The sequence below is a fragment of the Ixodes scapularis genome, unplaced genomic scaffold (assembly GCF_016920785.2).
Source record: "Ixodes scapularis isolate PalLabHiFi unplaced genomic scaffold, ASM1692078v2 PGA_scaffold12__126_contigs__length_90152505, whole genome shotgun sequence".
Lineage (NCBI taxonomy): Eukaryota > Metazoa > Arthropoda > Arachnida > Ixodida > Ixodidae > Ixodes > Ixodes scapularis.
In genome coordinates, this window is record NW_024609838.1 from 1665624 (window position 1) to 1809802 (window position 144179).

General features: G+C 46.1%; 2 protein-coding genes across 5 annotated transcripts; both read left to right on the plus strand.

Annotated features, from left to right (window-relative positions):
* The first annotated feature begins 3517 nt into the window (after nucleotides 1-3517).
* LOC8035216 (DNA-binding protein RFX2) lies at nucleotides 3518-46781 on the plus strand. 4 transcript variants are annotated; one of them, XM_029975054.4, is made up of 17 exons: nucleotides 3523-3602; nucleotides 7748-7906; nucleotides 10112-10235; nucleotides 11628-11757; nucleotides 13054-13159; nucleotides 15078-15119; nucleotides 21211-21399; nucleotides 22385-22566; nucleotides 23509-23628; nucleotides 27303-27600; nucleotides 29379-29467; nucleotides 31502-31647; nucleotides 31826-31923; nucleotides 38703-38852; nucleotides 39132-39340; nucleotides 40873-41026; nucleotides 42296-46781. In XM_029975054.4, exons 2-17 carry the CDS (start codon nucleotides 7766-7768, stop codon nucleotides 42515-42517), a joined length of 2400 nt encoding a protein of 799 aa, XP_029830914.2. In that variant the 5' UTR covers nucleotides 3523-3602; nucleotides 7748-7765; the 3' UTR covers nucleotides 42518-46781. The 4 variants fall into 4 exon arrangements, with proteins under 4 accessions (XP_029830916.2, XP_029830914.2, XP_042145300.1 ...); XM_042289366.1 differs by lacking the exon at nucleotides 21211-21399 and having other exon boundaries at nucleotides 3525-3602; XM_029975055.4 differs by lacking the exon at nucleotides 15078-15119 and having other exon boundaries at nucleotides 3525-3602.
* Nucleotides 46782-66471: 19690 nt separating this feature from the next.
* LOC8035214 (pancreatic triacylglycerol lipase) lies at nucleotides 66472-116386 on the plus strand. Its single transcript, XM_029975053.4, has 10 exons — nucleotides 66472-66652; nucleotides 87686-87969; nucleotides 91756-91902; nucleotides 94078-94186; nucleotides 96786-96905; nucleotides 107014-107127; nucleotides 110464-110724; nucleotides 110958-111090; nucleotides 113751-113987; nucleotides 116150-116386. The coding sequence occupies exons 1-10, from the start codon at nucleotides 66544-66546 to the stop codon at nucleotides 116244-116246; spliced, it is 1611 nt and encodes a 536-aa protein (XP_029830913.2). The 5' UTR covers nucleotides 66472-66543; the 3' UTR covers nucleotides 116247-116386.
* The last annotated feature ends 27793 nt before the right edge of the window (nucleotides 116387-144179 follow it).

The window sequence follows — 144179 nt, forward strand, 5'->3', positions numbered from 1 at the left end:
AAGGAGGAGGGGAAGGCACGGAGAGGAGGCTATGCCCCTCCTCCTCATCCGTACCTTCCCCTCCTCCTCCCATTTAGCGGGAAATTTTCGCTAAATTTACCGCTAAATTCCGCGAAAAAAATTCCCCGCTAGATTTAGCGGGACTGTTTCCCGCTAAATTTAGCTTGACATTTTTTTCCGCTAAATTTAACGGGGAAAAATTTCCACTAAATTTGTGGGGAATTTTTTCCGCTAAATTTAGCGAGAAATTTTTTTCCCCTAAATTTATCGGGGAATTTTTCCCGCTAAATGTTGTGTGGTGTGGAGGTCACAGACGTCCACACCAATTCAGCTTCCCCTGTGAATTTAGCGGGGAGGTTGAATCGGTGTCTAAGTTTGTGACGTCCCATAATGCAACGCGCGCGGTGTTGCATTATGGGCGTCTTTAAAGGGACAATGACAGGGAATTTAAGATGGCCAAGTTTTTTAACTGTACACGACGTATGAGAGCCCAACTACCCAGAACAAAATTCACGGCGCGAAATTCGGTTTCTTTCCGCCCGAAAACCGCCGATCGAGAACTGGCCGGTTTGAGTCGCGCTCACTCTCTTCTTTGTGGTCACGTGCCGATTTCTATGGTTTAGATTTAGACACAACCACCAAAGATACTCGAAGTCGTGGGTCATCGAAAGCACACATTCAATACTAGAAATAGACAAAAAAATATTATACCCATTTCTTTGTAGCTTCTAAAAAACAGCAAACACGTTGATTGAAAAATAAAAATGAAAGCCGTTTACAATTCCCTGTAACGCCGGTTAGAGCGCAGCTCTTGAGGAGGAAGATTGAAGCGTACTGAGGGATAGGTGACTCCTTGAGGTCACGTGACCTGGGTGGGTCACGTGACCTCGGGGGGGTCACGTGACCTCGCGGGTACGCTGACGGCGACGCCGCTCAAGCTGGAAACGGGCCCCTAAGAGCTGCGCTCTAAAAAAAAGTTGCGCAGTCACGTGACTTTTGCTAGCTTTCTCAGGGGTATCGGTGGCCGAGTGGTCTAGCGCACACCAGCTCGGAGCACGTGGAGCGAAAGCGCGCGCTGCAGAACCCAGGGATCCTGGGCTCCATCCCCACTCCTGCCCGTTTCGATAAGCATCGTACCGGCGTGCGGCCGTGTATCACTACTGCGTCGTACTGCAGCGGGAAACAATGTGGCCATGTTCTGGCAGACTAACCTCCTGCTGTATAAACAACTAACAACTAGATAACAGAAAGTATAAAACAGAGACAGGACGAAACACAGACGAGTACATTGAAAAAACGTACTCGTCTGTGTTTTATATATATATATAAGTTTTTTTTGTGTTAGTGTTACTTTAAGCGTGAGCTAAACCCGGTTAAACCAATCATGCTGTTTTCACGCGCACTAAATGCACCGTATAACGGCGCCCCCCCCCCCCCCCCCCTTTTTTTTTTTTTTTTGGAAAGAGATTGGTTTAGTTTTGGTGATAGCGACCGGTACACAAACACGACGAGCGCCGCGACGATGGACTTTCGGCACTGTTCTCTGTGGCAAACTACGGGCGTTCGTTGCAAGACCGAATTTCGCGTGCGTATTTTACGCGTACTCATCGGTGAAAGATGCACGCACAATTTATTCATAAAGGTGCCTTGAACACGTATACGAAGCATTTAAAATGCTTTCGCTTTCAGGGCATCCTTTTGAACTGTATCGACCGGTTAGAAACTTAAATTAAATAAACGAAAAAGAAAACAAGGAAAAAAAAAACAGCAAAAAACGAGGACAACAAAAAAGTTAGGAAGGAGGAGCGAAAAATAAAAAAAAAAGTACCGTTTAGGGTCTCTTCCTCCAGCTTGCAGAATGCCTCCTCCAGAGCAAGGTAGCGTTCGTGCGGTGAGGATGGCAAAATAAAATCCACTTTCCTGTAATAAATAAATAAATAAATAAATAAATAAATAAAAGAAAAAAAATAAAGAGGAATTTGTAACGAAACCAATGAGATGCCTCGTTATTTTTGGTTTGTTTTGTTTGTAATAAACGAGATACATATTACATGCCTTGGTGAGATCTTGGACGGCGTTGGCAAATCCTCTGGACGACTTAGCTCTTCTAGGATCCTGGGGACACATTCTGCAGCCGCCTTCAGAGCTTCGTTGTCTGGCGGAACTAGTTTAACAAGAAAAAGAAATGAGATAGAGAAAAAAAGAAAAAGAAATCAATCGGAAAGAGCGCGGTGATAATATAGATTTATATATGACATTGAGAACGAACAAGAAACAACACAGGTGAGGATGTGTTGTCATTCCCTTGTTTATTCTTTCCGGGAATCGTACACGCTCTAAATAAATATTTAAAAAAATTTGTTTCGCATGTTCTCATACTGTACTGCCATTTGCTCTGTGAAAATGTCAAGGAGAGCAATATTTTCATTGTGGACCAACAAACTAAAGGGGAAAAATATAAGAAAAAAGGAAGAACATTCTTGTGAGCTATGAAACGTTCTACATAAGAACAAAAACAAATTCTTTTTTTATTTGTCTTTTTTTAAGGGGGGGGGGGGGGTGAAGGGGGGATCGTGAAATGTTTAATTACTTGCAAGAACGCTTGTTCATTTTTCCTTCAAAAAGGCTTAAAGCTGTAGTTGAAAAGGTTCGTTTTTATTTGTAACTTTTGATCGAGGTGAGTGTTTACTTGAATATTCTCACGAATGTCTGACTTACAGAGAAAAATGGGACCGTCCGTTGGTAATAAATCGGGCTCTGCCGGCACAATCGTCAAAGGACTTCCCGCATAGTTCACGAGGTACGCCGAACGCACGTCGTTCAGGCGTTTGTCCGAAGCCTGGAATCAAAGGAGACGAATTTTGGGAGAACACAGTCACGTGAAAACTGGATAAACGGTATCGTTCGACTTTCTTTGGGCCTAAATATTTACCTCGCGCAAGAAATCAACGCCGTGAAACTTGAAAACGCCTCCATATCCTGGCATCATCTGCAACCGGCCGGGCGTGACCGCAATGTCGTCTGCTTCATATGCTTTCGGTGGCGTCGTAGCAACGATAGCAACGAAACAAATAAAAAAAGCGAAAAAGAGAAAGAATTGGTTTTAGACGCAAGAATAGTGTTCTATTTTATCAGTAATTTACTGGTTAGCGTCGTGTAGTGATTATCCCGAGGTATTAGAGCAGCATTCCAAACCTTTTTATCTCTGATCGCCAGACGCGTAGCAACGGTTCAGATTTCTTTGCCTAGCAACATGGCGTCCAAAGCGTCCTTAGCTTCCCCGTCTCCAACGTGGACCGGTTTACAACCAAATCTTGCTGCGTGATCTCAAAGAGAGCAGTGTACACGCGCTTTAAAAACATACTAAGGAAAGCTACAACGAGATTTTTTTATGCTATAGTAACTAAATTTGTTAACATAAAGCGCGTAAATTTAATACATTTAAAAATAAACGCACTCTGACGAAGGTTCTCCGTTACTATGCAACCACCGCGCAGCGATACATCATCGATGTTGTGTTGCGGCAGTTGGCAACTGTTGCCCTTGGAGTCAACGCCATAACTACGGAAGCTGCAACGGCTTGGTAACCTGTCAACAAAAAGGTGAATTTGCTTGGGAGTGCCGTATTCCGCGGCGCCTTGCTGTCACAACTCAAAGTTTTGCTTCCATCCCGATCGGAGGTTCGCTGGTCGGTCCCGAACTCCTCGTCCTCCCTCGGGGACCACTGAAAATGGCGATATTTCGAGAGGCGTGCTCAAGCTGCGCGACCGTTCCTCTCAATACGCCGTTACTTCGAAACGCGGTGACACGCGGCCTGCGATACGTTTTGCTTACTGCTCGCCGGCTGCCCGATCCGTTTCCGAAGATCTCTCGCCACACGAGCGTCGTCCAGCGAGGCCGCGATCTGCGTTTAATTGGCCGTCGAATATGTTACGACACTGATATGACTGCCCGGCTCTCCTACGTGAAAATTAGTGTTTACGCCGAACATTATTTTTCTTGTTGACCGCGCTGACATGGCTATACGCTGCCACCGGTTGCCTGCAGGGCGATGCATATTTTAAATGAAACCCGTAAATTGTTTATTTTTTATTAATTTTATCAAAGGCTTAGTCATCAGTGAGCTAGTTAAGGAAAGGGGGGGAAGGAGGGGAGGAGGAGGGAGGGAGGTTTTGGGCCTGGTCTGGTTTTGGCAGATTCACACAGTTCAGAGTCCGTTCATGGAGTGCCGTGTGCACTAAAAGATCACTGTAACTTCAGTTCTGTGTGAATCGCCGGGGCCTTCTGTTCAATGACTCGTCATTTAGATAATTGGAGCAAGTGGACATACTGCCACCTGAAATGAGACCATAAACAAGCTAATTAAATAAAACAAGGTCGTTGTTCGGTTTTGGGGAGGGTGGAGGGGAGGCGAGAGGGTAGGGGGGGCGGATTCATATTGATTTTACTTGTCGTAAACTTTAAAATGCTTTTGTAACAGATGCTGCCGAGTTTGATGTGAGTTATTATAATATTTCTTAGATGCACTGACACCCTTTTTGTGTTTACCATCTCACCGTGGTCCGTATTGTTGACTGCATTACTGACTCGTGATCGAACAACTGCATGTAATATTCGGCAGTCATGTTCTATTTAATGGCCACTCATTTATACCACGACAGGGACGGAGAATATGGTTTGCATTTACTGATTTCAGTTTTTTTAGTTTGATCGCTTGCCATACAGATAAGGCCTTTTCGGCTCTGAAGGCTCCTTTAAAACTCAGTACTGTAGTTTCGATTCTGTCACCTCCGGAGGTTTGCACGAAGTGCACAAATGTATCATATTTTACGATGGTTTTATAAAAATAACTTGAAACTCCAGGTGCACTAGACCCTGCAGTTATATTTGGCATGCCTGCACGACCCCATTAAAATCTTTCACAGATATGAGGATGTCACCATGTGACACGCAACATGATAACCTACTTTTCTGAGCGACGAAGCATTAAATCGGTACCTCTAATAGAACAGAGGCCTATTGCATAGAAGGCACCATGTAACCCAGATTCATTTTGCACTTTTAGTTCTTTCATGTGACATGGCAGATGTCCGTAATGTATTTGGCACATTAGCCTCCAGACTTTATTTTTCAGTGTGTTCCATTAAACTTCTTTTACTCGTTCTATGGAATGGTTTTGTTTGTTTGTTTATTGGTGTTGCTTAACTTTTAGCTCCTAACGACATTGTTGGGGAGGAGTAAGCTATAAGCAAAAGTTGCAGTTTTGCCGGAAGCTTTGTTGACATCTAAAGCAAATAAAAAAAAGATACTTTTTATGCTTACATTAGGAATGCTTCTCAAATGGTGCAAATGTCTCCTCTAGGCCTGCTTGAAACGGGACAACTTTCCCCGTAATTTCAGTGTTGCTGGCAAGTTGTTCCCCAGCTTTCCCTAGATTCTGGCGCTGCGACACAAATCGCTCGGATCATGTCTGGCTCGAAACGAGGGGAGGAAGTGGCCGAGTGGGCTAACGCGTCTCAGCTCGGAGCGTGTAGCGAAAGCTTGCTCTGGGAACCTCCTGAATTCGATCCCCGCCGCCCCCGCCCGTTTCGATCTGGATGAGTTTCGTACCGGCACGCGTTCGTGTGATGACTACTGCGTGATGCACGTTAAAAACCCCAGGTTAGCGGTTGTACTGCACTGGCTAAATTTCTCATCTACAGCTAAGAGACCGATTACCCGTTGAGGCGCATCTCCATCAAGGCTGTATAAACATAAAGGGCAAACCAATTTTTTTTTACTCGAAACGGCCGAGTAACTTTGACAACTTGGACACGTTTGAAGCGGCAGCAGCTAATCAGGGACGCAATATTTTTATGTGACACCCCTGTGGCGCTGATGATGACAGTTAAAGCCTTGATTCTGGTTGGTTCTGATTTGAAATGGGTCATGTTTGGGAATAAAGCATTTCAGAAAGATTAGTTTGTATTCTCAATGCCATTTAAAGATATAAAAACATGTTTTTAAGTGTGTGTCTAAATAGTGCAAAAAATTAAAATTCATTGATGATGATGGAAGAGTGTAGCAATTTGGTGGCTGCGTGGGAACGCGGGCAGCCCATGTTGCTGGTGTCACGACGTCGAGTTTCTGGGAGAAATTACTTCGTCTGTAGCGGGCTTTACAGTGGCCATAATATATGCTATGTTAAAAGAAAAGAAAAACATCAATCAAGGAGGTGCAGTCAAATAGACCTCTGGTCTCTATCATCGCACTGAAGTGCACTTTTCTGCAAACCAGAAAACTTTAAAAGAAAAGGGAAGCTAATCAGACCACTCTTTTTGTGGTTTAATCTGAGGAGAGTTGAGGGCATACATACTGGGTAAAGTTGAGGGGGGGAGAGGGGGGTTTCACTTGTCAACAAAGCAAACTCGTCGGAGGTCATCAAATGCTCTGTCGGACTCAACTGGAGACGCCGGTTGGTTAACCTCGAAAGGATGATTGCCGCGAGCAACACAACAAAATAAACTTTGACGCAGATTTTTCACTTTTCCCTCCCCGTTAAAAGCGGAAGAAACATGCGGTCGCCAAGCACGATTGTCAATGCGGCAGTGCGTCTGTCCTGTCTTTGGCAAAAAAAGAAGAGTTTTAATTGATGGACAAAGAGTGTGTTGGTGTGGTTCAACATTGAAGAAAGAACAAACGTCTAGGACAAAAACAACACAAGATGTGCTTGTGTTGTCTTTGTCCTACATGTTTATTCTTCCTTCAATTTAGAGTTAGGCTTTCCAGAACGAAATTCGAGGCCCGCCGTTTCTCCCTTTAAAGGGATGGTGAACCGAAATTGGGATTTAAAAAAAAACAATGCTGGAGATGTAGGCGGGACGCTACAATCCCTACAACACTACTAGTAAGGCGATATCTGAAATGGGCGGCCGTATTTTTGGAAAAAGAAGTCGAGATTGAACCAGTCCGACGAGGCACGTGACGTCAATATACCTAGTTTCCTCCTCTCTTCGCTTCGCTCCCTCAAGGCCGCAAGGTGGAGAAGACGCGAGGCTGTTCCCTCTCTTTCTTAAAGAAACGGGACGTCAACATTCCTGTCAAATGCGCCTCTTTTTTTTTTAAAATACGGTCATCCGTTCGAGATATCACTGTATGAGAGATGTTTTGGTGTTTGTAGCATCCTGTTGCACGCTTTTGCCACGTGTTTTGGGGAATCCAGATTTTGGTTCAGCATCCCTTTAACAAGGGTGCGGATGCCACATTTAACTTCAACGAGCTTGTTTCTGGTGCGGGGCCTGGAGAGCGTCTCCGACTGGTGTCTTTGGTGCCCCGTTCCGCCCACGCTTCGAAAGCAGTCCCGAAGTGGCCACAGATGGCGTTGCAAAAGCCGGAGTGTCGTGCTATCAGATGTCGCATAGGTTGGGCACAGAGGTTCCAGAAAGAAGCACGAAAGAATGCAAACATCGTCGCGGCGTCCCAACTCCTGGCCGCCAAAGCTTCTGTGGTCTGTCAAGTGGGAGAGAAACCTGCAGCAGAACAGGCGTCTGCCACATCCAGCATCGTTGCCACGACACTGCTGGGATCTCGGCTGGCTGCATCGCGACACTTTCACGACGTCGTTGGGCGGAAGTTGAACGTCGTTGGGCGGAAGTTGAGGCACTTCTTTTTTGGACGCAGTAAACACGCCAGTTGGGGACTTGTTCCAGATGCCGTAGTTTTGTGGTGCCAACCTCCGACCCTCTCGGTGTCTCTGGTGTCCTTGCAGGGACTGGGCGTTGGTTCGATGGAAGCGCAGGGCTTCATGCCTGACATGCAGCCACTGAACCCCGGACGTGTCCAGCAGAACTCTCCCGTCCACCAGGCATCCCAGCAGCAGGCCATGCAGTCCCCCGTCTCCCAGTCCTCCCAGGTCACCCAGGCACAGGTACGCCTCATTAAGCCACTGGCGTCTCGTGCTGCGGACCACCTCTGGCATTTTAAGAAGCGTCTGATGCCCCGATGCATCGGGAGGACGGTTCCACGGGCAGAGGATTCTTTAGAGGGCAACTCTGGTCGGAGACGAAACCAAAATAAATGGCTGGTATTGCTTTTGTGGCACGTAATATGATCACTGCCGAAATATTACGTCAAAGTGAAGCCGCATACTCCACTAAAACCGATTTTAAAGATGCAACCAGCTGTTTTTTAGCGGGCGGCAAGCGAATAACCTTTTAGTTGAGGAAGGCTGGCACAGCACCCTTGTGACGTCACATCGCAGTAGAGCTGCGTTTAATTAGTTGTACCGCGTACCGCAGCACCACGGTGACGTTACGTCGCAGTGTTGCAATCCATCCAACAGATAGCTTTGGTTTTGCCGTAGATGCCCGAAACAAAAATTTGAGTCGTGATATTTAGAAAACTGCGCACAGTGAAAAAAAGATTATACCTTGTAATTCGGGGACACTGCCTGAGCTGAAAACTGTCGTAATCTCAAATTAAAAAATATTGACTAGAGTTGCGTTTTAAGAAACGAGACAATTTCAATCTGCTAAAGTATGGTGTTAAGACTCCACCCAATTATTGTCGCGCTTTAGACTCGCACATTTGTCTAGAAGGGCAAAGATAAGGTCGAACTGATACTGGACGTAACGTTGGGGGCTCAGAAAGCCACTTGCGTTGTTTCCGCTCCCTCTAACTATGCGTTCAAAAAAATTTTATTTTAGTTCACTGAATTCTTGATGTCTCTGTGTTTAAAAATCGTGCCTACACAATACCTTGTCGTCGTCGCACGTGGCCGAGGAAAACAAAAAGTGGGGAAAATCCCGAACAGCTTATTCTCGACCGAAGTTTTTGTTGAGGAAGGAAGCTCCTATCCTGAGTCGGAAATATTGTTCCTTGAATGTTGGGCCCGAATAGGTCGTGTTCATGTAAAAATCTTGAGCTATTCCTTGCACTTTCCAAATTGTCTGTTCCGACATTTCGAGTGTCAGTTGGCCTTACACAAACTTGAGAATACATTCTTTCTCGCAAGTCACTATCCGAATATAGCCACGTGTAGATTTGATAAAAAAAAAGAAGAATGTTGTTATCTTTACGCACTTGCTTGTACTTTGTGACTGAACACTTGCATCTTAGTATATTGAAGCACTATCTCTGTTGCGGTTTTTCTTTTTTCTGTGCACGCTTTTTAATCGGGTGAATCAACCATGAAACAACAATACACGCGGAGGGAACTTCGTATGTTTCGTATTTTGATTAGCGCCACTAATCTGCACTGCACATGTTTCGTATTTTGACTTGCGCCACTACTCCGGCGTCGTTTCAACGGTGGAGGCAAAATTTACTGCTGTTTGCGCAGGGCTTGTTTCTGGTTTGCCGGGTACGAACTGAAATATATCGAAGGAGTCCGTAAACCCAGCGCAGCCGTCAACGAGCCAGCAATGTGCTAGTGGTACCAAGGATAGGGATGTTAATGAGAACAAAGAACTAGCATGGCCGGCGTACAGAAAGTATTTTCCTGGGGTGAAGGTGGTTGCTAACTATTTGACCGCACTATGCAAACTTTGCAACAAGGAGTACTCCGACAACAAGTCTTCGTGTTCAAATCTGAGAAAATACATCCAGTTGAATTTTGGTTTTTATTCTTTTCATAATATTGACTAATTTTCCAGCTAAATTATTAAGTTTGAATTAACCGCTATGGTGAAAGTCCAACTGATTCGTGTCTATATTTTTTCCTTCAAACGCTAGTTTTTCCTTAATTTTTGTGTTATAGAAAAGTAACTGAAAAGTAACGTCGTTACTTTTTGAAAGTAACTGTAATGAGTTACTTTTTTGTTGCGGTAACTGTAACGGTAACTTCGCTACTTTTTTCTGAAAGTAACTGTAACAACTGTAACTGTAACTCGCCATTTTATTATTAATATATTGTTATTATTAGTATTATTATTATTATGATTGATGGTTTTCTCCTCTCCACTCACCTCCTTCCTTCAGCATTCGCTCTGCTAGAGAGGAAAGGGTGGAGGGCTTTGATTGGGAGGGTCTTGTCCCGCTTTCAGTTTCTTAATTAATCTACGACAGATTGTTAGCGAATTGAAGGTACGGTCATTCCTCCCTGACCGACGCCGGCCACTTTCCCTCTCGACAGGTGGTTGTGGCAGCCGCCAACCAGCAGGTGGTGCCTTCCTCGTCGCCCGCCGAAACGAGTCCCCAGACGACCGTGGTGCAGGTGTCGTCGTCGAACGGGGCGCCCCAGTTTATCGCCGTCGCTGGTGAGGAACCACCTTTTTTTTTTTTCTCCAGCTTTCCGACGGATTTAGGCCCTTTTGGGGGCCGACGCCTTAACCTATAGTATGCTAACTCTTTTTTAATGTGTTTGAATTAGTGCTCTGGAACGTGCACTGACCTTGGACTGGTTTGGAGCGCACACATTCAAAGTGTGCAACGTCGCCACGGGTTGGTCACACCTCTAGCAACTGAAGATCGCCAGCGACGTATCCCCTTCGTCGATTTCGGAGCCGCTCAGAGGGGGAACAGCGGGTCTGGGGCGCATGTGGAAATGGACATTCAAAACAAACTACCAAATAACTGGAAGGGGACAGAGCATTAGTGATAGCACTGCTATTTGCTGGAAAGCACACAAAACAAGCTCTGAAACCCAAACACGAGTCACACTTGTGATTAGTAGCCAAGATGTTAATTGGCAAGTGCCACAGCTTGTTCCGTAAACGTTTGGTGGGATAGATGCTGCATTCGTATGGCCGAAACAACCCTCCATCACTTTGGAAAATTTTCTTCGATTGTTTTAGGGGCAGGGAATCAACTGTTTTTGTGCATTAAAGTAGTGAAATTTAAATCTGGAAATCATTTCAATCTCTTCTTGAAGTGTGTATCACCTCCCAGATTCAGTTACATCTTTGCTACGCAAAGTTACCAACATGCGCCGCCATAGAATGCACATACCTATTTTTTTTGGATTTTGGGTCATATCAAAAACACTATTGTGGGGCACATTGCTTTTTCTTCAATGGAGGTATGAAAATTTGTGAAGTCTTGTTTTCTAACAAGTACAAATATTTGGCCCAGGAAAGAAAAAGCGGCAGGCCAAAAATCATTTGCTCGTTTTTAATGTTAATCCAAAAATTGTTTTTCTCGACAGAAGGGACTATTTGTTACGTTTCCTGTTCCAGTGAAACAAAGTCTGATAGAATTGTTTGCTTCGTGTCGGTTACCAGCATTCGCAAGAACGGGCGCAACCATTATAGTTTCACTCTGCACTAAAACTGACTTCAGCGATCGCAAGGGCCACATTGATTTCGAGTGCATCTTTGTTTCGTCAACCGGTTTCACTCTTTCTCTCGCGTAACTTACTCTCAACAAACAGTGCCACGTAACACGGTCTCGTCTTACCAGGAACCCATGTACAAATTGTACCCCGTCAGCCCACCCCGAAACGAAGCCTTTCCTCCCGTAACTTCGTATTCTCACAGTGGTTCGTTGCAGTCTGGCTCGCAATTCGTCGTTCCAGATGTGCGAAACCCGCAGTTTCGAGTCGTCCTATCGTACCTAGCCCACGACCCCGCAGCCGTCCGGGCAGCCTCGTCCACTTTGGGCAGTGCCGTTCCGTACCGCTTCTAACGCCTTCGGTCGGGACTTTGTTGCAGTTGCGGACCCGGACAGTCAGACGGGGGGCACCGTCACCTTGCAGCCGACGCCCACGGTGCACCCGACGTACGTCCAGTACGTCGACGGCACGGGCGACCCCAACCTCTACACCACGACGAATGGACAGATGTGAGTAGGACACCACAGAGTGCTCGCCGAATATGAAACAAAACAGTTGCAGTTGTAGTTATACTAAGGTGCCTGCGTGCGTCTTCGACTGAAGCGTTTACCGTTCCCTAAAAATTGGTTCCTCAATTCCCGCCCGATGACGTGGTAAAAGTGTCGAACCACCTCTTACCTAGGAAAAAAAAACCAGATGTAGAATAAAACCCAGTAAGAAATCTGGGCACATTTATTTTCTTTGCGCAGCTTTGCACTTGCACATAATGAGACACGCACACGAGCGCCACTTAGGTTCTTCAGAACCTTCGTTTGACGATGAGTGCTTGTTGCTGTCCGCATCCCATGACGTGTCGAGATGCTGCGCCTGCGAAACCGCTTGCGTGCTGCTTTGCCCGGGAGCGATTTTCGCGCCGACGACACCCAAGCTCATGCAATCGGAAGTAGCAGTCGTCACAAGCGACCGGCAGGTGTCGGATTACCGTGCGTTTCTGCATCTGCGTCAGCTTTTCACTTGGAATGTATGTTAGACTGGTGTCTACTTCCACTCATTCTCGCTTGGGGAGCGGCAACAACGACCGCGACACAAGGAACGGAAGTCGCGTGAGAAAAATGAAAACAGCGGCGTCAAGCAGCCATAGTTGCCAGGTTTTTTTGTTTTTTTTCCGCCAGTGGCTGGTATATAAGACAGGGGTCAACTACTTCTAGTGCATTTCCGAAAACAAATTTGACCTATATTCCGGTTTGTACGGTATCTGTTGCCACTTCGGGACCACTTTTGACGTAAGGGCGGAATTGGGCGCTAAGTACACCAATCGAAGACGCGCTGCAGGCACCATTGTTATACCCTTGGTCGGCAAATAGTTGACAAGATCTAGACTCGATTTCAGCAAAATTCGGCAAAGAGCAGGCGCCAAGGTCCCCTTGAGTTGATCAGGGCAACAAAGCAAAGCATGTGACGGCTGTCTACAAGAGGAGTGCACTCGGATGGTACATTGCCCCATGCCTTGCTCCTGCGCTCTGATTGGCTCGCTGAGGCCGTTGTGTCTTTCGTCGTTTGCCAGGTCGTGGCGGAACAGAGTGCCGTAATATCTCGAGATTGCGGCACAAACAGAGGACAAGCGCAAGGCAAACATTCTTCTGTTGTGTGCACGTACCTTGCTGCCTGGAACGTGCTGTGCAAGTTGCATTCTTCTCGGGGCTCGGGCGTATTTGTAGGTTATTGAAGGACTTGCGGGGGACATTTGTTGTTGCTGGTTTGCTTTTGCAACTCGCCGACCTGGACGTGTCTGTGTCTTTGTTCAGGGCTGGGTACCCAGTCTACAGTGTGACGGACGGGGGCACCATGTACACACCGGGCAACGGCGCCTACTACAGCACCGCCAGCGGTACTGCGGTCACTTACTCTCAGGTATGGTCCTTTGCTCTTTCGTTACCTCACTTTGATTGCATCCGAGGCATGTGTGATTTCTACTATTCTGTTAGTGATGCAAAATCATTGGATGTAGAAAGGCTTTGAAAAAAGGCATTGAAGAAAAGAGCCAAAACATAGAGGCGTGGGTTACTCTAAAACCTTTTATATCCCAATCTTATGCCTATCTTTCAATCCTGTTGAATTAATTTAAGGTAGTGTTTGGTAAACCCTTAGCTACATAAAATTCTGGGAATGTGTTGGTTTGAGTCTCAAGTGCTCTGAGAAGGGCTAGCTATTGCACTTCCTGCCACCGGTCTCTGCACCCTACAAGTACTGAAGTCGGATGTCTTTTGGTGACTTGTTGCTTTGAAGCTTCTCCTTGTTTGTGCAGCTTTAGCGAATCAATGCATTTGCTAATTTTGTGCTGTGTCGCTCATTTGTTTTAGGTTGGTTTGCAAGTCGAGAGCTGTAGTTATGTCAGACATTTAATCTTGCGCCGTGCACGTGAATTGGATTTGAACGATATTACGAGGGCCGCAGTTTTGTAGCTCACAAATATGCGACTGTGCCTTAACGGCGTAAGTGAGTGCATGTGATGTTTTTTTAATGAAACTTTCCCTTTTTGTTTACTTCTCGAAGTGATGTATGCTAGCAACTGGTAAATGAAACTTTGTTTCGTGATTGCCTTGGAATTTCTTTTGCATCTGTTTTATTGTGTTTTTAGGTTATGAAGTTCTGTGTGTTTTTGCACTGCTGAACAAATGTCTGTTTCTTTGTAATACTTTATCTCTGCTTTTGTTAGTTTTGTTAGATGCCATGGCATTTGACTTTGCGTAGGCCTTCGAATTGTTGGTCGTTTGGAATTTCACACTTATTTGCTTTTGAGGTGTTGCTTTGTTGGTTTCTGTGCGAAGCTAATGCGTAAATGCTCTACAGTGCCACTGTAAATTTGTTTTTTGTGACATGCATTCAGATGTCTATATTTTTATGGACTATTTCTTGAGTATTGTCACCACTGGTAGTTCAAACCTCATACTAACCTTCCTTGCAGTCTGTGTCCATTTGAGGTTGGCTACAAAGTGTTTGAAACATTTCTTGAGCAATATATTAGATAACAAAATGCTAGATAATTGACTGCTTCACTTGAACAGTGTAATGCCTTACTTGCTCAGTGTCCTTCACTATAAAATACCGGGGAAGTGCCCACCCCACTTTCGCTGAAAACTAGATTAATCTAGTTAGGGTGCTTGTCCAGTCAAATCTGGCACTTGACAGGTAATTTGCAGAATTCCCATGTTTGGAAAATGTCAGTGGTGGGCGCTTGAACGCGGAGGGCGCTTTTGTGGTATTTTACGATATGTATATAGTGACGTCAGTGTTGTCTCTGCCATGTGAGACACTCTTAGCCTGAATCTTCGATCGACAGTTCCTCGCATTTCTCTGCGCTCAAAATATCTCCAAGTTGAACGACCAAAAATATGAATAGTATCAAGTGCATGCCCATCAGCAAAAGCTCGTGCAATATTACATTGTCTGTCCCGAGAAGAATTTGCTATACTACTTTAATGCATGCTTTTTTGCACTTTATCAGTCAGTAATTACGTAAATGGCAATGAAAACCATGAAATATTAATGTTTTGTCTGCAGTGGCCATTGTCATTGTAGCACGGCAGTCGGGCAGTTGGAAAGCGAGAGTAGCGTAGGCAATATTTGTATTTTCGACAGCTCCACCTTTCGGTTGCTCAAACTTTGGTGGCAAACTTTGACGTTGCCCACCGTCTTCTCCGAACGCATTGCGAGCGAGCGCCGATCCCACGCTCGGCTAATTGTGTCGCGAGTGTATGTTGTTGTGTGACCCTGTTGCGTGTTTGTTTTTACTTACCCCGTTTCTCTTCTCTCAAACTCACACCTGTAGACTCTGGAAGTGGCGGAGGTTTCCTTTCTAAGCTCGAAAACAGTAAGCCTTTTACTAACCTTGGTGGTTGTCTGCTGCACCTCTGCATGCCTTGTAGCCTCACCCGCCCCGGCTTTGCCTTGGATTGTGTTGGCTTGCTCTGGCTTTGTGTTTGCACGGCCTGGGTTCTCTTTTACGCCATTTTACAGTGTGTCTCGGGAGTAGGCGCACCATAAGATAAATGTCAGTGGTCGAACGAGGGGCTCCCGGTTTATGCCTTTGCACAGAACTGCCAATGATTTATTTCACGCATGCCTCGTTCCTGAACAGACGCAGTAAATATGGCGGGCCCTGGCTGGACCACTTGTGCTCGGCTTGTCTCGGCTTGCCATGTTTTGTCTCGGCAAGCCAGGCCTCTCGTTGTGATCTGTACTCGCTAGATGTGGCTCGTCTGGACTCTCTGTGTAAGGTGGAAAGGGGAGTTGAGGGCACTGCCTTATGTGGTGCTATAATGCTTGAAGTTATTCAATGTGCCAAGAGGAGGCACCCCAAACTTGCACCGTTCAGAGCTCTTTATACTGGGAGAGTGTGGTACTTTTTTGAAGGTGCCGGCAGTCCAGCAACCACAGCTGGAATTCGGGCAACCAGGAGGCGGCACCTTGCCTCTGCCATTTTGTGTTATCAAGTTTCGAACTCGCTCTGGATTAGGCGCGCCAAGTTTGCGGCAACCCGCCATTGTTATAAAAGTGTCTCGTGTTAATGTAAGTGTTTTTGGCTCTGCGCACATAATCAGCAACTCCCTATCTGCTGCACTCTCTTAAAATTCCATGAGCTTAAACTTATTCCGCCTTTGTGAAAAGTGTATTTTGGATACTTTGAATATTAGGTCTCAAAAATGACCACCGTTAAATTCCATTGCTCGATGGGTGCCATCTAGGAGAGGCGCTATGAATCCGTTCAGTCAATTGCCAGATTATTTCTTTTAATAAGAAAGCATACTGTTTTGTTTTAAAACCAAAATAAATAACGCTGATTTGTAAGTTCTGTTTTTGGAGATCAATAAAAGATGGTCATTGCTTGAATATAGTGACCGATTGCTGGCATGGCAAAGTGTCAGAGTACAAGAAATTGTGTTTATAAAACAGCTACAAACCGCGCATATGGACTGGTGTAGTGGACCGAGTAGAGGAGTGAAAAGGTGCAGTAGACCGAGTAGAGGAGCGAAAAGCAAAATCCTCCATTTTGTGTTAACGTAAAGTCCGCTTGTTTTAGTGGGTGACAGGCTCTGCTGATTAGCCAAACTCTCCCAGTATACAGGGGTCTGGTGCACTGGAACCACCGGTCACTGGTGAACTGTAAATTCCATATTGCCTTGCCCGCAGTTGCCCGCCCCCCCTGCGTGGTTGACTCGGGTTAAATTATGTTTTTAAGCCTTTCAAAAATCATAACTAGCTCATTATCTTATTACTTGGGTCAATATACCTCCATCTTCTTCAAGCACCTTTCTGCCTACATACAGAGATTGCAGATCTTGTCCCTCCAAATTGATAGGAAAGCCATGCGATTGAAACTTGTCTTCCATAAGGGATGATATTTACTCAACCATGTTTCGCCAAAGCATATCGGGACATTGCAACACAAATAAGTAGGAAACTCCTCATGCTTTCGTTAAGACAGTCCAAAGCTTTCGTCATTGTAGGATGTAAAAGTCATAGCATTTTTTGCTTGCTTCATGCTACACGGCAACATTTTTAGTGGCCCATACAAAGGGCACGAAAATAAATGGGCAGGACAGCCTTGAAATTGGATTCTATTAAGCTGCCTAGTATGTACACCAAGTTTTGCCATCGTGAGAGCTCTAGTATATTGCAGTAACCAATTTGCCCACCTTGATAATGTTTATCTGGCGACCAGGCAACACTGTCCATGTTAGTCACATCATGGGGCCCTTAAACCAGACAGTTGATTGCCCTCTCATTCTAGGCACCCCATGCTCGCCCAAGCTCGCCCGCCACAGTATGATTGCAGCGTCTTGCAGTATAAACGCTATTCTCACTCCCGTTCCCTTGCCCTTTGACCTTCCACCCAGCACGTACATGCGAGATCGTTGCAGACGACGGCGAGTTCATCCGTGACGATCTCGTCGTCGTTGCTGGAGCTGGTTGCCAGTGGGTTGAAGTCAAATTGGCCAGCTTCCAACACCTCTTGATAACAATCACTCCCATCGTTGCTGTGATCAGCGTCGAAGACTCGGGACGATGCGAGCAATGCCGTAGACGTCACCGTCTCGAACCTTGTGCTCAAAACGCGGAAGGTATTTGAGGAAGCTGAAGCGCGAGATGCGAAGCGAGCCAAGCCTGCAAGTGTGTGCGACGGGACGCCGCGCGCTGGGCGAGGTATGTCGCCGAACCCCCAAGCATGGCGACCTTCCCGAATAGGGTGGATCCGAGGGTCTCGCACATAAATTGATCTGTCCACGAAACAATTGCACCATTTACAAAACAAATTTAGTAAAAATATAGGAACTTACGTTGGGTCCTCGCAGTGTAGTCGTCTCAGACTTTATTTTTGGATCGTCCTTACCCCTTTAAGGTGCTAAACTTGCTTAGAACTAGACACGAGTAATGCATTTTTTTTTTCTGCCCTCCATACCTTTCAAAGAAACTGCCTGTTGGGGTGGTGGACAACATGTGAGGGAGCGGGCATAAAGTGCAAGATAGTATCGTAACAGTGAAAGTGTGAGAAGAAATTTAATGATATTTTGTGGTTGGCGCCACAAACTAATGAAGGGCATGTGGTGTGCCCCAGCGAAGGACTGAAAGTTAACGTATACCACCTGGGCCTGTTTTCTTGAGTTATACTAACTGCCGGCAGAAATTAGACGTGATCTTTAAGTGAAAAAACTTTGATCCATCTGACCAATAGAAGGGACGTTGGAAAAAGGGTATTCGTTATAAACAATAGCTTGTGAAATGCACATACACTTGTTTGCAATGTCTATTAATGTTTTTCTTACGTCAAGGAAAGCAACAACTCGGGGAAACTGATTCAGGTTGATGGGCCACCACCAGAATCAATGCTTAGGTCGGTGACCTTGCTGTGACTGACGCACTTGGTACTTTCTAACCGTTAGTGCAGGGATAGAGACATACTGTACAACCTTCATCTCGCTTTAATGAACTGCAATGAGGTTAAAATGCTTCCCAGATTTCAGAAGTCCAGGACGCATTTAAATTAATATTGAGGGTCGCCGAACCTTCCCCACTCTTTCTGCTTTCACGAAGTGGGGATTGCTCTAAGCCTGGTTTGCCAAGCTGAAAACGTTACTGCAGTTCATTCTCGTCTAACTCATCCACATTCTCGTCTAACTCATCCACAGTGTTAACGCAGTTGCTGAACATTGCTGAACATGAGCTGTCACCCCATCGTCGCAGTCGCAATCAGTGGTCACGTCGTCTCGTTAGTATCGGCGTATCATTGTGCTGCCTGTCTATGCAAAGTTGCCCGTAATTCAATTGTCAGCTAGCTGGTTAGTTGACTTACAAGCTGGTAATATTAGTTGGGGAAATGGACAATTGATATCGGCCGATTGGATCAATAGGAAAACAAGCAGTTCATATCGGCTGATTGCGGAGAGAAAATTTCACAAAATGCTGCAAATGCTGCAAACAGCGACAAAACGACATGGAACAGTGTTGCCAGATATCAGAGAGGCACATCAGCATTTTTGGCCTAATAAACTATTTTAGTACGTTCGTTGAAATCTTCAGTGTTAAAATAGCTTCTTTGTACCTTTTTACCCCTTTCCAAAAACAGTAATCAGATTTATGAACTCTGAACTAAGTTTTCATGGAGCACTGTAATAAAATACTTGTTTAATTTTACTGAATACAATATTTCTACACCAAGGGTTATTGCTCTCTCTGCCAAGTTGACAAAGCTACCGCCCGGTAATAAAGCATGGGTCAGCTGCACCCCTGGTAGTTTGTTAGAGTTTGCCAAGTACTTTTAGCTACTAGGGACTGCAGAAGCGCAGGTAAAGACTATCGCACTTCAATAAACGAGCCATGGGGATCTTTCGGGCGCAACCAAAATCTCGGTTGCGCGGCACGTTCTCTGTGAGAGGCCTCTGTCATATTGTGGTCCTCTTGGCTAGGGTTTGAAATTAATAACTAAGGGCCCATATGCTGGCACTTAGCATCAGTGCTGCTGTGAGGGCCCAAAAACTGAAAACATAAAAGAAAAACAAAGATGTTGTAGAGATTATTTTTGTGCTGGTCGGTTCTGCATGTACCTGGTAGCTATCGCACTAAGTGCTTCTCCTCTGCCAAGCCTCCAAGGCTGGGTGCATTTGCCATCGTAACTTGCAGCTTTGTGGACGCAGCTTATAAGTTCGTGCCCGTCGACGGCAGTTGTATGGGGGGATGTAATCTGAACATGCCTGCCTAAATGCATTCACTTTTTTTTTTTTTTTGTGTGTTGGGTGATATTTTTAGCGTTGCTTTCCTCGAACGTGTGTTGCACAGCTACATCAGATGTCTGCATATTACATCACCCAGTGTGTTTGTTGCATGTTTGTGAAGTGTCAAAAGTGTTGTCTTTTTTTTCCCCCCTTAAATCTACACTTCCTTGCTCTCACAGGCTGTGTGTGCTTTACATCATGCATGCTTTTTTTTTCTGTTATCATTGTGGGATAGAAAACTTGCCACATCTTTGCACATTTATTTCTCGAGCTGCGGAGATCTCCATGTCCTTTATTCATTGTCAGTGTTTAGTGTTCACCATCCTTTCAGATGCTTTTGTAGGTCCTTTGTTGCATCAGGAAACCATGGGAGCCAGTAGAACACAGTTTGTCAATGAGGCTGTAAGATAATTGATCTTGGACGATAAATCTTGCTTTGCAGGGACTACACTGTAATCAATGTCAGAAACTTGGGTTAAAATCAAATGCTCTAGTTCTCGAAGTCTGAAGAATGCCCTTTTTGGCAGCTCTAATGATATCTGTTGAGGAAGATGGCAAGGAAGGCCCTATACCCCGTTTCACATTAAGAAACCCATCAAGCAGCGCCAAAAGTGCACCGTCACGGCGCCCGTCGTCTTTGTGCATCTGCTATCGCCCGTTTGACCAATGAAGCGCAGGATCACCCCGCGTTCACCCTGCGTGAATAATTCAGCTGGTGGTAGCAACCGCACAAAGACAACGTGCGCCACGACGACGCACCTTTGGCTCTACCTGATTGACCTCATCGGATCATAATGTTGGCTGCAGTGGGAGTCAACGTGAAACGGAGTACAGAGCTTGATAAGTATCATCCTGTAAACCAGTGCTAGGTTGTACCGCAGAGAGCGAAGTCCCTCTCCATGCTGCCAAAAGACTCGTGAGACGTGTCGGAGTCTTTCAATATGCTTACAAAGTAGGATTTTTTTACGTTGTCTTTAAATAAAATGATGGTTTTGCAAAAGAAAAAGAGGTAGGCCATGGAGCGTACGGGTTCACAGTGCCTCTACATGATGGTGCCGCTCACGGCGCTGAACGTTGAGTATGATGGGGTATTGTGAAGGTCATTTTGAGAAAAGAAAAAGGAATGAAACTAGTAAAATTTTGGAGATTGTCGTAGATACGGAAGTTTGAGCAGTCGATTGAGAGTGCAAAGCCGAAAACACTTACATTAACGGCGCGTCACAGCGTCCCATGGGTGACTCGTTCGAAGGCAATTCGAAATTTCAACAAATTTCTGGTTGCCAGACTACCAGCAGCACCGGCTAGATGGGCGGTTCTTGATTGTCGACGCCAGTGCCGCGTATGGTCGAGTACCCAGCCCTCCCGTAGCATTATGGAGTTGTTTTGTGACCAGTGGCGTATTGAAGGACTCTGGACACGTCTTGCTACTCTTCGTGGCAGCCTCCATAATGTCGGCAACTACATCCTGAAGAACAATCTATTAGACGGAAGCAGTTACTCCCACACAATTACGTCCCCCCTCTCATCCCTGTGAGGCTGAGCAGAACTTCCGTCTGGTAGAAGGACGCTTGTAGCTTGAACAGAGGCCCGCCGCTCCGTGGAAAGCGACGTGGAGAGGCGCTCCGGTCACGCAGACACGTGCACACACATGTGCAGAGGCATGTGCGGACATGTGCGCCCCTTCCGCCGCAGGACGATCAGCGCAAAGTGGCGGACCTCATGTCCGCGTACCCGGGAGACCAGTGCGTGGTTCAGACTCTCCACGAGACGTCTCCACTGCCGACGACGCCCGTCACCACCTCGGCGGCGTCCAGCACAGCGCAGGGATCACCCTCGTCAGGAAGTCAGCATCAGAACATTAGGGACATGGACATTATCCATGTACGTCTTGGCTTGGCTTGCTGGAAGGCTTCCTACTTCGTCCCGTTTGAATTGACGAGATTGAGTTGATTTAGTTTCGATTGTGCTTTTGGTTTGTTTTGGGGAGGACAAATTGGGGGGGGGGGGGGGGGGGGGGGGTTCGCGACGTATGAAGATTTTTCCACTAGTGGGTGCTTTGATGAAAAGGGGGGAGTGTCTGTTGTTTAGCAAAAAGCTCTTCCATTACCTACTCTTCGTTGAAGCCGGTTGAAGAGTGAACCCATCTTGTTTGTGTTTCTAGCAGATCTTTTTTATTTATCCTGCCCATGGATGAGTAGAGAAATCAAAATGGTGCAGCTAAATTTAATACCAAGTTTAATGTTTGTGAATCATAAAAAATGACTGACAGCACAGACTAGAGGGGTGCCTTTGCTTTTGAGACAGCTTGTCTTGCCATGCAAGTTATGCATTGTTTTTTCTTGTTTTTACAAACATTGGAATTGTTTTTAGTGCTGTTTCAAAGTTGGACCACCAGGTTTCACTCTCGACTTTCCCCTTTCTTTGTGTCAGCGGACAAGTAGACCGAATCCGAGGGCTCTTTGTTTAGGTTCCGGCGAACATTGCTTTCGAGCCGCTGTCATCGGCCACCTTTTTCCCTGAAGTTCACCCTTATCTCCTACTCCCCAGGAAACGCTTTCCCTCTTCCCTAATGGGGATGGGGAGAATCTCTCTATCCTCTCAGACACAGAGAGAATCTTTCCCCATCTTCCCACGAGATACGGAGAAACATTCCCTATCTCTCCCCTACTGTTGGGGTCGCGCAGAAATGGAATAGGGAGAGACTTTCCGTATCTCTACACTTCTCCTGGGGACACGCACAAACGCCAATGGAGAGAGACGTTTGACCCAGACGTAGAACATTCTGCTGTTAAAATTAAGTAAAGCGGGATTCCAGATTGCCATTGAGGCCCCCTCGCCGCCTGTGACGTCGTCGCCCTCCTTACAGGTGCAGTGGCTGATTGACAACTACGAGACGGCCGAGGGGGTGTCCCTGCCCAGGAGCACTCTGTACAACCACTACCTGCGGCACTGCGGGGAACACAAGCTGGAACCCGTCAATGCCGCTTCGTTCGGGAAGCTCATACGCTCCGTCTTTCTCGGGCTGAGGACACGCCGTCTAGGCACCAGGTGCGATCGCCTGTCCTTTATCTCTCGAAGAAACGGGTTCTCGCTTGGCTAGGATCCTGTCGGAGCAGACGGAATCAGCATGCTATAGTCGGTTGCAACTCAAGAAGGTAGGGCAAGGGAAAGGAAAGGAAGGCCAGGGAGGAGGAAGCAGACGGAATGCTGGAGAGGGGAGGAGGCTTCCCCCTCTTCTTTCTAACATTCCGTCTCCCTCCTCCTTGGGCTCCCTTGCCCTCGCCCCACCTTCTTGAGTTGCAACTGACTATAGAGATCCACATTATCAGAGAATCAGCTGTTTTTGCTTGACGCACGAGCACCTGCTTTGTTGCGAGGGTGTGACAGTGTGGTACCGTTGAGGGAAACCGTCGAGAGCATTATGTGTTTTATGGCACCGTGAGCCTCGTCATCTACTACAACCCGATTGCGCTTCCTTCCATTTCACACCATGTTTTTTCTTGACGATGAACCTCTAGTACTGCTCGGCTGTGTTTTCAGTTTTCTTTACAAAGCTTGGCTATTTGTGGCATCTATAACATTTTAGTCTTCTATTGAATATATTTTAGTATGCTGTCCATGTATTTAGCCTGGTGTGTTGTAGTCTTCATTGCTGTTGCACCACTTAAACCCTAGTCGTCGTTGTGTTAGTGACCTCATCGCATCTCAGTTGACGGATGCATTTTTCACACTGTTTTAATATTCATATGTTTAACTTTTCTGGCTTTTTCACCAGCTGGTGACATAATTGTTATTATGTATCTTGGGTCAGTGCAATCTAGTGTGATTATTTTTGTTAAGTTGTGAATTATGTTGTTGCAAAAGTGTTAAAAGGAAGGAAGTTCCCCAGCCATTCTTCGAAGTGGTGGAAATGGGTGGTGCGCCAGGCAAAAACGTCGGGGAGCTCCCGCTGTGGAGCTCTTTCATGAATTGTCTTTTTGTGGCTTGTAGAGGCAATTCCAAGTACCACTACTACGGTATCCGAGTGAAGCCCAACTCCCCACTCAACCAGATCTCGGAGGAAGTAACGACCACCGCCCTGCGACAGCAGTCGGCCACCCAAGCCAAGAGGTGAGCCATCGAGAGCCGACCCTAGCCGAGCCAGGTCAGGCGGTGCCGAGCGGAGGCCCTCCGCTGTCTGCCCTAGAGTCACTGAATGTTCCCAGAGTACCGAAACTCCCAAGCTTCGCTTCAAAACCTAGTCGCGGCGCAGCAGTCGCGATCCCCAACAAGGCACAGCCCTGTGCAGTCGAACAAAACACGTACAGTGTAGCATTCTTTCTCGAGCGAACCCTTCAATCCACGTTCCCAGCCTGTGGCAACACTGGTTTGTCTTGAACGAAGTTCTTTCCTTCGTTCCGAGCGGTGCGGGACTTGCTGCTCGCTGTTTCGTCTATTTCTCTCTTTCTCTCGCATCGAGACACATCGAAGTCGAGTGTTAGGCTTAGCACCCGAGGCGTGGAGTTTGAAGCGCAGCACCAGCACAACCGAAGAGAGCAAACTAGCCAGCGATCTTCTTTGGCAAGCCAGATGAGCGGCTTCTTGATATAAAAGAATCTAGAGAAGATCACCGCCCCTTCTGATCGGTGCCGACTATTTGATGGCCAGTGCACCCGCCCGTGCGTACCCGCCGTAGCTGTGGTAACGCGGAAACATTTTATATACATTTTTTGTTGTTTTGGGCCAATCCACACAATGGCTGACTGATAACTTCCACCACGGACTAAACCACCCAATCAGAACTGGGTTTTTTGGGATTGACTCCCGGTAAGTGGACAATGGAATTAGGTACTCTGGGAACACTCAGTGACTCTGTAGTCCGCCCAAGTCACAAGGGGGGGGTGTCGCGGCGGGCCACCGCCCCGAGTGCCGCTGGCCCTGGTGATGCCACTGTGCCCAAGTGGCCAAATGCAACTTGGACAGGATTGGTTGAGCCAAAGGCTTTTTCCATCTGTTCCTGCTGAACAACCGTCTTTCAAGGGGATTTCAAAATAGTTAATTTTGATGCTGAGTAATTGTAACCGCAGAAGGGGTATCACAGTTGTTGCTTTGCACATTCTAACTGACGCAAATATTTCGATTGAACGAGTTACAAAGTATTCATACTGGTAGCTTTGCAAATACATGATGTTTTTTTTTTAAGCTTTTACAGATTTGTTTAAAAAAACAACCTTGAAAGCTACTTCGATGCAATCTACGCAGGTGAGTTATACAACCAGGGGGACAAACATAGGGTCATGATTGTCATGATAAGTCGGTAAATAAACTCGAGTTTGTTTATTAAATTTTTAATTATTAAATATAAAAATATGGTTCCGATCAAGAACTTATTGAGCATCATCGGAAACCACTAAAGTAAATTTGAGAAATAGTTGGTGGCATGTGGGTAGTGCGGTGGTGCGCCAAAGTTACTGCTCATACAACAGGCCCAAGGCTAGCAGCACGAAAACGCGCCCGCATGGTTTTTCTGGCTTTTATAATCCATGTTTTCCCACCGCCAGCATTGCGCCCGTTGAACGAAAGCTTACTTCAACACACCATCGTGCTTCGCATGCCGCAAATTTTTCTGAAATTTACTCATTTGGTGGTTTTCGATGACTCTGCAAGTTTCTGCTTGGAATCATATTGTTATCTTCAATGATTAAAATGTCGCTAAACCAATTTGATTTAATTTACCGACTTGTCACAACGATTATCCTTCTACATATATCCCCCTGGTCGTACAACTCGCCTGCGCAGACTGCATTCGTGTAGCTTTCACGGCATTTTGTAAAACAAATCTGCAAAGCCTCAAAGGACACATGCTAAGGAAAAAACCTTTTTTTTTAAACAGCCTGGATGGGAAAAGGAAGTCATAATACATTTTACAACGAACAAAAAAAATATTAAGGGGGGACATGGCCTGGGAGAGTCAACTTGTGAACCAATGTCTCAAATTGATTCAAACTTTCAGGGTGAATTGAACCCCATTAGGATTGATGACAGCTAAAGTTTCAGTCTTATCGGCCAACTCTACAACATATTATGCTTAACAAGCTCCAGCAAAAAGTTACTTTATTAGGAAATGTATTTAAGAAAAATGATAATTGCAATCCACAAAATGTTTGGTTTAATGTGAAGTAGAATACCCATAGTGCAAGTTAAGGTAAAAATTAACTGTAGAAAATGTGATTCTAGAGAAAAACAATAACACCCAAAAAGAGTGAACGATTTTAACAAATTTGTGAGTTTTAAAATATTCAGTTTTTGTCATGAAGAATTTAGCTTTTTGAGATTATGAGTACCTTAACTTGTTCCTCAGGAAATTTCAGTCCAGGACACCACTGAATGAAATCTTTACACTTTCAAAATGTCCAATGATACATTTCCTCATACCACATTTCCTGCCAAAAAGTGAAACTGAGAAAAATGCAGTTGAAGTTTCAACTTTAGGTTTCTTTCTTTTCTAGGAGTCCCAGGTAGGCCAAATTCACCTGGCGCATTCTTAGAACCTTCCTCTTTGAGACTTCCCTGTTCTCCTGGCAATAGCTACCAGTTTGTGTTGTTTGTAGGCATGCTAACTTTTGTAGCAGGCATTCCCTGACATATAAGCTGGCAGGAACTAAGAGCCAAATCACACTGAGAAAGAGCAGCAAAGCAGGAATAGGATCTGAAGTGGAAGATACTGTAAAGGGGCGTTAATGAAGACGACAAAATATCACGTCACCGGGAGGGTCCAATCGTAAACCCTGTTTCAGGTGTCAATCAATAAAATTGCTCATACCAAATTTTCAGAATGTTTTTCTTTTTGGATGTATTGGGTCCTCCTGGCCATTGATACTTGTAAACTTCGAGAGCTTCTACGGGCTAAATCTAGAGTAAATGGCACTTCCAATGAGGTTGAGATGTTCTGGCTAGGTTAAACAACTATGAAGCAGTGCTAAATAAAAAACACAAAAAACTTGCTTCCTGCTGACTTGGAGGGCTGCCGACATGTCGAAAATAATTTATTCTGAGATAAATCCTGCATGTTTATAAATGAAAGTTTCTGAAACCATTCTTTGGAAGTTAATAAGCATAAACATATTATTTTTGAAAAAAACTTTTTTTCTGAAAATTTTGAATTCCGAGGCCATGTCCCCCCTTAAGAGCTATATTTTCGGCACAAAACGAATTTGTCGTTGGTGCCCGCGGGTGCCGCAAAAAAGTGGCCGCTATTTATCACGTGGTGCTTGCGCTCTTTCACAAGCTTCCTATGGTCTCTAAAAGTTACTTACTCATCTTCACTTGGAGTGTAGCAAAAAATTAAGATTAATAAGTAACTTTTAGAGCCCAAAGGAAGCTCCTGAAAGAGCCGAAGCACCACGTGATGGACCTCTGCGCCAGTCAGAAATTGTCAGTTGCGGCACACCGGAGTGTTTCCTTTCGGTGGTGGTGGCGTGGAGAAACATGTTCAATCGTTAGTGCACCACGCTCAGCTTGCGGCGGCAGCGTGACTTTGCGGCGACGGCAGCACAGCATGGTGGTGCATAGGTCTACCACGTGACCAGCAGCGGCTCCCGCGGGCACCAACTACCAATTTGTTTCACGCCGTAAATATAGCTTTAAAAAATGTTTTCCTTCATTATAAATTTGTTTTATGACATTCTTTTTCCGTCTAGGCTGTCTAAAAATATGTTTTTTTTCTTTGCACGTGTCCTTTAAAAACAACGGCCTGTATAATCCCTTTTTTAGACTTATCGCCGGCCGTGTTCTCTTGTCACCAGGTTCCGGCTGGGCGGCAAGACGACAGAGAACCACGACTCCGGCACTGCCACGCCGGGAAGTGCGCAAACGCCCGATTCGTCGAGTGGCGGAGGGGCGGCAGCCACGGTTGCCGTGGCAACGCCGGTGGCAGCCACGCAACCGTCTGCGGCCGCGCAGCAGCACCACCAGTACCTCGGTGACGCGTCGTCTGCTATTCCGCCGCTCGGCGAAGTCGAATTTGGAAGCAGCCCCCTGCCGGATGGGATTGGCATGAAGGACGTGGACAACTTCAAGCGGATCTACCGAGACCACTGCGAGGTCGAGACCTTTTGTTCGGCGCTTGCGGCTTTGGAGCGTCGGATTTATTGGTTGCTTGTACCGAGCAGAGAGCCATGTTTTTCGGCCCACGTAAATGAGCTATGCTTTGCATGAGAGTGTGAATCTCCGTGAGAATGTGAAACTCAATGAGAATCTGAAACGCCGCGGAATGTGAAAAAGAGAGAAAGACGAAATTCTTCTACGAGCTGATGACCAACTAAGCCTAGTAGCGTCAAAACAAGAAATGACACTGTGGGTGCCTCTATCATCTATTTGAGTGAAAAAAAGCCTGTCAGCAAGAAAAAGAACAATATTTTCTGTCTTGCTGACACATGTATTTTCCTGATAACACCGCACACATCCACAATCTTGGTTCTTTTTTTGACGATATTAGGCTTAGGTGGGCGTCAGCTTGTAAATAAATTTTCTCCTTCTCGGTTATCTTTGAAACCAGGTAATGTTGTTCTCTCAATCTCGTGCATTCTATCGCACATCAAAGGTTAGCCCACTTCTTATTTTCACCTGATTTGCTTTCAATTTTAGGTGGTTTATTTCTTGGGATACAGTAGAACCTCCTTACATTCGGATCTCATGGGACCGGCAAAAATGTCCGAATTATCCGAAAGTCGAAATATCGAGAGGACAAAGGAAACTGCGCGAAAACGTTTCCCTCTGACATAACTTTAGTTTGAGAAGAAATCTGTTATTACTGGCTGCTTTCCGGACGATACTTGGGCGGAGACGGCAACTTTCCTTAGCGCAGTCGAGTGCTCCACCGCACTCGCACTGTCGGAGCTACGCATCCCGTGCGCGGACAATATAGCACAGCAAGGCCTCTTCTAGTTTCGGGGTCACCACCTTCCAAGGCCGCTTTCTTTTCGTGTTGAACTTCTGGCTCTCGATATCGGCCTCAATTTTCACGTACGTGGCCAAACTGCTTCTCTTGATGTCGTAACTTTCTGTCACTTGTCGAGAGACGCCGTCCTTCAAGGCCCTCAGGGTTTCCACTTTCGTCGCTAAATTCTTAGTCTAGTACAGCTGCAACGGAAAACGAGTAGCGCAACTGACCAATAATCGGAGCGGCGAAATCACGACATCCGGCCCTATTTTTCCCCAGCGCGCCGATAGCGAGAGTGCCAGTCACGTTGCATTTTTCAACGCGGGGGTGGCCGGCGAAAAATTGAGGAATAAGATAGCTGTTAAAATGGCGGGCTTTAGGATCCCCGCGTTCAGGCATGGAACGTGACTGTCACTCTCGCTATCGGCACGCTCGGGAACAATAGCCCCGCGTGTCGCGATTTCGCCATTCCGGTCGTCGGTCACTTGTGCTACCTTTTTTCCGTTGCAGCTATGCTTCTGCTGCTTCAATGCCAGGAGAGTAACGCGCTGAAGCACGGCAATCCAGAGCAAAACTGGTGCGAAACATGGAGAATCGGAAGAGCGAAGAGCAATGGAAAACAGGAAAAACCACATGTGCACCTCGGATGGATGGCGGTCATACCCTTTGGAATGGGCGGTAGCTAGCGCCACCTGCCGAATTTTTCCGAATTAACCATTGCACGACGCATTCTCTCAGAATTAATGAGCGTTTGCTGCCGTTGACTAATACATACGTTTGACGGGACCGGATCGGCAGTTCAAATTATCCGAATTAGCGGGGGTTGAATTAACGAGGTTTTACTGTATTACAGCACCCTCCCGTCATTTGCAGAAATTGACTGACACCGGTCGACGCAAAAAGACAGCTGAAGTTGTTTCGTGTTTTTATTCTGTCGCAGTCATTCCTGGATGCCGTGATGAACCTGCACTTCTCGGCCATCGAGTCCCTCTGGCAATCCCTGTGGCGGGTGCAGGGGGCTGAGTGCGGGTCAGTTCAAGCTTGTCTCGCCACGCTTGCTTGAATGTCGAAAGAACTTGTCTTTCGGACCTTTGTTCCAAAAAACTTGCACAAAAGAGGATGTACCATAGTTGTGCATGGCAAATGTGCTAGGGCACTGAGCGAGGTCCCAGAGTTTCGTCAATGAAGGGATGAGCCAAGTTTCGAAACTTGTACTTTGCTCTTTGGAGGTCGGAATGACGCCTTAGCACAGCGTAGAAGATTGCAATGTGGTGTAGGTTAGGTGAAAAAGCATAAAGGTGAGCTTTTTCTCCTTTATGTACGGTGGACTTCCATTAAACGAAAGTCGGCTAAACGAGAATTGCGGATAAATGGATTTGTGGTGGCTACTTTGGTTGGCTTTCTCTTTAAAGCTAAAAAATTTTAAATAATCGGGACTTGGTTTTTCACTTACTTCGATTAAGGGGCAACACTACTTCTAGAGCTTTTTTTTATATAACTTGTGGTTGAATTCAGATGGAATTTACATGGCTTATTTTCCATTACAATCTGACAGCAAATATGTACTTGCTTTTCATGGAACCTACTTAGTTTTGTTAATATTGAAAATTTAATTTGCAAAGATTATGGGAAGGATTAAAACAAACTGAAATACTAAAATAAGAAAATAAACATATATAAGTGAACTTGGAGGTATGTGGAATCCAATAAGGTATAAACAAAAGCTCTAGGGTGATTTATAAACTTCTTAGGACACTTTTGAACTTTCCAGTTTCAAAATCATTTTTTGCTGGATGCTTAAAAGGCACCTACAAAAACCCTGATAGCCTATTTAATATATTTGTACACCTTATTGCATATGTCACGCATACAGCTAGCAGAGAAAGAAAAAATATGAAGATTAGATATGTGCAAGTGGAGATATTTCCTCCATAAAATAGTAAAGGGTGTAAATAGTTCACTCAGAAATAATAATTTTAAAAAATCCGCAGACCCATTTTACTTTGATTACAAGACAATACCTAAAGATAAGAGAGACTTATCTAACGAAAATCCTTCAGGACAAGATGATAAGTGCTTGCCAATCTTCAAAAAACGTGATTTCAAAAATGTGTTTTCTTAGTATATTTCTGCCTCAAAGAGCAGTGTCTGCCCTTGAACGGAACTTAAACAGAAATTACCCTGCAGATATCCGAAACGGCCTCAGCAGTCTCACAACCATGAGTAAATTCAATTGCCACGAAGCTGTGGTGCCAGAAATCGCGTTGTGGCTGCCAGTTTCTGCTTACCAGCTTCTGTGTGGACATGGAACGAGTGAACAAAACAACCACAATAGGCACTTTCGCTTGCAACAAAAGTGAAGATAATCGAGGAGCTGGATCGCGGCGATCTCTCGAAGACTGAAATCGCCAGAAAGTTCAACCAGTTTGGCATCCCAAAGTCCGTGCTCTCAAAGATATCGAAGGCAAAAAAAAAAAGATTCAAGGTGCTGTCAAGGTGGGAATCTTTGCCATAGACCGAAAGTAGATGCGGAAGACACTGTTGGACGACATAGAGAATGCTCTTTTTCTGTGGTTGAAGCATGCGCGCAGTGCGAATTTGCCGATCAGCTGGCCCACTTTAGAAGAAAAGGTAAAAAATGTGACGGTTGTGCGGACTTTCTGCCCAGCCTCCGAGGCATGCACACCTACTTTGTAAAAAAGCAGTTGCAAAATGCTAAACAAACCAACATTAACACTTTTTTTCTAGTTGGCCATAGTAGCTGCATTCATGTTGTTGCAATAAAGTTATATATTTCACCAATTTTATGTACTTTGCCTAAATGAAACTTCGGATAAATAGAACAAAATCTCTTGTCGCTTCGAATTCCGTTTAAAAGTCCACTGCATTTTGGCACGTATGCGCCAATTTCAATGAGAAAGTCAAAGTGGCTCGCATGTATATCTATCTGAAGTGACATCTGGAATTCCAAGATTATTAAGTAAGATTAATCTACAGCAAGGACCTTCGCAATCTCGGCAAGTATGCCAAGTCTTGTCTCTTCATTGTCCGATGTTTCTGCAGGGACCAAGAAAAGTTGCTGAGCAAGTCGAGCCTGTTTGTGTTGTGCAAGTGCGAGCCGATCCAGAAATTTGTGCAGCGAGCAGACTACCAGTTCTACCAGAACTTGGTGGATGTGCTCATACCAGACGTCCTACGACCCATCCCCAGTGAGTTTCGTCGCTCTCTTTGAAGCGTCGTGAAACCTCGGGTTTGAGAACGATTTGCGACATTCCTATCAACCACTTCGTGCCCGAACGGATTGGATTTATTTGGTTTGCATTTGGCACGTGACTGGATTGGCTTGACACGATGCACCAAATTAATTTGGCTCGTGTTATTGCGCAGGTTCCCTTACCCAGGCCATCAGAAACTTTGCAAAGAGCCTGGAAGGTTGGCTTACGTCGGCGATGCAGGGTGTACCTGAGGACATGGTGAAGGTGAAGGTGAGGAAACGTGTCTTGCTCGCCGCAATCCGAGAAGGGTCGCCAGTCAAGTTTCCTTCTGTCACAGATCAAAGTTTTTTGGAACTGTCAACGAGAGCGAGAGGTTTTTGTATCCGCTACTTTTGGAAGAACTAGCGCCCCCTGACGGAGACTCAGTTCGAGGGTTTCTCTTCGGGGAACTTGATAAAACGGAGGGCACTATTGGGAAGGGCTGGAAAGAAGTTTCTTTGTACGAACCCTGAGGCAAAAGATGAGCCAGAAGAAGCACAAAAGCAATCTTTCGGGAGCTGGATCTAGGTCACTGTGGCTGAACAGTTGCGCTCGCTCATGCCATGCCCAGGCAACTAAACACCGAAAGGCTCTCTTACTGTGAATCTGAAAAATGGCAGATTACTTTATGGAAGCCAGATTTTTATTTGCAGCTGCTCACTTGCAAACCATAAAAATACACTGCAATAAAACGAAACAAAATTTTTTAATTAAAGAGCATAGATTGGACACATATTTCTTTTGTAAATTTTTCACGAAAAGAAAAACATTTTGTGCAATATTTACGTCGCTAGACACAATTTAGGTGGAGGTCGCGGCCCGCTGTAAACCCCGCCATTAGTTGCCCCGCCCATTACTACTGGATTGACTTGGCTGTTCGGCCGGACGTGCTAAGTAGCCTAGTGTCTCCCTTTCCCGACATTCGATGTGTCTAGTCTGACGTCTGTCAATGCCTGCTCGTTGTGCGAGCAGATGCGTGGCAGCCTCCGGTATCGTCTGCTATATATCACCACCGTATATCGTTGTCTGCAATGCCCTTAGGACATGGACATGAACGCTGCACGTCAGCGTTTGTCTTTGCCTTTACCCATCTGCTATTCCGCTCCCTTCTAGAAATTTTTACAACGCTCGCAAGACTCAACCATGAAAGCGGCATTCTACCGTAAAATACCTGGCAAGCGCCCACTCAAACTTTGGAGATAATCGCAAAAAAATGGGGGATGGGCACTTGTCCGGTCATCAATTTTACATATAGATGTACTGTGCATATTTTCTCAGATCTTACCAATTTGGTAATGGGCACTTAATGTGGAATGGGCGGATGCGCGGGATTCTATGGTAGTGTTCTATCATGGGCGAGTAACGGTTCAATACAAACGTCTGTCAGCGTCTCTCAAAGTGCAGTAAAAGAGGGACCGAAAGGACTAAATGAGCGACAAAACAAAAAAAAAAAATGATTGCATCTCCACGTGGTGAACGATGTTGATTGGGGCAAAGCGCTGAGCCGAAGCATGCCGAGCCTTTCCTTCGTTTTCATCCATGTCAGAAAGAGAATGTGTGGTATGGAACGTGGTTATATACGCATTTGAGCATTTGACCGCAGCGCCCTCTCGTCTATAAACGTTGAGCCAATGCATGCAAAGTTTAACGCGATTCTATACGCATTTGACTGCAGCGCCCTCTCCTGTATAGACGTTGAGCAGCTGCATGCAATGTTTCATCCATGACATCCCCAGCTCTTGAGTTACTACCACATCTCGGAGCCGCCTACTCGTCCCACAGTCGCGGCCGAGTGATTAAAGCGATGGACCAGAAATCCATTGGGGTTCGAATCCTGTTGACTGCGCAAACTTTTTTTTTTTTTATCATTTTTTTTTTTGCTCTAAACGAGCACGTGAGCTCACGAGCACGATCACCAGCAAGAATGATGTGAGCACGGACGCCGGACGGACAAGGCTAGACCTTAAGGAGCTTCACCCTTAATATGCAATTATTTTAGCTCTTATGTCATTGATGTTATTTTTTTCGCATGACATCAGCGGGCAACGTTAGTGAGTGTCATGATGCACAATTAAAACGCGACCTAGAAATATTCGCTTTGATAGGCCATGTGCACTGCGAGACTTAAGAGCTACTTGCCTTTCGAAGCGAAATGACGGGAGCACACCTGGACTAACTCGATGCGAAGGAAACACCCCATTGCCGCCTGCCAAAATGGCTCGGAAGTTCTTACCTGTGTGGTATCTTCTCAGTGTTGCAACCATGGTTGCAATTGCAACGTGTGGGAACCATTGGGTTCCCTCTATCCCTATCCAGGCCTAGCTTCAAGCAGGCCGTGGGAGTCGTCGTCACCAATGGCGTCGGCCTCCCGGATACAAGGAACCACGAGGCCGAATTCCCCGAAGGGGCCGGCTCTCCCTTGCCCATTTGGGTGAACGCGCCTTCGGCACACCCTTGAGAGCTATGATGGACGCGACTGCTAGTGGCCTCCCCGGGCGCGTCCATTCTCCGAGGCTACATAAGCTGGCCCCGAAGGTGGGCCAGGGGCTCTCGTCGGCGGAGGCCCTGGCTCTACGGAGCTCGGTTTTTCTTTGTGGGCCTCCGACTTCCCGTGAATCTGTCTAATGCGGCAGCGCGGGAAACCGACCGGGTGATACTGGCAATTGAGCCAGCGCCCAGACTTTTCATTGTCTAAGAGCGAAGCGTGCTGACATTGCAGTCAATAAACACGTCTTTATCCGGACCCAAAGAACCTTTCTGTGTTTCTAAGTGGTACCCCTCCAAGAGGAAATTCCCACATCTGGCGCCCCAACGTGCGGCTTTCCGTGGACTGCAAAGGCAGCAGCATCCATCTCCTTTCGCTAAGATAGCGAACCAGGTCAATTTCCGGCCAAGGATCAAACAGGTGGACAAAGGGAGAGGCGAACGCCGGACACCCAACGCCACTCAACGGCTTAGTGGCCACGTCAGCCACGCACGGACACAATGCAGTGTCTTTTCAGCCGAGCTCGCTTCCAAACGGAGGTGACTAAACGCCCGGAATACGTCCGAGGCATTCCCTTTCGGGACGACGCCAGCCTACTTCGCTGGGGAGGCGCATCTGCGCTTTTTGAGGTCAAGCCCGTTCTCGAACAAAGCACGGTGACGCAACACGAAGCAAGTGCAGCTTTTTGCCTTCGAGACGGCTCGCGGGGCCCACCCAGAGTGGACACCCCGTCAGCGCACGAACTAAAAGCGTATCTCGAAGCGAGAAAACGCGCTGTGCCTGCAACACCGGTCCCAGTCTAGCGAGGTTGCGGAGACCGCCGATTGGTGCCCTTCGTCGCCGCGTCGACGGACCAGTAGCCATCAGGTTGACCAAGCGACCCCCGGAACAAAGGCCCCCCGGGAAAACTGAGTGAGTCAGAATGATTTCCTTTTTACTCCGTCTTTCCTTCCCGCTATCAAGGGACAGAGGACTGGCGTGAGCATGGTTTTCGGCTACTAGAATTTAGTATGTTCCGTTTACCCGCGATCGACTCCGGCCAAAAGTCAGTGAGCGTCGCACGCAACAATAACGTTAGGAACCTTTCAGGGTCACCTATCGAGTTGCGACCCCGTATAAGCGACGTGAAACGTGAAAACGCCGCGGGGTCCGGGGGCAGTTCAATCGTGCTACCGGGCAGTGCAACAGGTTGAACTGCGTCCCGAGAGGATTGCGTGTCCGATTAAGGTGACCGCCATGCGGTCACTGGACGAGATCGTGAGCCGCGGAACTCGAAGTGTTCGTTGGGAATCGACTGTAGCACCGATGAGTTTTTGATGCCCAGCAGAACGATCCGGGGTGTAAATATGTGAATAGTTGTAAATACTTTCGCGGACTCTGCGGAGTCGGGCGGTGCGTCCGCCGGGCGGTACGCTCGCCACTAACGTCGCTAAGCAACTCGTATTGTTGCAGACGGGCTTTGGCAGCCGGGCAGCGTACTCGCCGGGTCGAGCAACTCGTGTTGTTGCCGATCGGTGCCGTAAATAGTCTGGTATTGCTATTGGCACGGGGTTTCTTTTTTTGATTTGGGATCGGTTTCTGTTCTTGCTGATGCGGATAAACTCGTGCTACGTCGCTTGGCCTCTACGAACATTGCAGTTTAAGGTGGCTGTCCTGCGCGGCTGGGAGGTGCATTCGGTGCTCTCCTTTGTTCGCGTTGGCCAGGGCAGCACGCGGCTCCAAGACTTTTCGAAGTTAGGTCGCTGTGCTATACCTGGCCACAGGCATTTGTGTTTTAGTCTCAGGTAAAAGCTAACATGTTTGAAAAATGACAATGTTGGCGAGCCTGCCCGATTGCAGCCCTGCATCGTTTCAATATCACAAGAAAGGACAGGGTGGTGCATTTGACATTTCATTGTGCCCGCAAATCGAAGCGATTAGGCATCGTTAGCAAAAGCAGCTACAAAGAACTTTGCCTCTTCGAATTGTCACCAACAAATTCATTGTCCGGGGTGACGCGAGTCAGCTTGGTATGTGGACATCCGTGTTCACATTAAGCGGAGTCGTGGAACTATTTTCACAATAACTTCGCGAGCCGAGCCAGTGCGATGCACGTGACTCACGGCAAAAAAGACACCTTTGTCTCTGCCTCTTTTTTTATCTCTGGGGCCTTGTGCACCCAGAGATTGGTCGAGTGTCCTCAGTTGGACGGCTCCACCTTGCTCGGAATTTCCGAAGCTTCCTTCTTGGGGAAAGAAACGGGAGAGGGCGGCAGAAGGCAGGCCGCATTCCAGTGGCCGGCGTTTCCTGACTCATGGGGCCACATCGAGGTGGCATCGACGCCAGGGAGCGTCATCGTCGCCGCAGCGTCGCCGGCCTGCGTGTCCAGATCCGGCTCGTCGGCTGCTGGCCAAGATGGCGGCAGCCATCCTCCCGCTGCCTGGACTCGTCCTCAGCCCAGCAACACGTGGCATCCAGTCGCGGACCCAGGCTGTGGACCCGTGCCGACAGCAAGCAGCTCGCATCCCGTCACGCACCCAGTGACAGTGCCCGTGCCACTTAGTGCGTCCCCCAGGAGAGACGCCCAGCCGCCGTACTTTCTGTGATTCTTCGAACATTTCGTCATGGAGTGTCCGGGCCGCCCTTCCTGCACAAGCCAGGCCACTACACGGACATTGCAACGCTACTCCCGGTAAGCCTGCCAAGAAGCGTGGGCTGCAGAGTTCGGCTGCACCCGGGGTCCACTGTCAAGCAGCGAGCTAGAGTTTTCAGCATGTACCGCGCTGATCGTTTTTTTATTTTGTTTTTCTTCGCGGCATGCTCTTTCGCTCTAGCGTTTCGTTTTTTTATTTTGTTTTTGAGAGCCGGTAGGCCATTTTATTTTTAGGCCTACCTTAGCCTTGAGAAGGGGGGAGTGTGGGAACCATTGGGTTCCCTCTATCCCTATCCAGGCCTAGCTTCAAGCAGGCCGTGGGAGTCGTCGTCACCAATGGCGTCGGCCTCCCGGATACAAGGAACCACGAGGCCGAATTCCCCGAAGGGGCCGGCTCTCCCTTGCCCATTTGGGTGAACGCGCCTTCGGCACACCCTTGAGAGCTATGATGGACGCGACTGCTAGTGGCCTCCCCGGGCGCGTCCATTCTCCGAGGCTACATAAGCTGGCCCCGAAGGTGGGCCAGGGGCTCTCGTCGGCGGAGGCCCTGGCTCTACGGAGCTCGGTTTTTCTTTGTGGGCCTCCGACTTCCCGTGAATCTGTCTAATGCGGCAGCGCGGGAAACCGACCGGGTGATACTGGCAATTGAGCCAGCGCCCAGACTTTTCATTGTCTAAGAGCGAAGCGTGCTGACATTGCAGTCAATAAACACGTCTTTATCCGGACCCAAAGAACCTTTCTGTGTTTCTAAGTGGTACCCCTCCAAGAGGAAATTCCCACAAACGGTTGCACAATTCACAGAGCAGTGGTGCCGCTTTTACGGGAACCAATATATTTACTCAGCATCAACACGTCCAAAGAAACAAATCAAGCCAGATCAACCAATATAGCGTATCTGGCTTGACCTAGGCTTCACACTAGGCTTATGGCAGTCTCGCTACGAAAACAGGCATCCACACTGCGCTTCCGAAGGCGCTTACTTGCGACAGTTGTTGCTACAAACTGGGTCGGTTGAGGAGATCTTCTTCTAAACGCATCGGTGAACTCAAAACGACTCGCACTCATAAAAATAAGCGAGCCCAACAAACTATTCTCATTGAGCACACCGTGAACACCGACAGCCATTTTTGTTATCGTTTGAAACCGAAGCAGAAGGGCAATCTCAGGATGTTTTTGACAACAGTAATGACTCTTATCTAGATTATTTGCTTCTCAAACATAAATAATAGTCCATTAAAATACTATTACAGCGCAGGGGGACAAATTTACAACCAACCTTTCACACGTCAATCATCTCTCCAGCCAATGAGAGATCTAAGCACGTTGTAAGTGCGGGGTGGGGCTTAGTGGGCTGCAACTTTCGCCTTCTGCACCCAGATTGCGTCTAGTGGTGTAAACATTGGTCAGGAAAACTTTATTTTTGGTGATAAAATATGTTTCTTAATATATGTGTCCCTTTAGAAAAAAAGATATTTTTGCATCGCAGTGTCCCTTTAAGGCTTGGTTCGCAGACTAGCGTTTGCTTATGACTGAGTTCTTGCGATCCTTACGACGAGAGAACACTCTGGTATGCTGGTGCCACCTATGAGGTGGTCCTGGAACTGGATTTCATTAGAGCGAAGGTTTTGCAGCATTTGCGACATCAAATATACATGCTACCTGGGAGAAATGGTCGTTTATAACATTGTCACAAGTGTTCAAGCCAAAAAAAGAAAAACTGATGCACGAAAAAAAAAAGAGGAAACCCACGAATGTTTTGTGGCTGCCCGACAGACGGTGATGGTGTGCTCTCCCGTTGTAAGATATTTGAAGAGGTTTAAAGGCAGGCGGTAGTAAGCAGTCGCAGGTGTTTGAACCAGCCTCAATCTTTATGTCTGTTGCTGTCCGTTTCAGATAGGAGCAGTGAGTGCCTTTGCCCAAACACTGAGGAGGTACACGTCGCTGAACCACCTGGCCCAGGCAGCGCGCGCCGTCCTCCAGAACTCCTCCCAGATCAACCAGATGCTGGCTGACCTGAACCGGGTGGACTTCCACAACGTCCAGGCAAGAGACTCTGCTCAGCGTTGCCGGATCGGAACATGGTGGCAGCGTACCAGATTCCCACCGAAATTTCACCAGACGCTTAAATTAACGTGAAAAATGCCTACACTCCGTTTCTCACCATGTTTGAGCGCAGCCGACACTGCGATCCGACCGAGCAGCAAAAGTGCATTGTTGTGGCACTCGTGAGACGGTGCTAATCGCTGCGAGCCGCCCGTTTTTTTATCCGAGTTGCCGCAAGAATCCGATCCAATCCACGTGCTTGTGTTTCCGCGTGTTCAGGAACAGGCATCGTGGGTGTGCCAGTGTGAGGATGGACTAGTCCAGCGCTTGGAACAAGACTTCAAGGACACGCTCCAGCAGCAGACCTCCTTGGAGCAGTGGGCTGCCTGGCTGGACGGCGTGGTCTCCCTGGTTCTGGAGCCTTTCCAAGGGAAGGCGGACTTCCCCAAGGCTGCGCGCCAGTTTCTCCTCAAGTGGTCCTTCTACAGGTGAGGCCACAACTCGGAAGATGCCGGTGACGTGCTGTCTAACCCAGGGAGGTTAGTGTGAACTAGAGCGCGGAAAATTGTAAGCGCTGAAGTCACCTTTCTCAAGAGAAAGAGCGATGAAGAAGAGAATGAAAGCAGTCTGTTGCCACATAAGAAATGCAGGACATTATCGTTCAACAAAGACCTTCACCCTTTCCTCTTTAGAAGAGTGAATGATGGAGAGGAGGTGAGTGCAGATGAGGAAATCACCTATGAGGGTGAGCAGATAGCTTTGTGGCAGGGACTTTTTCCTGCTATTCTAAGCCCACAACATACTGTAGGGGAGTGAAGACAGGAACGAAGCGCAACAAATCGTTAGCACTGACATCGGTGATCCCGAAAAAAAAAAAGAACAAGAAAACGATCAACGGAACAGTGGGGAAAGGAAGCAGTTCATATTGTTGGGCGTGTTGGTTCTGCCGCGTCGTGCTGAAGTTGTACAGTTGCCACGTCAACTTCAGTTTTCGTTTTATACAGTGCCCTGACAACCATGTGTTCTCAAACATAAAATAAAATAAAGCAATACCAGTACTGGTTTTCACCGTCGCCGACCGATCTTTTGGACACCCATGATTCGGACTTGTTCAAAATTTCGAACTAAAAGGAAGAATTGTGATCTACCTGATAGAAATAGCGCATTTTCACGACCAATGTTTCGGACAGCTTGAGGTTTGGAAGTCCGATTTTTCTGACGAAATCGTTGCGGGTGATCAGCAGGAAACACCACCGAGAAGCCGCCATTTTAGATTCTAATCGGCTGCACATGGATTGGCTTGGTTTGGAGGCACCACTTGAGAACTGCTAGGTCCTACCGCTAGCTGACGCTATGCTACTGTTTCTTTTTTTTCTCCAGCTGCGCGTCATTGTCGTCATCATTGTTACAATATTGCTTTGTTCATTCGTCATTTTGCAGTCATGGACTTGCACCTCTGATCTCATCTCAGTAAATTGTGTTTTCGGACTACGCTGGCTTGGACGTCATGGTCCCACCTGTTCTTCCGACGCCGCAAAGTGTCGCTAAGAAGTGCAAAAAGTACCTACTTGACCATAACGCTAGAAGAGAAGCCAGCGATTCTCAACCTAACTGAAAGTGGCCGAACGCAAGCCGGGGTGTAACCTGAAACAAGGCTTTATTGAGGGCTTTTTTAAGCCCGCTTAGACGTACTAAAGACAAGTTTTTTCATCTTCTGATTTGTCGGACTGCTCTGTTTATCCAACGTTTTTTCAGGTCCCTGCGAAGTCTGAAAAATCGGTCGGCGACTGTATTTACAATTTCCGCGAAAATTGACTGAGCTGCCGACACATAAATCACCGACATATTTCTGCTCGCAGCAGCCCGAGCTGCACCACCGTAACTCTTGTCGTTTGGGTCATCAATACCTGACAGACTTAGTCGGGAAACTTTGCTAAAACAGTCGAGACAACGGCACAGAATCCGAAGCGAATTAGGAGTTGCAGCGTGTTGCCGAACATGCCGACGTCTACTCCTCCAGCTCGATGGTGATCCGAGACCTGACGTTACGGAGTGCAGCCAGCTTTGGGTCGTTCCACCTGATCCGTCTGCTGTACGACGAGTACATGTTCTACCTCATTGAGCACAAGGTGTCCAAGGCCACTGGGAAGACCCCCATCGCAGTCATGGGAGAGGTGAGCCGGTTTTCTTCCAGGCCTCGGCACATGAGGTGACCCTTTCCAATACATTGTCGTCGCTTCAGTTTTGGTCTTTCAACTGCGGAGGCCTATATAGTCTGTTGCAGGCTAAGAAAAGCGGGGCGAGCTCTTTGCACTTTAACACAGTGAATGCTGCAGAGAAAAAAACTGTCAGTCAAGGGCGAGCAGAGAGCTTTTTGGGAGAGGCTTTTCTTAACCTGCGACAAACTATAGTCTGTCTTGTCTGGCAGCAGTATTAGACACTTTTTCTGGTAACAATCGTTTTCTATTTGTCAGTCAGGTTTTCAAGAACAATGAGGGTCGCTTTACTTTACTTTGTAAGTGACTTTGAGAACTATGGGAATGCAAGGTCATAAGCTTCCTACACCTTTTTCTTACGTTGAAGACGTATTAGAGACAAAACATTGTCTGCTTTGGAGTTTCCCACAGCAGCATTTCCCAAAGAACCTGTCAAAGCAAGGTTTGCGTCCCGGCATGCTTGAATCAGTTGCTTTAGTGTAGCAGAAAGCAAAAGTGCTCCCGCCGCACAAACAAGCTGCAGATCTTTTTTCAGATCTAGTACCAGCTTGCACTCAAAGTATTGCTAACAGCTTAGAGCAGAATTCAAGGAGACTACATTGTATTTCAGAAACCACTTCCCTCGCGCTTAATTTAAGACAATTGACTCGAAATGTAGGAACCAAGCTCTTTTAATTCCTGCATTTGAACTTGTTCAATATTTCGAACCAAAAGGAAGAATTGTGACCTACCCGATAGAAATAGTGCATTTTCACGACCAATGTTTCGGACAGCTTGAAGTTCAGGAGTTCGATTTTTCTGACTGCTCTGTCCGAGCTACAAAGACAGTTGTCCCCACCGCAATAAAGAGTTTTAGTGGATAATTCAATATACCTCCAATAACGATACAGAATAATAATACGATGCATGCACGAAGGCGTTGGCAGGGTATGCGGAGCACAACTTCGTTTGTTTCTTTTGCGGGGGTTGCGGTGACGTCAGAACGCCGAGCCCTGATTGGCTCTTATTAAAGAATAGTGGGCGGACCTCAGAGCAAGCTGCCTTGAGGTCTACCCACCATCCTCCAATCAGGGCTCGGCGTTCTGACGTCACCGCAACCCCCCGCAACAAAAACAAACGAAGTTGCGCTCCGCATTGGGTATCGTAATCGGAGATGTCGGAACGGCCTACTAAAACTCTGTAATAACGCTAACCCTTGCTTTTGCCCCTGTCTGTGCTTTGCCGCAGTTTCTCGGACTGGGCGCCAAGACACCCACATGCGATGGCACCAGCCCGAACTCTTCCCTCCTGGAGAACGGCTCGTCTAGCGACAGCAGCTGTGCCTCGAGAACAGCCGCGGGCTACGGCATGGTCCTCTCCAACGGATGGCCCGCCGGGCTCGTCGGCCAACCGCAGATGTCCGACGCGGAGCCGACGGCGTCACCTCCCAAGAAGCTAAAGGCAGTCTAAGGCCGCAGCACTTTCGCAACGAAGCTCCAGTGTAGCAGCAAGCGTTGCGCCAAGTGCCACCGCCAGTTCGCCTCGTCATCGCGGGAAGGGAGGCGTTGCTGCGGCCATCGTACTCTCAACGACACCGCAACAAACGATTCTTTTTTGAGAACGTTTTGGTGGGCACTTTGCGGACGTCGCACCAGAGGGGGACATGGCTGCCGCACTCACGTTGAACTACATCTCGCGTTTACGGCAACGCCTCATTTGGCGTCGAAGCCAGCGTTGCACAACGATGCAACCTGGAACGCTGTCCACGTTGAGGGAACTGTGCCTCCGGCGTTGCACGTCGTCGGGGTGTCGAGGCTAGTCTTGTCCGTCGGCGAACGACGGTCGCCACTTCGTCTCGTTTGCGGTCGGCGCTTTGCGGCAGAGGGGAGGAACGTCGCACAGTCTGCCTTATATGTATTAACAAGCTTTGCAGCGGGTTCCGAGGAAGCGAAGCCTTGGAGGGCCACGACGTCACCCATCTTCGCTTCGGAGAGCTTAGTTCGCCCGGAATGTGCAACTAGAGTTGAAGGGAATGAGAACGGTGCCTCTTTTAAATCGAAAGATGCCCCAGTTTCTGGCTTCTAAGGTGAATTTGTCACTTGCGAGCGTGGGTTCTTGCCTTTCCTGTGTCCGTCGAAGCTTTTGGGGACAGTATTAGAGGTAACGACGTCCCGTGTCGGGGGGTGCCATTTTGCGATGCCGCTTGCTCGTTTGTTCATATGTACACAAGCTTTCCGCCGTTTGTGAATAGGCCGCACACTTCACGGTGGGAATCGGCGTTTCGGTGCGGTCGCGACTTATTACGGGAAAAGTGCCATCAAGAGTTCCGTCGAGTTTTTGTTTGTTCTTTTTATTGTTTTATGGTGCAAAACGTTGGGGAACGTTTTTTCCGAGTGCATGGTGATCTGTTTCTCTTGACGTGCAGATTCTAATTTATGCCGTGGCGTCGGCGCGCCTTGCTGCACATAGTGTGTCAAGAACTGCCAACTTTCTGTTTTTTTTTGTTTTTTTTTAAGTTTAATAATTGTGGGTTGTAACATTTGAATGTGATTAATGCTTGTCAAAATTAGTTACTTTTTCTTGCTTTTTTTTTTTTTTTCAGGCAATTATTTTATTGTTGAGCCATACTGTCTGACATTTGAGGCTCTGACTTTAGATGCAGCTTGGTGTAATTGGGAAGACAGAAACGTTCTGTGGCCGACCTGAGGCTTGCTTGCTTTGAAGCATTGTTCGTTGCGTGGTGTGATTAATTTCGATGCGGCCATTCAACATATCATCACCAGTATCGTCTGTGCACATAGCTCACAGTCACCGCCATCTTGTTCGCTGCATACAGTCACCACTATCACACCATCACAAGTGCACCATGGTCGTGTATTTCCCCAGAAAGCAAAAGTGATTAAGCTATGATTCGAGGTTGCTGTACCGTGCGTTGCCTGTGAACTGAACTTTGTAAGTGGTTGCTCCTAGTTCTTACTTTTTTTTCTACCCCCAATGCGTTTCTAAGTTCCTTAAGGTTTCAATCTCTTTGTTTGTTTCAGCCAATTCACTTCCCTCTACGTTGATGGTGCAGTCGATGGTACAAACTATCTAGTGATAAATTACTAGGCACCTTATAACTTTTGGCATCTGCCTACTTACCTGAAACAATTAGAACGGGAGGTGAACGAACATGTAATTTTTGATCAATGCCGCTTCACGAGTACTTGTGTAAGGCCAAAATCAACCTTGATTGTAAAGATACGTTTGGGTTTGTAGCTCATGTTGAGGTGCCATTAAGTTACAGGGCCTGTAGCGTTAATAGCCGATCGCATGGATGACATTTTCGCCTAATAGGCAGCCTATACTTAACGGGACCAAAAGTTTGAAACTTTAGCTGTAGCACGACCTTAAAACTAATGGTATTTTGAGAGACGCAAAATGTGTAAGATAGAACCTTTTGTTTTAATGCATTGTATAGTGTACTCTTTTCTTCTAGTTCTATCACTTGGCTCCAAGTCATCTATCAACTTACAACTGCTGATTGGCATTAACCATCAGTTGTTTGCAGATGCTGCAAAGTACACATATGTCTACTAAAAAAGATGAATACTTACGGATGAAGTGTTGCGATTGTATGTTGAGTTGGTTATTTGCCAAGTATGTCAGCATCATTGGGTTTGTCATGTGTCTTCTCTAAGACAAGCCCAACAGGTTTTGCAAGGTTTTTCCTTTGATTATAGAACCAGTATGGGCTAGTTTGATTTCAACCAAACGTCACAGAATCAGTCATTCGTTCGCAAAGTCAATCTCTAAATATTCTAAGCCTATGGTGCTTTATGTTATTCTACTCAATTGTCAATGAGCTATTGCTGAACATCAAAATGTGTTTTCAAAACAATTTTGAAGCTAAATGTTCCTTTTACCTATGCTCTATTTTTTTTTTTCGGTCACTACTGTGCTGTCATTTGAATGTGAGTGGCACCACAAACCAGAACAGACGACCATTACATGAATACGGAAGTGACACTAAGCATTGGTGTCGGGAAATTCTATATGCCATCCTAATTCGTTTTTAGCACAGCTCCATTCTTGCGGAAACATGTCTCGCTACGCATCAAAAATCAAAATGCCATCCAAGATTTTTAATGAATTCATCCATTTTCGCATGTGCATAGATATGAAACATTGTACATTATGTATGTTTGTTTGTTTTCGTTTCAACTGTTCTGATTTCTTCATTTGTTGAAGGATGCTAGTCATTGCACATGTCTGTGTCGGCAAAGAGTCAAGCCTCGTTATACAATGCAGGGTGCAAGGAGAGTATGACCACTACTACATTTTTTTTTTTTTAACTCTACAGGGTGAATATTTTGTTAATGTTGCGCCAGCCTATTGGCCTCATGAACATAACTTTCTTCACTTGTGTGCGTCGTCGGCTTTCGCAAAGATGGCATCCAGTGGCGGACAACTGCCTTATTTTCTAAATATTGAGATGTTGACTTGACAGTAGAAATATTTTATTGGACACTTGTCAGAATGGTCGAAATCAAGAAAGTAAATAAATGGCACTTGGTGCAGCTAGGGCCATTTATTTCTGACAAATTAATTGCATTGGAGGACAATTTCTCTATGTCATGATTGTCTCAAAATGGAAGCTCAGCTGCTGAAGCATGCTTCAGTTATACTGACTTGGAGGGTACCCAGCCCACTGGAAAATATCATTCCCTCTTTTTCTTCAAATTCATGACAGACACGACCGCCGAAACTTTAAGAACATTGTTTGCCATCCAACTAGTCTTTGGGAAAATGACAACGGACATCCTCAAAAATCTTAATTTTAACCGACGGCGCACTTCAATTAATCTACCTTGTTCGTTGGAAGCGACAGTTTCATTTACGGCATTAATTGTATTCAACATTTTGTCTTTTTCGTCTCTGATGCGACTTTTTTTTTTTATGATCTGGTTGTTCCTGCCTCTCCGGTGTGGCTACATTTATTCACTTGTTTGTGTGCCGAGTGAGATGCAGTCGGGAGGGCCACCGACATTCTGAATGTCTTTCCGACGTCCCTCTAACGTCCCTAGAACATCCAACATCCCTGGAACGTCCCGAGTGTTTCTGCGACGTCGGTGGTTATTTTCCATTATCTCCAGTTGCAAGTATTTCATTAAAACCGGCCATAAGTAGAAATCTTTTTTTGCCTGAAAGCAGCGCATAACGTTGTACGCTTATCTCCCTCCCCCTCTGAAATATTTGTCACCCACTTTCGCACCACTGATACACCGCTCGGTGCACTGCGCCTGGGCGCAGCGTTTGCAGGAAACTTGCAAAGAAAAAAGAAAAGTTATTTTTGACACTGTCTGTATAAAAAGAAGACGGTCATATTTGATGATGATGATGACTGCGGTCTGTCTCCTTAGCTCTGCCCCCCCCCCCCCCCCCCCCCCCCCCCCCCCCCCCCCCCCCCCCCCCCCCCCCCTTCTCTGAAGAAAACCCCAATAGGTCCGTTGACAGCCGCTGCCGAGAAATGTAACGCACAGTGCTTTTGAAATGGCGAGATTTTAACTTGATATTTTCTAATATATGAATGTTTATCTTTTTTCTGTGAAATAAAACAGAAGTAAAGAAATCATTTGTTTCCTGGGATATTTCTTGAAACGGCCGGGGCTTCCTCATTACTTTAGCCTTGCACCCAGCCACGTTGTCCCCCTATCCGGTATGCGTTCCGAACAAAAAACGAGATTACAACCCCGAACAAGTAAAAAAGTATAGAAGGATCATAACAACGACTGACGGTTGCAATTAAAATGTTAACACGTTCTACTGTCGAGGCGAAAAGAAAGCAACGTTTTCACACATACCGGAAGTTCCAGAATTGAAGATGGCGGCGCCCACGAAGAAAAGGTGTATACGTGGCTTGCACATGACGTCATTTCCGATGCCCTCCAGAGAAGAGGGGAAGAAGGAGCTCCCCTCTTATCAGTAACCTCCCGGATTTGCACCGGCGTCGCTATTCTCCTCCCAGAAGATTATAGAAAATTAACCTTTCACTCCAAACACTTACAAAAGACAGTTTCCCTCTCCTCTTTTTATATGGTGTTCAAAAGTATGCGATGTGACGTCAGTGCAAGGAGCTTATAAAAGCCTGTGTCGGGCTTTCATAAGCCCGACACGGGTGGGGGGTCAGCACTGATCTCAATGACAATTGCTGGATCGCGCTTGCTGCTCCCGCAAAAAGCCACCGGACGCAACCCCGCTGGGATACTATTTCCCGTTTTGCTAGCCTTTTGCTGCGGTTTTCCAGCGTGCTGTAGACACGTTTTCTACTCGTTCGTCGTCATTCGCCGAAGAAGTTTTTTAAAGACTCTGTGTATTGTTGCGACTTGCTGTTGTGAACACGTGGAAAATTTTACGAAAGTGCAGTGTCGCAGGAAAAAGGCACAACGCGTCGAAAGGAAGGGCTGGCGGCGTGTTCAAAGCTTCCTTGGCACGCCGAAGTGCCGTGTCTCTGTGTCTTCGCGCGCTTGGATACCGACCAAGAACCGACGCCGTGTGAATGTGTTTAGCGAGTGCAATGTGCGTGAAGCCGTATCAAAAGGTACAACTCGTCGAAAACGTGTCGCCGGTGTCGCGGCGTGATCAAAGCTTCCTTGGCACGCCGAGTGATGCATCTTTGTGCCTTCGCACGCTTGGATACCGGTCAAGACTTGACGCCGCGCCAAAGTTCTGAACGTGTGTCGCGCGTAGATGCCTTTAGATCATTTATATATATCGGCCACGGAGTTCTGGATCGTCCAGCTGTTCCGGTGAGTTGCTATCAATAATAGGGGGAGATCTGTACGTGTTCTTATGTACTATATTAACCATGACTATGTCCCAAATCTACTCTAATAGATTCCGTGGGAGCACGAATAGGGCAACGTTGTGGAGCCAGGGGGTTTTCGAAAGCAAAAGTACAAGACGGCGAGAATGAAAATCTTTGAAGCGCGGCCGATATGGTCGTGTGCAATCTGTTGACCAATTACAATTAGGCGAGCCGCGCTCAAACGTCAAGTGCAATTAAGTAGGTTGCAATAAGCCAGCACTGATCAGTGATGAGGAGCTGTTGTGCACGGTATTGTGTAAATCGTCTAAGGACGAAAAAAAGACGTACCTTCCCCCCATCTTCCGTCGCTAGTGGACGCTGGATTAAGCTCGTTCCTAAACCGCGAGGGGAAAAGACGCTGATCCAGAGGCACGAACAGCTTCACGCACATTGCACTCGCTAAACACATACACACGGCGTCGGTTCTTGGTCGGTATCGAAGCGTGCGAAGGCATAGAGACACGGCACTTCGGCGTGCCAAGGAAGCTTTGAACACGCCGCCAGCCCTTCCTTTCGACGCGTTGTGCCTTTTTCCTGCGACACTGCACTTTCGTAAAATTTTCCACGTGTTCACAACGGCAAGTCTCAACAATACACAGAGTCTTTAAAAAACTTCTTCGGCGAATGACGACGAACGAGTAGAAAACGTGTCTACAGCACGCTGGAAAACCGCAGCAAAGGCTAGCAAAGACGGCAAATTGTATCCCAAGCGAGTGAAGTCCGGTGGCTTCACTTGCGCTGCAGCGAACAAGCGGGGAAGCGCGATCCAGCAATTGTCATAGAGATCAGTGGGGGCACTGATCTCTATGACAATTGCTGGATCGCGCTTCCCCGCTTGTTCGCTGCAGCGCAAGTGAAGCCACCGGGCTTCACTCGCTTGGGATACGATTTGCCGTTTTTGCTAGCCTTTGCTGCGGTTTTCCAGCGTGCTGACGACACGTTTTCTACTCGTTCGTCGTCATTCGCCGAAGAAGTTTTTTGAAGACTCTGTGTATTGTTGAGACTTTCCGTTGTGAACACGTGGAAAATTTTACGAAAGTGCAGTGTCGCAGGAAAAAGGCACAACGCGTCGAAAGGAAGGGCTGGCGGCGTGTTCAAAGCATCCTTGGCACGCCGAAGTGCCGTGTCTCTGTGCCTTCGCACGCTTGGATACCGACCAAGAACCGACGCCGTGTGTATGTGTTCAGCGAGTGCAATGTGCGTGAAGCTGTTCGTGCCTCTGGATCAGCGTCTTTTCCCCTCGCGGTTTAGGAACGAGCTTAATCCAGCGTCCACTAGCGACGGAAGATGGGGAGAAGGTACGTCTTTTTTTCGTCCTTAGACGATTTACACAATACCGTGCACAACAGCTCCTCATCACTGATCAGTGCTGGCTTATTATCAATTCCTACGCGACGCGCCTAATTGTAATTGGTCAACAGATTGCACACGACCATATCGGCCGCGCTTCAAAGATTTTTATTCTCGCCGTCTTGTACTTTTGCTTTCGAAAACCCCCCTGGCTCCACGTACAACGTTGCCCTATTCGTGCTCCCACGGAATCTATTAGAGTAGATTTGGGACATAGCCATGGTTAATATAGTACATAAGAACAGGTACAGATCTCCCCCTTTTATTGATAGCAACTCACCGGAACAGCTGGACGATCCAGAACTCCGTGGCCGATATATATAAATGATCTAAAGGCATCTACGCGCGACACACGTTCAGAACTTTGGCGCGGCGTCAATTCTTGACCGGTATCCAAGCGTGCGAAGGCACAAAGATGCATCACTCGGCGTGCCAAGGAAGCTTTGATCACGCCGCGACACCGGCGACACGTTTTCGACGAGTTGTACCTTTTGATACGGCTTCACACACATTGCACTCGCTAAACACATTCACACGGCGTCGGTTCTTGGTCGGTATCCAAGCGTGCGAAGGCACAGAGACACGGCACTTCGGCGTGCCAAGGATGCTTTGAACACGCCGCCAGCCCTTCCTTTCGACGCGTTGTGCCTTTTTCCTGCGACACTGCACTTTCGCAAAATTTTCCACGTGTTCACAACGGAAAGTTTCAACAATACACAGAGTCTTCAAAAAACTTCTTCGGCGAATGACGACGAACGAGTAGAAAACGTGTCGTCAGCACGCTGGAAAACCGCAGCAAAGGCTAGCAAAAACGGCAAATCGTATCCCAAGCGAGTGACGCCCGGTGGCTTCACTTGCGGGAGCGGCAAGCGCGATCCAGCAATTGTCATTGAGATCAGTGAGTGGGGGTCAGCCAGTGGGGTCAGCGATACAATGTTAGCGGGAAGCAATAGACCCTTTTCAAAACTCCATCAAGCAACATTGGCGGTCACCATTTTTGAGAGTCTGGCTCAATGAAGAAAGGAAATATTTAGAGGAACATAAAGACAATATATCTAGAAAAGGGTAAAGAAATTAATCTATTATGAAGCTCAAGACACTATGGAACTATAATAGATATGAAGTGGTCAGAGGTATATGGAAAGGAGTGATGGTACCAGGACTGTCCTTTGCCATGAAATTGTAGGTTCAGACGGGATTAGAAATTAAACTAAGAAGCGTAGGCAGATTGGCACTGGGAGCACATGGAAAGACACCAAATGAGGGTGTACAGGGGGACATGGGCTGGTCGTCTTTTGCGAGCAGAGAGGCAATTAGTAAGTTGAAATTTGAACAAAGGTTGACAGAAATGGATTCTACACGGTGGGCACGGAAGGTATTTAAGTATTTATACATGAAAAGTTTATGCACAAAATGGACAAACCGAACCCGAAAGCTTACATTTAAATTCCTGCACAGTAGTGATAATAATAATAATTTTTATTTGCACGAGAAAGTTTGCCCACTCAGCGACGTGCAAGGCTAGACAGAAAGGTTAGTACCCTTACGCATGTGCGCCTGCTAGCCCGCCGCTGAGTAGGTGTAAACATAAACAAACAATATTCGGCTGTTTGTTGAGAGGCTGAGCAGACGAGTTCAGTAGAAAAGGAAGTGAAAAAGGCTAAATTGCAGGAACCGGACGCATTATGGGCTGCCTGCCATAATGAGAGTGAGACCAAATACGATATAGCTTCGCCAATACTGGAAACTCCTCCGAAAACACATAGGAGCGGCGGCGAACGTGACAGTGGCGCCTCTAGCGGACTCGGAGTCTACGGAAGCAGTCGACGCAATGGAAAAGTATAGGCTCCGCGACGTCCTCGCGCTTTAAGAGCCCCGTTTCGTCACCCTAACAGCAGAAACAATTTATTACGGTCAATCCGCTTGCAAAGCGGAATCCACTGATCGCAACTGCAACGACAATCGAATAACAACGCGCGCATAAACAAAGATAGAGCAGTTTATTTAGCGGTCTCAAACGCCTCTCAGGGGATCACAGGCGTTTGAAACGCGTCTGGGAAGCGGAAAAAAAGCGTTTAGGTACTCGAACTACGTCGTAATCATTAAAACATGCAAAAACGACATGTTAATATTACCAGAGCAAGCGCACGAGCTGCTGGAGCATAAAAACAAAACAAAAAGTAAGGATAAAAATGACCGTGCAAACACTTACCGAACTTTGCAGAAAAAATAGTGTCGCCATTCCCGATGAAAATAAAAAGAAACGGGAACGAGAAGCGAACAACGGCGAATAAAGCAAAGAAGCTAGCAAAAAAACTATTTCAAACGATCGTTGCGGCGCTTATAGAAAAAAAGAAAAAAAAAAATGGAAAGCAGCAAATGAATAGCTAGTGGTCGCCACCGGTGTTGAGTTCACGACAAACAAAGCGGAATCAACAGACGAAACTAATGAAAAAAGAAGAAAGCGTCCCTTTTTTTTTCAGCTGCTCGTTGTACATTTTTTTATTTGCTTTCGCGGCGTAGGCACGAACTGAAAACAAAACAGGGGAAATAAATAACGCAGTGCAGCTGACACTGCCTGGTAAAAAAGAGTCGCAGAAATGTTTTGGTCGCAGGCAGCACTATATGTGCTAGCAGTGAGTAACCTTTTTTTGCTTTCGAATTTCTTTTTCCAGTGACTTTGGCGGGTTCGTTCGTTCGCTTGACGAAGCAGTTTAAAAGTGCATTCAAGTACTTGTTGACGTAGGTGTCCGTAGGTTGACGTAGGAAGCAGAAGAAAGATTTTCCACCACATCGCACAAACGTGTTCCTGCAATGGTAGGCAGCACATAGCATGCCTGCCACCTCTAAGTATGCTCTGGTGAATGCTCGAATGCGGCCGGTTGATCAACAAACGATGACCCGTAGCAGACGTGCCGGCCGGAGTATACAAATAAAATTCTAACAAAAATGGATAACTAGCGTACACTTCTTAATATATTTAATAAATATCAAAAAGCACGTTTGACGATTTTGGATTGGAAACTCAATCGAAGGCGAAAATAGGAGGTTATCGCAGACGACAGTGGAAGAAAACAACAACAACAACAGCAAAGTTGCAGACGGCCCTCAAAATGCCCGGGCCTAGCGCAGACGAACCGGGGGCAGTAAGCGCCGAAGCGAAGGAAAGTGAGTAAAAACTAAGCCAAACAAAGCAAGGATACGCGATGGTTTACGCGTCGGGCAAAATAAAAGAAAGCAAAAAGAAAAAAAAAATACACAGCAACATATAAGCAGGAGGAAGAAATAACGCGGCAGAGTGGCGTCGCCTCAAAAATATAAAAGAAAGAAGACTCAAATATGGAAAGAGTGGAGACGGTTCAACGGGTGTCGGCCTTTATCGTAGAAGTAATGAAGCAGCGAAGCAGATGTTGGTCGTCCCCGCGCTAACAATCCGAATTTGTGCACTGTAAATAACGTGACTGAAATCACCTTTTTTCACCGGGGCTACGACGCTCTCCCCTTCTTTCTTTGCAAGCGCGAGAAGTCTGCTTTTTTTCGTAACTCCGCTTTTGTTAATCTATAATCGCGTCGGATTTGCATATGCACAACGACTTCTTTCGGAGCATACTGACATCGGCGTAGCGTACGTGGTTCGAAATTGACTTCTGCTCTTTTCATCCGGAGACGATCTTAACGGGATTAGCCAGCTCGCCTGTTCGACAAAACGGTTATAAGCAAGACATTCATGAGAAATGGGAATTGCAACAACAAAACGAATTGACTGATAAGAACAATAAAGTTGAAACGAAGCTATGTTCTGAAATGTTTGTACATTTCCCTTTTTCACGAAACAGCGCGAAGGCATACATTCGTGTTTTGCTTGGCTTACGCAAGTTGTGACAGAATGTTTTCTTCGGGAGAACTCCGAAATTGCGCCGAGAAAGCTGTAACATCTTTCCCACCCGAAGAGAATGTCCTTCACTCATGAGCTGGCACCCATTTTTTAACTTTCAACGCAGCGAATGTCCGTGACAATTTTTTTTCGTTGGTCACCTCGCACGCAGATAGGCAAAACCAATGCATTTTGGAGATTTTGTCTGCCAGCGGAGACTCCGAGCTCGCCAGGGGCGCTGCTATCACTTTTCGCCCGTTTTCCGCGGGAGTTGCCAGTATTGGCTTCCACGGTATTTGGTGAGACACTAGAGCGCTTGGTTTTGAAGTGCACGGGGCTTCGTCCCTCCCAGAAGGGCAGATTTAGCCGGGGCCCTAGGTTTTGCTGGCGACGATGGAAGGACGGAAGAGAAAGGGATTACAGCCACAAAGAGGCGATTGGAAGGTTGGCGGAAATTATCTAGGGCCAATTTAATGATCCACAACTAACTAGCACAGCTGGGAACAGCGCAGAAGGAGGAAAATTGGGATTCTCTCCCGCGATGCTCCGGCCCAAAATATCCCCCAGTCGAAAATCTTCATTAGATTCCAATTGGAATTTTTCATTTGGTACCAGTTAGGTTTTCGGACAACCAATTGGTCACTTTTATGGGAACCAACGGGAACCATTTGAAACCCATTAATTAACTGGAAAATTTCTTCCAACTAGTGAGACCCATTGGCCAGTGTGCTTCCAATTGGAACCCATTAAAACCGATTGGTTCCTATTAAAACCAGTTATAATTCCAATTGGATTTAATGATAATTTTTAGCTGGGCCACCATGTCCCCCCAGTGGGTCCGGTGCTAGGGTAACGCCGACAAGATTTGACCAGAGCCAGAGGAAAATTGGCGACTCCCTTGCCGGAAGAAAAAGCATATCCGGGGAAAGACGGCACCTCTGAGGCGATAAAATGAACCTCAGTGCAGAAAAGGCTCGCTTACCTTGGTCGCAGGCACTCCTAAAGCTACTTGCGCCAATGCGCAGAGTTGTGGATGGCGCTCCCGTCTCTCCTGCCAAAACTGCAGCACGTTAGCGTTCCTTGAAAGCCGCGGCTCCTTCTCTAGCACTTCCAGGAGGCATGCTATGTAAAGTGGGCTACTATTACCTCAAACATGCACGGCAGCCTCAACCCCTTTTTTCTTGGAAAGCGCTTCCAGGGCGTATTCCGGATCTTCTGGAGCCGCCACAGTTTCGATCAGAAGACAAGGTAGAATCTTGCTCGCATTGCAGAGCTGTGATCTACCACCAAGTCTTTGTCAAATGCAACGTGGCCCGGTACTTTTGTTCAGGGGTGAGACGAAGGCGGTAGCGGGGATCCATGTATAAACTGCTTCACAGAAGTCATCCGTGTCGAGTAGTTGTCGCTCCCTCTTCTTCATTGACTGGACCAAAGCCTTTGCTAAAGGCGACGATATCTTAGAAGTGTCCATGTAATATTTCAGTCATGCGCCGTAGAAATTTCCTAACGTGAGCTGTTCCTTATGCAATGGCTTCGTCGCCACTTCTGCCAAGCCAAGCGATACTACAAAGCTTCCTGATCAGGGACATGACATTTTGGACACGTAGTTTCTTAACAAGCGCACGGCTCTCTCCAATTTGCTCAAAAATAAGTTATTTTTTTTTTTACATTTTTGGTTTATTTTTTAGGTTACCGTGTTTTTCGCCACACACTACTTGACTTCGCATTTGAACCGAAAACCGCATGGAAAACATATCGATTCCGCTCCGGAGCGAAAACAAATTATTTCGTCCCGGTTCAACTCCGGTTCGAGCGAAAATAACGTTTTTTTCCGGTTTTCAGTTCACGGTTCGGGTTCGGTTCAATACCCTGGTATATTGCGATAAATCCAGCCATCAGGCTCAAAATACAAACGTGCGATTGTCATTTACGGATATTGTGGATTATATTCAGCCTATTTCTGAACACGACAGGTATATTTCAAATTTCGTTGAAGTATCCCTTTAATCGCGCGTTCCGCGTCGACGGTATCACTCGAGCGCGCGCTTAAAAGCATGCTTCGAAGGCTCCGGTAGTGCGATACGCAGAACACGGTAACGGTTTCTGCTCTGGCGTGTAAAGCCTGGTTCAGACAGTTGCGTTTGACTGCGTTTGACTGCGTTGCGGCAGCGAGAAACCAGGACATCCCTGCTGCATATGTCGCGTGCCAAGAGGATTCCTTGAATTGGATCCCATGCTTCATATGAAGCACAGTTGTGTCGGTGACTCGCTTTCGGTTCTCGACGCAACGCAGTCAAACGCACTCAAACGCAAGTGTCTGAACCGGCCTTAAGATAGCTTTGTTGAGTGCGCTTCTCAGCGCACTCTTTTGTAATGCAGGGAAGCGACAACCGCGAAGTAAGCATCGTAATTTCACTTATCTTGCTTGACCGATTTAATATAGTGTCAGAAGACTGACCAATTAATATTTTGCTACAGAGTCACGTGTGTTTTTATTACCCCCCCCCCCCCCCAAAAAAAAAAAAAAAAAAAAAAGGGGCAATTGCTTGAAGCCGAAACTTGCGCACGGAGAGAGTGACGGAAGTCACGTAGCTACACCCGACCGTGGCCTTTTTTTTCCTCCTCCGTTTTTTTTTTTTTATTTTAATTTTTTTGGTAGCCCGCAGCAGACGACATGCGTGGCGGGAACTGTTTGCCATGCGATTGCTTTTCAGTTATGTTTGTTCCGCTCGCTCTCCTGCACTTCAAGATCAGTTGTTTTGTACATTGAGTAGTTGGAAATGAGTAGTGAGTGCCCGTGGTGGGAATTTCCGTGACCGGCTCCGAAAAGAATGCTCCCAAGATGTTTCGTGGAGTGCTGCCTCACATGTTCTGCATCTGACAGTGGAGTTGTGCGGCAGAGTCTGCACAAGCAATGTCTGGTTATAATTTCTGCAGAACAGTAACGAGCGCCTCGGAAAGCGGACGCTACCCGATTTATGCGGAGGGCAAGTTCGTCTGCTTCTTTCGCAGGGGGTAACGGTGACATCAGAACGCCGAGCCCTGATTGGCTGATCGCGACCCTCTATCTGAGCGTCGTCTGCTCCTTTGCAACGTCGTCTGCTCGCAACGTCGTCTGCGTCTGTCTTACCTTTCCTGCGACTTTCGGAAGTGCAGAGGCCAGATTCACGAAACGATCTTACGCCAAAAATGTGCGTAAGACAAAACTTAAGAACAAATTCGTAATCACGAAACGAAACTTTCGTAAGTTTCACGCAGGTTACGACGAAATCCTACGACAGCTCCGAAGCTGTCTTACGCACTCCTTACGATCAAATCAGCATGGCCGACAGCGTCGCGGTCGCGACGACCCACGGACGTTTATTTTTCTACGTGCGCTTCTAACGCGTCCCGACTTCACGCAGCAAGAAAACGTAAAAAGTACTTGAAACAGACCACAACGAACAAGAACGCTGGATCCACAAACACCCGCAAAAAGCTCCAACGGCCACGATACCACCGTAACCGACGAAGCGAGCTCAGCAGTTAGGCCTAGCAGGCACTCCGCGACTCGGCGACCGCCTGCCCACGACCGGCTGGCGTGCTGAATGGAATATGCCCGCGCGACTCTTGTGAACCCTTCCCGTATTATATTTAGGGTTGTTCGTTTTCGGGTAAAACCCGATTTTACCCGATTTTTACACCCCGAGCATGTTTCAGGAGAATCGGGTTAAACCCGATTTCTTCCCGAATCCCAAAACCAGATAACCAACCTATTTATTTTTACGCCACACGGAGTTTGCGGTGCACACACGCTACCTACCCTACATCAAGACAACAGTGACCTATAGTTCATATCGCAAGCTGCGTGCAGCACTGTGGACGCTACACGACTCTCAACCAACCACCCAACGGGCGCGCCTAACTCACTGTGGCATTCTACGAAGGCCGGCTGAGGAAAAGCGACAAGAGGCGTTGGGGCCTCGGAGGGACATTTCCGTCCCCCCGCTGTGCAGGTGGAACCACCTCGGCACGCCACGTTGCTTCGGCCCTGCTGCACGCAGCTTCGGAAATGCACTATCAATCCCCCTTCGACCGCTGAAGTGTCGACACCCAGCAGGGTCTCTCGGGTAGCATGGGCATCTCGCTGGCGTCCAACCATTCTTACGAACAACATCCGAGCCAGTCAGTCGCGTAAACAGATCGGGACAACAGGTTTAGTCTATAGCGAAATATCTGATCGCAGACGACTGTCCATCGAACGGTCGGGGTTTTTGTTGACACCTGAGAGAGAGGAGGATTCCGCGGGTGGTGCTTCCTTTGAAGCGACCGACGGCAATCGGAGCTGGTGTCCCCCCGATTACCAGCGTGAAACATACCCCTAATTTTAACGCCTTACCGTTAAGAAGCTCGTTATACGCTCCGACAAGCAAAAAACGAATGTATTATTGAGTACATTTGCAAGTTTAACCCGAAGAAACCCGAATTTCGGAATCTGTCCACAAAAAACCCGATTTCTCCCCGATTATCAGCTTGAAAAATAGCACTCGATTTTTACCCCCCGAATACAAAAAAATATAAAACCCGAAAACTAACAACCCTAATCATATTTTGATCGCTGGACCTCGATTTTAGATTAAGAGGTCAATTCCTTCCTCTTGTTATCTCCTTGCTTTCCGAGGCAACGGTGACTCTCGCCGGTGAAAAGCGGTGAATCTCCGACAGACGCAGGAAAGTTAAAGCAGCCATCGCTTTGACCAGCGGACGTAAAGCAGACGACGTTAACTGCGCCAACCTGCCGACGCCGTTAAAGAGTGAGGGGTCTCGCCGCACATGAATAGAGGGAAAAAGTATTTGGGAGGGAACTTGCGGGCACTAACACGCTCACTCTCGGTTCTTAGCAAACAAACCTCGGCGCTTCGGGACACCTCGCCGGTGAGTCCTTTGACTTCCCTCCTTGATGCGCGTCTTCTAGTTGTTAGACAAAACAACGCACCGCATAGTTATTACGTCTGCCGTCTCTGATAGGCGAAGTCGAGCTCGCTCGTAAAGACCTTTCGAAAGTCGCAGGAAAGGTAAGACAGATGCAGACGACGTTGCGAGCAGACGACGTTGCAAAGGAGCAGACGACACTGAGATAGGGGGTCGCGATCAGCCAATCAGGACTCGGCGTTCTGATGTCACCGCTACTTTCTTTCTCATGCGCAGAAGACGAAAATGAGCCTACTTACGAGGCGTATATGCTCCTTGCATTTTGTGGAAATTGACTACATTGAGTTCGCAGGTGTCAAAAGGGAGTCCCATACCATTCAGTTGAGCGACGTTTCGTCCACAACATTCGGATTTTTTTTCCAGTAATTATTCTAAAAAGTAAAAAAAGAAAAGTGCAAATATTTTATATTGATTAACAAAAAAAAAAACAAAAAAAAACATAAAACATTAAAAAAAAAAGAGTGCGCCCATACTGTGGATGGAACCTGGGTCCTCTGCGTGTGAAGCAGAGATTGCACCCTACAGCATAGGTCGGCATTTTAGACACCCTTCATTCACCATCACATCACGAACAAAATCACGTCTCCAAATTCATTCGCATTCACGTCACAAGGTACTCCAACCTCCCAAAGTCACGGCCCTTCACATCCCGGCGTTCAACCACGCCAAAACTTCATCTCCTTCACATCACGGCTTTCAAACTCCGCCCAGAATTCATCCCCTTCACATCACGGCGTTCAACCGCGCCAAACATTCATCCCCATCACATCACCGCCGCGTCCGAATTCACGGAGTCATTCACCATCACATCACCAATTCCCGAAGTCATTCACCATCACCACAAATTCATCGGAATTCAGCATCGTGAATTCATCGGAATTCACCATCACATCATGAATTCATCCGAATTCACCATCACTTCATGAATTCATCTGAATTCACCATCACTTCACGAAGTCATCCGAATTCACCATCACATCATGAATTCATCCGAATTCACCATCACATCATGAATTCATCCGAATTCACCATCACTTCACGAAGTTATTCACCATCACGGTCAACACGAATTCACCAGAATTCACCATTACATCATGAATTCCGCATAATTCACGAAGTCATTCAGGTTCATTCTGACTAAATTCGGCTTCACGGCTGGTAGCCCTTTACGAGTTTGCAGTTCTTGTGGAATGGGATTGTGGCGCCTTTTTGTGTCAGCCACTTGAAACCAGGACCTGACTCCGTCGGGGAAGTGAGGTATTTCGAGTGCGCGAAACACAACCCACATTGATAGAGCGCCAGCCCAGCCAATGCTGCGCAGCGATCGTGTCACATGAATGTGCTCCGTGCGCCGCCGCGCGGAACCGGGAGGTCACATGATATGGTCTCGGCGCCGAATTAGGTGCGCCTGCTCGTGACGTCGGCCTCGGCTTCATATCTTTTGAAACGGCGCTTGCTGCTATTAGTTCCCGCTGACAGCGCGGCTGCGCCACGCACGACTCACGAGCGAAACGGCACGGCGAGAGCCTTCAGAGATTCCGGACCATATGCCCCGAGACACAGAAGGACAAGGTCGGCATGGGAGCTCCATTGATTCACGAGGAACCGCTCAGAACAACGGCAAAATTAAGTGTCCAGTGCCAAAAAAAAAAAAAAAAGACTAGCCTGCCTCCCCCCCCCCCCCCCCTCCCCTTCATTGCCACTGCCACCGCACTTCCTTCATAAACAGCTGTTACTACGAAATTGCTCGACAAAGGGCCACCGTGCTGAGGCACGCACGGCTACGCAGCGAGACTGAAGCCCAAACCGCTAAAGTCAAATATGTTCCTGTGGTTTGCGGTGAAGGATGAAAACGACCAGTAAGCAAGAAGCACCTGCGTAACATGTTTTCCGCCTATTCTGAATGCATAACCGCATTCACTATCACGTCGAGAATTAAGTTCACGGTATTACTTCCCATCACAAACTTACCAAGTTCACGAGCCACGCACATCGCAAATTCATCGTGTTCACGAGCCATTCTCCATCACGTCACGAATCCGTTCACTTCACAAAGTCCTTCACAATTACAACAGATTATGAGTTCATTCAAATTCACGAAGTCATTCACCATCACATCACGAATTCATTCAAATTCACAAAGTCATTCACCATCACATCATGATTTTTTTCGAATTCAAGAATTCATTCAGAGCCATTCAGATTCACGCCGTGAATTTGAATGAAGGTGAATGAGCGAGTTCATGAATGAATTTGCCGAGGTATGCCCTACAGGTGAACTCTTTCGTTCGTAGTAACGCAGCCGGTCGACTCTAGGTCGGAAAGTTGGCTGCCGATTTCTCTCCAACAAAGGCATTTCCTTGGCTCGAAGTCGGGCAGCACCACGTATTGGCCACATTCGCACCTAGTAAAAAAATCGTACGCGTGCACATTCAAATTCATGTACGCACTTCGTGCTTGACGTTTGCGCGAGCGATGTCTTCAGCCACGACAAGGGGGCGACGGCTCGGCGACGTCTTCGGGAAAATCGGCTTGCTGCTCGGGCACGTCGTACGGGATGAATACCAATTCTTTTGATCGGTCCAAAAGTTCTCTTGCGAAGGAAGACAGAATTGTCCGTACCGCGAACGACAGTTCTGAAGTAGAGGGCCCCATGCCCGTCGCCCACCCGCCGTCCAGCCTTCGAGTCCCACGATACGCGGAACGACGCCATAGTGAGAATTCACGGTGTACGCACAGAATACTTCCGGTTCTCTGTGCAACTTTTTTTTTTTTTTTGATCAACCTATTTGCAGTTTTTCAGAAGCCACAACAAATGAGTTTCATATTTCTTTTTCTATTTTTAATATTGAATGTGTGAATTCAATGACCTACGACTTTGATTAAATTTGGTGGTCGTGTATAAACCTTAGAAAACGGTCCGTGACCACGGAGAAGAGAGTGAGCGCGACTCAAACCGGCCAGTTCTCGATCCGCGGTTTTCGGGCGGAAAGAAACCGAATTTCGAGTCCCAAATTATGCTCTGAGTAGTTGGGCTCTCGTATATCACGTACAACTAAAAACCTCGGCGAGCATAAATACCCCAGTTCACTCAGGAATTATTAAAACTGAAATTGTTCCGAACGAAGTTTTTTTTCATGCGACAGTTATTGTTTTTTTTTGTTTTTTTTTAACGATTTGTTATACTTTATATATACATCATAAAATACTCGAAATTTTATGATGAGATTTTTTGAAGGCGAGAATTTCTAGCTCATATAGCTTTACCTTCAGCAGTCGCTCCTGCTGAGCAAGAGTTCATGCAGCTAAGGCAAAAAAAGCTGACGCAAAAAAAAAAAAAAAAAAAAAAAAGTGAATTTGCTATAAGAGCAAAGCTACGCGTCGAGCATAAATGAATCGGTTACATAGTATTATTATGGCGCATGCCATTTCTAGCGCTCGAGACTTGAGATCAAACGCTCGCAGCCGGTTACTTGCGGGCCGCGTCCCAGCGAGTAGCGGGACGCGTGTTTGATATGCTGCAAAAAAGGAGGTGCTGGTGGCCGAGTGGGCTAACGTCGTCTCAAGCTCGGAGCGTGGTGCGAAAGCTTGCGCTGCAAAACCTCCTGGGTTCGATCCCCGCTCGTTTCGATCTGGATGAGTTTTGTACCGGCACGCGTTCGTGTAATCACTACCGCGTGGTGCACGTTCAAAACCCCTGCAGGATATCGGTCGTACTGCACTGGCTACATATCTCATCTACAATTAGAATGCAATTAAATGCAAAGGTGCAAGCGAGCTGGACAAGAATGATGAAAATAATCCCTGGAGAGGGGGAACAAGAGGGACAAAGGACAAACACAAATCTCCAAACACAGCTAGGTGACTGGTGCGCGACCGAAAAAATCCGCCTGGTCCGGGTATCGAACCCGGGACCTCTCCATTACAGGTGGAGCGCTCCACCAATTGAGCTAACCAGGGGTTAGACATCAGTAGAGCAAACGGGTTTTATCAGCTGCCACCAGTCTAACACCAACAAGGGTGAAGCTTGCAATTTAAGGTTATAATTAGAATGCAATTAAATGCAAAGGTGCAAGCGAGCTGGACAAGAATGATGAAAATAATCCCTGGAGAGGGGGAACAAGAGGGACAAAGGACAAACACAAATCTCCAAACACAGCTAGGTGACTGGTGCGCGACCGAAAAAATCCGCCTGGTCCGGGTATCGAACCCGGGACCTCTCCATTACAGGTGGAGCGCTCCACCAATTGAGCTAACCAGGGGTTAGACATCAGTAGAGCAAACGGGTTTTATCAGCTGCCACTAGTCTAACACCAACAAGGGTGAAGCTTGCAATTTAAGGTTATAATTAGAATGCAATTAAATGCAAAGGTGCAAGCGAGCTGGACAAGAATGATGAAAATAATCCCTGGAGAGGGGGAACAAGAGGGACAAAGGACAAACACAAATCTCCAAACACAGCTAGGTGACTGGTGCGCGACCGAAAAAATCCGCCTGGTCCGGGTATCGAACCCGGGACCTCTCCATTACAGGTGGAGCGCTCCACCAATTGAGCTAACCAGGGGTTAGACATCAGTAGAGCAAACGGGTTTTATCAGCTGCCACTAGTCTAACACCAACAAGGGTGAAGCTTGCAATTTAAGGTTATAATTAGAATGCAATTAAATGCAAAGGTGCAAGCGAGCTGGACAAGAATGATGAAAATAATCCCTGGAGAGGGGGAACAAGAGGGACAAAGGACAAACACAAATCTCCAAACACAGCTAGGTGACTGGTGCGCGACCGAAAAAATCCGCCTGGTCCGGGTATCGAACCCGGGACCTCTCCATTACAGGTGGAGAGGTCCCGGGTGTTTGTCCTTTGTCCCTCTTGTTCCCCCTCTCCAGGGATTATTTTCATCACTCATCTACAGCTGAGATACAGGTTGAGGCGTACCAACTTGGAGGCTGTCTAAACATACAAGTAACATTATTTAGCTGCCGTTGTCTCGACTGCACTCGGCGAAAACGTTCGAATACGAAAGCCAGACGCCGGCGTTCCGCGTTTGAACGCGCTCTGAGCATGCGCGGAATACCAGACGCCTGTGCTTGCGTCCATGTAGACATGTTTTCGCCTGGATGACGAGCGCTGAAAAGGCCACGTTTTAATCCCCTCTCGCTTCTCGCCCTTGTTTACGGTGTCCCTGGTGCGCCTCCTTAAACGATATCCCATATGATTCGTTCGCCAGGACGCCTTTGCAGAAAACACCGTCACGTGCAGCAGACCGTTAAAGTAGCGTCCCGTCAAGCGTGCCGCCGACAACACCGCGAGATAACGGAGCCCCGTACCTCGTCTTTATTAACGGAACAAACTAACCGCCGGCCTGGCGAAAGCGCCACGCAGCAGTCGACGCCTCCAAAACACTGCCAAATAGCCGGGAGTAAAAAGGCAAGGAAAAAAAAAAACAAAACGAAAAAAAAAAAAAAAAAACGCGCAGAATCTTATGCGAGCGCTTGCAATGAAGACGGGGATTATATTTGTAGGGTGCCCAGATTTCAGAGTGTTTCCAACTGCTCTGTCAGGGTCACGTGGTTTTATTAGGCGTGTAGCTTTTTGGCAGCACCCCTGGCGAGACAAATCTAATACTTTTCGGTCGCGTTTTGGTTGTGCGTCATTGCGCGTTCTCACGTTGCTGAAGCTAAACTGGAAGACACATACTGACAGATGATTGTAGACGACCGTGGCTGGTGAATTATTAAACGCTGAAGTTCTGCTGTGTGCTGGATGTGAGCATCACATAATCGCGTCTTACGGGCGCACTCTCTCTTTTTTTTTTTCGTGGGGTATATCATACATTTTTATTGCTTCTTAGAATACAGTTCAAATATAAATCCTACTTACGCCAATACTGTCCTGTGCTTGGGACGCGACAGATTCCTCTGCATTTTTTATTAGAGAATTACGAAACCTGCACTAGAATCAGTTTATTTCGTCTATATGTACAGACGACAGGGGCATGGGCAAAAAGCCAACACATGTTGGCTTGACTGGGCCCCACCCCCGTTTTCTTGGCAGAGGCGGATAAGCAAATTGTAGGAAAATGAAAACAAAATCGTTAATTATATAGCAGGAAGACGAGTAAAAAAAAAACATAACAAAAAAACGTGTAGACACTTGTAACTGGGAAGTAGAACACTGATATCATGAGGCACAATACAAAAATAAGTGAGCTACAGAAACATATTTTTGATGGCACGAGGTGTTAGTGTTTCTATGGTGAAGTTGTTGCTCCTTAGATTGTTCAATAATGATGGGAGGTGGTGTCTCAACATCTGCGTTCCATAGTTTGTTCTGCTGTATGGTACCTTCCGGACATCCTCACTACGAGTAGAATAAAAATTTATACTTCGTGCTAGACCAGCGATCTCTTGAAATAAAGGATCGTTCAGTTTAATGCCCGCTGTGTATCTTAAAATTATTGTGTAGTCATACAGGTTGGTAACTGGAATGATATGCAGAGTCTTAAAAAGGGGTTGTGTATGAGAATCATATGGGGCATTGACGATACTCCGTATGGCCTTTTTCTGAGAGACATGAAGATTATTTATATTGGTTAATGTTGTGGTTCCCCAAACCAGATGACAATAATTTAGATGTGAAGAAAATAGAGAGTTGTATAAAAGGAGTTTAATTTTTACTGGGAGTTCGAAGCGAAACCTGTTAAAAATGCCAACGGCTTTTGAAAGCTTGCGAATGAGACCTTCAATGTGAATATCCCATGACAGATTTTCCTGAAAAATTACGCCTAGGGTTTTAGTACTAGGTACTAGTTCAATGATGGAGGGCCCCAGAACAAGGTTGTAGTCGAAAACCACAGACAGAGCGCGCCATCGCAAAATGAACGGAGTCTCTAGCTCCAGAAAAATAGACTTACAGTCTGTTCCTCTAACTCCAGTAATGTATAACTCATGTTGGATTTCGGCACTGCTTAAGTCACATATTACGTCGGTAACTACAATTCGACTTACCGAAGCAAACACATTTTCTATCGGTGCTTTTTTTTACTCTGTTCATATACCAACGTTTTTGAGAGCATTTTTTTTTATTTATTACGGGGGATTTCATCTCGAGTAACTCTTTTGATAATCCATTAACGAATTTTGGGCACATAATAATTTTTTTGCGGCCTCTCCATATTTGGTATATACGAATGGTTCAATAAATTTTGAGCTGCGACGACGAGGCTAAAGCTCTGATCGTCCGCAAGCGTCTTCGCTTCCCCCCCTCGCCGCGAGACGACGCAACGCACTCAGGGAAGCCATGTGCCCAGGAGGAGTCCGCCATTGCACATCGAACGGCCTTCGTGGTTTGAGTTGCCTCCTCTCTCAAATCTAGGCTCTCAGATTATTTGAACAGCAAGAGCCGTCATCTGGCGTCACGCGCCGGCGTTTCTCAGAACGTCCTCGCTTTTCGCCGCAGAAATGGCCGCGAGAGCTCTCCGCGAGGAGAGGGAAACTGGTGAGGTAATTACTCGCCGTTGCTGTGCCGTTTCCCCCGCTGAAAAATAAATAAATGAAGTAAAGAAGAAAGTGTCCTTAAGTGTTGCTTGTTGTTATAGTTGTTTGATCGGGGGAAATAAAAAAAAAAAAAAGAAAGAAAGACAAAGGCCACCGTGTGACCTTATTTGATGGCTATCTCTCCTCAGATTGGTTGGTTAGATGCTTTGCGATCGTCGGGTGAGTCTCCGAATCGTGTGCTTGGTTTCGTACGGAGATGAAAACGAAAGGAAGGGGGGAAAGAAGGTAGAGAGGGAAGCCAAGTGTTGCAAGGTTCGCAATTAGAATTTACAAGTAGCGGGAAGGCCGGAGAACCTGAGAGGAGCAGACGAACAGCGCGAGCGAGCGCGTCTCATTTTGGGCTGTGGCCGCATCGGCAGGAAATCGGAAAACCGTGAGTCACGGTTCGTTACCGTCATGGGTACCCGCGGAGGAGATCCTTCCCTCTGAGTCGGCGAGGGGGACGGCCAAGAAACAATAACAAGAACGATACCAGGAGAGCGAGAGTGGGAGAAAAAAAAGGAGAAAGCGGTGCCGGTCACGCTGACCAGTTTCGTTTCTCGGCTAGCAGACGATACGGGACGCTGTGTGCGGTTGCCCGTGCTCTTCCGGAAGGCGGCAAAGGAGGGACTCTGGTGGTGTTCCGGTAGGTGCTGAAGAGAGCTGAAGGAGGCACGCGCTGAACAGCTGGCAACCTGCTGAGCGTGAGCTACGTTCTTGCTTGTGAAAGTTGCTGAGTCCGGGACAGAGAAAGAGAGAGAAAGGGAGGTGACGCTGATGTTGGGAAGTCAGCTGATGAAGACCAGGCGGCGTCGCTGAAGTTGCTGAGTTCCGCGTGCTTGGGATTCTCAAAACTTGTGGAGTGTCATTTGCACTTTTTTCTTTCTTTTTGCGGATAGTTGTGGCTGTTTCGTGAACCATGGCCGGATTTAAGACTGGTGTTTGTGCGCTACTGCTGGCAACGTCGGTGTCGGTGGTTCGGGCTCAGGGGACGAGGGAGTTCGAGAAGCAGGTGGATTCTACGGAAAGTGAGTTTTTCTTGCACTATCTGTTTTTTTTTTTTTTTTTCGCTTGGGTGGCAGCGCTCAGCTATTGAAGGTGTGCTGACACGAAACCCCGAGCGTGGATTACCAGCACTTTTCTTTTTGAATTTTCACTCATTATTTTATTCCATTTCGATATCTCTAATTTTTTTTTGTCCAGAATGCAAATTCTTAGCAGAAGCGTTGATAATTTAACCACTTACGTAAGGGCATCCACATATTCTAAACATCAGGCGGACGTTTTGCCTAGATACAAACGAATAAGTTGAATTAAAATCCATTAGCTTCTCTCGAGGTTTAAATCAATCAATCGGTGAACAAGCTTTGTGATCTGCGTATGAACATTATCCGACATTTGACACGTAACGTTTATCACACGAATTTATTGCTGTGCTTATGGGCATATTTTTTATTTATTTAGTGCCGCATTTTGTAAAAGGTAAAATACAGTATAAAATCAGAACCAACAGCTACATACACTTGTTACCAAAGCAAGTCAATGTTTTTACTTCGCTGGTAAAACAACATCGGTATTTTTGAGAGCTGCATGACCGCATAATATTGTCAAAAGAAAAACAAAATAAAGATAGGCTAAGTGTATAGACGAACTGAACATTTCGAACATCACCTCACCATATCGGAACTTGCACGAAGGTGCAACGAAGCTATCATGTGCTACTTTCAACTTAATGCTGCATTGTTTGTAACAACAAGAACATCGTGTGGACAACAAACCTTTGACGGCATCATCTGTATCATGAACGGATTAGACAATGTCGTTCCATATCTCTTTCGTTTATTTATTTATTTTTTTTTCATCGTAACGGCGATTGTACGGTATTCCCACACAAAACGCCAGTGTTTCGAGGTGAAGCGAGTCACTCTAGGAAACATTGGCTCTCGAATAAAGCAGGAAGGAAGAACCGCATGGCAGTTCCGCGTGTTCCCGTTCGGGGCGCCCGCGCGTGGCACGGTATACGAAATCTGACCCAAAAGATTCCATCATTTTCCCTCTTGTCTCGCTATTTTTGCGTGCTTAAAGTCAATTTGTTAGTGTGGTACGACTCGTGTAACCCTCCTTGTGGTCGCTCATGAAAGCCTTTCGTAAAGGAAGGTGCCACGGCATCTACTCTGCCTAAAGCCCGGGTCGCACTGCCCACACATCATACGAATTACAGTGTGCAAACAGGAGTTACCGCAACACCCGTGCTTCGAGCGCCGCGTGTCCAAGTTATTTCCTTGCACTCATTTCCATGCGACATCCGAAGCACGAATCTCGCAATTACTTGCGTTCGAATCGGCTTGCAGACTGTCTTGCAGGCACGTAGCCAGGAGTTTGTTTCCGGGGGGGGGGGGGGGGGGGGGGGGGGAGATTTCGGTGAAATCCCGGGTCCCTAGCACCCCCCCCCCTCCCCCCCCCCCCCCCCCCCCCCCCCACCCACCCATAGCTACGTGCCTGCTGTCTTGTGTACGATGTATAAGCAGAGTGACAACGGCCATAGCCTCCTTTATGCTGACAAAACCCGGCAGATCGCCACGAGAAGCGGCCGCGCCGAAATTGAAAAGGTAGAGCGGCAGACAACGGATGAGAGGAGAGCCAGGTGACGGGCGCCCCGCTGCGGCGAGACGCCGAAACAGACTTCTCCCGAGTGATGGGATGTCCGCTCGTGCCGTTCCTCGCGCTGCCGCTTTTTTTTTCTCGTCGGGTTTGAAAACCGTGTTTCGGGTCCTCGCCGCTGCAAAAGCTGTGCGCTGACGTCCAGGTTTCCCGAGAAATGCTCTGTGCTACCAGATCCTCGCGTTCCAAATCTGCTCCTGGGCACCCTATGGCTCTGTGGTCGAACTGCCAGGCTTTGTAAGTATAAAGGAGGCGGACACACAGCTCTTACATCATACAGAGAACAGTCAGCAGGCTCTATTTTAGTCGTGTTCCTTCTCCGTATGACGTTACTAACTTTACTGAACTGTCCGCGAGGGTTATTTTATCTTCTGCGGAACCGTGCATCTTATCCTGTGACATTTTGCTCTTGGTGCGGGGACGTTTCTTTCACTGTGTTCGGGTCACATCGTATGTTTCTCATGAGGTTGGAGAATTTCACGTCCGGGTGTCCTATTTTCTTCAACATAAGCTTGCTTGAAGTCTGCTTTAACGACCGACACGAAACATCAATTCCGAAAAACACCGAATTCGTAGGAAAAAAAAAAAACTTAAAAAAAGGAAAATAAATTTTGAAAGCGCTGTGGCGTCGTCCGCTTCGCGCCAATGTTTCAATGTTTTGCTTATTTACTCACACGCTTACCAACAGCTCGGAAACGTTTAAAAAAATAATAATACACCACTAAAAAAAAACCAGTTGCAAAAATACACACGGTGAAATTTATACACCTACCAAAATTCTTATACATACCTAAATTCATACTCATACTTAAATTTACATACATACTTAAACTGCGTTTTTTTTTGTTTTTTTTAAACGGAAGTTTTGTGCAAAAAAGATTAAAACAAATTTCTGAACTCTGTGTTTCAAACATGCTCTACCCGCGAAATTGGTGAAAGGTTATGTTAAATGTCTAAATTAAAAAAGAAAGAAAGAAAGAAAGAAAATGTGCGCAAGGATATAATAATTTCTTCCGGAAGAACAACTGTTCGCCTGTTCATTTCGCTTTTAATACCGATACGATTTAGAAGTATTCGAGTCCCGCGAATCTTCCCAGGAGAAAGGGGAATTCTACATCTCTGCCTTGATTTCTTTCGTACAAACACCACAAAATCCGGTTTTTTTTTTTCTTTCTTTTTTTTGCTACACTAAAATTTGTAGCCGATCAACACCGTATATGTAGAAGCAAAATAAGCCCCGTAAAAATACCCTTGAATTCGAAGAAAAATAAACCCCGTAAACACGGAACCTTACTTATGACGAGACCAAGTAGCTGCGTTTGGTTATTAGAGCGCAAATTAAACCTTCGAACTAACCCAGGCGTTCAATTTATCTTACCTTAAGATCCCTTCCTGGAAAACAGCATTCCGGAAAGTATTTTATTTTATTTATTTATTAATTCTGCCAGCCCGTTTAAGGCCATAGCAGGAGGGAAGGATTGAAGTACAATTAGCATATTTTTTAAAGAAAGAGTGCAATAATGTTTGTGTACGCGTCCTCCTTTTGTAGACGCTTTGTAGCAGCTGTGCGTGGACGCTGCCGTAACCGACCTTCCGTTTTCGTTCACTCTTATTTCGGTCACTTCGCTGCATCATTACTGCAGCAGCACATGTTATTATAGTTTTAGATTCGGCTGTGTGCTTCTCAGCAGCATTGGGCCTTGTGGAGGCTCGTCAAAGTCCGCTTCATGCAGTGGCTTGGTATCTCGGTAAGATAAGAGAAGATCAGCCAAGGCGGCTGCAATCTGGTGCGTGTGCAAATCGTCTATACAGTACATTCAGCCTCACACCGTGATAAGTTTCTTTTGGTCAAGACTTGATCGATAAAGTACGGTTGATTTATAAAATTATTACGCACATTTTATAGATTGATACCTAAACAATGCACTATGCAGCAGGACGACTGTGCTACGTTAAAGACAACTCAGCACTAAAACAAATTATGTAGGGAATTCGCGATGGCAGAAATTCAGCCGATGGCAACGTCGTCATTGGGAAGCTGGTTTCGTAGATCTATGGCAGTGGTTCTCCACCATCGATGTTTTGCGGACTTTTTTGTGGATAGGCAAAGATGACGGAGGACCCCGTTCGCGGTGAGGGAAAGGGAAAGGTATAAATTAAGTATGATCATGACTTAATAAATGAATATAACTAAGGGCTAGTGTGTAGTAGACTTCTCTCGTTGACACACACACACACACAAACACGAGAAAACTCACCCGAAAATTGAAACGTTTCTTTTCAATCTGAAAAAAAAAAGAAGATAACTTTTATTGCCGAGCTTGACTGATGAGGCAGGGCTTCTCGGAATCCAAGAATGGCTTCATGGACCCTCATGTGAGAACCACTGATCTATGGTATGCGCAGAAAATGATCGTTTAAATATGTTTATTCGATCAGTAACCTGATTCACCCTTTTTGAACGATACAAGCGTTGAAAGCGGAAGGATTCTGGTTTTAGATATTCACACCTGTAAAGTTGTAGGAATTTATTATAAACAATCCCATGCGTTCAATTTAATAACAAAATAATAATAATATTAATAAACACCACCATCATCATCATGATCTTTATTTGAAGTGCCCAAAAACAACCACAGTGGTATTTTGCTCATTGGTGCACCTCCACAAGAACGCTGTAAGTAAGAAACCAACATGTGCATTACCACACTCAAAACACTAATACAAAAACAATACAGAACACGAAGGGGAAACTTAGTAAAATGCGAATTACTCACCAGGCGGCGGAACGCAGAGGCCGATACACAGATGTCGAGATCCGGAGTGGCAACACTGTTGAAAACAACCTCCCATCTATTGGACAAGAGTGAAAGAGATTATTTTTCTAGCGGATATTCATAAAATGTTTGTTTTGAGCTAGTCGGTTATTTGACATCGTGAGGTGCACTGTTCAAAAGGTCAAGCACAAGAAGAGAGCGGGCTCAGCGTTGAGTCCCATCCGTTTCTTGTTCTTCGTCCTTTTGCCCAGTTTGCGCTGTTTTCACCTCACTATACTAATAACTACTCACACATACTTCTAAATACTTGTCATAAATTTGGCATATTTCTTCCCCGAAAAAAACCACAACAGCAACAACAAACAAAACAAGTACTGAATTCCGAAAGGACACGCGTCACTTTCTCGATCCTGTTAAAGCTCAAGGCCAGCGCGAGAGACACCGTTTCTTTTTGGGGCGCCACCCGATCTTTGAGAAAGATAAATATATGCGCCGTTCATTCTCCAGAAACCTGCTCCTTATAACTCACGCAAAGATAAAAAAAAAGAAAAAAAAGAAAAAGAAACGAAAGCGAAATCCACGAGCGTTTGACCAATATCAATTCTAGAAGACAAGGCCGGGGCATCGCGCAGTATGACGTCACACAAGTGGATCTACGCATTGCCGCCTATATCTCGCGTCAGTATCGTTGACAGCGAGTCTTGCAGTGTCTCACAAGTGAGAGCGACGCTAGCAGGCGCCACTTGGGGGCGTGTCGGGAATCCACAAACGATGACGTCACGCGCAGGACTTCTCTTGCAGGTGGTACTGGTTCGACATCGCTGGAATTAATCTCAGTCTTCTGTCTACCCACCTCTTTGGGTCACGGTTAACTGTTATTGCCGCCTGATGGAAGTTGCCCCGGCGGAACTTTTATTGTATCAGGGGGCCGCGGGGCGGGGATCGCCTGAGGTTAACGAGTCTTTTTTTTAGGGCGTCGAAGCGAGGACGGGTGTGACTGGCCTCACTCAAACGCTACGTCTGGATTAAACGACTCTTTATTCGAAACTTGTAGCGACAGTAGGTACAATCTCTAACAATAAAAAAGGCCCGTTCGATGGGGTAGTTTCTGGCCGCTGCGCTGAATTCGAATCGTTGAGCCCCAGATTGCTCCTGGTGAATGAATAACTAAACCTTCGAATTCCACATTCTTCTCTAAATTAATGGGACCTCTAGTCAACGTGCGCTTTGCAGCGTCGCATAAACTGCCTCGGCGAATGGGTCTTTCTTATTGATGGACACTGCACATCGGTGTGTGAACGCGTATGGCTGATAGGAAACATACGCGCTCGCAAATATGGCATCTGGGCGACGCCATATTGCCACAGGTGTGGGTAGATCGTCTGGAGATCGAATGGAGCCAATCGGTCCAGCGCCAAAACAGACGAGTCTGACGCTTTGCGGCGTCTCTCTGTGAGCTTCAGCCGTTTGCCGCTTGGGGCGGGTCGGACATCTACCAGCGTCCGACCAGCGTTTAAGACTGTAGAGATTACCAAGCAAAGATTAAGTGAATGGTGGCAGAAATCGAGAGAAAACTAGGTATTTTCTTATCCACTGATGGCAAGGGGGTTTCATAGCCTCACTTTCTTTGCACTGCGGAGTGAATATAGATTTCACATTTAAATATTCTAAGCTTAAATGGTAAAACAAAATGGCTAGGTGGCGTAAGCTACCGCCCGATCCAAAGGGCTCAGCCGTATTCATCCATCCATCCATCCATCCAGCGATAACGTCATGCGCAGTCCTCACGTTCTCGGTGGCATTGCCCGAGCTCTTCTACGCCGTATCTGAAACTCAGAAAGTCGAATTTCAAGATGGTATCTAGCGCCGATAACGCACGATTTGGAACTCCCATAAAACCCCGTAAGAACGCCCACCCAAAATGAAGAGATAAATGGTGAAAAACATGGGATGGGATATCTTTAGGGATGCCATGGCAAAACTTTATAAAACTTATTAACGATAAACACTAGGACACCCGCTACAAACCAGCTGACTCGGGAACGGATATATCGCACATCGCGGTTACAGCAGATTCAAGTATCATGGCGCAATAAACACGCGGGAACCCGCTAGAAACTCGCCTGTCACGAGAATCGTCATCGCGAGCGCAGATATTGCGGACAAAAACGCGTTAATCCGCTGCAAACTTGCATGTCGCGTAAATGAATACCGCAGATCGCGGATGCAGCTGATTTCAACATACATACGGGAACAACTCGCGTGTTACGGGTAGCCGAGAAAAACGCGAAAACCCGATATGGAACTCACTTGTCAGACTTACCGGTACGGCAGATCGCGCAGTCGACGCAATATCCCGTCGGACATCGCGTGACGTCCGATGGGAATCGGGGGGTGGGCGATAATTCGGAATCTTTGTGTTAAAGACATTTAACCAGAAAATCGGGATGGGCGATCTCTCGGGGGAGAGCTTCGTTACAGAATTTAACGGAAGGCAACAAACTGGCGGCTGCCCCAACGCAGTCGAGGAAAGAGGTGTCGGTATTCTAAATATATATGGCTCTATATAGTCTGTTCCAGGTTAAAAAGCCAGGACAACCTTTTGCCTCAAAGCTGTTCACTCTTTCCACCTTAGCAGGGCGAATGCTGAAGAGGAGGCATGGAGCTGGACTCCCCTCTGCTCAATAAAACAAAAAATAACCGTCGATGGCAGCGTCGAGAAAAGTTCCACTCTAAACGCTGATAACGGGTCAGTTTAAAATGAGGAAAAAAAAAGGAATTTTTTTTTGATCACAATAACTTTTAGAACGGGGCGTCATTTAAAAATTTTAATCCGATCAATCGGCACCCTTTCATCGAATAATTAATCGGTCAATCGGTTTCGTTCACTCCCACGCATAATTGTTCAAAAAGTTCAAATTGCACGTTTGGCCTTTGCCGAATATATGTGATACGTGAGTGGCGCGACGTACAATTTCGAATTCTAAGTCAACCTTGAAGTGCATTTAATAACAGTAAAAATACACCCACTCTCCCAAAATATTACTCCAGCCGCAGAAGCAAATAGTTTCGTTAATACTCCCCGGAAATATTTATTGTTCACAACAGTCTCTCTTGACAAATCTCGCCTCTACAGTTTACTTTAGGTGGAGATATCACCTAAAGTTTGCCTTTATACAGGTGTACTCCTCCACGCCTGCCTACTGAAAGCGTTGAAATTTTTTTTTTTGTATGTCAAGATTTAATTGGTTAAAAAGTGAATCGCAATTAAGGCATTATTCGATTAATCGGTAGGTTAATCGATAAAGTGTCCAGCACTAATAATTTTGCGCATTGGCAGTGTTCAATACGTATATCGTTAGTGCGTTCTAAGTATCGAATAAATGTTACGCTTGACAATAATGTAACTAGGCGCGGTCTGAGAAGCACCCAGCCACTTTTCAATTGAGATTACGATGTTATTTTTTTATTTAAAGACAATATTAATTTTAGTTAAATAGAAAACAAAACGTTAGCACGACGCGAACCCTTTCATATAAGCGCATAGATCAGTGTTCGGCGGATGGGCGCGCTGGCGGTTCTTACCTCTATCCATCTTTTCACCTGAAAAAAAAAAAAAAGTTTAGTGCATTGTTCATACCCTGCGCGAAATATAGTTCTTACAACCTTTGGTTGTCGGAGGAAAAAGCGTTGCTCTCGGCATTTGAAACGTGTTCGTCTTGATAAGATAACGTAATGCCTAATCTAATCTACATATATCTCATTTCTCTACATATCGGGAGAAATTAGTAACGCTCCGCCAAAAGCCGAACTTATTATTTTTTTTTCTTGCTGCGGTTTTTAAGGTGAAAACTAGTATATTTAGTTGTTATCGCGATGATATTTAAGTGCTACCGCCGGCTTTGAACGTCACGTTGAGACGTGCCGATGCTTCCTTCCGTTGTACCTCAGCGTCGCTGGCTCATAATGTCGGAAGCTGTTGGAGTCCCTGGTTGTCAGACTCCTTCGCTGCATCCTTCAATGCCCATAGTCACCAGCTCTGAAATTTCTTTCGCTGATCTCCTGCTGATCGCCTGCTGATTGGGCGATGCCGCCTTGGCTCGCCCAGCGTATCGCCTTTGCTCCAATTGCAGCCAAATCATACTCTCATTCGTAATTTCACTACTTATATTTTATTTTTCCAGTTCTTTTTAAAAGGTGACATTGAAACCTGGCCGCGTTTTGTGCAGCTGATCGCGCGGTCGCTTGGAAGAAATATGGCGGTCGGATTACGCGATCGGCCAATCGCGACTGCCCATTGAATAAAGATGGCGGCCGGGTCATGCGTCCAACCACTGTTCACCACTGAATAAAGATTGCAACAAATCACGGCTCGTCATAAAAAAAGAAAAGACAAAAAGATGTCAACTTTGTTTGTTTTCTTTATTGCCGTGCTCTCGGCTCGAGCGGTCCCTCTAGGCTTTCGACGTCTTCAAAAGGCTGCCTTCCTTGTGAGAATGACTTTGACGCAGAAGGATTGAGAGCACCCTTCCATCAGCACAATAGCGTTTTGATTGATTCCGGGGTCCCGCACGCGCAGACGCTTACGTGCGCGCGCGCACGCACGGTAACGACAAGCAAATTACAGGTTGTCCATTCTCTGGCTCGCAGCATATTACTGACTCGCGCCAATCGAGTAATCTCTGAAGCGAAGACCAATTTCTATCGAAGACATATTTTACAGCGGTCAATCAGGCATACTGTATTTAAAGAGATAGGCTGCGACGGTACACTCCAATATTATACTAGAGCTATCCTTCGTTGTCGTTTCGTTTGTCATTAAAAAAAAAAAATTGTGGCGACACCCTTTTTATGACAGAAAGGCTGTCGGCTTATTTTTCTATTATTTTTGGTGCTCTGGTGAAATGGTGCTGAGGGATTTCTGAGGGTGATAATGGTGTGTGCCGCTTTCGAGGTGCGATTTCTAGCTAAGCAGTATAAGAGTCCGTAATAATAATCAAACCACCCACATTGTGCGTGCCGCACGCATCGTTGATCCTGCAGCGGTGCTGCTGCCTTGACCAGCGCATGGACAGGCGCGAACTTAGGTTTCTTGTAATTACCTGCGGGCTATGCTGCTTTCCAATGGCGATTTGTCGTTGGGCGTCGGTAAAACGTGGCGCTTTCGACGGAAAAGCAGTTTGCTCCGTTACCTTGAGTGCGTTTAGGCGATCCGCAGCGCAACAGACACGCTTTGAGAATACGAAGCGAATCGTTTGACGATGCCAGAACAGGCAGAAACGTAAACTCCGGTGTCGAGGTTCTAATGAACAAACGAGTAATCGACGCACACACACACTATCCCTTATTTTATGTACACGGAGAAACACAAGCACTAATTCGATGTCCACAAACCCGCACTTTATAGCCGTTTAGACTGTTGAAAATAACATACGATAGGTTACTATATCCGCGGCATGTGCTGATGAAGACGTTGATGCCATCTTGTTCACTTACTCCCGCAGACAGCATTCTTTCTGACGCCGTTCGCTGAATTGAATATGTCAAAATACGAAAATACGTCCAACACAATTAATGGTGGAATGACCTCGCATGACTACAGCGCGTATAATTGACGGTGGGGTTAACCATAGTCATTCACGCGTGACCCCTAACTTTGATGACGGTAGGAACAGAATCTGCAGGAAGCTCGCTATCCGCGCGCCGGCTCAACACAAAACCGTAGAACCGTACAACCAATAGTCACAAGTCGAAAATCAGAACCAGTCGTCCCGCTGCAAACCTTGAAGCGCGCATTATACCCGCCGTTCCCGACATCAGAGTTCCACGAGGCCTCATGCCGTTTACGCAAGACACCGACGTAGTGTTCACCATTTCCTTTCGCTACGTTTTTACTGTCTATTTCTTCGGTGATCTGTTATTAACTTATGGTTCTGTGATCGTCAACGGGCCTTGCTGTAGATTTCTTTTGGCTTTTCCTGCTTGGACCATTCCTTGGTCCGCAGTATGTGATAAATAAACTTCAGGTCGAGTCGTCGCCGCCCCTTGATAGCACCGACCAAGGATGCCGTATGACTGGAATCAACCGACCTTAGTTGGTGGCCACACGCTTACCGATCATTAGCTAATCCTGAGGATTTAATGGAAACAAAATTACGGAAAAGGCGGTTTTCGAGCCACTCCTTGCCAGAGTCGTTAATTAGCGAGGCTATTTTGGCCACGATCGAGCGTGTTGCAACACTGCTCGCGAAGGTCACACGATGGCCTTAGCTCGTGCCCGAACTCGTAATGCGTCGCGCGTATTCTTGTTCAAGTTTCGACGTCGCTTACGCGCGGTGTGGCCACTTGAGGTGATTTTCGGCTAGGTTTAGCGGTTCACCGATTTGTCAAGCGGGAGGAACTGCCGTTCAGAGGAAGGGCTGGGTTTTTAGTTGTCTACGAGCCAATTTATCGTTTATTTTTTTGTTTCTGTTTTTTCTGGCGGTTTAGAAAGGTTTTGAGTTTACATTTATAAATCCCAATACTTTATTTTTATGCTAAGTTAGAGTTATGCGGTCGTCACCTCTGCTTACTTTTAGAGGAATTGTAATCAGTGAAAGTGAAGCCTGGTCCATGTAGTTGTATTTGACTCCGTTGCGGAGGTTTGCGTCGAGGCACGACCGCGAGTTACCGACACAGGCGTGCGCAGTGGGGGAGGGGGGGCATCGTTTATTTGGCCATACAGCCGTGCACGCCTGTGGCCACCGAGATATTTGTATTTCGAATGAAGCGAAGCGAGGCAACATACTGAAGAAGTAGCTTGCGACTCGGCCTACGAAGCACGGATTTCGCGGGAAAAAAAATTGGGTTGTGTGTGTGTTTATACAGCCTAGAACTTGGTCTGCCTCACAGGGGCGACGAGTCTCCCAGCTGTAGATGAGCAATTTAGCCAGTGCGGCACAACCGCTAGCCTGGGGTCTTTAACGGGCATCACGCAGTAGTGATACACGACCGCACGCCGGTACGATGCTCATCCAGATCAAAACGGGCAGGGGTGGGGCTCGAACCCAGGATCCCTGGGTTCTGCAGCGCGAGCTTTCGCTCCACGTGCTCCGAGCTGGTGTGCGCTAGACCACTCGGCCACCGATCCCCCGGATTTCGCGGAAACTCAGCAGAGCAATGCAGTCAAACGCACGTGTCTGAACCCGCCTTCACGCTTGCGACACCATTGAGACAGTGGCGAACCTGGAAACATGCTTTTAACAAATTTGTGCGTTAATGTATGAATTCAGTTTACAAGTATGGTAGATAAAAAAAAAACAAAAAAAAAACACAATAGGCTCTTCACACGCACAGACAAAAAAGAAGAACATGAGGACATTCCAAACTTCGACGTTACTGGAAGTTCCAAGGTACGTTAGATGAATCAGATACCTGTACTGGAAAATATAAATGTTTGCAAAACGTGTGAATTTGGTCACGGAAGCTTTGCACTTCCACCAAATATTCCACTAAATATCGGAAGAATGGAGGGGTACGGCGACATATATGGTGAGACAACACACCTGATAACGCCTGGCAACGGTCAGATCACCCTGTGGTCCACGTTCTGCGCAAGGAAGTGATCCGAGTCAACAGCACAGCTTTCATGTAATGGTACTTTTCTTTATTAAATTGTTTCGTACGTAGGCTGATTTCAGCAATAGATAGCGTGTAAAAAAGTCACTCTTGCCCTGTGCCTGAAATGTAGCTGTTCTTCTGAATTCTTGCTGTGGTGTTAGAAATCCCCGATTACATCGCACTGCATCTTGATCTCATCTCCAGCGCACGCGAACTCCGTGCCGAGGAACAGAGAGAGGGGAGGAGACTAGAATGGGCGGGGACGTCAGAACGCTGAGCTCTGATTGGAAGGATTAGGGGGTAGACCTAAAGCTATGCTGAGCGCAAGTTCGTCTGCTTCTTGCACGGGGGTTGCGATGATACCAAAAAAAAACAACCAAGCTCTTATTGGCTGATTAAAAAAAACAAAAACATAGTTAGTAGACCGCAAGTTATCTAGTATTGAGCTCTACCCACTATTCTTCTAATTGAAGCCAATCAGAACTCGGAGTCGTTCTGACGTCATCGCTACCCCTGCGCAAAGAGCAGACGATTTGCTCTCCGTCTAGCCAAAAGCCGGACGCTGGCGTTCCGCGTTCTAAAGCGTTTGACGAGTGCAGGGGTGACAAAGGGAACTGATCATACGGTGAACCAGATATTCGCAGTTCTATATTAAAATGACTTCTTGCCATGATTGCATGTAAAGTCAAGCAACGTACAGCCCGCCCCCCCCCCCGCGCAAGCAACACAAACACACACACACACGCTCTCGCTCTGCTAAAGTGTAGAACGTTGTGGGGGGTTTTATGGGAAAGGCTACTCCTCCTCTTTTTATTTTTAACTCGCAAGATACTTTGTTTTACATCAAGTCCGACCTCAATCAGCGCTACGATTTGATGATGCCACCGCTCAAACTGCACCTAAAGTGCACCTTGGCGAAGTTCGTCCTCTTTGTGCGTTTTTCCATCACCGGCGAAATCAATCACGCAGAGTGTGATTGCAATCGGACTTCAGAGATAGAGAAAAAAAAAAATGTTTTTGAGCGAGGGACAGTGTATACAGAATTGCTCCATCATTTTCAAATTAAATTCATACCGATTCCGGAGCCAGTGAAATAACCCGCGAACGGGCGCATTGCGCAAAGGGCCTTTGTAACGGTTGCGCGTTCCAATCGCGAACGTGAAAGAGGGGCGCGAGGTGGGCACGGCCATCGAAGCGCGCATCGCCGCTCATTACTTCCGACGACGACTACCCATTAGCCCGGCCCGTTTACGCGCCGCCCCGCAGTGGCCCCCATAACACTCGCAAGCGATCGCGGACCTCCGGTAGACTTCGAAAAGCGCGTGTGCCGGTTGAAGAAAGAAAACATATTTATTTTTTTTATTTATTTTTACGTAACACACAGTCGAGACAGCGCCCCCCGCAAGACTCACGCCGGAGTTATCGAGCCTCTTTCGAGACACGCGCGTAATCCACGATCGCGTTGCCGCGTTTGTGACTTACCTATCGAGTTTGAAGGCTGTGTCTTCGAGCGTGCGCTTGTTTGTGTTTTTTGTTGTTGTTGTTGTGTTTACTACCATGTCTGAAAACTAGTTTCTCTCTGTGTCTCTTTCTCTCTCTCTCTCTTACGCCTGCTTGCCCTAGATTTTTGTTTTTCAAACTCAATCAATTGAGCGTTCGACCGTGCTCGCATCACTCAGGAGATCTCATTGCCTGCGTGCCTTTTATCTCCGGGGGTCGTGCCTTCTCAGAAGCCGGCGTCGTGTTTTCGTTTTGACTTCTACATTTTCGTTTCCACTTTTGTTTTTCTTTTAACTACTCGAGATAAGAAAACGCTACTGTAGCGTTTGTATTAAACGACGTGAGTCACGCGACCCATTTATGAGTGCTTCACTTTCGTTTTCTTCTTAACTAGTGAAAAGACTGGTTGTAATAAACGACATGACCCATTTATAAGTACACGATCCTACCTATCAAACTCCAATACGATTTTATTGTGAGCGGCAACAAAAACGCTTCGTGCCGTAACGGCCGTAAAGTACCACTCTCCTCGGGCCCTTTTTAATAATGGTCCAGCATTTCAATGTGGTTTCCGTGATGCTCCTATTGTTTGTTGTTTTCTTTAATTTATCGAAACCAGCGCACGAAGAGGGATTACTCCGCCGCGCCTTCTTCCCCGAATACATACAATGTTTCGTTAAGTTTGTTTGCTCACTAGTTTTTGTTAAGATGGAGGAGTGTATCGTCCATCATTCAGTCGCACAATAGTCCCTGACGGGTTGGGAGCGTCAGGGTGTGGATCTCGGATGGCCCTTCCTGTGCGCGCGCGGGTGCTCTGCCCTCGATAGTGCTTCCGCTACGCTTGCTTGCGTCGACATTTCCCTGCCTTTCCGAATCGGGTCAATTCAACTTTTATTTTGTTGGCGTCGTCGTTAGAAACCGGAAGGAAAATGCCTGCTTCATGGCAGCAGCTCGGACGCTGCTGCCATGGGCAGTGAAACGATGCCAGTGGAATTGGCAGCTCTCCTTTATCCCAGATGGTCTGGAAGTTACAAACCGACAAAAGCATCAAATGCATATAAAAAAATCAATGTGAAAATAGCAATCAATACTGTTCCCGGCAAATGTCCGTGACATCCCAAGTTTTTAAATCTGAGCTAGTTGGTACTGGTTTATTATTAAAAAAATTGCACACAAAAAACAGCAGCGGAATAAAGGGAGATTTGTACATAGAGGACTTAGCATAGTTTTGACAGCGAGACCTTTTATACACCTGCTATATAACATGGGCTGAAAAGATGTTTCAAAACAGCAAAAACAAGTGAAGAATCAGACACGTACAGTATGTATCACGTTACTAGTACTTCTACATATCTTTTTCGGTAAGGAGAAATATTTAGTTACTTTCTTTAGAAAAGAAACGAGTAACGTACTTAGTAACTCTTAAAGGGATACTGATTCGACACTTAAAATATACAGGAAACACCCAGAGATAACCATTTCGTCGTTTACCCTGAGACTGGTTTTTTTTTTTTTGAAGAGCAGAAGTAACAGAAGAAACAGACAGTAACAGGAAAAACAGACAGTAACAGGAAAAACAGACCTGTCTGTTTTTTCTGTTACTTCTGCTCTTCAAAAAAAAGAAAAAAACCCAGTCTCAGGGTAAACGACGAAAAGGTTGACTTCCACCAGCTAGCCTATACTTTGTCTCTTTACTCAGAGATAAGCCTCAATGGAATCAGATAAGCCTGTAATTGATAATCGCATAGTCATATTGCAAGTGGATGGCTGTATTTTTCGTTCTAAATGCCTGGATTTCGGCGAGCGCTTCAAAATCAGCCGTCGAAGAACGCGATGCATCTCGGGAGATCCGGCGCGGTCTTGACGTCATCATGCCTCGGAGGGCCAAGCGTACCGTAGTTATGAGTCTTGACACTTGGTGGCGTCAGCGTGTTACAATCTCGCATAGTCGAAGTACCCGAGGGCTGTAGGATATTGCGGAGCCGGCGGAGCGACTTCGAATGAATGGTCGCCGACCAGCGAGACGAGAGCGGTGGGTAGATGACATTAATAAGGACGAAGATGCCGCCACGTCGCTACATCACCAGGCCATGATGGCCGAGAAGGGATTCTGCCTAAAGTAGTATTTGTACGACCCGTCTGTCTTGTCTTCGTCGTCCGCAACAGCTAACAGAGCTTATTCACAAAACGATCTTATAGCAAAACCTAAAAAAAGTTACGTATTCACGAAGCGAAATTATCGCAAGTTTTTCGCACGCTACGATGAGATCCTACGACCACGCTTACGACAGCTACAAAGCTTTACGCACTTTTTATGATCAAATTTACGTCGCCGGCTACATCGCTGGCTTACGTCGTCCCGTCGACCAACGTGCATTTCTATGTGCTCTCTGTGCGCGTCCCAACGAGAGAAAAGAAGAAAAAAAGTGATTGAAACTGAACGCTGCGGCGGAGACAAACGCTGGAACCAACGCTAGCAACGATGGTGGTTATGTTGACTTCTTAGCGATCGAGTTCGTTATCAGTTGCGGTCGACGAAGGCAGCTATCTCGTGATCAGGAAAGGTGGGCATGCGGGCCCGTTTGAACAGACATTTCGTAGCGTGACTTCTACATCGCACGTACACAATCTCCAAACCACCCCAAAAGAGCGTTGCCGGAAAGACCACCCTATACTAAAACGAACGGTGGCCAACTCTGCTGTTGTTTTCTTCACCAAAGCGCCTCGGTACTACGTTGAGGCCTAAGTAATGCCTATGAGTGACCGTACTTCTCGTTGTGGCGCTGCTCTTACTGGCATGTTGTCGTCACAACATTCTATCGAAGCTTCACAGACATCCACGACGTGGTTTTTGGTTATCGTTTTATTCACTTTAAAATTCGTTTTCTCGCGTTATCCTATGGAATATTGGTATTGGTGAAGTCCTATTTTAACCCTCTTTATGTTCAAGCAGAAAGATGGGCTCTAGAATTTGGTTTCCGTACCCCTTTAAGGCTAAGTAACGAGTAACGGTATTTCGTTACTTTTGAGGAGAAACGCGTACAATAACGTTTAAGCAGCCTCGTTTTAATCCGAACCTGAGTGTGCGTCTATTGCGAGAAAGGCAGATGGGCAACCCGAAAAACAACTGAACAGTATGAAAAGTGTATCAACGTTCGCCATTGAATGCGCCAGTCGAACTCTGCAGCTGGGAATATCCTTCACCCAGAGAACACGATAAGGTTCGCGGGTTAAACCTAGAATCGTGTACCGGCCGATTGTAGACCCGGAAATTGCCAACGCGGGAATGCACATAACCGATTGTCAACTTACAAGAAGCAGGGAGAACAAAAGAGAGAGGGAATCCCATATTCAACAGCGTTTTCTGAAGCACAACACTGCCGTTCCTTCGAGCGCGTCGGTAGAACGACTCTTCAGCGTCGCCGGAGATGTTTTCAAGGAAGCGGGGCAACATAACCGATAAAAGCTTCGAGAGGCAGCTACTGCTTCAGTGCAACGACTGCTAAAAAGAAACCATGAAACAAATGCAGTTGCGTACTTCGTTGTCAAAGTATCGAGAAAAGTAACTCGCTACTTTTGAGGTAAAGTAACTTGTTGCTTTTGAGAACCAGTAACGAGTAGCGCATTTAGTTACTGTTTGAGTGAGTGACGGTATCTAGTTACATTTCTTGGGTAACGTGTACATGTCTGTGATGCAGTGCTGGGTAAAGTACATCTAAAAAGCACTTCCAGTAAAGTACAAAGTAAATGAGATGTGATGTACTTCAAGTAAAGTAGTAAGTACACTGTGCGCAATGTACTTGAAGTGAAGTACAGTAAATACGATGCACTTTCAAAGTGAAGTACAAGCATTTTAACACAATCTTTCATGATGCTCATTCATTCCCCTTTAAAGTGATTTTTTTAATCGTATGCATTCCCAGAGGTAATCAGGGGTGCATTACCTATTTTCAAAAACAACGGCGAATATTCGATAAAGTCAAGTGACCACAGAATAGTTATTTTCAGGAATGTAACTAAATTCAGAAGTCCCTCTTCTGAACTTAGCGCGCTTGCACTGGGTTGTTGCACCCAAAGGGGTTAAATTGACTAGCAGAGAGCATAACGTAAGTCCCGTAGCTTCCGCAAACAATTTTCTTATAAAAAAGGCTCCTCTCCTCAATAAAACAAACAATAAACGGTGAGTGTGCAAGCGAGCTGGTGATAATTAATCATAATGTGACACCTGACATTGGAGTGCGAAAACATTAAAAAGAAAAAACTTTTAAGTCGAAGGAAAAGACAAAAGAGAATGTCTCAAAACATTTTGATATATGTTCCCCTCTGCTGTCTTTTTCTGCGACTTAAAAGTTTAATTTTTCCACACCACAGTCTCAGGTTCTACATTATGATTAATATTACTTTTCTAATATTTTAAACCTCCTTGCTAGCACTGACCAACCAAAAAGTAGTGCAAAAAGCAGTCGAAAAGGTTGCGTAGTGTGGCGAACGTTTCTCCGAGAAGGAGGGTATATAAAGCACTGGGTGAGTCTATCTTACGTTATGGAATCTCGTTATACGGAATGTGCTCCAACTATAAAAAATCAAAAATTAATAATATCTTCTATAAAATTGCTTGTAATATCACATATGGGACAATGTACGAAGAATTCGAGAAAGGTAAGAAAATGAATGCCGCGGGAGTCTTAACTACTGAGAGGTTGCACTGTTATGTAATTTTGGTAAAACATTACTTCAATAGTGATTTTAAAATTTCGTTAACAAAAGAACCAAATTTGAGGCGAACAGAAAAGTTCATTCTTCCTAGGAGTTCTTCTAGATATGGAAAAAATGCAAGGTCATACTATGTTCCTTTTTATTTTAATAAGTTGCCAGAAGAGCTTCATAACCTGGATTGCCTAAAAAGACTAAAACAAGACCTGAGAGAATGGTGCTGCCAGACGATAGGTGACTGAAATGGACCACGTTTTTTCGCTTGTTCTATTGTCGGGTATAATTCTCTTTGTTTGGTTTTGTCTAGTTGCATGTTAAGAATGCATGCCTTGTTATAACTATGCAAGCAACCTGTTGGACGCCAGGTCCCGCAGACAAGCATACCCATGCTTTTGCGGGCCGGTCTATGTACTGTGTTAAAAACGAGACAATAAAATATTTATTTATTTATTTAGCGAGAGTTCAAAAAGCTACGGGAAAGCCGCCTCTAGAACAAACGGAGCGATGCTTCGTCTGCTCACGTTTCTGGATAGAGATAGAATATCCCTCCCAGTATTTGTTCGGAGTTGACAAAGCATCATTTCACGATAAAAATTTAACAGCACCAAATTTGGGGAATGCACTTTGAAGTCGATAGCTGTACCTTCCTCGGAAAGTACCAGAAGAAATACTTTAAGTAAAGTACAAGTACATACTCGGAGATTGTACTTAAAATAAAGTACAAGTTTCCTAAATTTACTTGAAGTAGTACTTTAAATACAATGTACTTAAAGTACTTCTCAACACTGCTGTGATGAACTTTATTATACAGGACTATATATTGGAGGATCGCTTCTTTTTCTAGCAATGAAGCGAAAGGTACTTGAATATATCATATGGTATACGGTATGTGATTTGTTGTATAGTGTTTACTATAATATGATAATATTATAGTAAACACTATACCACCTTGCAAAATATGGCTGTTCACAAACTAAGAAGGCGTGCACCCTGCCCAATTCTGAGCACCTTTACGTGTTTTGTTGTCTTACATATGGCTACAGTCAATAGGCGAGGCGTGTGCATCATATAAAGTCGTTTAAAGATCATGAGGTCTTAGTACTGGATGTACAAAAATCAAGACCTCGCGTCATTTTTCTCGAGTCCATCGTCATGTGTACCGCGCTCGCGTTCGGGGAACATTGAGTGCTACTCATTGCGTGAATTGTATTAACAATCTTTCGTCGGTTGGATGAATGGATGCGTAGGGCTGAACCCTTGTACTTGGGCGGCCGCTTGCGCCACCTATCCAGTATGTTTTGTAATCATCAATAAATAGATAATACACCAACCAAATCCTCGTTTAAAGGCGGAACCATACGTTCCGAGACTTTTAAACGAGGATTTGCTTGGAGTATATTTTATTTATTATTATTTTTGCTCCCCCACCAGAGAGGCATCTCTCGAATGTTCACTGTCAAGTCTTTTTTGTAGTTGCAAGAGCCCATGTAGAGGCTCCGCCTCGAACGCGAGCTTTCCTCCTTGGATAGCACTTTGTAGCACGCGCAGTCAAAACCAAGCGGAAGGCAACGAGCGCATGCTGGAGGCGACGATTGTACTCAATTCTTAACCTGTCGCCGACTATATTTAGGAGTCCGTGTTTCCGGAGCTTATTTTTCGCTAAAACTGAACATTTTTGGAAAAAGAAAAAAAAAATACTTTTTTTTGTAGGCTTGATTTTCAGATTTGGAAGATTAAATTTACTGTGCTTCCAATTTTTTTGTTTAATAAAGAAACAGATATCCGGACACAAACGTACCCTTAATTCATAAGAACTCACCCGTATCGAGTGATATGGTTGCAGCTGCATTTTGAATTGGCGACCTTATCATTGGCAATACTAAAACTCTACCACGGCTAATCTTGCAAAGAAGTGTTGCTTAAATTAACGTCGATACTTCGAAATAACCAAACACCTGAACGTAGAGTTGGTGGGAAGCATGAAAGCTCCAGCTGCCCTGCCCTCCTTCTATGAGATAAACAGGATCTTAGATTTCACTGTTATATATAAACCCAGCCCCTCGTCCCCTCTAAAGCTGGGGTCACACTGCTCGGACATCATGCAAAAGACAGTCTGCAAGCACGAGACACTGCGATATTCGGAGTTCGAATGCCGCGTGATAGGTATCCTCCTTGAACTCACTGCCGTGCGGCATTCGAAGCACGGATCTCGCGGTTACTCTTCTTCGAATCTCTATGCAGACTGTCTTTAGTATGATGTATAAGCAGTGTGACCCCGGCGTAAGAAGCACAGATAGTATGCTCCGAACTTGAAACCGGAAGAGCGACCTTTGTCGTGACCCGGAAGTACAATCCCTTACAAAAATTATGAATGAGTTTCAATTGTGTGTCTAATATATTCTTATAGAATACATTAGAAACTCAATTGAAACACATTGATAATTGTTTTAATGGATGACCGGTTGTTCTCACGAACTTTGACGAGATAACTGATAAGCACCCTTTTGCCCATAGTTCGAGATTTCAAAAGAAACTGAAGTGGATTTTGCCTATAATTACCGACATTGCCCTCACGAAATTTATTCGTAAAATACCGTTTTCCTTTGCTTTTTATTTTGCCATCGTGACCTCGAAAATCGGAATTTTTTTTTCGTATAAATCTGAATTGAAGAAAATAACAATATACGAACATGTGTTTTTCGGAGTTTTCTTTTTCCGGGTTTATCTAAAAACACGGAACCTTAACCTTAACATACATGACATCTAGGCTCTCCTCTACAAAGTAACTAACACAGCTGTCTCCGCATGCAGCGCCACCGAGCGGCACCAGCCTAACGAGATGCTACGGCAAGTACGGCTGCTTCTCGGTGGGCGAGCCCTTCCTGTCGATCCACCGTCCCCTGAACCTGTACCCACTTCCGCCGGAAGCGCTCGGAGTCCAGTTCCTGCTGCGGACCCGGAGGAACAACGAGTTCTACCAGAGGCTCAAGTCCGGCGACGCCGACAGCTTCGCCGACTCCAAGTTCGACAGCACCAGGCCCACCATGTTCATCATCCACGGCTACCTGGAGCACGGCTACCAGAAGTGGATACCGGTAAGCCGCGGGGCGCGCCACCAAAATGGACACCATAGAAATGTCAGTCTGCAGACGCCAACGTTACTAGAACCATCAGTTGGGAAACTTCCACAGAGCCTGCATTAAAAAAGTGGCTCCGATCCATACACGAGAACCGAGCTAATGGCGATCGCAACGCCGCCATTTCTCCCGCAGCGTCCACTCCGGGAACTGCACGGGTGCACGTCGAGTCGGGCAAGGGCCTGTGGCGCCATCTCGCAGGGCCATTCCGGAGTAGCTATGTAAAGCAACTTTCATGTTTCAACTCATCGCTAAAGGGTGGCGCTGTTATCGTATTTAGCTCGGTCTTGGTGGACGCCAGCAGCCCAGGTTTCAAGGGTGAGTTTCGCAACTGAGGGTTTTAGTAACGTTATCGGACGCTGTCTGAGGCATGCTTCTTTCTTATATGACGGTCACATTTGTCATAAAAGACGGCCTGCTGACATGTAGAAAGCGAATATATGTGTGAAGCAGACATGCTTTGAATTTAATTGCTGCGTGTCCACAGACAACTCTGCCATGTCGTCTGCAGAGAACTCCGTGGATGGATGGATAGATGGAAGCTAACGGCTGTACCCTTTATATCGGGCGGTAACTTGCGCCACCTAGCCTTGAAGTTAAGAACTGAAATATGATTTCTTTCCTTCGTCAATTTGCTTGCACTTTGCAATTTCGTAACTATCACCAGGCGGCGTGGGATATCACCAGGGTGACACCCCTGTCATTTTGTATGATGCATGATCGATGCGACTGCTGCTTTAAGCGAACCCTAAACGTCACTGGTCTTTTCCCAGATATTCGTCAAATTTAAGCGGGACAACACTGTTTCGCTTAAAGTTACGGTAGGCTTTCGCCGCTCTCGGCACACGCGCAGTTTTCTGAAAGCATAACCACTCTTGACGAATCGGTGGGTAAAATAAAGGGGCACGAAGAATGCAATGTGAAGGGCCCTTCGCGATGCTTGTCGTAATTTTCTTCGTCGTGTCTTTGCATCAACTACAGAGTTGATGCAAATCTAGACCCCGTATGTGATAAAATTTAAAAAAGCGAGCGAGCGAATATTACTGGCTTGACAATAGCTTAGCGCGCCGCTATCTGCTTAAACTCTTTAGCAAATGGGCCACAGATCACGACTAGAACCAGGTGGAATATTTGTACCTCGGTATTTTGTATGGAAGCGCTACGAGGTTGATTTGAATCTGGACAACGGGGGGGGGGGGGGGGGGGGGGGGGGGGAGAGAGACATTTGAAAATGTAATGCGGACAACATCAGCTTTGACATGCGTCGCAATTTCAATTATTCAGCAGATGGGGTGCAACAGACTTGTACGGTATACTCGTTATGAGTAATCAAATTACTTGTCATAGATTACTTTTTTTTTAAATTTCGTAATAGTTTCATTTCACTTACGAGGGAGTCATCACAAGAGTAATTCGATTAATTTTAGGAGAACTAAAATGACTTGTAGGTGTTACTATTTTTTCCGCCCCCTTTCTAATGTCACCTTTGGTTTGTGCAAGTTTCCTACAAAGAAATCCTCAAACTAAGTCTCTGACAGGAGGGCGTTTTACCGAAATGGGATTAAAAAGATAAGTAGTTTATATTTTGGGGGTTAAAATCCAATAATGGACAGTACGAAAATCCCACCGTTTTCAAACCGGGAGAAACATCTGTCGTTCTTAAAGGATAATCTGTCGTTCTGAAAAGATAAAGAAATCAGAAAGGTAACGGTTACATTTTTTTTAGTCATGGCCATTTACTTTTCTTTTCATGTAATCAAGTAATTGAGTACATTTTAAGCAAAAGTAATTTTAAATGTGATCGATTACTTTTTTTCTAGTAAAGTGTACAAGACTAGTTGCAGATCACGGTAAAAGCCAGACTGAACCTTCGAGGCTTGTAGTTACTGCAAGGGTGACTGGAACCCCTATCGAGCTCGTTCACTTTATCCGGCTACGTGCACAGTAGGAAGGCCCTTTAATCCGCCCCACCGCTACGTGTTGATTCTTTTGGCCGGAACCCCATTGTCATCGAACCTGATGGTTTTAAGGCACTGCAGGGCTGACTGTTCACATTATCCGGAAATGTGCACAATACATTACATCAACACGTTCACCTGTAATGTGAGCTTTTAGAACTCACCGCACCGCTATACATGTGTCTGGCTGACAACGACTGTCATGGAATGAAGGAAGTCAGAGCTATGTTAGCCTGGGTAGACCTGAAGGCTTGTAGTCCCTGCAGGACTGATTGTCTACTCTATCCGGCAATATACACGGTACGCAGGGACGTTACATCAATATGTTCGCTTATAATGTGCGTTTTAGAACCCGCCCCATCACTATACCTCTGATTCCTCCAGCCGATGTCCGTTGCCAAAGAAAAACCCGGTGGCTTGTAGGCACTACAAGACTCGACTGTTCATATTATCCGGCAGTGCGCACAGTACGAAGGAGCAGCAGTTGACTGTTAGAATGTAGCATGTGTTAATTTTGTGTCCATTTGTTTTGCGGATAACATCCGCGTAGGAGGGGGGGGGGGGGGGGAGGGAGGGGAGGGGAGGGGGAGAGCCTGTGCCCCTCCCCCTCCCCTCCCCTCCCCTCCCCCCCCCCTCCCAACCGGTCCCCTACAGTTCAGCAGTACAAACAAGGAAGAATAAAGTACATCATGCGCGAAAGATGAAACGAAACAAGGCATATCAATATAAAGCATCGATTACTTTAATACAATGAGGCGTTTCCCATGAAACAAGTAAAGAGAAAACAGATACAATCTACTTCAAACATCAAAACGTTTCTTACGTCTCCAATGTATGGTGTAACGGAGATTGCTTCATTATCATTTTGACACGGAGCGTGCCATCCATACGGCGAGCAAGTGTTCCAAAATACGTCCTTGGCGCATCGGAATGCAAGGAGAGGCACGCCAATCAAAGGGCAACAGAAAGAAGTCGTAAGGAACGCATTATGAGTTATGACGAGGCAGCCAATCTTAGGCTGTCATTAATTGATGTCGTGGTGTGCAAGGAGCAGAAGAACTTGCACGCCGTATTACATTTCAGGAAAAAAAAAAAGAAAAAGAAGATCGGGCTAAATGTTTAGAAAAAAACAGGTAACCACATAAGTACTACGTTTGGACACAATACCGACTATATAGGACGACTACAGAAAAGAAACTTCCATTATACAAAAGAAAATGGAGCATCACATGTCACCAGCATCTTTCTGCAATGATTTTTGAAGCTATACAACGACTGATCAAAGTTTATGTTTATATCTGTTTTGTTTAGAATTTCTTTTTTTTTTTTTGGGGGGGGGGGGGAAGTGTTTAGAATTTGTCGACCATAATTTTTTCGCTTTGGATTTTGAGACGTGTACGTAATCAGTCTGTATATTGGTGTGGAGTGAAGTCTGTTTTTATGTACCCATTGCAGGGGTTAGAAATAATAAATAGGATCCGCTTTCAGCGTATTGTATTTGTTTATCAAGTTGCTGTGTTCTTAGATTCCTTCCGTCCCCTTTATAAATGTATACTATATACGTAGGGTTCTTTTCTTTTTTTTTTTGCAAGAGAATTAGTTTATTGTAGCTTGTAGCTCTTGTTGTTCCCCAAATCATGATGCCGTAGCTGATTTTGAAGTAAAATAGTGATGTAGTATGATGTCCGTTTAAGCCAGGTAGTAGACATTCAAGACAAATCGTCATCGGCGCTTTTGAACCGGCCCCGCGTCAATTGGTTGATTGCTCCGGTTGCCATCATCTCAGGAGTTGTCCACGGAACTGCTGACAAAGGACAACTACAACGTCATCGTGGTGGATTGGGGCCAAGGCGCCATGCCTCCGTACACGCAGGCAGTGGCCAACGCCAGGATGGTCGGAGCACTCGTTGCGGACATGATTATGCACATCCAGGTAAGAGACTGTCTGTCTGTTCCTCTGGGAGCCATGGCCGACCGTTCGTGACCGTGGCACGTTGGTCGCCCAAGAAGCGGGACTTCGCGTGCCGACGTCCACGGGGCCGGAGTGGGGGACATTTTTCTGTCGTTGCGTGTCTCCAGTTTGTCGTTTGGGTTTTCGCTTTCTCGCATTTCCTTTTTTGTCTTGCTTTTTACGTAAGTTGGACATAATTTTTTTTTTTTCATTCTGAGACCACGGAGGTTTACGTAAGCGTGACCAGTTGGGATGAATCTTGGAAATTCCCTCGACCACTTCGGGGGAACATTAGTAATGTAAAAAAAAAACGCCCGGAGGCAACACTCGTTGGCGGCCCAGGGCACACCATGTCACCGCATACGGGATAAGTTATTCTTATTGTTTTTAATGCTTCATGTGAATCAGATAATCAGTGCTCTGGATCGTGAACGCCGCTTAGGAAATAACTCGGTGACAGGTGTTTTTACAGATGAAACCAATAGAACATTCACGCTATGCTGTTCTTCGAAGCAGGGTACGTGACTAAGCGCCTCACGTCTCCCAACAGGCGGGACCCTATTTTAGACGCTTTGCAGCGTTAGATTACATCCTCGATCGCTGACCTTCTCTTGCCTTGCCAAGATGTCGAGCCAGTGAAGCGTTCGTTGACGAGCTTCCAGAAAGGCCAACGCTGGGGACGAGGACACGGTCGAATCAAAAATGGCAATAACCTGCCCTGCTGTGGTCACGATGAAACGAAGTACACGTAATAAAAGGAAAAAAATATCGAAGGTCGGTTATGGTTGCGTCGCCCACGCACAGCTTCTGCAAGGCGTCCATTGTCGATCTTGAATCGATCATTCGTTTCAGCGTAAATTGGAGCACGCTCGAGAGCTATAGGAGAAATGCAAACACAGCAAACCCACGGACAAATTACAGATGAAGACGCAACGTCACGGCGAGTTCAATTCACGCCACCCAGAAGACAATCCGTGCGTGTGACGTCATCGTCGGTGGGATCCCCCGACCCCATCCCAAGCGGCGAACACGCCGAAATGTGACGAGAGTCTCCGCAAGGCGGTAGACAATTCCGTCTTGGCGTCGCACTCGGTGTAGCGGGCGCAAACCAGGGCCCAATCGGGCAACACCCAAAGTGCTGCGTCACGGTATAGTTCGGCGTCGTTCGGAGCGCGGTATCCCCGAGCAAACCGGTTGGCCACGAGTGGGGTCAATCGACGACTGTATTTGGCTGTATCCAGATTACGTTTCACACCGTGATCATCCGATTACGACTGGTTAGGCCGTCAAGATCAGATTGAATCCAATCCAATCCGCGCACCGGGACACCAGTGACTTGTGAGCGTTTGTGTGTCCTCCAGCTGGTGACTTCGAATCTTACCTATAAGCCGCGCGGCCAGGCTGCTAATACATTATACTTAATATAGCCTGCAGACATTGTCTACAGGCCATGCTTATATGGCGGTCCTGTCACAGTGGTCATACGAAGAACTGCCTGCAGACAGTTTGGAAGCAGGTATGAACCGCGGAACACCGTGTCCTTTGCATGATGTATGCGCTGTGGGACTGGGAATTTACGCTGAGGTAAAGTGTGTTGTTTATGCGCATTATACAGACAAGCCTCAGTTGCGATAAAGTCTATAACTTCCGCGAAACGCCCCTAAACGCACATGAAGGCTCCCTACCCTAAACATAATACAAGAATAAATATGGCTTCCGGTTTAGTCGAAACCAAGTAAGTCTATCCGAGTCACTTTCTCTCGCATATTCATGGTTTCGTTTTCCTGTCCAATTTTAGAATCACTCGCAGTACGTGTCTTCGGTGTTGTGGTGCTTGCTCGTACTTGGAAAGGGCATGACGCACAAAAGAAAAATGGCGATGTTTGCCGCTATTTTAAAATTCAAGGTCGGTTTCTTAATTTCATACACACGTACGCGTCTTCCAGGAATAATGAGAAGCGTGTTGACTTGCAGACGACTAAGTGGCCAAGCCAAGTGTTGCCAGTGTGCGTTTAGTATAACTCCGTTGTCGACTCGAGGTTTTTACGATTGCACCACCGCGTGTTATTGATTGGGCGCTGTCTTCGTCACACCCTGTTGCAGACTTGGGGGGCACTCGAGCGTAATTTATTGACTCGAGCCGTTGGCACGTTCCAGGATCGCTACAGCGTGGCCGGAGCGGACTTCCACCTGATTGGCTACAACGTGGGTGCTCACGTGGCCGGCTACGCGGGAGAGAGGGTGAAGGGCCTCGGCCGCATCACTGGTAAAAACAAAACAAAAAATAAGTTGACAGCGACTTTTACTTTAGAAGCACTATAAAGCATAAAACGCAGTGTTTAAGTACTGAGAATATTTATTTGTTTAGGAGACATACACAGTCTTGTATACTATAGGTTACGTGGAATCATTATGGGCATATAAAAAGTAAAGATCAGGTTGCGTTGAGTCACGTGACATAAGTTGTCGCGCCATATTTAATGGGAAACTGAATTGGTCTGTAGGTCACTTGACGTCAGGTCACGAGACATCAATTTCCCCGCCAAATTTAGCGAAGAAACTGAAATGGTGTCTGGGTCGTTTGACGTAAATTTTTACGCTAAATTTATCGGGGAAACTGAATGGTCTATAGGTCACTTGAAGTCCGGTCGCGTGACATTGAATTTCCCGCTGAATTTAGCAGGGAGACTGAATTCGTGTGTAGATCACGTGACATCAATTTCCCCGCTAAATTTAGCAGGAAATGGACGGACGGACAGACAGAATTTTGGGAATTTTAATTTTTTAAACGCTAAAAAGAGTTTTACGGTTTAAAAAACACAATCAATAAATTAGGTGACTTTAGGAAGTTTTTGTCACAACCCTGTAGGATACTTTTCCCTTTCATACGTTTGATTTTTTTCTTTTCCTAGGTGGAATTAAAGCAAAGCGTCATTTTCGTAAAAGAATTTCTGCCAAAAATTGACGCTTTTCATAAAGTTCGCGCCGTATAGGAGCTGCTGCGCCAATTATCCGAGTTTGTCACTGTTTGGGCAGATACTGTACTCTGAGCATGTATTGCACGCGAGAGCTACGTCAGCGCCCGGCGTGAGCTCGGCTGAGCTCGAATCGAAAGAAGAGCGTGACGTCAGCGTTCGGCGAGGACTCGTATCCAATCATACGCTACACGTCCGAGCAATGGCGACCGCCAATGTTGCTTGATGGACTTTTGAAAAGGGCCTATTAGGCTTAGCGATAGCAGGTCATTAGTGGCATCCTTCAGATGTGGCGGTATTAAAGAGTTCTAGTTTTTGATCAGTTATTCAATAGACCAGATTACATCAACAACAGGTCTTTCGAATCGCTTGACCGATTTGATTGACACCATTTTTTACAGGTCTGTTACATTGAATGCGTTTATTCAGGAACTCTAGAGTGTGTGGCAGTAGATTAATTAGTACCACCATCACCCGTAAAGTCGGTAAAGCGTTTTGCGGTGAATGGTTTTCTGATGTTGCGACGCACTGCATCACACACTCCTCTGATGGTCTTCAACGAAAATACAGTGTTTATATTAGACATAATTCAGCGTAATAAATCACTACATCTGAATATGACGCTTCTCGAAACGCAAAAAATAAAAGGATGTGATTATTGATATTTGTTTTCTATGGGTAACGAGAAGGCATCTAAACAAGGAATCAGTCACGACCGAATGGGCGAAAGAAACTACATTTACCAGTCCAAGGCTGCCGGTATAAGGCAGCTTAATGAGGGCTCCCCGGCCAGGTTAGGATTTAACATATGATATATTGACAATATTCACTTTGTTAAAGGGGCGATGCAACAATTTTTGTACTTTGCGCAAATACCGCTTAGAACGGATCCCTGACATTAATGACCTATGAAACACGCGTTCGTTTTTCATCCCACGCAATAGGAGTCCCAGAAAAAAAAATTAAAGAAAAACGAGCAGCGTTCACCCCCTCAACTCGCAGCCAGAACGAGCGGCCATGTGATCTGGAGCCGATTATATGCCGCCAATGTAGATCATAGCCACACGCTGGGGTTGGCAAAGCACAGGGTACGCGCCGAGTTCCAGACATTGTTATGGCTCGGCTATTGTCGTCGCTGCAGCGATTGGACACGGGCCACTACCCGAATGCTCCTCGAGCTAGTAATCATAACGAGCCCAAACCGAGTGCCCACGCAATTCTCGGGTCCAATCTATAAACCGCATTCAAATATCGTTACTTGGGTGTACTGCGATCCCCACGTTACGTCATCAAAATTTGCAAAGGAGAGATTGAATGAAAATGATCGCTTTTCTCCTCGAAATTACACCGCAACAAAGGAGTTCCTTGGCAAGCGGAGTTGCGTGCGAGTATCCTTGACTCCCACTAGTGCCAGTAAGCTCGTGTATAGTGAAAAACATTCCAACTGAATATCGTTGCGCAGCTCCTTTAGTATTTAATAATTACTGATCAATTTACACGGACTGCCAGGTATGCGATTTGACAACCAGTGCAAGAAAGGGCGTAGAATTTCCACCAAACAAATTACCTTTGACAAATAAAACAAACGTGAACAATAACTAGGGAAGTGAGGAAACGTAACGGTGAGATGAGAACGTTGACAAAAAAATCTTGGAACGTACGAGATATTCCTAGCGTTCTGCGAAAGCCTGATATGTCGGTCAGCTATACCGTAATACACAATGGTTCTATCAGAACGTTTACGATGCATGTGACAAAATGTGTTTCTGTATTTCAACCTATGGAATGAAAGTCTGGACGGTTCCTCAGTCGTAGAATGTTCTCTCCCCCACGTGTCAATGTGCCGAGTTAACATTCGACAGTAAGGTGATCTGCTGGCGCTTGTTGCAGGCCTCGACCCCGCTGAGCCCTACTTCGCCAACACGGACAAGGTGGTCAGGCTGGACCCGTCCGACGCCGAATTCGTGGACGTCATCCACACCGGAGGATCAAGCTTCCAAAGCGGACCCAGTACGTGTCCACCATTAGTGTCCTCTAGGCTGCATGCTCTTGTTTGCGTGTTTGATCGTTCGTTTGGTAACGTTCAGCGAAAATGGGAATGACAGTCACAGGGATAGGTGTGGACTCTCTTCACGGGTTAAGTAGCTACCCGGCTATGGGATGGGGAAGCCGGGGTTCATTGAAAGAGTCGAGGTCAAAATTTAGGAGGGAAGGGGGGAAGGTTCAACTTATTGACGGTGGAAAGTCGTCTACGATAAGCCAGTGTTCCGCAGGAAGTGCGTGTCTTCAGAGCCTCGCCTCGCAGACTTTAGGCCGTATAAGGGCGCGGCTGGACGGAAGCAGTTGGTGATCGTCGAACCAGCTTGTGCATGCCAAGTAGCCCACGCGCTTTTCGCAAAGGACGTAAACAAAACGAGAAACAGAATCAAGATTGGCACCCGCCTAGCACAAAACAAAGCAAAAAACAAGAAAGCGTTCGTGTCAATGAAGGTCCTTTGATGTTGGCACGGGCTACAGCGGGTACCTCGGGGCGAGCTGGAGTCCCCCCGATAAGCTGCGCTTCAGAGGAGTAGACACACTTTTCGGCCGTTTTGGTGCTCAAAATTATTGTGGCCAATTACCCGAAACTTTGTCCAAAATCTCAGAAAACGATAAAAAAAAAAAAAAAAGAAATACTCCGCAACGGAGCGACACAATTTATCGCCCGAGCGTCCCCCGACATTGCATATACATAAACTTCTCTTAAAGCTTAGCAAGCTGCATTTTTGAATCTCAATGATCGCCAATGGCGCCCGCTCTGCACTATAGGCAACAAAATGGCGGCGCCCACAAGAGCATCGGGGAACGAAGTGCCGCTACTCTAAAGCCGCCGTCACACTGGCCGTATACATCATACAAAAAGAGAGGGTGTTCCCTTCACATACGATGACAGAAGTGCCCGCGGGCATGCTTATTCAAGAATATCCGTAGCATTTCTTAGTTATATGTCGAGACCGGATATGACGAAGTCGGTTATAACGAAATAGCGGCTACTACTAAACGACCACGATTTCCCATTCCTTTTTGCACCTCGTTATAACCGAAGTCGGTTATACCGAAATAGCGGATATAGCGAAGTGATTTCCGATTCCCGTTGAGTTCATTATAACCAGTCTCAAGTGTAGCACCATCCAGAAAAAGAAAAGAAAAAAAGTGTTCGAGTCAGTAGAAGCTTTTTTTTTTTTTTAGGGGGACGGGCATGCGCGGCAACAGGTACCTTGGGGTGAGTCATCGGCTCGCCTTTCGTATTAGAACGGCGGATTCGTGCCCATATTCCACCCTACGCATTGCTTTGTTTTCTTAGTTTGTTTTCCCCCTGGTGATTCTCGCACCCGTCTGTGCAAACCGGTATCCTTGAAGCGAGTGTCCCGCTGCTCCGTAACTTCGACCTCGTTTGTCCTGCATGCGTCGCCCCGTTACGAACAAGAGTGACCCGAGCGGCGGGGCGGGCTTAATGCTAGACTCACGCTTTTCGTCTGCATGCTCTTCCGAGCGTTCGCTGTGCTACGGGTAATAAACGGGCCTTCACTATGTCTTTGTTCCGATCGGCGCTGCGCTCGCGATCGCGTGTCAGAACGGACGCTCGCGTTGACAACGAAAGGTCGCGGCTTCATGGTTATACAGGCTTGACAATTATCACCCGCACGAAGTCACCTCGATGGTCTTTTGATGAGCCTAGTCGAAACGTGACAAGGTGTTCGCTTAGTGATGACGTTTTTTTTTTTTTTCGATTTTGACGACTGTGTCGTAGCAACAATATAAAACGGTGAAGAAAATGGTGCCGTGAGTATACAATTAGCAGACAACGAAAACGTAAGTCATCCGTTAGGCTCAGTGGGAACTGGACACCGCGTTCGTTCGCTCTACACTTCTAAGTTATGTATTTAATTTACGGTATCCTGTTCTAAAGCCTTTCGTGTTGGCATGAAGATCGTGTGACATAATATCAAGCTTGGCGGCATAACTTTTAGGTGACAGGGCGTCTCTCGAATTCTCGGCCTCCAGCCTTGACTTCTGTCGTGCATCAGACTTGTCGTAACTGGTGATAAGTAGCCGGGATCGCAGCTCGTGATGTCGCGTTGAGACAAATCCTGATCATGACGTTACGAATGGAAAACGTCAATGGGCTCCACCTATTTTCGAAGGAGTGGCGTCGCGTGCTATTTGTTAAGCCTAATCTAAACCTAACAAGCAGTTATGTTACACTTGCCATCGCTTTTGTCTCGTGGGGATTGCGTAGTAGAGACTGGGACGTACCGGTTTGTAACAAAGGCTGTACAGGTGTCCCATTTTTTCTTTCTTTTCGGAAAGCGGGAAAAGGTCGTCCCGCTTGTCGAAGATTTTTGCGAAGATACACTTGGCACGTTCTCGGAGCGCGTGGCACGGACGCACGGCAGAGAAAGCGTCTACGAACAAAGCAAGGAGGCGGGCGGATTTAATTGGCACGAAACCGTTTGTAGGCGTTGCGCCAGAATGCCATTGTTGTTGTGCGGTGTTTCGGTTACGTGGTCCCGCAGTCGCCGTGCTTTTGTTCGTTTCTATATCCTTGTTTTTTCTTTGGCTCGTGGCGAGAAGCTTCCGCTCGCAAGGTCGCATTGTCTTCCCGTAGCTCTTGTCCGCCGTGTTTCGTTTCGGTTCCACCGTCCTTGTTCGACGACTGTCGCAGTGGCGGTGAAAGTTGAAGGTTCCTGTGGGCTCTCTGGTTCCTTTTAGATCACGCTTTTTTCTTGTTTTATTTTACTTAGTTGGTCGTGTTTGATTTTGTTTTTGCGAGCCTATGTGCGTTCAAGAGTGTGCGCGAGCTTGCTCGTGTGCCTGTGTATCTGCTCGCGTGCGTGCTTGTGTGTATGTGTGGAAGGTGTTTGTTTGGCCTGTTTTTGTGTCTGTGTATATTTTTTAAACTTTAATGCTTGCAAGCTTGCGAGCGTTCCAAAATGCATGTGTGTGCATGTGTGTTGCGTGGTGTCTGTGCCTCTGTGAGGCGGTTTATTTGCCTCTCTGAGTTCGTGTATGTTTGTACAACTGTTTACATGCGTGCGAGCCTACGAATGTTAAGGCTCGCTCACACAGTTGCGTCGATTGCGTTCCGTCGTGCTGCGCAGTACCTTTCCACTGGCTCGTCGTGAGGGTTGCCATAGCGACATGTTCGACGTGAGCAGTCTTAGCGAAGTGCGCATGTACAGTCACACACGAACGCAACTTTGTGAACGAGCCTTTATAGTGCGTGTGCATCCGTGCTTATGTGTGTCTGCTGTGCGCGTGTGTGTATGTACGTAAAAGGCATGCGCGCTCAGCAGCAAGGCCACTGCGACGGCTGCTAACGTGACTTCAATGAAAGCCGCGGATATATCGTATATGAGCTTCATCCTGCTCTTCCGCACGTTGGTGGGGTTTCTTCGGTTGCACGACGTCTTGACACGAATCGGGACGGCCGCTCGGCTCCCCGCGCGCCAGACTCGCCGCCCGTTTCTACGCCGATGATTCCGTCGGGCCGCGTACATACTTGACACGGATTTTGTCCGTATAGATAATTGTTTCGCGTCCCGTTTGTTTTCTTGCTCCGGCGGGCAGTGATGTGGGTTGCGCACGGGCGCTGCTCGACGCGTCATGCTGCGGTGTCAGGGTCAACTAGGGGGGGATAAAGCAGGGGGGGACATTTTTTTTTCTTCTTTAAAAGTCGCTTCGCGACAGGGGACGAGTGCCTTACAAAAATTGTCTTCGAGGACAAAGGGGGTGGTGTAGAAGACAAGGCCCTGCGGGTGACGTCATCGTTGGTGGACCCAGACTCGCCCCAAGAGGCAAACACGAGAAACGCCGCAAAGCGGCAGACGCGTGCGTCTTGGCGTCACCGCGTGTGCTAGCGTCGCGCTCGTTGTGAGGCGCCGCACGACGCGTTAGCGGCGACGCTGACGCAAGTTGTTCGGCGCGGGGCGTGGATCCATTCGTGATGACGTATTTATTTATTTATTTATTTACCCTCAAGGCCCCGAAGGGCATTACAGAGGGGAGTGGGGGGGGGGGGGGGGATTAGGTGACAGGGTACAGTTGTTGATACATGAAATATGATACAGTAATTAATGCACGCTTGCTTAGACACTTCAAAAATATTTACACAATGTTATAACAGTAATAACAACTAGAAAATGGTTAATGAAAACTAACAAACAATGCATTTTTAAAATCAATAATATTGGTTATGGAGGCTATGTCAGCGGAAAGGCGATTCCAATCGGAGCTAGTACGAGGAACGAAGGAGTTATAATAAGTGTTAGTTTTGTAATTGGGGATACCGACTTTGTACTGGTGATCTACGCGGGATGAAACATAAGTAGGTGGCGTTAGAAGTTCATGGCGCATGAAAGGGTTATTATGGTAAATCTTGTGAAATAAAGTGAGGCGAAAAATGCGTCTACGGTTCATTAGTGTGGGTAAACCAAGGGTATTTTTCATTGAAGTAACACTGGATGTACGATGGTAATTACAGAGTATGAAACGTGCTGCACGATTTTGAACCGATTGCAATGTTTCAATGATAGTATTATGACCGGGGTCCCAGATAGAACATGCATATTCAAGTTTAGTACGTACTAAAGTAGTATATAAAAGGAGTTTTAGTGACACTGGTGACTGTGAAAAATTTCGTTTGAGATATCCAAGCATGCGATTGGCGTTGTTAGTTACGTAGTTAGTGTGAGTTACCCAGGAAAGATCAGAAGTTATGTAAACACCTAAGTATTTGTAAGAGGACACAGACTGCAGCGGAGTGTCGTCAATGTAGTAATTCGAGCATATGTTAGTATGACGGGAAACTCTCATGGATTTACATTTATTAAGATTGAGTTGCATCAACCACTTGTCGCACCAGTCAGATACAGAGTTAAGATCAGATTGGAGAACAGAGGTGTCAGAGTTATTTGTTATTTCTCTATATAGTACACAATCGTCAGCAAATAAACTAATATTAGAGGAGACACATTCAGAGAGATCATTAATGTAGATGAGGAAAAGTAGCGGTCCTAAAACAGAACCCTGGGGAACTCCAGATCCTACGGGAGTCAGTGAAGAGTTAGTACCATTGGCATGCACAAATTGAGAACGGTTGGTTAAAAACGATTCTATCCAGCGTAGCACGTTCGGATCAATATTGAGGTTGCTAAGTTTTAATAGGAGTAGCCGGTGAGAAACTTTATCGAAGGCCTTAGAGAAATCAAGGAAAACGCAGTCTATCTGGGAGCCACGGTCAAGGACAGAATGAAGCTTATTAGTGAAAAGTAAAAGCTGTGTTTCGCAGGAAAATGATTTGCGGAAGCCGTGTTGAGTAGGGTGAAAAAAAGAATTCGATTCTAGGAAACATGCGAGGTTAGAATATATGATATGTTCGAGTATCTTACAAGGAATGGATGTTAGAGAAATTGGCCGGAAGTTATTCGGTGAGGAGTGGTTGCCACTTTTATGAATTGGAGTCACCTTTCCAACTTTCCAGTCTTCGGGAAGGCAGCCTTCCTCCAATGATTGCTTAAAGATCATTGATAGTATAGCTGATGAATACGATTTCGTGTTCTTTAAGAATTTAGAGTTAATATTGTCAATACCGGATGAAGAGGAGAGCTTCAGGTTATTAATTATTGCAGCTATACCGTCGTATGATATTAATATTGGATTCATTGGAAAAAAGTCAGGGCAATTAAAGTTGGGGTACACAGAAACATCGGTGCAAGAAAAAGATTGAATAAATATATCGTTTAGCAATGATGCACACTCATCATGGCCTACTGGTTCCCCATCTGTGTTTGTAAGCTTCAGTTCACCGTGGTTATCATTAGGTTTGATTAAGTTCCAAAAGTGGCGAACATTTGTAGATAAAATTGTGGGCAACGTGTTAGTAAAAAAATTGCGTTTTACTTCTAATACTGCACGTTTATATTCCTGCTCGGCGTAATGATAGGCGTTAAAATGACTCTCTTGTTTTGAAAGTTTGGCTACACGAAAGAGGCGTTTCTTTTTATTTGAAAGTCGTTTAAGTCTGGTGTTGTACCAAGGGGAATTACTTTTGGATGATAATGTGCGAACAGGAATATATGTGCTTATTAGATAGTTCACTTTGTTTCGGAACAGACACCAATTTTCATCTACAGACCGTTCAAAAAAATTTTCCACAAAATAACTCAGAAATTCACACAATTCAATATTTATAGCCGTAAAATTAGCTTTTCCGTAATCACGAATCGTTTTAACTATTTTCGGGGGATGACTTGTGGTTATATTTAAGGTGAAATGCAGCAATAAATGATCACTAAAACCAGGCAGATAGGTAATAGGAGAAACAAGGTCGGCGAAGGTTGACAATACAAGATCTAGCACTGAGGCACAGGAGGGCGTAATTCTGGTGGGGCGAGACACTAGCTGAGAGAAATTGTAGTCCGAACATAAATTGAGGAATTTGTCACTGTCAGACGAAAAAGGACTTGAGTAAGCTGTTTCCGCCGACCACACAATATTTGGATAGTTAAAATCACCCAGAAGGATGACGTTTGGTGTGGGAGATCGCAAAGTCACTGTACTGATTACGTCATGAAGTTTGTTCAGAAAGCTATCGTCACTTGAGGGAGGGGTAAAGGTGCAGGCCTTGTCTTGTAAGCGGTATGGGGACAACGCACTGGGCGGAGTCCGCGGCGTCATTTTACGCAACTTCTTGCTCAGTTTCTTTTTTTTTTTTATGTAACGGCTTTGCGCCAAATCTTGTCTTACTTACTTGTCGAGACTCTTAAAGAGCTCGTGAAGAGAAAGCCTTGAATAAATTAAGCGTCGCGGGCTTGCCGTCGCGGCGCGCGCACTCAGTCGTTGGGCGCCTTAATAACGGTTAATACCCCAGTCAGACGGGCTAATTTAGTGCACTTCAACCAAGTGCACTTCGCCCTTAGTGTCATTTCTGTAGTGCGCCACGCGACTCCTTCTCGAAGAACACGCTTGGCTTCAAGTGAGTTTGACAAACTCACTTTACTCGATTGAGGGCATGGCCTCGATTGCAGTGTTTCAACAGTAAAGCTTAACAAAACAGAAACCAAGAACGTTGCGTAAACTTTATTAAAAAAATATAATTAAAAAGTTGTAATAAAAATGAAAAAAAGAGTGTCATTGCAAATATATATATATATATATATATATCATTGTGTCGAACCGAAAAAAAATACGGGTTCGGTTACGGTTCAGGTTCAGGTAAATTTATTTTGTTCCGATTCAGTTCCGGTTCGATTATTTTGATCCGCGAACCGGCTCGCGAACCGGTTCGGGGCGCTGAACCGGTTCGCGAACCGGTTCAGAAATTATAAATGACAAATTGCAACATCAAAATAAATTACAAATAAAACATCTGAAATCAGCACATACGAAACGGGATACATCGTAGTGTAATGCTCAGGGATTTCTACCAGGAATGGTTTCTTTATGTGCACTCAAAGGTTACCTCACCGACGTTTACTCATTCGGACTTCATCTAATTGGGTCTGACGCAGTAGCCGTAAAATCCGCGACCTCCTTACAAACCCACTCACAAGTAGAACTCGCTAACTATCCCGCCACCTCGGCGTGTAAGCAATTGAAGGAACAGTGGGGAGAAAATACAGCTTTCTTTATTTGAACTAGCCTTCGGTAACTCAAATTAGACCTTTAAAGAAGTTTTCATTAAACAAGATACGGAATATAAAAAAACACTTCACCGAACGCAACGCCAGAAGTGCGTAATAGGATAAATATTAAAATAGAAGAGCTCGCTGTCTCACAAGTATGTTAGCTTCTAAGTGCCTATACGAAACCGGATGCATTATTATCAAACTCCACAGCCTTCTTTTCTCATTCCGATGGAAGCAAGCTTCAAGAACTCGCGCGTTCTAGAAAGGTGTTCTGAAATGAGCACACAGCAGCATTTAGGATTTACGAGACTGTAGAAAAATGAAATCCGGTGACGCGATTTTTTTTTTTTTTTTTTGCACAGCTTTCCAATTCTTTTTTTTCCGTGCAAGCCGCGACCAGCGCAATACTGGTTCCTATGTCAAGATTCATGGATGCAGCGTTTGTCAAGATTCATGGATGCAGCGTTTATATTCCTAAGACTGAGTGGAGAAGAAAAATATGTAAGCGAGGTGTGCGTCAGTTGACGGCACTTAAAAAACAAATGGCATTGATAGCACATTCATTGTCAACAGCGCGTGGCCGAACCGTTTTGGCATGAGCCGGTAACCGTTATTTTTTTTCCGGTTCAGTTCCGGTTCGGGTTCATCGCGATAACAATATAACGGTTCGGGTTCGGGTTCAGATCCGGAAAAAATACCGGTTCGGTTCCGGTTTTCGGTTCGGTTCGGTTCCGGTTCGACACCCTGATATATATATATATATAGTCGGCCTTACAGTTTAGGTTGATCTGTACAAGAGTAGCGCCGCCGTAAACCGAGGAAAGACGACGGCAAAGTAAATAATTCCAATATTATCTTGGTTAGCAGAAAATGATAGAGCCTACTTGTGTTTCAGCATGCAGCTCTACGAAACAAGTGCTGATTGTTGGGCGAGTTGGTATTGTACGTGAGAAAACATGATTACGCGTTAAAACAGGGACATAGGAAGAGCAGACACCACAGAGCGCTAAATTTTAGAATAGTCTGTATACGCCATAGCGCTCTGTGGTTTCTGTTCTTCCTATGTCCCTGTCTTAAAGCGCAATCATGTCTTCTCATGTACTAGACAACACGATAATTATGAACTCATAAGGCAGTGTCAGGGCCTCCTCGTAGACCTTCGTGGGACGAAGCGGAACGCCAAGGTTGAATCTGCTTCTTCTTTATCTTGCCTTGCGATGATCGAACAGAATCACCCCATTGGCGTAATGATCGTTCATTATGCAATGTTTTTTTGTAAAGTGTCTTCATTAAATAGACAAATTATTGGAGAGACATTTAGGCCTTGACTTTAACATTTTACGCGTCTAATAATACCTTACCCATCGTTATTGCCATAATTTCCGAGTGACATTAGTCTTTTGTCCATGTGGCACCGAAGTACTCGACGTGACGTTCGGTGAGCTCAAGTGCACTATAAAGTAGACCGTCTGAGTGGGGTATAAGTCTTATTGACGACCGACCGTCAATAAAAGCGAACCACACGCGTACACACAAAAGAGCTGGTTATGACATCGGGGGTCTCACGTTTTTATTCGCAGGCTTTGAGCACGCCGTTAAAAGTATACTGCCATTCTCAAATTAAATAACAATACCGGACGAAAAGCTGTTGCCCGTGTTTGTGTTAACGGATATTCTGCCACATGCGATCGCACGATTACCATTGCGTGATGCACATTAAAGAGCACTAAATCATACACTTTCCCAGTGCATATGACTTAGCGAAAAATGCCTTGTCACCGGGCCGTGGACGCGCGGCGTCTGCTGTTTCCCTGCAGAGAGATCTTGTCTGCTTACTTCCAGAACGCGTCCCGCAACCCCAGTGGACAGAGGAGCAATAGGGCGGTCATTGGGATGGTCTATACTCCACTCTCCAAATTATACCCTCAACAGGGAAGACACCAGACGCCGTTCTAAAGCAGACATCCCCTTGTCTAAACTTCCGTTCAAGTTACACCATACGTTACTTTTCTTTTTAGAACGCCGACAGCATTTGTCCACTGATTGTTCGAGCTAGTGTGCACCAAGGCCGCGCTCGCACCGCCAATAAAATATACCAAAGACAGTCTGCAGACATAAGGGAAACACGCCTCAGGAAATAGGAAGTTTTAGGGAACCGTTTTTGCACACCCGATAGGGTACGATGGACCCTCCGGTACGAATTGCGCATATGCGAGTCGTCTGTGGTATAGCGCATGCGCAGCTCGTACCGGTGGGCCCATCGTACCGTATCGGATGCGCAAAAACGGTTCCCCAAAACTGCCTATTGGTCATATAAAAAAAAGCTGTCTGCGTATATGTTTGAAGCAGACAATCTGTCATCATGCCTGCAGGGAACGCCGTGTCTTTTGTACGAGGTACGAGCAGTGCGACGGTTGCTTTTTAAGACATTCTTTCCCGTTTCCCTGTAGCCCCGCAGTCGGTCCAAGATTACGGTCACCTGGACTTCTACCCGAACGGAGGCCGACCGGCGGAATGCGACGAGCCTGGCCAGGGATACGTCAAGCGGGAGAGCTGGGTCTACGGTAAGTGCTTCCGCAAAGGGCGACGTTGTCTACGCGGAAGGAAGGCTGCCGATTGCGAATCGGTATGGACGGAGGACGGTTTACCGATTGCACACGTGTTCATGATTGCACAAATTCGACTTTGATCACTCTAGCGTCCCAATGTCTGGCATCTGTGCCCAACTGATGGCGGCCTTCTCAAGGCCGATGAAGGAAGAACTTGAAGACACTACCAAGCGGAGGATAGGTTCGAGATGTCGGTACAACACGATGTGCGAAGCAGATACAACGGCTGCCAAAGCGCTTATTTCGAAGTGTAATCCCATCAATCTCTTGGCACAAGTTTGGTTCTAAAATCTCTCAATCGCGGGATCCGCTTTGTACGGGTCAGTTCTTATGTCCACACCATTGGAAGTGAAGGAAAATCAAGAAGAAAAAAAAAAGTATGACGTGACCAAAGAACCAATTTTCATCTTCCAGTGACGTGCGAAAGTGACGGTGCTTGATGAAATACAGTTTCGCGGCCGCCATTACTATGTCGAAAGTGAAACTGATTTCTGAGCCATCAGATGGCACTGACTTTCGAAAAAAGGGTCTATTGCGTGGACGTGTGGTAACCCGCGGAAGTGCGGCTGTAACCCTTGGAGCCCTTCGGAGAGCACAGGTATCAACGTCACCGGTGTGCCTCTGCGAATTAGTTTCGGTTCGAAGTGCATGTATACGAGGATTCCATTTCTTGTTGCGAAACGCCCACTAGCAACTTTTACAGAGATAGCTTTCGAGGGCCTCCCACTCAAACTGATGGTGTAGGGCGTCCATTGTCAATATCGTCACGTGACGACGTGACGTCACGGAGTCACGTGACTGCTCTATAGCAGTCACGTGGCATCTATCTAGAATCAAGATTGTTTTATAGTCACAGGTGGTTGTGTCACTTTCAGAGCAGACATTGGCGACGGCTCCTCCACGTTAGGCACAAAATACACCAGTGCAAGATACATATATAAGAATACGTTAGGGTTCGATTAAGTGTCGCAGCTGTTGATATGAATTCACACTGGACTTTTCATATTTTTATTAACATTTTCATGTCGCTGCTAGGTCGGGCGTCGATTTTCTAACTACATTATGCCTCAGAAAGTGAAAGTTTATAAAGTATGTCAAATATTTTTAGTTATCCAAGTAATTAACCACTTTCGTCTTACTTCACTGCGCCAAACTTAGCCTGCGAATTAAAGAAAACATCAACTAAACAACCTAACACATTCTTTTAAGTACTAGTCCTTATTAAAAAAAAATAAAAGAAAGGAAAAAACAAAAAAAACCTATCACTCTGTATATAGTACACCGATGTGAACTCCTTGATGAAGTACTTCGATATGCTTCAATGTAAGATTTACAATTTTTGAAAGGCGAGAAGACAGGACTCCAAAGAGTTCGTGTTTACGCGTGTTTATGCGTTGCGCGTTCTTCTAATATACTCTCAATGAGAAAGTTTCAAATAACGTAACTTCCGTCAAAACATGCGCTTATTTTTCAATCTTCTATATTTAGAATTAGAAAGTTATACTCAACTCTTGTTTTTCCTTGGGAAAGAACTTGTGTATTTTAATTTTCGCAAATCTGTTTTTCCCTGAATCCGAAATATTTTTTTCTCAGGCCACTCAAGACTTTTTTTTTTCTCTCTCTCCCTCTTTCTGATTTACATTCAACAAAATCGGAGCGCGAAATTCAGGCAAAAGCCGCGCAATTAAGAAAAAGAACCACGAATAAAATACTTAGATAATACGTACGTCATTTATCATTCGTGTTCCCCTAAATGTACTTTGTAAAAAAAAAAGAATCAACATATTTCGTTAGGATAAGCAGGAGTATTTCTCCTCGCGATCAAAGTTCACCGGAACAACATTCGTTCACTGTGCAGTCAGCGTCAAAAGGAGCTGGTCCAGTTTGGTGCTATCTGAAAGGGGCGAAATTCCGCATGGGGTAACTCCGGCATGCATAACTATAAAACCGACTGTTACATTGTAACAATAGGAAATATTTAAAAATCCTTTCCAACTTGATTTCTTTTTCTTTGAACAGATTAACGTGCCGCCCTGGCCACATATTCGGAAAAGCTTGTGAAGTGCGGAGGAAAAAAAGGGGGGGGGGGGGGGGCGAGGACACGGTGTAAGATATAAATTGGTGAAGACACACAGCACGGCGAACGCTGTGACGCGATCGACCAGATAATGTCCTATTGGCGCGCGTCCAAGTAGCCTTCAGCGGACAGCGTCTCCGCCGTCAAAACGGCGCAACTGAAAAAAAAAGAAAAAAAAAAGTCTCTAATTTCTATGGCATTCGAGCACGTGCTTTTTCAGTTTGGGGTGTCTACTTTGACCTTGACGGACGCTAGCTTGAACAACGTGGCAGAGATTTCTCCGCTTCAACGTGTTTATAACACCGTCATTGCCGTCGTCAAGGGACAAAACCAGGATCAATGACTATTAGGCAGTGCCTAAGGAACACGCGCAGCGCAAGTGCCGAGTTCTAGGTGACGTGGCGCACCCAGAAAACGACTTTAAAAACAAGCATGCCTCTCATAGAAAAGCGTGGGAAACCGGGCACCATGTCATTAGCCATTAGCCGCATCTCGAGAAGCCACCTGGTGGCGCCGCTTGCGACCAAGGCGAAGAAAGGACTTTATCTGGCAGCTGCGGCGCGCGTGGTGGCCACACCTATAGAAGTTTTTTGTTTCCCTTGGTTCACAGTCACGTGGGTTCCGTATCTGGTTCGCAAAACAAAAAATAATAAAACATTTCAACCAGGATTATGCGAAAAAATATAGGTGAGGAGAAACAAAAATGTGTGACAGTCCCGCATTTTTTGTGAACACTTTCCAACGCTGACTTTCAATTTTCAGTTGAAAGTCAGCGCTGTGTCTTTGCCTTCCTTGTTTCTTGTGTGCCGTTTCTTGCGCCGTTTTACCTTGCAAGGATCTATTAATGAAAAGTCAGTGAGCGCGTAGGCGAGCTGGTGATAGTTAAAGGGACAAAAAAGTTGAAAACTTCGAAGCAAAGCTGCACGGCCTTCACCGTCTCCTCCTGTGCCTTGTTTCTTCGACTTCAAAGTTTTCCCTTTTTTCCCTTACCACACTCCCGGGTTTTAAACATCACGATGAAGGACCTATCCTTCTTTATGCGAGTGTTTAAAGAAAGACAAACAAACTCACTCATTAATTAAAATGAATGGCAGTGTCTCTTCTTCGACCGAAGCCTCTCAGAGTAACATTCGTTGACTGCACACTTTCTTCCCCTCGTTCCCCGATGACGTCACCGTTGACGTCGCCGACGACGAATCCCTGGTTCCCCGCAGGAGTGCGTCGCTACGTGAGCTGCCCGGATGTGCGAGCGTACGAGTACTTCGTCGAGTCCGTGAACAGCGACTGCCCTTTCTACGGCTACGCGTGCGACGGCTACGACAACTTCACCACGGGGGCCTGCAGCACGGGCTGCGGCGCCGACGGCATGCAGTGCGCGCCCATGGGCTTCCGGGCCGTGGACTGGAGGCGCTTCGCCGACGCCCGCAGGAGCGTCCGCATGTTCCTCACCACCGCCGGATCGTCACCCTTCTGCCGTGAGCGAACAGCTGAAGCCACGTCGTCATATACACACTACGCATCACCCAACGATGCTAGTCATAACTACGCATCGTTGGGCGATGCGTAATTCATTTTAACACAAAAAAAGAAAGCTTTTTTTCTGCTTTTTTTTTTGACACGCTGCCATGGCTGCAGCTTTACACGCCATTTCTGCCTGCAAAAAAAAAAAATTATTTGAAGGAACCAGCTGGCTTTTTGTTTGTTTCAGGGAACCAGTACCACATCCAAGCCACGGTTGCCAGCACAGATGAGACGAGGAAGCAGCACAGCAACCGAGGAACGCTGTTCGTCCACCTTCAGGGCTCCAAACCCACCAGATACCTGGCTGACTCGATCACGAGGTGGGCGAGAAATACCCGGTTTCATGGTATCGTTGCTGTAAAGGCGATACTCGTGAACTTCAACTGTCATACACTGTGCGACACTAATAGCAGGAGCACGTGATTGGTTTGTTCATCGCATTTTACGTAAAAAGAAATACTGCGTGTTAGTTTTTTTTTCACTTTTAATTATTCATTTTCGATTCTAAAATATAAACAGAAAGCCGTCCATCACACTAACAATGTAATCGCCGTTTTATTTTTTATTTTTTTTTAATGTTAACAGTGGGTACTATGTTCTTTACCAAAACCTGAACAAAAATGTAAGAGATGACAGTTACCCTTGAGTACCGGTTACCGAAATACGCGCATCTCGGCGTGTTGGATAGTTTCTTATTTTCTTATACATTTCATTCACGATGTGAAGAATCATGTCGAGGCACTGAATTACTTTGCCGTGTATTGTTGGGGGAGGACAGACGACTAAGTCACTTTTTTTTATGCTTGTGAGTGTTCATCTGGTTCATTAATGATTTGATATTTTTGTCCACACCGTGCCACGGCCTTCAGAAGTTCGCCGGCAGTATTATCAAATAATACTAATAATGACCGCTCATCATTTATTTACCTCAGAAGACAATAACTTACCTCTCCGACTGACTATAATGTGCCAAGAAAGTAATAAAACATTGGCGAAACACCGATCTCTTATTGAAGGGGCACTGACTCCCAAAGGTCGCATTTTTTCTTTGTTGTCTAAAACGATGCAATTCGTGATCAAAAAAACGCAAAAAAAAAAAAAAATACCACAACGCAAAAAAAAAAAAAAATCTTTATGCACACGCCCCTTTTTTTAATTTTTTGCGCATTTCTCTTTTTTTTCACCTTCTCGCTTCTTTTTATTTGTGACGTAATCGTTTATAAAAGTTAGAAGCTTTGTAAGCGACATTTCTATAATACTGAATAACGAGATTCGTAAAACATTTTTTTAACCAGTTGCCAACGCACTGCGTCCTTTCTTTTTGAAATAGCGAAAGTCGGAGTCCGTAGTAACGTCATAGAGTAATATACTAACGTAAAGAGTTGTTACTCCCGTAGGCACCAGCGGCTCACTTGACTGTTAGCGCACCAAGCGGCCGGCTGTTGCGAAGTTGGTCCGGGTTGTCTGGGCATCCTGTTTAGGTGCCTCCGTTCACTATACATGGCTAGAGACATGAACGGCTGCCATCCGAATGGGTGGACATAACCAGCATAATCGATATCGTTCGTATTAGGCGGTAGTTTGGGCCACCTAGTCTTCCGTGACTAAGGAAAACCTTGAATTTAGTTAGGAATCGCCTGCTAAAATGCACGCGTAAATTTTGAATTCCAGAGCAGACCGTGTACAATATGCAATATAAAATTAAAACCGCTTTACTCAACGTAAGAAAGAGGGGAACAACTGTACGAGAAACTCGAGTACTGCAAGAGCATTTACGGACCGCAAAGACAACCATAACAAAGAGAACTGTTCCGCAGGCGTTCGTAGAAATGTGTGCTCCATTTCACCGTAAGGGGGAGCTACGAGAGCGAGCTCGACGCTTCAAACGAACCTCTAATGCACGCACGCTCGTGAAGTGAAAGCGTCGTTCAAGACAACATGTTCTAGGGAGCCTTCATACACTTTCGCCACACATATCCTAAAGCCCCTTGATAAAAGCGTTTTTTACAAGTACCGCCAACCATTGTTGTGGAAGCGCGCGAGACACGTGCCATGAGCGGGTGCTCCGCCGCCATTTGCTTCCAAGGGCCGCTCGAGACATGGGCCTCGTGCACTCGCGCATTTGACGCTACTTGCAAGACAAACGCAAACACATCGAGGGGCTTTACACATATCCGTGTTTGTAGCGCCACCTCGCACGCATTTATGGGAAACAGAAAAGAGCAATTTTCGACGACGCAGCTGACGCCCGAGAGAGAGGTTCGAAACACTCTCCACGTGGTTGCGCTTTGACCGTCTCAGCTTCTCCAGAACGAAAGAACGCCGGGAACTCGACACGATGACAGCAACCACACGCCGCATCCGACCCCCGCCGCCCGCGTTGGCTGACGTTATGGCAGCTGCCAAGTCGTGAGTCTTGCCCAAGCCCCAGTCGTAGTCGTGCTATTTTTTGAAATGTTCGAAGCTACTAATAGCAGTTTTAGAAATATGGATATCGAGGTAAATCCATTTCTTATTAGCACAAATATAAAGAATGGATAGGCATCACTGCGCTTGCTAGCGGGTGTTGTGAATCATAACAAGCTGGGCTCTGATATCGGGCTTAAGTGGCCACGTTTACTATATATAGTGATGTCGCCTCCTGCTTTTTTTTCCTCCCTCGGAAAACATGGCGGCGTCGCGGCTCTCGGCACATTTAGCACCGAGGGTGATCGCTGAGTCGGGGAATCGGTCGAAGTTCTCTTTTTCGCCTGCCCGACGACCTCTCAGACTTCGAACAAGGAATCGTCAAACGGTAAAAAAAAAAACAAAAAAAAAAAAAAAACAAAAAAAAAACATGGTTTGGTGTCTGTGTACGTTGTCAGTGGCGTAGGCAGAGGAAAGGGGGGGGGGGAGGGGGGTTTGGGGGGTCCAAACACCCCCCCCCCCTTTCCAAATCCATCTTGAATAGCAACAGAACAGTTTTTAATTGATAACGCAGGCGCTACGACGACTACACGTCCGGCAAGAAGGTCGACTTCCTGGTGACGTCGGGCGACCTTGGACGCATCATCCGCCTGGACCTGGAGTGGAGGCCCGACCAGGTGCCGCTGTTCGCTGACCAGAACCAGTTGTACGGACAGCAGCCACAACAGCAGCAGCAGCAGCAGGCGAACGTGGGACAGCCCAGGCTCTTCCTTAACTACGTCCGGGTACGCAACCTGGCCACGGGAGAGAGGTGAGCGAAGCTAGGACCTATCAGAGCGTCACAGAACGCGAATCCTGACGATGTTGAACGTAACTACGTTCCACATCACCGTTGTGTAAGCTATTTGTTAGGAACGCACTCAACTACGGTCCTTGGTGAATATGGCATCTAGAGGAATAGCGTCCAATAGAATAGTAACGTGTTGGTTTAACGTTTTAACTAGTTTTTAACGTTTCACAAGGTACACAAAAGACAGAGAAAAAACCCCTGAGTGTTGACTTTACTGGTTTAGGGCGAGACAGCCGTCGCCGTGGACTTATGCCCCTCAATTAAAAATGACATAAGTTACGATCGAGAGCTACTCAACCTTATTGCGATGAATTACTGTTACCAAATACATTTTTCAGAAACTAATCGATTGCTTTACTCGTAACGTTGCACATTACTTCCACTTTGTTTTAACCAGGAATACTGGTATAAAAACATATTGCCAGTGATTTGATCTTCAAGGTCCTGTAATGCTGGGAGTGCAGTTTTTTTAGGAAGAGGTGTGAATTTGTTTCGATGGCATTACGTGTGATTACGTAACTTCACGTGACCCGACCTCACGCGACGTGGTAAAGCGTCGTGACGTCCCTGTGTCCAATCGTGGTGTCGCGCAATACCGCGAGCTAACCTAACCAGACGTCACGTAGCGTCGTGTCACGTGATGTCAATTTCACTCCTAAGCATTGCGGGCAAACGCTTCCCAAGTAACCTGTGACACTACCTTGATTGGCGCATAATTATACATCAATTTAACTTTGCGTCTGAGTTTAGAGCTAAAAAAAATATGCACAGACGGGCGGACGGACTGAAAGATTTCTAGGATGTGGAGTTCCCTTAAAAACAATTATATGTTTCAATAAATAGACAAGTCATTGGTGTTTCGACATACAAACACCACCCTTCCCCCCAAAAAACAATTTTGTTTTTTAACCGCAAATGTAATGTAAGCATTACCGAACGCTCCGGTTCAAATCCAACGTCAAAGTGTAAAAAAAAAAAAAAAAGAACTAACTAACTGCTTATTTATTCAAAACTTCTAACCGACTTTCTGAAATTTTGAATGATAAATCGGCGGACGATGGACTTCTGCAGCTGAATGGCGACAGTTGCCGAGAACGGGAAAAAAACGGGTCCCATTTTCCCATTGAATGTTTCAGATAATCACCTATAATATAACTTTTGGCTGGGATAACGGTTACTTCGGAAACGTTGGCATCTGGTTTGGAACGCTAGCGCTGCACTTGGGTGGAGGATCAGCGTTCGGTGATGCGTAGTTTAGTTTTTGCGGTGAAACAAATCAACGCTGAATTTATTTTAAGGACACCCTGTCTATTGCAATAGTGCCGGTGTCGCTTATAAGACTGCACGATGTCATTTATTGTTGCTTTGTACGCTCATATTCATTTAATTACCTTATAACGATCACGAATTGTCATAAAGGTAACGAATAACTAAAATGATCGAAATAGTTTGTACTATTTTAATTAAATTATATGGGACCTTACTACCGCGAAAATATTACGTTATTGTTACAAAACACTTCAAAGATGTGGAGGATCAAAAAGTATCCACGACGACTATACGTCGTAGCTATACTTTTACCTACGACGTGTAGGATGACTTCGCAGATCTGCGTAGGATAACCTTGAAGTGGGTTGCGTGTACCCTCGGTAGAGTGCCGACTTCCAGGGTCTCGTTCTCTGTGCCCGCGCCTTTGTCTAAGCGTTTTTCAACAGACGGCCATTTTTGATCGAGGAAACTTGTTTTGTTTGATTATCTGGGTTGCATATGTTTCATACATCGTACTAAAGACGCTGTGTTCTTCGCTGCGGACACGCCTGAAGCACACGCAGAATACATTAATATAATTCGAACATTTCTGAGGACAGTTTTTGTGTAACCAATTATGGACCACCATACAAGGATGGATGGATGGATGTTAATGGCTATACCCTTTGTAACGGGCGGTAGCTTGCGCCACCTAGCCTAAGTCCACAACAGTGGGAAGAAGCCCCTCGGACAGTGTCCTCAGAATGCCTCTCGTATGATCCATTGGCAAAGCGACCGCGACATTAGAGTTGACCAGGACGATAGTAGAGTAATTTTTATATGTTTTGCTTCTTTCTTTTTTTTTTTTTTTTCAGTTTCGTGTTCTGCGGCGACGGAAACTACCTGCAGCCCAATGTTGCCAAGACGTTGTATGCCGGCGGCACTTGCGAATTCGAGGTGTCTACCCCGTGAGACGAGACCAGTCACTTTCCCTCCTCAAAGTGCGGGACACACTGCACTGAGACAGTTTGGATGAGCGTCTCTTTCCCCCCTCCTCCCCGTTGTTACTGTTTTAAAGTTTGTTTTAATAAAACCGTTTTATTTTTCTCCTACGCCTCGCTCCTCATGTGTCCCGCAAGATTTTTTTTTTTTTTTTTTTTTGTAGTAGAACTACGTCTTTCTTTCGCGCTTGAGAGGGGGTGCAAAGCTGGGAGGTCGATGTCACAAAAACTTGGTCACGGAAGTGAAGTCACACAAAAAAACACCGCCGAGAACCGGGCAGTGGGCACGAGCGTCATTTTTTATCTGCTGGCTTGCTCGTCTGCTCGCTTCAAAGTGTCGCGCACTTGTATGCTTGAGACGGCGATAGACGCTGCTCCGGCAGTCATGATGCCACAATATTTGCCCTGCATCACGGGCAGTTCACGCGACTCTATCGCGCAACTCGGCGAAGCGTACGGTAAACCCCCCCTCTCATTTCTTGTGCCATCTAAGGTCACTGGATACTTAAAAAAGTAGTGAAAGCTCCTCGTATGGTCGCCATTTTTGCTCATGAAATGAGACTCCGTTCTTTGTGAGCCAACATTGATTCGGTGGTGATCGGAAGCTGCGACGTGAGCGATCGAAAGCGTCGCTGAGGTCGGCCCACCACAATTGGCCGAATGCTGACTATGACGTCAGCAAAGAATGTCTCATCGACGGAAATAAGAGTAATGTAAGAATTTCACTTTTGACGGTGTTGCCAGTGTTGCTTTGAGAGCGCTATAATTTCAGGCTTCCAGAATGCTTATTACGAACACCATCGAGCTTGTTGTTCACAAGGTAATGACGTCACGAAAGGTAACCGAATGAGGGCGCCACCGAAACATCTCGCCGCTAATAGAGACGTTTCGGCAGTTTGTATACCGAGATTTTGCTATCAACACACCGGCGAAACAAGCGCACATCTTTGTACCAACTCCATATGCATACGTTGTCGGTGTTTGGAGGCTGTGAAAAATAAATGTATTGTCTTCTAACGAGCAAGAAGAACGATATAATTGTAAGCGATCCGCGGAGATGCGCGTGATCGATAAGTTGATTGGGCACACACAGTGCCAAAGACGCTCATATTGGCGAGGAACGCCTTCAGTACGATGATGCTCCATGGCGATCTTGGTGCGACTGGTTTAGAACGATTCTCTCGAAGCTTCGAAGATGCGAGTGGATGGATGGATGGATGTTAATGGCTATACACTTTGTAATGGGGGATAGCTTGCGCCACCTATAGCCTAAGTCTAAAAAGACCAACGTACGAAGGGGCCGAAATGTCGATTGCCATGGCAACGGGCACCGATATGGTATTTATTTGGTGAAGGAGAGAGCCCTCCTTGTGAGTGCTGACGAGATGTAAAGTGCGGCCATGTTGGATTCTCTATGTTATGTTTGTTACTTACGCTTCTGGACGTTGGCAGCGTACGTGCTCTTATTGTGTGCCCGTTTCCCGGTGTGTTTTATGTCTTGCAGTGTAGGGTGTCAATAAATTTTCCTACATCAACTAATTACCTCGCGAACTTTTGGTCATCGGTATCTGTTTGTGTCCTGTGAGCGGGCAGGGAAGACAATGACGCTACGTTTCAAAGATACGGTGACCTTAGTGCCACCCACTCGTAGTTCTATGAAAATTTATGCAGCATAATACACTTGCGCCCTGACACTTTTTGTTGTTGTTGTTATTATAGGTGAATGTCGTGTCAGCAGCTTGAAACATTTTCTCGTTAACAAGAAAGCCGCATTTAATTAGTTGTTTATGTAGCTTATCTTTCTGGTATCCTATCCCAAATCCTCGGTATTTTTTAAACACTTGAAACTATCAGGTGAACTTCCATCTTCGCCGTAAGGATCCAAACCACCGAGAGTACGCGCTCCCTAAAAAACCTACGCATATTTTATTTTGTTCGCCGTATACTATGAATTCCCGCTAGCAGGCAAAGGACGCAGCCGACGTAACGGCTTCCCAACTTCTCGTAAAAATATCATATCGTTATTCACAGCACTGCCACATTCAACAGTCTGGGACAACTTAAGAAATATAGGGTGTATCCCCCCGCAACCTCCGTCATTTGCCGATCAAAGGCGCCGAATAAAACACATAATAGAGACTTTTAGCACACCGTTACCGTGTTGCGCATACCGCACTACTGGAGCCTTTGAGGCATGCTTTTAAGCGCGGCCCCCGCGGTCACGGTATCACTCCGGGAGCGCGCTTAAAAGCACGCTTCAAAGGCTTCTGTAGTGCGGTACGCAAAACACGGTCTTAAGGCCGGTTCAGACACTTGCGTTTGAGTGCGTTTGACTGCGTTGCGTCGAGGACCGAAAGCGAGTCACCGGCACATCTGTGCTTCGTATGAAGCGTGGAATCTAATTCAAGGAATCATGTTGGCACGCGATATAAGCAGTAGGAATGTCCTGGTTTTTCGCTGCCGCAACGCAGTCAAACGCAGTCAAACGCAACTGTCTGAACCAGGCTTTAGACTGTAGTACACTGCTGCATCATAAGAACTGCAGAAAAAGCACCCGACGACAAAAAAGACGACGCTCCACTGAATTATCAAGGATGTCCTTCCAACAGTGTTTCAAGATCCTGTGGTACTCGATACACCACCCTGGTCACTGCCTCCACTTCTAATCTACAAGACTATTCCTGGAATAACAAAAAAATCGACGCTCTCTTCAGTTGTCCTTCGGCAGCTTTTTCTGTCTTTATTGTATACACGGCACCGTTCTTCTTGCCACATATATACCGATGCATCAACTACGCATAACGGGTCATCGATTGGACTGGCTGCCCCAGTGCTTCATATCAAAGCTGGTTACAAGCTGTCCCACAAAACCTCATCTACGGCTGCTGAACTGGTGGCCATTCGAGAGGGGCTCCAACAAATTAAAAAAGCATCACCTCGCGCTTGGACGATCATGAGCGATTCACAGTCTGCCCTCCAGTCGCTTCAGTGTCTACGTAAAAACAGTCCAAACACACAAGTAATTTTAGACATATTTAAAGTCCACTCAGAAATCGTTTCCCTTGGCCACTCCGTATCATTCCAGTGGGTGCCCAGTCACTGTGGTGTCATGGGTAACGAAAAAGCTGACTCTATGGCTGCAAAGGCTCACGAATCTGCCCAAAAAGTCCTAGCTCCATTTACAAAATCGGACGTCTGTTCAAGAGTGGCGATATTGGGGAAATCGGCCGCAATGAGCCTCTGGAAAGAGGATATCAACCAAAGTTCCTCTCTAAAAAATATTGACCCGCACTTACGGTTTCGAGTACCTCGAGGCCTGAAGAGACGACGGGAAGCAGTTCTCCATAGGATTCGTCTAAAGGTCGCCTACACTAACTATTACCTTCATCTTATTGGGAAATTAAAGTCCCCAAACTGCTCCGTATGTGAAACTGTCGAAGATATTCAACACATTTTACTTCAGTGTACAAGTTATGATGGTCAGCGAAAACAATTTTTACAAGACATTAGGAAGACTTCCGGACCACCCCTTACAATACAGCACTTCCTGGGGCCATGGAACAGCGAAGTCTGTGCTTTAAACACCACAAAGGCCCTCCTCCGTTTTCTTTCAGCAACAGGCCTGGATAAGAGACTCTAATGCTATGTACTGAACTATCTTGTCCAAATGGTTGTGTGCGTGTTATGTGTGATTGGGTCTCTTTTGTTCTTTATGTTTCTTTTCCTCTTTCCTAACTCTGTTATATCCCTTACCCCTTTCCCACCAGAGTAGCCAGTCAGGAGATTGTACTCCCGGCTAACATCTCTGATTTCCTTTTATTGCATCAATAAAAAAAAAAAAAAAATTGCCCAAAACGTCCAGGAGCATTGGGCCATAAAGCAGAGCTTCTTTTTAATGGGCGTAAACTTTAAAAACGAGAAAAGCTGACGGATGCTCCGCCCTTTCTGTGACGTCGTAGGAATCGTGCGCCCAAACTGGGTGTCCTAATGACGTAATTTTTTCTTGAAAAGTAGAAGGCGGAGCCTCTGCTGTAGAGCTCTCGCGTTGCAGACTGTATCCATATTTTTGTTCATCACAAATCTCTCGGTGCCCAGCGGCCGCTAGGGTGTCTGTCCGACACTAGCGAAACGAAGTTGGGGGTAAAACATTCAAATAGCAGGTGTACGGTGTATAATATCAAATAATAAAAAAAGGGGTGGGTTGTTATAAAAAACGGTTGGTAACAGCGGCCTCAAAAGGCTACTGAGTCTCCGAGCCAGTTCTGGGTAAAAACAAATACATTTAAGCCACAGTCTCGTACGTTGCACATACCATAGCACGTTGATGTCCCTGGACATCAAAGATTTGTATTATTCTTTAGATAGCGTGTTGTTGCTGGAAAGGGTTAGGGAGCTTTTAGAAAATAATTTGGTCTCTTTTCAGGCCAAAGCGGGTATTTCTGTAGATGCGGTACTGGAGCTTCTGACGTGCTATCTGAGGGCAACTTTGATTAACTTTAATGGTGACAGTTATATACAGCGGAAAGGTGTATGCATCGGTTCGGCGGTGGCTCCCGTGTTGACTGAGTTTTATCTTAACACTCTTGACAAGAAAATAACAAATTTTATTGGCTGTTTGGATGGAGAAAGGTTTCTGGTTCGGAGGTTTGTTGATGATATCTTGGTTTGTGCTCCGAATCAGCTTTTTGCTACTCAGATCCATGATTTTATTTTGACCGCTGCACCGGAATTAAAATTCACCTCTGAATCAGCGAAAGATGGGAAGTTACAGTTTTTGGACTTGCAACTATTTAATAAAGGGGGGCTTTGTTGGTCTTATGGTAGGGAAACCGTAAAGAAGGTTCTTTCTAGATGGAGTGCTCATTCTAAACTGGTAAAAGGGGGGGTGGTGAGATCATTAATTGGCAGTGCACTGAAAAAATCTTGTTCTCATTGTGTTGGTAACGCTTTCGACGTTCAAACCAAACGTCTACTGTCAGCGGGTTATAGTTTGGATTTTATCGTTTCTAGTGCACGTAGACTGCTTGTACGCGCGTCGGTGACCGCTGAGAGGGTTCAAGGTAGAGCTTTTGCTGTAATTCCTTATTTTCATGGTTTTTCTCATAGCCTAAAGGCCTTGGGTGCGAAGTTTAACGTTAATGTAGTTTTTAGGACGGACTTCCGTTTAGACAGGCTTACTCCGTTTTCCTTCAGACGTGAGCGATGTTGCGGGAAAAAACACAGAGATCCCTCAGTCTCCTGTGTCACAGAGGTGGTCTACAAGATCCCCTTTGACTGTGGATTGTGTTATGTTGGTCAGACGGGCCGTTGTTTGAATGACCGACTTGGGGAGCATAAAAGGTGTGTAAAAAATTTGGCGCAGAATTCTGAATTGGTTAATCATGTTAGTTCTTGTAATTTTTGTTCCCCTCTTTGGGAAAAGACTTCTGTGTTGTGTAACGAAAAAGAATTGTTCAGAAGGCTAATTAAGGAGACTTTATGCATTCGCGAGCGGGGGAATTGTGTCAGCCAGCCGTCCTTGGTGATCACTGATCGAATGAAAGAGTTTTTGCTTGTTTGACGGGAGCTTTGCAAACCTTGAAAAAGGCGGGGGGGGGGGGGGGGGGGGGGGGGGGGACCGGGAAGCGTTTGCTTCGAGTAAGAAATTTGGGGATTAGGCTTTAGCGGTTTGGAGGTCACCATGTGTGGTGACCGTGGGGTTGTTGTTTGTTCGAGTGGTCGGCGCCCGGGGAGTGGCTTAGGCCGTCTGGGGTGAACGCGTTGGCCGTGTTGTTTTTGCTTTTGAGTTTTTGTTGCCCTTTCTCTTTTCCTTTTGTGTAAAAGTCTATTTATTGGTATGCTTCTATCAATAAAACTTCAGCTGTGTTTGAGATTTTGTTGTGTTCGTCCGTTTTTTTATCGTTCCCCATCTCAGGGTATACAAGATGACGATACCATAGCCTCCTCTGTACTCACAAAGCCTGGCAGTTCGACGACGAAGCCATAGAGTGCCCGGTCGCTGATTTGGAGAGCGAGGATCTGGTAGCCCAGAGCAGCAAAGAGCCATCTCTCGGGGAACCTGGACGTCAGCGTACAGCTTTTTGCAGCGGCGAGGACCCGAAACACAATTCTTCAGTCGGGAGAAGTGTGTTTCGGTGACTCGCCGCAGCGGGGCGCTAGTCACGTGCCTCTCCACTCATCCATTGTCTGCCGCCCCATCTTTTCCCTTTCGGCGGCCGCTTCTCATGGCGATCTGCCAGGCTTTGACAGTATATAGGAGGCTATACATATACGGATGCTTCAAACTTGTTTGCAGAGAGCATTTTTTTTTCTTTTTGCATGACGCATTAGCAGTGTGCTTGCGACTTTATGTGTGTGTCTGGACTAGAGCTGGAACGAAATATATAAAAGGAAGAAAGAAAAAAATAGTGCTTTTGGTGTGTTTTTTTTTTTATTATTAGGATAGATGACGCGAGCTACCGTTCGTTATAAAGGGTTGGCATCCATCCATCCAATAGTTCCACACTTGTCCAATCACAGTGACGTCACGATCCGACGGAGCCAATCGAGCAGCGCTAAAAGCGCACCGTCACGGCACTCGTCGTCTGCGTGCGTTTTCCCATCACCGGCTAAAACAAAATCACCGACAAAATAAAGTGCGAGCTCACGTCGTATATTCACCGTGCGTGATTGGTTTAACCGATGATGGCGGCCGCAAAATACCACGATCACCACGAAGCACTTATTTTTGGCGCTATACTTGACTGGTTCCTTTGGAGTATTAGCGACGTGCGCGACCAAAAGCGTCGCTGTGGTCAACTTTCCCCGATTGGCCAAGCCACGGGCATAAGAGCATTGTTAGACTGTCAACTTCGACCGTCACGGTTAGTTTCGGAATGAGATGTCTCCTAGCTTCCACTGTGTTTCTTAAAGACACAATCGAACTTGCCGTCGCAACTGATGGTAAGTAGTCAGGGTAACAACTCATGACGTCACGGCGAGGCAAATCCTAGTCGTGACGTCACGGATGGAAGCTATAAGAGGGCGCCACCGAAGCATCTCGACGCAAACAGAGACCTTTTTATCACCCAGGGCGAAAAATGCTGAGTCACTGAGCTGTGCATGCCTGCGCAGCGTCTGATATACCGCACAGCAGAGCAACAGTGCATACGCAGAAGGCGTTCCACAGTCCAGGGGCCCTAAACTCGTTAAGCACAAAGTTGGAGCCGAAAGTTCGCGGAGCGCGCCGATTGGACGTCGGCGACAAAAACGCGAAGTCATCGTCGCGATTGTCCAATTGGAGCGCTCCGTCAACTTCGGCCCCAACCTTGCATTTGACAAGTTTAGGGCCCGAGCAAAGAAGTGGCGTCCGTCGGATGCTGTACAGGGGTACTGTCACTTATTATTGTCCGTTGCCATGTCCTTGATCAAACGCACCCCACTCTAAACGTATGGTCCAACAAGAAAGTGACGTGTGTTGTCATTTGCAGCTGCATCTTTCAAGAATAGGCAGTCGAGGGCCTTCTCTCATTTCTTCTGTTCTTCCTTCTTTCTAATTTTAACAGGTAACAGGTGGTCGTCTCTGGAGCCAAACGGTGCATAGAGTACCTCGTATCATATACTACACCCCTTTCAAAAATATGCCACCTCTTCTCAAACTCTGGAAACCTTGCAGTATGGCGGAACAGTGAACACAGCGAAACATGCCTTTCTCTGACAACTAACATATTACTATGACCGGGGTAAGGAACTGCGTATCATGAAGCCTTTTCTCTTATCTTAGAGCAATGGGATTTTTTCTAGCAGAGTGGGTGCTCAACTGCTCTACCCCTCCCACTACTGCCCGAGACGCCTTGAAGAAACGTTTCGACAACCGTAATTGAAAATGTAAATTCATATGCCCAACTAAAACAAGTATTCTTACTATAATAAAGGCTTGTTTGTATAGAATTGTCTATTGAGAATTCTCTCAAGAAAAAAGGGTGTAAAAAGGTGTATCGTTACACCTCCTGTCCCATATAATACACCCCAAAATTTCAATTCAACGTACAGCGCCCTACAGTCGAACAGACGACCCCAAATTTTAAGAGGGGCTTGATAACGGTGCGATGTAACTTTTTAAATAGTTAAAGCAGGTATCAAAGACCACATAAAAAAAAAAAAAACACCGAGTTTTTGCAGTAGGGCCAAGAAAACTCCGATTATGTTTTCTTGTAGTCAGTAAAACGTACATTAGCTATTTTAATAAGTTGTACCACACGCCTATCATGCCCCTCGTAAAATTTCGGGCGCTCTGTTCGACTATAGAGCGCTGTACGTCGAATTGAAGTTTTGGGGTGTATTATATAGGACAAAGGGTGTAAACCATACACCTTCTTACACCTTTTTTTTTTTTTGAGAGTGAAGACGAAGAGGTTCTCCGCGAAAGCCATGCAAGTAGGCGGCCTCATGGACTATGACCTGAATAGTCTGCATTTTTCTCCTACTCAGTCCCAGAGCGAAGACGCCAATACAGGAAGTCAGGTGTGCTTCCAATGAAGGAGTTAACGCGCTGGAGGAAGGGTAGGGTCACAGCGAATTCATCGAGCTGCCGCGGCAGAAAAGAACTGCCCCCCTGAAAAGGCCATAAGAGAGCATGCCTCTTCAATGATCTGTCCCGGCCGTGATCATACACATTAGTGGAAATGACTTTTGAATACATTTTATTATCTTCGACTCGAGGGTTCTTTCGCGCACGCTACTTCGTGTTTTGAGATCTACCAGAAGGGGGCGTAAATTTGAAAATGTGTCGCGCGCCGTTGTTTTAGAACGTAGCGCTTAGGCGCCCATTTCCGCGTCGAGCGGCGTCGGCATCGCTGGTGGCGTAACCACGCGCGTTCCTTTGTGGGACGTCACAGTTCTTCTGCTAAATTTTAGCGGGGAAACTGAATTGGTGTTGGGGTCATGTGACGACAGTTCTATCGCTAAATTTAGCAGGGAAACTGAATGCGCAGTGTTGCGTTATGTGACGTCACAGACCTACACACCAATTCAGTTTCCCCGCTAAATTTAGCGGGGAATCGAATTGGTGTTGAGGTCACCTGACGTCAATTTAACCGCTAAATCTAGCGGAGAAACTGAATTTTTTCATAGGTGACGTGACACGAAGTCATGTGACGTCATTTTTTCCGCTAAATTTAGCGGAGAAATTGAATTGGTGTTGAGGCCACGTTTCGTCAATTTTCCAGCAAAATTAAGCGGGGAACCTATGGGAGGAGGGGAGGGTATGGTGGAGGAAGAGGACACGGAAGAAGAAAAGGCTGCAGAACCAGTATGTGAGGAGGGTCATATATATATATATATGTATATATATATATATATATATATATATATATATAACCACGCCTTCGGCCTCCCGCCACCATTCCCGTTATATATATATATATTTCTTTCTAAAAATGTTTAGCACTTCAAGGGCTGCGCGCTCTTGTTTCGCATTGCAGAGATTTGTAAACGCCTTTAATATTTTATTGGTCTAATTCTTTTGATCCAATCCAATCGAATCCAACGGCAGTCGGGCGAAGTGGTAGAAGTAGAAGTGTGCGCTCCACCGGCTGTGGGCAATCCCAGGGAAACGGGGCTCAAGGGTAAAATTCTGTCGTGGCGCAACTTGGGCCACGTCAAGGACCCCGCTGCGATGCCGCTGTCTGGATAGCCATGGCCCCCCGCAATGGGAATCCGGCATGAGCGGCGACAGCTCGCTGCAACAGGACCAAGACGACCAGGAGGACAAGGACGGGCTGCCATCTTTGCCAGAAGGAGACGCGGGGCCAGAGAAGACGGTCATCGTGCATCCTGTTCCTTCGGGCGGGTTCTCCACATCGTCGGTCAGCGAGGAGTTCGTCAAGGTCAGTCTTTGAGCACGTGCTCACGTTGACCTTTTGCAGCGCCATGCTTGAGCGCTTTGTCCATCTCGTTATGCCCGAGTCCCACTAGAGTGACAAACAGGAAAACTGACGCCGATCAGAATCAAGCACGTGCAGCATGCACTCGAACCTAGCTTTGGCAGGTTTTGAGTCGCTCCCTATATACAGAGAACGCCTGGCAGATCGCCACAAGAAGCGGCCGCCGAAATTAAAAAGGTAGAGCGGCAGACAACGGAGGAAAGAAGAGCCACGTGACGGGCGCCCCGCTGCGGCGAGACGCCGAAACACACTTGTCCCGAGCGATGGAATGTCCGCTCGTGCTCGTCGCGTTCCTCGCGCTACCGTTTCTTTTCTCGTCTAGTTTGAAAACCATGTTTTGGGTCCTCGCCGCTGCAAAAGCTGTGCGCTGACGTCCAGGTTCCCCGAGAAATGCTCTGTGCTACCAGATCCTCGCGCTCCAAATCTGTGACCGGGCACTCTATGGCTCCGTCGTCAAACTGCCAGGATTTGTGAGTCAAGAGGAGGCTATGCTCGTGCTTAATTGATGATCATTGAAAAACTGCACGCCTGCCAAAAGGTACCATCGCGTGCATGCTGCACGTGCTTGAGGCTTGCCGGCGTCGGTTGTTTCCTGGTTGTCGCTCTTGTGGGAGCAGATCACTAAAGTAACTAATATCCTAGTTACACGGGACACCCTTAACCGCAGTTAAGTCACCCTTAACCGCAGTTAGGCTCTACCACAGTTACCACACTATACTCTCAAACAGCGTCTGCGCATGAGCACTTACAACGGCAGCGCCACCTCAGTTGCACGACGTCAGAGAGTTTTGTTGGTCTATATAGACCGGCAACTGCGGTAAAGCGTAACGGCATTTAAATCTGCTCCGGGTAACTAAAGTATGTATAAGCTACCTTTCGAAGTAACGATACTCTAACCTTTTTGGTGCTCGAAATCGTGGTTGTCAGCTGTCCGGAGTTTTATCTGAAATCACGGGGAACACATTTTTCCATCCTCTAGAAACGTTAAAACAGTACGCGAAAAAGAGAAAAAACAATATCACCCGTGCTTCTTGTTGACACCGTATTTGAAGCTCAGGATGTCGCGGCATTGGCGAATTGTTTCGATCGCCATTGGCACCCGCACTGCACTAGGTACCAAGATGGCGGCGTTCACAAGAAGATCGGGCTATGCCGAGCGCAAGTTTTTCAGTACCTCGCACAAAAGTTGCGACGATGCCAGAATGCCGAGCTCTTATTGGCTGATTGAAAGAAAATAGTGGGTAGGCGTCCAAGCATCCAGCATTGAGGTCTGCCTCCCACCTTTCAATCAGAGCCAATCGGAGCTCAGTGTCGCTCTGACGTCACCGCAACTCCTGCGTGAGGAGCAGACGACTTGCTCTCCGCCTAGAGTGCCCACACTCTGAGCGTAAAAAAAAACCCTGAAAAGAAAAAACAAATTGTTTTTTTCTAACAGTTTGGTTGGCACAGGAATTAAAAAAAAAAAATTAATTTTACGCGAAAAAAGGCAAGTATTTTTAGAGCAATATTGACAGCGCGAGGCGCCATTTTGTCGGTTGTCACCTCCCTTTTCACTTGCCTTTTCTTTCGGTGTTTTGGGCAGGTGGAGAAGAGGTGGATCGGCTTCGCCTTCTCGTTGAGGTGGAAAAAGTGAATGACCATTCCGTGACGTCATGGACTTTGCGCGCAGAATTTCGTATAAATCTCTCTCCGTCAATACTGGTCTAAAAATGATTTTTTTTTTTATTTCGCGTAAAATTTATTTTTCGATATATGTCCCTACCAAACTGTTCAAAAACAGACTTATTTTAGGGGCCTTTTTAGGGGCTTCTTTTTAGAAACTTGAAGGAGCCTTATAACCATTTCATATGAAAATCAAATGTCGGCGAGCGTTTCTTTTGTGTGAGAATTTAAAACAACAAAGTCGAGATGGGCCTATTGCCGGAGCGAGTCGATCAGTGATTCAGCGATTCGAAATCAATGCATGAGCATGTTGCAGCTTTCAGCAACAAAAAGTGAAGGTTTCTTTCCAGCTACATTATGTAGTAATTTTAAGAATAAGAAGAATCTAGTCGCGTTGTGACGGTCAACATAGGTCCACGGCTCTCTGGTATTGCGCAGAAGATCGCGATTCAGAAAAACCAACAACTTTTCGACAATTTCCTGCCACACCCTGCGGAGGAAATCAGCCTTCAACTGAGTGTTGTAGGTAATAAAATCGAATGAGTGTCACCACTTCAAGATATCAATATTAAGAAAAATTTAGTTACAAAAATTTTCAAGCTCAAACGGCAATTATCACGACAAAACGTGCACGCACCTTGCGAGCGTACCCCATGTTCCTCGGCGGTACATCATTAAGTGCTGTGCGTGCTCCATTCACAAAATGTTCCGAGCACGGTCGAGAGGATGGCGTTGGGAAAATGTCATTTCGGTTTAAGGACGCAGCCTACTGCCGCCGGAGATCGGGGTCATGTGGAAAGCGACGAAGCTTAAGGACATTGCGGCCTCATTTGCCGGATTCCGTGCAAGCTACATAAGTGTTCGGACAATATTTGACGCTTTCTGTCGTTATTCGAGCACCCTATGACCGAGCAATGGTGTCCCGATGACCGGTAGACTTCCTCCATCCAAGCCCGTGGCTCTAATGATGTTTGGAAGTTAAAAAAAAAGAAGAAGAAAGCTCGAACGAAGTTCAGGCAATACACGCACCCAATACCGGCGAAGACTCTCATCCGGGACTTTCACAGTCCGTAGCGTACCAGCAAGGGGGAAAGCGCCGGTAGCCCTTTCCTCTCTTCTCTCTCGCCCTTTCAGTAAAACAGTCTATACTCGTATTTACCCTGAGAACCGCGGTAAAAAAAAAAGAAAGAAAAGTTTGGCTACTCGCGGAACGTTTCTATAGTTTTCCTTACTTATGTCGTTTATGTGTTGAAGTGAGATACAGCTGTAAGGCTACAGAGGCCTTGTCAAGTCGAACTTCTGACTTTCTGCCCCTGCAGCCTACATTAGTTTCTGATATGAAATGAATAATTGATCGATTGATTGATTGACATGTAGCCGCATCATAGATTATTTTTTTATTTATCAAGACGTACACGTTTGAACACCAGAAACATCGTTTCTTCCTTCGACAATGAAATCTTGTAAGAACTACTTGGTGCAGCGCACAAAAATGAAGGAAAACTTCTTTATTATATTTTATTGTAGTTTTTAGTTTTTATGAGTATAGTATAGTTGTAGTATAGTTTTTATCAGCTGCACGGTCACACCGAGAAACCGCGCCGTCGCTGAAAGTTGGAAATTTCAAAGTCATTTAGTCCAAACGCAATGTTCGAGCGAAGCGGTCCCACCTGTCCTCGTTTAGACGCCCTAAAAACACGCTTTGGCTTGGCTTAATAAAATTTCCGCTGTGTTTTGAGTTGTGTGCCGTCCGTCCTCTCTTATTTTTCTCTGCTCCTGGACTACTGTGCGCGATTTTTGCGCTGTTCTCATTACACTTGTAAATAGTCGTTCTTTGCAGACGACAAGCGGCTCTTTGTTCTGAGCATGCGCCGTGGATGGCGCACTGAACTATTGCGTCCAGTGAATACCACCGTGGCGCATGATTAAAACATAAACACACAAAAAATATTTGTTTATTGTACTTTTAAAAACGCCCGCCCTGCGGTCGTTGCTGCGTCGATTATCCGTGGCCGCCATATTTTGGGCGTGCGCTTTGAACGTCCATTGGACACGAGTAGAATGCGTCAGCACTCGACGTGAACTCGGACGTCCAATCGCACGCTTCGCGCAGGAAGCGATGCCCAAAACATGTCGGCCGCCAGCGTTGCTTCACGAAGTTTTGAAAAGAGTCTATCGTAATTCCGCATCTTTCATTGTATGTTTTTCCTACCGCCCGAGGCAGCGCACGCGGCGGGCGTACACAGAGAGCGTAAAACGCAGAAGCTACTTTCAATAACCCTATAATCATTAATGACATTCTAAACCCCTCAAAAAGAAAACTTTATTTTCGAGAATCGCAAGAGCGGAAGCCCATTTCCGTCTCAGATCAAGTCTCGCTCCTTCAGCCGTTCCAAAAATTGCCCGACCGCAAGCATGAAATGACGAACTCTGACGGAGCACATCCACAAACATCAACAGACTAACCTTTGCCATCGCGTCTCTTCTCCATTCAAAACTCTCCGCACTATTCAGGGTGCCCTCTTTGAGACTCAACTTGGACAGGTTAAACTTTTTGTGCTTGCAACACACCCTCCCCTACCCCCGAAAAAAATACAAATAGAAAAGCGTATTCCCGGTGTACAGGGTACGCTTCAAATACCTCGCACAAGAAAAAAAAATGAAAAAAAGAGCACATGCGTTTGCATCAAAATCCACTGAACAACTTGCTAAAGAAAAAAAAAAAAGCAGAAAAAAAAAAAACCGTTGTAAGCACTTTGCCTCAACGTTCGCGACTCTTTATAAATGAGACCCCAAAATCTTCACAACAAACCACACAAATTAGAAAACTAAGCGCACAGATTCAATTTTATATCCAGTAGCCCCCCCCCCCCCCCCCCCCTTTCCCCCTCCCACGCCTTTCAAGTTTTTTCTCCCCCCCCCCCTCCCCCTTTGCGGTGTAATATGGTCTTGTCCCTTTCAAAAGACCACACCATCAGCGCCCGAAAAATGTCCAAAATAAGCTCGAGCGCAGACGGTTTCTGTATTAAAAATATTTCGCGACGGTACCTTTTTCTTTCCTGGCCACTGAAAAAGTAGACACCGCGGGGAACCCAATTCATCTAACTTTCGCTCTTGATGTTTTCGATGCTTGGATTTTCCCATGGTGTTTACTTCGCCTGAGCCCCATTTCGACATATGCTGGACCGCCGTGGATGTCATTACGAGCCGTGCGAGCCACTCCGGCGAGGCGCGTTCTATCACGTAACGCTACGACCAGGTGTAGCGTTACACAGGGCGAAAAGCTCACGCGAGGCTCTCTCAGTACCAAAGCGCCTTGAAATATCCTTAGCAATATTTTCCTTAACATTTTTTGCTGTCTACCTTAGGCTAGAAGGTCGGGAAAAAAAACTAAAAAAACTCTAGCTGTTTTCATTTCGGCCGTAAGCATCACCTTCATTGCTGCGCCAGCAAAGTCACTTCTGTAGAAGGCGCAATTCAGGCATCGTTAGACTTAGGTACGACAGGTTTTTGTTGTTGCTCACATAAATTCGACAACTGCATATTTAATGCTGATGCTAAGATACACGTTTCCAGCCAGGTTAGCTAAGGTTAATACTAATCGCATTAGTATTAATTACTGCAACTTGCGAAACAACTGATTCGTTGTTTGACAATGGCCCGAATCTACTATTTATTTATTTATTTGATTCTTCGTGCCTCAAAATGACCAAAGACTTTGTTTGAGACACTTAAGCACAAAATAGTGCATGCTCAAAAACAGCTATGCATTCATCACAACATGCATACATACACGCATGCAATCTCATAGAAAATGTTTAAAATATATTGTAGCTATGTGTACAGACGTAACTCAACTTGGCGTTTAAAGTGTTCGTAATTAACAAATATATCCAGAAAGTGGGTGGACATGTCATTAAAAGTAAGTTGCATGCGGTTAATGGGGCATAGCTTCTCGCGATGAAAAGGATAAAATTGACAGGCATGTCTACTAACACATATTGGTGCGTGGAAGTTCAGGGAACATAACATAGCACAATCCAGCTGACCATGAATCATTCTGTTTAAAATTAATACCTCTCGTACGACTCTTCGGCTTGATAAAGTTTGTAAGTCGCAATTTGTAATAATGCAGGCATAATCATAAAAACACTTTTCATAGAAATCATAAATCATACGAATGAGCCTCTTCAGAACGTGTTCAGTTTGCCCTGATTTGGATAGTGTCCCAAACAAAACTGGCGAACTCAATCCTGGAACGAATGAGGCTACAAAAAAATGCGACTAGTGCAGAAAAAATTTGTAAACTCCATCGTCAAACGATAAATCACGCGCAACAATTTAAAAGCTGAGCTAACAATCTGGGGTACATGAAAAGACAAAAAGAAAGGGCTATCAAAATAAACATCAAGGTAACGAACTGTGCTGACGCGTAAAGCAGGAGTGTTGTTAGAAATGGGTTTTTGTATTCTGCTTTGCATTGATACCGAACGCACATATTTGCTAAGGACAAACCACCGCGCTCGAATAACACGAACTTTTTCCCACCAACAAAATTCGATCTATTTCTTTTTGTGGGAACAGGGAAATTTTTTTTAGATGTGTCGCTTGTTTGGCAAACATGCTTGTTTTTGGGGTGATGACGCCCAAGAGCGAAATGCAAGTTTGAAACAACGGGATCCATGTCTGTGAGCAGTTCGCCTTGAACGAGACGCTTGTAACGAGTTCAGCATTACACTCATAGGCGCTCATAGGGAAAAGGCTTGAAGGCTACATAAAAGCACTCTGGGTGTCCTGAAACGCACCGGTGTTGATACTACAATTAACGCAGAGGGCCAACCACGTGTGAGTGCAATACGATCAAATGCTAGGAGAGCGCAGATCACCCTTCGAAACTAACCATGCTGCGTACTCTGCATGCTTTGAATGATTCTTGTTGCCAGTTCACAAACTCAATTACAAGCTTTTCAGTGAATATAGAGCATCCTGGAGCAATATACTCGCCGGAAATCTTTGAGTGTGCACTCACGCGTACAAACAAAAATGCGTAAATAAAGAGTTAAAGGCGTCCAGTCTGGTCCACGACCTCCGACTACAACCGCGCCATTGAGATAACTTTGCAAACAAAAACTCGCCTCAACCTCCTGTCATCGGTTTGAAGCAAGTTGGCATCAAACAACCTGAAACGCCTAAGTTGTGAAGTATATTCTGCCACAATAAATGTAAATTCCATTCGCAGATACTAAAATACTGAACATTAGTCTAATACCATAGTTACACTAGCGCTCTCAACTGTGATTAAGTCAACTATCGTTGGCATTTTCCAACTGTCGTTGAACTCAGTTAAGTTGTCCGGTGTTACACGGTAGGAGTAACAGCCCCAGCTTGGATGCGCGTCAAGGGACATGAAACCGAAACAAAACCAAAACTGACGTCACATTATCTTCTTTTTTTAAATAGAGATGCAAATGAATTATATGCGCACTTTTCAATCATTACAAGCGCTTAAAACACAATGAAATATTTTTTTTTTGGCGTAAAGAAACAATAATTAAAACGTTTCACAAGAATTCGAGCGAGAGACATAGCGAAAGTCTTATCAGCACCGACATCACCATGGCTAGTCTTGGCCAGCTTTGGCTTCGGAGACGTGCCACGACAACACCTCCTAGATAACAAAGCCGTAGTGCTGATAGAGATGTCGTCAGCAGCAAAGGCCAACGCTGGTATCAGATTGGACGCGACGATTGCGTCATTGTTCGGCTCCAACTTGACTCGAAGCCGTGCACTGACGCAGCACTCGTTTCCGACCTGTGTCCAGTGTTGGCCTTCGCTGGTGTGACGCAACAATGTCAGCACTACGGCCTTGTCTTCCAGGCGGTGTTGGCCATGATGGTTTAAGCGGCAGCTCTGGCCCCGAATCATACCTCTTCCGATAATCTTTGCTGCTACGATACTTTCTAGATACCTCCCCCAATCTTCTGCAATAGTAAGTGCTTGGCTGGCGCTGGCCATGGGCGGCGTTGCGGCGGACACCGCCATCTTTAGCTCAATTGTGGCCAACCCCCGTCGGTTAACTCAGGAAGGCCAGCTCAGGTAAACTCAATGATCGTTTGCGGCTCAATGACAGTTGGCGACGCCGTGTAACTCCGGACGTTCGCGATTGACTCAACTGTCGGCTTAATGACAGTTAAGAGCGCTATAGTGTAACAAGGGTATAACTTGGGTTTGTGCTAGTTGGTCACTACTAATTAAAATGTTTGAAACGTGAGAACCAACCCAGGACACAGAAGAAACGACGACAACAAGACAGGCGCTAACTCTCAACTGATTTTATTTGAAGTCATCACCACGTATATACACACAATCCCCTGCCCGGCCCGCATCAACAATTACAATAACGACTTTTACAAACAGCCGTTCAGAAACGTCAATCCTTTCTGAAATAAATAAATTGCTGGTGCGTTAACGCAATCGCCATATGTCTTTTTGATAAAAAAGCGCCTAAAACATCTTTCTCGGCGTTATCTTTTGCTTTTTTTTTTAAATTTTTGTTTACAGTCCCATTGCCTACAGTGGTCATCAAGATACCCCCCCCCCCCCCCCCCTTATTGTTGCCCACACAAAGACTATGCTCTCGTGCTCTATCATTAAAGCAGCGATCTATTTCCCCAGTTTAAACTTTTCCGGAGCTAAGCGGTATCTTGTATACGAGATTCTTGGCACACTCAGTATATTGCACTTCGTGTTTCTCAGAACAAAGTGCTTCTCTTTCTGACTGGTCAGCATCGGAAAGCTTTCGGAAAGTTTACAAGCGGCCCAGAAAACAAGGTTAACATTATATCTACCAGCTATCTTTTTAAATATTATGCGAATATTGGTGCCAGTACAAAATTAAGTGTGCTCGTCTCTTATAATGCAATTAAATGCAAAGGTGCAAACGAGCTGGACAAGAATGACGGTCGCTTACCAGTCACCTAGCTGTGTTTGGAGATTTATGTTTGTCCTTTGTCTCTCTTGTTCCCCTTCTCCAGGGATTATTTTCGTCATTCTTGTCCAGCTCGCTTGCACCTTTGCATTTAATTGCATTATAATTATAACATTAAATTGCAGGCTTCACCCTTGTTGGTGTTAGACTGGTGGCAGCTGATAAAACCCGTTTGCTCTACTGACGCCTAACCCCTGGTTAGCTCAGTTGGTAGAGCGCTCCACTTGTAACGGAGAGGTCCCGGGTTCGATACCCGGACCAGGCGGATTTTTTCGGTCGCTCACCTATACCTGTTTTCACCTGAAAGCCATAGTAAAAAAAAGTCCGGCTTCTCGCGGAGCATTACTGATTTCCCCCTTTATGTAAAGAATTGAGATATAGGTAGGTGATTGGTAGATTAGTTTTATGTTGTTTTATCAAGACGCACACGTCCCAAACGCCAAAAGCATCGCTTTTTCCTCCGACAACTAAATCTTGTAAGAACTACTTCGTGCCGCGTATGAACAATGCGCAAAACTTGCTTTTTTTTTTTTTTGAGGTGAAAACGGGTATAGCTGTGTTAGGAGATTTATGTTTGTCCTTTGTCCCTCTTGTTCCCCTTCTCCAGGGAATATTTTCGTCACTCGTCTCTTTTTTTTTTCTTTTTTTTTTGTCTGGTAGCACATTTACTGGTTAGTTCTTTTCTATTTCTTGAAGAATTCCCTCACAAAAGCTATAAATTAGGTTGGGAGGGTACCCGACTTTTTGCAACCTTTTTTACTTGCTTTGAAAGGCAGGTTGTCATTTGGTATTTGCAACTTTTTGCCCTGGAGACAAGTTATGGCTATCCCCCTATTCACCAGTCTGGAATGAAGTTTGCAACTAATGGTGATGCTGACAAAACAGACACAAAAGATTTGTTCTAAGAAACACGTATACTAAATGGGTCACAAACATCGTATATGAAATACCGCTTAGCTGCCGAAAAGTCTACACAGGGCAAACTGGGCGCAGCATAAATGATAGATCACAATAACATATTTTTTGTGTGCTCAACAATGCTGATCTTGCTGACCTTTGTAGGCGATCTGAACCCAGGCAGCACACCAATGTTGGACCTACATTGGGCCAACAATGGCAAACGCTGGCTCCGGAGGTTGGTCCAACATTGGTATTCTGGCCGAGCGCAACTTCTTCCAATGTTGGCCCAGCCATTGGCACCAACGTTGGGCCATCGTTTAACCAATGTTCCAGCCATCATTGGCACCAACGTTGGGCCATCGTTCAACCAACCTTTCAGCCGTCATTGGCGCCAACGTTGGGCCATCGTTCAACCAATGATCCAGCCATCATTGGCACCTTTTTTAGGCCATCGTTAAACCAATATTTCAGCCATCGTTGGCATCCACACTATGTCATTGGCTATGCCAATTTTGGCTTTCACACTAATTCAATGGCTATGCCATCATTGGTATACAAGTTCAATCATTGAATAGGCCGTTATCGGCAGTCAAGCTGATTCATTGGCATGTCCCAGTGTTAATGCCATATCTTTAATGCTGGCTATGCAATGATGGCAATGTGTTTAAATCCTGGTTATTCCAACATTGGGTTTTAAGAACCCCTGGCCTGTTTCTTATTAGCAGCCCACTGCAAGAAAAACATTCTGGGCACAAATGGCAAGGTCTTTCTATGCTTTGTCTGTGCACTTTTATCTGGCGAGCAAATGACTAATTCAAGATCAATTAATACTTTTTTCGGAACTTTTATTGAAAGGGGCTAGGGAGGAAGCTCAGCGGGGAGCCTATGCCTGGTCCTGGGGAAGGTCCTGGGGCGAGTCCTGGGGCTGGGGAGCCATTACGGCTTCCGAACGCCACTTCCTGCAGCCTCCCCTGTCGCAAGACCCTGGCAGCCACTTCAGCACCATTTTTAAGCTGCCGATTCTTCAATTGTTAGCTTCGCACTGATGGCATCTACGAAAAGATCCAAAGCTCAAAGATCAACGCTTTCAAACCCACATTGGTCTTAGTAAAGCACACTCCCAAGCAGCACTTCAACAAATGTTAAGGTTTGAGTGTCCCCTAAAAAGTCCCTCGCTCACGACTTTTCAGTCCTTGCGGCGTAGCACCCGCGGTAGCCGATGATCAGGGGTCTACGACGTCAGGGCCGAGGTCCGGACGTAGTGACGAGGCAGTTGCCCGATGGCCGAAGGCGTGAATCAGGCCCCGTACGCCGGTGGCAGCCTATGACCAGGTGTCCGCCAAGGTCTGGGCCGAAGGACGTAGCGACGAGGCAGTTGGGCGTTGGCCGAAGGCTTGAGTCAGGCCCAGAACGTCTGTGACACAAAGTGGCAGCGGGTGTTCAACTGCGCCACGCATGCAGTCTTGTATACCTCCGGAAGGTTGGCGCCCGGACTGCGTGAGAAGTGGGTTGTGGGTCGGGCCTCTTGACGTCTGGTCACGCCGACAGAGGTCCGGCCTGGTGTCGTCTGCACCGTCCTTTGTCAACCGCCCGAATCCCCTCTCGCGCTCCTTGCATGCCTCCACCTCGTCTTCTTCTTTCTCGTCCTCTTGGGCTGGTCGCGGGATCGCTCATCACACCAGACTAAGCCAATCAATTACCAACGTTGGTAGGCCACTGGCTAAGACAGGCAATTGGTGGCCAGCTTAAACCAATCGATTGCCAACTGTGGTAACCCGTTGGCTCTATTACAGCTCATATTTCGGGGGATCGGTGGCCGAGTGGGCTGAAGCGCACACTCAGCTCGACGCGCGTGGAGCGAAAGCTCGCGCTGCAGAACTCAGGGATCCTGGGTTCAAGCCCCACCCCTCCCCGTTTCGATCTGGATGAGCATCGTACCGGCGTGGGGTCGTGTATCACTACTGCGTGGTGCACGTTAAAAACCCTAGGCTAGCGGTTGTACCGCACTGGCTAAATTGCTCATCTACAGCGTGTGACTCGTCGCAACTTTAATGGCAGACCAACTACACGCTGTATAAATATCCCCCCCCCCCCCCCCCCCAATTATTATATTTCTGAGGGCGTTGTCACTACCGTAGTCAGTACTGCAGTTGCCGTATTTTGTACGCACTTTGAAGTCATTTCTGGGCAAGCAGGCATAATGCTCAGCTTCTTCTGTTATATGTTGCGTGATAACCTTTCTTTGCAGATTGAAATGCGCATCAGCTTTATGTCACCTCCTACCTCAAACATAGGGTGTTCGAGATGTTAATTCAACGCAATTTTTTATTCGTGAAGACATGTAATTGTTTAATCAGTCGCTGGATATTTGTTTAAGGTTTTATTTTTTTGCTAAAATTATTAGTGCTTTTTATTTATTTTTTAATTTTGTCCGGTTCAGTCTGAATTATAGGCCGCGTTTTGCGGCTCAGCAAAGCGGGTTGCCTTGAGATTTTCAAGATCACATACAGCTGACAATACACCCGTGTCCTAGGTTGGGGAGGCGGGTGGAAATTGCGGGGTTGAACCCTGCCCCCCCCCCCCCCCCCCCTTCCTCTTTGGAAAGGTTTCCCGGCTGCATCGCTAAATGGGCATAAGAGAAGAGGCACTATGCTTTTTGCCGTATAAACATATACACAAATGGAAGGAAGCGTGCATTTTGTATTTCGTGTGGAATTTACTAAGCATAACTATCAGTTTTGGGAAGACGCGTGTTAGTTATAGTCGGTGACAGGTGGTAGAAGCTCCTCCCATCTCTTTCTATATTTGTAGATCGAAAGATCAGGAGAAGTCGACCTCCTCCCCAGCGTTTATTTTTAACCTGTCATCGAACACGGTTTTTTTCTGCGTGGACGTTCAAACTTGCTACAGCTCACAATGCATACAGCGTTCTAATTCAGTTGCTAACTTGCTCTACTTGTGAAAACAGGAGAATCGTTCCCCCCGGAGGCATAGCTCGAGATTGTTCTCAGCGTGCGCGATCAGCACATTAAAAGAACTAAGCCAATTATATATAACATTGGTAAGCCACTGGCTAAGTCAGGCCAATGTTGCCCAGCCTAAGCCAATTGATTACCAATGTTCGTAACCAATTGGCTAAGACAGGCCAATGTTGGCCAGTCTAAACCAATCGATTGCCAACGTTGGTAAGCCATTGGCTGAGGCAGGCCAATGTTGGCCAGCCTAAGCCAATTGATTACCAATGTTCGTAACCAATTGGCTAAGACAGGCCAATGTTGGCCAACCTAAGCCAACCAATTACGAACGTTGTTAGCCGTTGGCTGAGGTTGGCCAATGTTGGCCAGTCTAAACCAATCGATTGCTAACGTTGGTAAGCCATTGGCTGAGGCAGGCCAATGTTGGCCAGCCTAAGCCAATCGATTACCAACGTTGGTGAGCCGTTGGTCAAGTCAGGCCGACGTTGGCCAGTATATTCCAATGTACCACCAATATTGGTTCTACGATGGACACACTGGCCCAATATTGGACCATTGTTTGCCAATTCAATACCAATGTTGGCCCGACGTTCTTCTTTTTTTTATCAAGACGACAGATCCTGATTTTGTTGGAGCACCATTTTTTTTATTTACTTAAAAAAAATGAAGGGACGTTTCTGGACGCCTGTCTGTGAAAGTGGTGATTGGTTGTTGATGCGGGTCGGGCAGATGAGTGTGTGTATGTATGTGATGATGGCTTCAAATAAAAATCAAATGAGAGTTAGCGCCTGTCCAGTTGCCTTCACTCACTTTATGTCCTCCTTTTTTTTGGCGCTTTTTAAACCTTTGAATGATTGTTTCCTGCTGTGAAAATATTCGAACAATCTTCCGAAATCGTAATCAAATGAAAATTAAAAACACACATTGGTAGAGTTAGTTTTCCTGACGGTCTCGCAAAAATCAAAATTTGATTTTTACCATTTTCTGATCACGATTTTGCGTCGGTTATGAATATGCTCATACAAATAGGTCGTGTCATAACGCGTGCAATCCGCACTTTCATCCGTGTTAAACTGCATGCCAATGGGAGCCTATTTTGTCTTCCAGGAATTGAAGCACATCCGGAAATCTCTTGAGAGCTCCTCCGAGGAAGTGATGCAGAGCCAGCAGCAAAACCAAGTCGCTGCGCGAGAGGAGGTGACAAATAGTCTCGCATATTCCTTTTGCATTCATTTGTTTTCTAGAAAAAAACATAAAGAAACAACACTCGTTTCAGACCACTGCAATGTTCAATCGTTTAGCCGACTACGCCTGCTAACACAAACGCACAATGCTGGGGGTTTTGTTATCTGTAACACTCGGATCGATAAATGAATTAATGTATGGAGCGGCTGAACCCTCTTAATGGGGCGTGAACTTGCGCCACCTAGCCAAAGCTTTTAATTTCAGCGGTGCAGTGATGTTTAATCTACGAATCATTAAATGGGTGATGCAACCATTTTTTTTTATTTTGCAAAAATACCGCTAAGAACAAATCCCTGACGTTAATGACCTATGAAACACGCGTTCGTGTTTCACCACACGCACTAGAAGCCGCAGAAAAAGATTAAGAAACACGAGCTGCGTTCACCGCCTCAATTCGCAGCCAGAACAGGCGGCCACGTGACCTGGAGCCGATTATATGCCGCCAGTGTGAATCATAGCCACGCGCTGGGCTTGGCAAAGCACAGGATGCGTGCTGAGTTCCTGACATTGTTATGGTTCTGCTATTGTAGTCATTGCAACAATTGAACACGGGCCCCTACCCGAATGCTTTATTTATTTATTTATTTCGGGTTACCCCGCAGCGCCCGAAGGCATTATTGCAGGGGGAGGGGGGGGGATGGGGTACATAGTTGTGAGGGTAGAAATACACACGTGCATATGTACCAAACAAACAAGAAATAACGCAAGCCCACAGGAAAACACGCTCAATCAAAAGCAAGCCCAGAATATGATAAAAGAAACGTCGGTGACTCGCATTCCAGGTACGTGCCAGATAAAAGAATCAGCTGAGGAAAATATGTGCCAACAGCGAAATTAAATAACTGTCACTTGCCGCGTGACACAGGAGTAAGTAAAAAAAAAAAAGACACACACACACACACACACAAATGTAGTTTTATCAACTTCGTTCAAAGAGTACTAAAATAATCTAAGTAGGAGCAACTAAACATACAACAGTATCACGCCCAGTAATCGCTCGAAATTCGCATCGCAAGTATCAACACATTTTCTTAGTCATGTTAGTCTGGCCAGCTGTCACGGAAAGTCTCTCATAGAAAAGTGAGTTTGACAAGATAAAAACGGTGTCATTTGGCAGAGCGTTCCACACTTTAATAGTGTTAGGAAAAAATGAATATTTCAGAAACGTTGGTTCGGGCTGTCCATTCCTTCACTTTTTCCGAGTGGTCTAATCATACAAAGTTGGGGGGTTGAATAAACTTTGCTTTGTTAATCCCGGTTTGATCCTGGTAAATTGCGTGAAGAAACTTCAAACGAAGACGGCTTCTTCTGGAGGAAAGCGGCTCCCACTCTGATTGCCTTTTAAAATACGGTAGCACTTTCTCTGTAATTGTAGTTTCTTGTGACAAATCTCGCAGCCCTGCTCTGTACTTGCTCTATCTTTTTCCCCAAGTGACTCTCTTTTGGGTCCCACAGGAAACTGGCATACTCCAGTATCGGCCTAACGTATAGTCTTAAAAAAGGCTGCTTCCGCAGTTTGGGGACAGTCCCTGAATTTACGTTCCAAAAAGTTTAACATGCGGTTGGCTTTGGCCGTGACGAAGTCGATGTGTGCAGTCCATGACAAATTATGAGAAAATTTACCACCTAGATATTTTACTACTTCCTCCTTCTTTAGTTGGACGCTGCCGATCGAGTACGCAAAAGTTACTGGCTGGCGCTTCCTAGTGAACGTCATCTGGGAGCATTTGTGGATACTAAGCTTCATTCCCCACTTGTCGCACCACCGTGAAATTCTATTAATGTCCTCTTGCAAAGCCAAGCAGTCCGATTTAGTCTTAATATTACTATATATGACACAGTCATCTGTGTAGAGGCGAATGCTTGATCCAGTTTTAACAGAAATATCATTTATATATATGTTAAAACCGAAGAGGCCCCAGCACAAACCCCTGGGGGACACCCGACGTTACGTCTACGTAAGTTGATGTTTTCCCGTTGACCAGAACTGCCTGTTTTCTATTCTGTAAATAGTCTGAAATCCAGTTAAAAAGACAATCAGGGAGGTTAAGAGACTTTACTTTTTGCAATATTAATTTATGGGGGACCACGTCGAATGCTTTTTGGAAGTCTAAAAGACACATTCCACCTGCACTCCTTTATCAAAGCTATGTCATGGTAAAATTCAACTAGCTGAGTGTCGCAGGAAAAACCACTTCTGAATCCATGCTGATTAGGATTAAGGAAGTTGTTCATACCAAGATGTTTGAACAGATTACTGTAAATTATGTGTTCTAGTATTTTCGAGCACACACAGAGAGGGAAATTGGCCTGTAGTTGTCTACCCTATTTTTGGTCCGCTTTTGTGTGCTGGAACAACATGTGCTCTTTTCCATTCGCTGGGCAGACAGCCAGAGGACAGTAAGCTTTCAAATAAAACATAATAAAACATGACAAGATTTCAGAGCATTCCTTAAAGGAGCTCTGCGACAATTTCAGGGCTTTGCTTAAATAATTGTGGAAGTTGATGCCTGACACTTCTGCAGTAAACTACAGAAAACAGATTTTTCCTGGATACCCTAGTTTTTATTTTAAAAAAATGAAAAAGATCCAGGTTTTTGCCGCCTCTCAACTCGTGCATCGTCTTCCGGGTCACGTGCACAGTGACGTCACTTGAGTAGGCGCGGAGTTCCGGAAAAGTTCTCTGTTTAGAGCCATCAGCGAGCAGCGAGAACCAAGGATAAGTACTAGGAGGGGGCACGTTGCGATATTGGTGAAGCCTAGTCATAAAAAGTTTAAACGATTTTGTGCCCAGCGTGACCGCAGATCTCTCTGGCGATTGGTGGGCGTGACATGTCACGTGTGAGATGGATGGTTGATTGTAGAAGGACTCCTTGCAGGCTTGCGCGCGCTCCGTCCGGTAGGTTTTATTAGATCGAAAGCTAGACTGTGGTGTATTCTAGTAGCCCATAGCAAGACGAAGGCTAGCTACGGTCACGTGATGTGGTCACGTTGGAATGGTAAGCGAGGAGAGTAAGGAGGAAAATGAGAAAGAGGCGAGGCGTCAAAGGAGCATGGCTTGTGGAGGCTACGCGGCCAACGTCATGCCCTCTCCCACCTTCTATCCTCTTTGGCGAGAACTCATCCGCTCGCGACCGCGTGACCACCCGTCCTTGCCCGTCCGGCGCTGTCCCCCTCCGGCTTCTGGCGGCTGTTCGCGGTTTTGTGGACCTAGGGTAGATGGCGCCACTAAAACTCCGTATAATAAAAGTTTTGTCGATGATACCAGGGTTTTGACGCATTTATATATATGTTGGAACGACAAGATTTATAAAAAAGGTACCTTTTATCGAGCTGGTATTCGTACAACTTGCTATCTTTCTTATAACTACCCAAGTGACGTCACGCCGCTTGTTTCTCATGGCCGCCGCTCGTGGCTGCAGGTCGGGAAATATTCCAAGTTTTGCCTCGCTATTACGCGGCGGAATCGCAACATTTCGATGAAAGGAGGTGTGTTTTCTGCCATTTGTGACACAGTGAACAATATCAAAAGCAGAAAATGCCAATCCTTTCAACGTTAAAATCGTTGCTCAGCTCCTTTAAGGACGCGACAAGATAGTCCATCCGGCCCGGTGGCTTTGTTTTATTTAAGATTATTTACCAGCTTAAGGATTCCATCTTGGCTTATTTCAATATCAGGCATACTATATCCTAAACTAAAGGAAAATGAAGGGATGGCATCCGCAGTAGGCAGCGTAAATACAGACTCAAAATAACTGTTGAAGAGCATCGCCTTATCGCTGTCCTTATCTACTAGTCGTCCGGATTCTTTGATGGGTGGAATGCCCGTGACGTCTCTCTTTGAGGCCTTAACGTATTTCTAGAATATTTTTGGGTGTCGCTTTAACTTTTCGTCAAGAGAGTTGTGAAACATAGTTTTAAAATAGGATATCTTTTCTTTGAAGAGTGTTGTAAGCTCCTTCAGGCGGGCCAGATTACCAGAGTTGCTATTTTGTCGGTACTTTACAAACACTCGCCGTTTTTTCTTAATGATGTGACGTAGCTCTTAGTTAATCCATGGCTTGTCGTTGCGTCTTTTGGAGGTTATAACTTTTGATGGAACAAAAGTGTCAGTAAGGGATTCTAGCTTTGTCTTAAACATATTCCAGAGTGTGTCAACATCCACATCAGCACTGAGGTCTCTAAACAAAGGAAAAAAAAGAGAAAAGTTC

Excerpts from the sequence above, each read along its gene's own strand:
- LOC8035214 (XM_029975053.4), top strand. The coding sequence starts at position 66,544 with ATGGCCGGATTTAAGACTGGTGTTTGTGCGCTACTGCTGGCAACGTCG. Across the intron at positions 94,187-96,785 it reads GGGCCTCGGCCGCATCACTG|GCCTCGACCCCGCTGAGCCC; the intron begins GTAAAAACAAAA and ends CGCTTGTTGCAG. Across the intron at positions 107,128-110,463 it reads GCGGGAGAGCTGGGTCTACG|GAGTGCGTCGCTACGTGAGC; the intron begins GTAAGTGCTTCC and ends GGTTCCCCGCAG.
- LOC8035216 (XM_029975054.4), top strand. The coding sequence starts at position 7,766 with ATGGAAGCGCAGGGCTTCATGCCTGACATGCAGCCACTGAACCCCGGA. Across the intron at positions 22,567-23,508 it reads ACACGCCGTCTAGGCACCAG|AGGCAATTCCAAGTACCACT; the intron begins GTGCGATCGCCT and ends TGTGGCTTGTAG. Across the intron at positions 31,648-31,825 it reads CGTCCTACGACCCATCCCCA|GTTCCCTTACCCAGGCCATC; the intron begins GTGAGTTTCGTC and ends GTTATTGCGCAG.